At 50.9% G+C, this 144,179-nt stretch overlaps 1 protein-coding gene across 2 annotated transcripts; it reads right to left on the minus strand.

Moving 5' to 3' along the window:
* Positions 1-11,275: 11,275 nt before the first annotated feature.
* On the minus strand, positions 11,276-116,537 carry SEMA4D (semaphorin 4D). Of its 2 annotated transcripts, none has more exons than XM_060015094.1 (16): positions 116,381-116,537; positions 47,510-47,574; positions 34,734-35,080; positions 33,182-33,327; positions 30,275-30,337; positions 28,464-28,562; positions 25,219-25,312; positions 24,457-24,570; positions 23,497-23,561; positions 22,283-22,458; positions 22,044-22,200; positions 20,823-21,045; positions 19,935-20,050; positions 14,606-14,778; positions 14,474-14,517; positions 11,276-13,604 (listed from the first exon to the last, which is right to left on the minus strand). In XM_060015094.1, exons 3-16 carry the CDS (start codon positions 34,837-34,839, stop codon positions 12,676-12,678), a joined length of 2,505 nt encoding a protein of 834 aa, XP_059871077.1. In that variant the 5' UTR covers positions 34,840-35,080; positions 47,510-47,574; positions 116,381-116,537; the 3' UTR covers positions 11,276-12,675. The 2 variants fall into 2 exon arrangements, with proteins under 2 accessions (XP_059871077.1, XP_059871076.1); XM_060015093.1 differs by having other exon boundaries at positions 23,497-23,648.
* Between the last annotated feature and the right edge of the window lie 27,642 nt (positions 116,538-144,179).

The raw sequence follows: 144,179 nt of genomic DNA on the forward strand, positions 1-144,179 counted from the left end.
CCTCCCTCGGGCCCGGCCACATACCCACTCCTTCCTCCAGCTGTGCATCATGCGGTCGTGTTCCCCGACCACGGCCCTCCAGGTGGCGAGCTCTCTGGTCCACCTCTCCTGCTGGGTCGCCTCTGCAAGACAGAGGCGGGGCTCCAGGTCTCAGCTTGCTGGCCTTCACGGTCCCCCGGGGGCCCTCCACGCACCGAGGCTGTGCTGTGAGCTAGGTGATGCCCCTCTGTAGGGCCGAGCCAGGCCGAGGCAGCCAAGTGGGCAGGGGTGAGGCGTTTACCCCTCGGGCCTCGCCTTCCTGGCTGCAGGGGCTTCCATAGTCAGTGCCCCCTGCCTGCCCTTCCCCGGGCCACCAACTCCCACAGCAGCTGCTCCCCAAGGTCACAGTGGCCCCAGCCGCACATCTCACTGGCCCTTTCTGTGTAGCCAGGAGAGGGGCTAACTCCCCACACCTCACGAGCAATGCAAATGGGTTCCAGGGACTTCCCTGGTGGTCCAGTGGGAAGACTCCGGGCTCCCATTGCAGGGGGCCCGGGTTCGATCCCTAGTCGGGGAACTAGATCCTGCATGCATGCCGCAACTAAAGATGCTGCATGCTGCAACTAAGACCCGCCGCAGCCAAAATAAATTCTTTTAAAAAAGCAAGAAAGAAATGGGTTCCAACGACCTGAGTCCTTCAGACAGTAAGTCGAACTAATACCCTGAGCAGAGCTGAGCAGGCCCAATGGTGACGGTAGCCACACAACCAGCCCTCGGCTGGAGCTGCCCCATCCCAGGACGACAGTGGGAGGCACCCAGAGTTCTGGAGGAGGGCCCTTAGTGGCCCTTCACTACAGGGGCCCTGCAGGGGCTCCTGACTCAACACGTGCGAATCCAAATCCCAAAAGAAACATTTCATCTTCTAACACATCCTCACCCACCACCACCCGTACCTTCAGTAAACATGGTGGGGTCTGTGGGGAGATAGAAAATACTGAGCTGTCTTAACTGTGCTCATGCCCTCTCCTGGATTTTGGGTCTACTGTCCACAGAGTGACCCAGGTGTAAATTTTCTTGCCATCAGAGTCAAGCCCTGCTCCTTACTGGCTAGTGAGCTGTGTGACCTTGCATGAGTCACTTAACCTTCATCATCTGTGAGCTGCACCTTCCTTATAAGGCAGCTGAGTTAGATGAGGTCAAGCAGTAATGGCCCCAACTGCCTAGTTGCTTCTCTGGCTACTCCTACTTAGCTACTTGCTGATAGTACCGTTCACTTGACTTCTGGATAAGAGGTCACAATTTGTAAGGCACACTTATGACGAGATCATTCATTTTACCTTGACAGCAACAGGCAAGGGCATTCTACAGAAACGACAGGAATGGAGGTTCTAGGTGGGAGCGAATATTTGTAACTTCCTTTTCTCTGTAACCCCCACTTAAAGGACAAAGGACCTTTTAAAATATGTACATTTACATATAAACTCTTGAAAAAGGACAAAGAATAGGAGAGGAAACAGTGAAAACCTGAAAGTTGAGAAGCAGAGGGACCAGTGGAAACGGCCCCTGGCAGAATCAGCAGACCCAAGCACACAGGGTCCTAGGCCAGCAGCTGGGAGACGCTCAGGAGCTTGGGCAACAGGGAGTTGGCACGCAGGCTGCTTCAAAGGCTGTGCAGAAGCAGAAGCACGTGGCCCCAAGGACCCTAGCCTCTCTGCACAGCCGGGGAGCTGCCCTGCCTCTGCTCCCCAAGAGACTGTGTTCTTGGAGAGCACAGGACGGGTGACCTGGGCAGCACCCGCACTGAAGGCAGACAGGATGGTGGGCTTTATGTACTGAATGATGAGGCCCCAGCCTCTTGCCAACCTAAGTCCTCACAGATGGCCCAACCTAAGCCCTGGACGGCCTGCTGCTCCAAGTGTGGGCTGTAGCCAGAGGCCCTCCGCACGACAGTGGACGGGTGCGGGGCAGACCAGCCTCCTCACTAGCGCACGTAGGAATCTCCTGGAGAAGTTAACACAAGGTGCTCCCGGGACTTCTGAGTCGCTGTGCATTTCTAACGAACTCCCAAGTAGTAGGAATGCTGCCTGTCCAAAGACTGCACCTTGGGGAGAAAGGGCCTCGTAGGAGGGATCTTTGTGCCCCTCTCAAATGTAACCAACAATCAAGGGTCCCAAGACTTCTGAGGGAAACAGACAAAACCACCAAAAAAGGGCAACTGGGAGGGAAAAGAAAACTGGAAAATCCTCTCAATAACCCTCAGAGAGGGGAGAAGACACCACATCCACAAGGCAAGAAGAGAATGCACTCATGACAGAACAAAATGAAAACCTCCGAGTAATAAAGTGTGAGAGTGGGATGAAAACTAACAGGTGTGCAAGATAAAGTTGAGAAGAGCTAACAGAAGCAGAGGTGACAGGAAAGAGAAGATGGACCACCCCAAGTAGCCCAACATCTTGGAAAACAGTTCCAGAAAGAACAGGAAATGAAGTGGAGAAAAGTGAATAAGTGTTGAACGCTTCCGAGAGTTGAAGGCGGGGGCTTCCACGTGTGACGGGGCCCAGCCAGGCACGCACTTGCACAGCGCTCAGAAAGCCAGTGGTCACACAGGGTCAGTGGCAGGCTCTCAGGAGCCAGAAGACGGGGCCAGCCTCACACACTAGGGAATGATTTTCAGGCCAGAACTGTCCAGCCTGCTGGACTCTCTAAGTGTGAAGATGGAGAAAAGACATAGGCTCTCAAAACACTGACTCCCCCCATACACCCTGGGTGTGCCAGAAGAGACACTTCACAGAAGAATGAAATCAAAGAAAGGAAGGCACGCCGGGAAACACATCACGAGATCCAACAGAGAGGAATGGAATCTCTAGCCTCAGCGGGAGAGCCAGTCCCAGGGAGGCACTTGGCTCCTGGTGCAGAGGTTCTGGGGATGCTGACAACAGGACACCAGTATGTCTGTACTGACTGGGGACTGAACTGCAGGGTCTGATGTGGAATTAATGACAAGTATGAACCAAGCAAGTAGGAATCGGCACAGTGGTTACCTACGTGGGAAACAAAAGTACCGGAGGGGAAATCATAATAGACTACGGGGTCGGCCAACCTAATAATGTTAACACAGGGAATTCCCTGGCGGTCCAGTGGTTAGGACTCCGCACTCTCACTGCCCAGGGCCTGGGTTCAATCCCTGGTCGGGGAACTAAGATTCCACAAGCCATGTAGCTAAAAAAAAAAGATTGAGTCTTCTATCGGGAGGACGGGGGATTGGCAGCCAGCATGCATTCATGTGTGCACACGGGTACAGGTGTGTGCGTGTGCACACACACATGCATGCACCAATGAGGCAGACAGTGAAAAGCTAACTCATCCATGTTCGTGAAACCCTACAGGTAATCCCCAGACTGAAATGTTCCCATGCAAGTCTGCTGCTCGAGGGACAAGGGTAAATAGTGAAGAGTCGAGGCTAGGAGAGCGCACTTACCGAGTCTGGTCACGGTGACCCGCACCTTGGAGGTCTTGTTCCCCGCCGTGGCGAGCGCGGAGCAGCGGTACTCGGCGCTTTCCCGGAGCGCATCTCGCAGCCAGCTGAGCACATGGGCCCTGCCATCAGGCAGCGCGTGGGTTTGCGCAGGAACACACACCTCCAGCTCTCGCCCGTTCTTCTCCCAGAGAAAGTGAACGTCCGCAGGACCTGGGGGCACACAGACCACCTTCACCACCAGGACCCCCACTAGGGGTCATGGGAACCATGGGAACTATCCTGGCACGGGAGATGGGGGCTTCCCAGATTAGGGGCCTCGTCCCAGCTGGACTCAAAGTGACAGTGCAGTTTTCCCGTAAGTCCCTGTCCTTCCCCTGGAGGAGGCCTGGAGGTGGTTCCCCACTGTGGTCCCCAGTGACCCTTGGGAGCAAAGGGGTACAGACCCCTTAGTGCCTTGTGCCCCATGGCTCCCTGCTCCCGGACCTTGCTCAGGTGCCTTTTTCAAAGCACACCTGCGTGGCCATATCCCCATGACACACTCTAGGCCATTGGGGGCACCCCCTTTCCCTTTCTCGCCGGGCTGTGCACCCCCGTTGGAGTGCCTGGTGGCCGAGCTCTGGGGTGGATGTCTGTTTGGCACAGAGGGTCTGGGCCTGGGAACTTCATCTGCCCACCTGGCCCCGCTGCCACCACCTTCTTCCTGAAGCTCTGCGTCTGCTGGGCCACTCCCTCTTACCCCAGTGGGGCCTGGCCAGGCGTGTCCGGGTGCTGAGAAGGGCTGAGGGCCTGTCTTACAAAATAAGGGCTTGGAGGAGAGTGGACCGGAGGAGGGGAAGGGCCCAGACAGAAGCCCCCTTTCCAAAGCATGGCAGGGTCCTGTACACGAGCCACCCGCAGATCCCGTACTCATTCCACAGTGGCTGGGGTGGTGGGCTGTGGAGACCACTCTGTGGAAACCCTGGGGCAAGACTGGGCTCTGGTCCCAACACTGCAAACAGCCTCAGCAAATGACCTCCTTGATGGGGCCACCTTCTCCTCCCACGAAGTGCAGCTGGATGAGCCTGGGGCTTCAGGCTTCACCCTGGGCCCCAAGGGCTGTGCTGAGACGGGCCCAACTCCTGTCCCTGCTTCAGAACCAACAAGCCAGGCCGCCTTCACTGTGATCTGCTCACACACTGGCTTCCACTCAAAAGTGGCTGAAGACAGGGCAAGGTCAGATTAAAACACCCAGCTGGCACAACTAGGCTCCTTCCTGGGGTATGTGCAGACCCCCAGCTGAGCTGAGCTGGGACAGAGCAAAGGCCAGGCCAGGCCCTAGACCGAAGCAGCCGCCGCCTGCCCTGAGCACCCAGCTGGCTCAGAGCCGGCCAGGAGTGGGGTGCAGGCCCTACTCCCTGTGGGCTCCGGGGGACGCACAGGCCCTCTGTTCCCGCTGTTCCCAGTAACGGGGCGGGGGGGGGGGGGTGGATGGTGCGGTGCTGGGCCAGGCCCTGCTGCTACCCTAACTGCCTCTGCCAGGCAGGCACCCCAACAATGTGGACGAAGGGGCCCTCTGGCCTCCTTGCCCAGGGACCCAGCTCCCTGACAAGTGCCTGCTGTTCTACGTGGACAGCACCGCCCTGGACGGGCATGCCGTGAGGCTGACCCTGACCCAGACCTGATCACAATCCTGCCTGAGAATCAGCTTTTAAAAGCTAGATTCCATCTCAGATGCCCGCCAACCTGGGAAATCACATAAAACGTGATTTCATGCAGGATGGTCAGCAGTACAAGGAATACATCTGCCTGTGGCTGGAGTTCACTGAGCAGGAAAAACAAACGATAGAGCCAAAGGATTAAAAACCAGCACGAGAACAACTGGCATCGGGGTGTGCTTGCATGCGGGAGCCTGTGGGAACGGCCAGGTGGGAACGGTGGTGGGCAGACATTTCTCTGTTACGTGCTGGGCTTTTTAGAAGGGGGAGAGACTTCTAGTTTAGATATGATTACTTTTGATGGATTCGTCGCCAGTAAGGTCCCCGTGTGACCAACTTGGGACCTATTCACCTTTGTGCAGTCCCTGCATCAGTGACCCACCACGTTCAGGATCCTCAAAGAACCTTCCTCCCAAGGGAAGGTGAGACCCTTGAACCGGACAATCCTAGGAATGAATCCGAGACAATGATCAGAACCCACTGAAGCCGTTTCTATTGGAAATTAGGAAATGTCCCACAGGGGGGTCCCCTGAATGCTGTGGCAACCACCCGTGTTGTCACTGATCAGGAATCACGTTTTAAGATTTAATAACACGAAAATGTAATAATAACATTATATTAAATCAAGACAATATGTAAGTACATTGTGTATGTATGTACATGTGTGTGGACACATGCACGCGAGAAAAGGCCTAAAAGCGGCCATTGTGCCAGTGGGGCTGCAACTGGTTACATTTGGGGGTGACTAGGTTTTTGCTCTTCATACTTTCCTGAAGTTTCCAAATTCACCACAACAAACAAATACTGATTTTATGATAAAAATAAAACTCTATTTGGAAGAAAGACACGTTACACAGGCTCTGAAGGGAATCCTGAAAGCGTTTAGAAGCGTTTTACACAGCAGCCCCCAGCCTTCCTGGGCCAGTGGACGAGCCCTCAGGGGTCTGTTTAGTTGTCTTCTGGGCAGGATTTCTGGTGTTTTGTTCTATCACTATAATTTTGCATAATATAAACTTATATAATGTACAAAACAAAGCGTTTTGTACTCTACCCATAGATAACTCTATACATACCCTCCATATACATTCAGATGTACATACTTGTACATATACGCACACGTACACGTACACAGCCCCACGTCTGTGTGCATCTTCCTGGGTGCCTGTCCGTCGGGCAGAGGTACTTCCTCCCTTTAACTGAATGCACTTGGTGACACCATGTTCCATTTAGTCATTCCCTGGCCAGCAGGCACCTTGGTGGAGTCTAACTTTAAAAGCTGATATGCCCGAGGCATTATTGATTAAGAATGCGAGACTTGTCTCTGAATTTCAGACACTGAAGTCGGTTCTCATCCCCTTGCCCGGCTCAGTGGTGCCATGCACCGAGCCCCCCAGGATGGGGGCCACGAACATGGGTCACAGGAGCCTCTGGAAGGTTCTCATGACTGACACTGGGACAAAGAACCCGGGTGGCCTGAGCTAGGGATGATTCGTCACCCCAAACCACATGGGCCAGGACCTCTCAGGAGCCAAATTCTCCTTCCACCCACAGTGGCCAGGGCACAAACAAGGACAGAAACCACCTGTATCTCCATGGTGAGGACAGCGTCAAGCACCGTTAAACGTTCTCTAAATGTGTATTTAATGGTAGTAAAACATTACATATGTTAAAGTACTTACGTTCCATTTATTCTTTTTTAAAACTATCCAACTCATTCTGAATGCAGAGGAGATTAAAGAGAGAGGGAAAGCGACAGTTAAAACCGGTCAGCAGGGCCACCACATGACGTCAGTGGGGACCTGGGGCAGCAGGCCAAACCCACCTGTCCCACAGGGACCTGCTCCTCGGAAATTCGGGGCCACCAGGAGTCGGGTCCCAGCCCACCTCAGGATTGCGGGACTGTTGGCTCCATCCTGCCCGCACCTCGACCCACACCGTCTAAGGAAACCCACTGGTGTAGAGTTGACTCTACTGTGTGACAAAACCAGCATCCCTCCGAGCAATGGCCTCTCTCCAAGGGAAGCCGGCCCATCCTAGAGGTGGAGGGCCTGAGAGTCCCCAGCTGGAGGGGGTTGTGATGGGATCCACCCTAAGTCCTCAGGCCACGTCCTGACAGCTGCCCCACTGCCTTCCGTGCAGCTCCAGGCAGCCAAGCCTTCCTCCAGGCATCCTCCGTGTGGTCAACTCTGACCCCCAGGCCCGTTGCCCTGGGGCCAACCCACCGCCCATACTCACGCCCTGGGTCCTTCCAGCTACTGGGCGGCCGGGTGCACCCCTGTGGGGGGCGGGGGGGCTCTTCTCCGAGCACCCAGAGGCTGCACACACCAAGGACACTCATTCCAGATTCCCCGGCGTGGCCCAGAGTTCACATCTGTACAGAAACCAAGAGAACCTGCCCGGGAGAGGAAAGGGGCTCTCCCAGGTCTCCACCACCCCAAGGTCATCAGCTTTCCTCCTCAAAGTGTCTCAAGCCCGTCACACAGGTGCTGGGGCCCTGTGGTCAGCTGAAGAGTGACCCCCAAAATATCCAGATCCTAAACCCTGGGACCGTATGTGGCAAAAGGCGCTTTACAGACAATATTGTGGGCCATGTCGGAAGGAGTGGGAGATGCCTGCACGGCTGCCAACTTCACGGGTTCGCTGCAGGAGCTCTGAGGCCCAGGCCGCTTCTGCCCCTCTGACCCTGGTGGCTTAAAGGGCTCTGATTTCTAACATTGTAGTTAAAACATGAAAGGCCATCTGAAACCTGAATATGCAAATGTCACCCAAAGTAGAGAGGATCCATTCTTAGCTTTAAAAACAAAACAGGTCTAACTCTGACATAGAAAAATAGTTGTATCAGGAATGAGGGCAGGGCCGTTAGGGTAAAGAGAAGTTCTACGTTTGTTAAAAAATTATATAGGTCTATTTCTGTCTGTATATATGCGCACGGTGCATGTGCAGACACATGCTTTGCACAGACGTGCATATGGACGCGTTATCAATCGCTGTTACACGTACAGGCCTGCCTTGTTTTACTGTGCCTTGCTTTACTGCACTTTGCAGACACTATGTGTTTTACAAATTGAAGGTGTGTGGCAACCCTGCATCGGGCAAGTCTATCGGCGCCATTTCTCCAACAGCATTTGCTCAGTGTCTCTGTGTCACATTTTGGTAATTCTCACAACATTTTAAACTTTTTCATTATTATTATAATTTTATGGTGACTGTGGTTGGTGAACTTTGATGTTACTATTTCAGCTTGCTGAAGGCTTGCTTGATGATTAGCATTTTTTAGCAATAAAGTCCTTCTAAATTAGGTTACATAATGTCATTGCATACTTAACAGACTACAGTATAGTGTAAACGTAACTTCTAGATGCATTGGGAAATCAAAAAAATTGTGCAACTTGCTTTATTGCAATAGTCACTTTATTGTGGGGTCTGAAACTGAACTCACAACATCTCTGAGATGTGCCTGTACGTTTTATCTGTATTTTCAGCCAAAATAAAGGTAAATGTTCTCATGTGCACGTAGTGGGAGATTTCTTCGCTTATCTGTACTATTCTAATTTTCCCACAGGGAGCATGGATTACTTCAGAAAAGTGAAACATGACTACATGCCTTCGTAATTTCTCCAGCTTAGAACCCCTTTTCTGTATTTGTCAATATTTTCCTAACTCCCCACTGTGCACATACATCGCTTTCAAACGGAAGACAGCCAGCAGTTAGGAGACCCGCCCCCAGAACCTGGAATTTGTCCTCCTTACACTCAAGACTCAGGGCCTGTGAATGGAAGCATGGCCACAAGGCACATCATGCAGGGTGCTTTGGACCAAAAAGAAACACAAACACACATACATACATACACACACACACACGGATGTGTGCATACATGTCCACACAAGAACAGACATACATGCACACACGTGTGCACAGATATGTCAGCAAAGCACACACACATACCCATGTACACACACACACATGCACACATACACACATCAACATACAGACACACAGGTGCACACACACACTCCACCAGCATGATCTGGAGATGCAGAGAAGACGGTAAGCTGAGAAGCCCCTCCGAGTCACCCAGCCACGAGGCCATGCCCACCGTGAGAAGCCGACCTGGCCTTAGCTGGGCCAGAGCTTGAGCCACTGTGAAATGGTTCCCTAAGCCTAGCTCTGCAGTGACACTCAGCCCGAGGCCACGTGAGAGCAACCTGGATGGGGAGGTGCCTGCAGGCAGAGGCAGGAGCCAACATTTCTGCAGAGCTGCAGCCTGACAAGAAACTTCGTCTTTAGTTCTGGTGCCTTCTGGGACTCGGGGGAGGGGATGGCCAGAGACACTGCCTTTTTAAACTGTGCACTTGAACACCCACATTGCACAGGGAACCGGCTTTGGCTATTGGGCTAGGTTTAGAGGAAGAGGGCAGCGCCTGCCTAGATCTGGACGTGTCATTGGGGACACCCAACCCAGTGACATGTGGCAGGATGAGCCTGGGGACAAGGCCTGTGTGGGGCCTCAGACAGAAGGGACATGCTCTCGTCCACTCTGCCCCTCAACAGCAGGCCGCCCTCGGGAAGAGCAGGTTCCCCAAGTGCAGACATGAAACCGCTCTGTTGAGGGGCGGGTCCCCGCAGGCCCAGCTATGGGGCCTGAGGGCCTGTGTCTGCTAGCAAGGGACCCTGGTGTCCCCAGCACTGAGCCTCTCCTCCTTCCCACCAAGGAGGTTCCCCAGTGTGACTGTGGAGGACCCTGCCACTGTGGGACGGGCCTGGGGGCCTGAAGCAGTTCCCGGGCCCCTGTCCCAAGGGAGTCAAGTGGCTGAGAGCAGCACCCAGGGCACCCGGGGCCACACGGACCCGCCCCTTGCAGGTCTGTCTGCAAAAGTCCCCTTCACTGGCAACTTCCCTGCCCACTGCCTGAGGTCCAGGCAGGAGTCACCAGTGGCCACACATGCGGGGTCACAAGTGGACAGAGCCACTCAAAGGCTTGTGAGCCAACTCCACAGGGGATCAGGCAGCAGCGTAACACTCAGCAGCTTCTCACAGCTTGCTTAAATTCTCAAAAAAAGGAAAACAATGAGATGTGCTTGTCCTCCTCACTAACTTCATTCCTCGCCTCTGAGCAAACAGAACAAGCCGCCAGGCCCGGAACGTGCCACGTGCTTTCCCTCCACGGCTACTGATGAGTTAGAAGATGGCAGCCTGGGGAGACCGGGCCACCGGGTGCTGCCCAAAGCCCAGGACACACTCGGAACGTTTGGCTGACGCCCCATCCCAATACCATCCAACACAGTGCCAACGCCTCCTGCATCCGAGGGGGCATGCTAGACTCCCAATCTTTTCTGCGTTTAAACATCTTGAAGCAAGTTGTTAAACCAATTCCCATTCTGGAGGCTCTACGGTTAATGTTTTAAATCTCCAAACGCCACATACATCAAACCCAAATTGTTAGCCGACAAAGAAGTAACCCTATATACCAGCAATTGGCAAGCTGCCGTTTGTAAATGAACTTTGGTGCCCGCGCAGCAGCAGCTTTCAAGCTACAAGGCAACAGCTGAGTAGCTGCAACAGAAACCATGGCTGGAGAAGCCGAAGAGTTTGGCCCTTTGAGGAAAACACTGGTCGGGCCCTGCTGTCCACAGGAACAGCCTCGGGGTAACAGTTTAGCGTTGCTGGGGACCACCGGAGAGGTGCAGCCAGGAAGGCCGTGCTCGTGGAGGAGGCCCCCACTGCCCGCCCCCCACCTGGACAGGTGCCCCGCTCACCTGTGGCATGGCAGAAGAGGTGGAAGGTCCCCAGGGCATGCACGTGCTGGGCCTGGTCGCTGAGGAAGGGCGGCAGCAAGGTGACCTGCAGGCGGCTGTCAGGCCCCGGGCCCGAGGCCGGCCAGGGGCTTCGGGGAGAGGAAGATGAGTCAGGGACCAGACAGGACAGGGAAGAGGACCCCGGAGGAGGAAAGGGCAGAGGAGATGAGGCTGCGAGACAGAGGACAGAAAAGAGAGAGGGCTCTGAGGCAGAAGTCGTCAGGAACACACCGCATGCCAGAGAAGGGGAACAAAGTGCAAGAAAGACAGGGGCCCAGGCCGCGCGGGGAGGCGGCGGGAGAGCCACAGGGAACCACGCGCCCGCGTCAAGGATATAAGCTTCTGTTTATTCGGTTACTTTCCGAACGTATACAATTCAAAGTAGAAAAATAAAAACAAAGTAAATCTTATAAAACACAAATGTTTACACCAAAACGGTCGAATCCTATCATGCTGGAAGATGACACTGTCCATACAGGCCACACACACACTCAGAGTTTATTGCTCTTTGCCACGGAAAGAAAGGCTCCTCTATGTGGGTGTCTGGAAAGCAGGAAATGGAGCGTGACGTCGCTGATGGTTAGACTGTGCCGCCCACTTGCACCTTGAAAGAGGGCGACAGGCCTGGCAGGTCCGTGGCGGCGGCATCTGTGGGAGGGGTGCTGTGCTCACCAGCCTGGCTGTCCCCGGCCGCCCTGCTCTCTTCCAGTTATGGACAGCCTGGTTAGGCCAAGTGGAGAGTCTGGGCAGGCAGAGGGCATGAGATGGAAGCAAAAAGAAAAAGGAGATGTTCAGATGACCAAGATGTCCCGGTGAACGTTCTGTCTGGGCAGGAGGTTTTTGACCAGTGGCCGTGGGCACTGGATTGTAACTCACTCGTCCCCTCAATTCTGGGCCGGCCCAGCTCCACCCAGAGCACGCTGGGGGCCACATCCCTCCCTCCAAACCCTGCCCAGTGTTGTGAGACAGTCCTCCACAGCCTTCTCCTCAAAAGAGTTAAAACAAGAGTTAAAAAAAAGGTACAGAAAAAAAGTCTCTCTGAAAATGATGCTTCCCTTAAGGAACATTTAAAAAAAAAAAAAAAAGGACATGTGCTCAAGACATGGTTTTGTCTACATTTCTAAAAGCAGAAAAGAATGCATTTAGCAAAAGTAAGATTATCCCTGAGAATCTTAAGCAACATAAGCCATACCTTTACCCTAATATACAACAAAATTCAGAAGATGTACATCTTCCAAATATTAAAACATCTGCTTTAGTAATTTAAAAAATGAACGACCCAACACGCCAACAGAATTAAAGCAAAAATCCTAAAAAGTAATTACGTGGAAGAAATGGTTCGTGCCAACCTGGACAACAAGCGGTAAGTTACCAATCTGATAAACTAAAACGTCATTTCCAATCTGGAATTAAATTCTCTTTCAGTGGCTGCTACAAGGAGGGGATGCTCATGGCCCAACTCTTCCCGGGCCAGTGGCGGCCCAGCCATCTTCCCGCCGCAGAGTGGCCTCGGGCAAGCTTGCAGGCATGACTCCAAGGGCCCCACCGACCAGCAGGCCAGCTGCGACGCTTGCCGTTTTCCGAAAGGACAAAGAGAAACCAAGTCACAAGCGCGACCCAAGAGAAAAGACACAGAAGACTGAGGTTTGCTGACGATGGCTACCTACGCAGCACTGGACGGGGGACTGAACTGGCAACACAAAGACCTCCCGGGGAGCAGCAGGCGCCTCAGTCCCCGTCCGCGTCCGAGTCGGCAAACTTCAGCTCGCACTTGACGTCGAATGGCCGGTCCCTGACTGGGAGCTCGTCGATCTTCTGCGAGTCCTCCCGGTCAGTGGGCAGCCTGCTGGCCATGGTGTCCTGCTCTGTCTCATAGCCAGTGTCCAGGGCCGGCTTGGGCTGCCCCCCGTTCTGCTGGGAGAAGCTGCCCTGCTCCACCAGCGTCTCCTTCACACTCTGCTCGCAATCCGAGAAGTCCGACGTGGGCTGCTTCTTCCCGAGGAGCATGGCCGAGCGGAACTTTAAACACTGTCCGGGCAAGTAGCCCTTATAGCAGTTGTAGGTGAAGAGGCAGAGGAAGAGGACGAAGAAGAAGAGGAAGAGAAACATGAGGAGACGGTTGTCACTGGACTTGAGATACATTGTCTTCTCCGAGTGGACCTGGGGGACCGTGTTGATGACAATCTTTGGTTCACAGGACATGCTGGTAGGCCCCTCGGGGCTGGAGGGCAGGGCGATGGCACTGGGAGTGGTGACCTGCAAGGCTGGGGTCTGGGGAAAGGAGCCTTGGGTGGGCCCCGCTGACACTTTGGAGGTGATCCTACTACCTTCTGTCCGTGTGACCGGTGAGGTGGAGGCCACCGGAGTTCGAGGGACCACCTTGACCTCCAGAACGTGCTTGGCCACCACCTGCAGGACTGTCTTGTTCTTGACCCTCTCCTCAGACAGGCACTGGTACACCCCACTGTCTCCTTCTGACAGGTTGAAGATGAGCAAGTTCTTCCTGCCCACCAGGCTGTACTTGGGGCTTTCGGCCTTGAGCACGCCATTCTGGAACTTCCACACCACCCGGGCCAGGTTGGACTTTTGGGAGCATTTGAGTTCTGCTGTGCCACCATGCTTGAAAAAATGCTGCAGGTAACTTTCTTTAATTTTATCTGGAACATCAAAATAAACGTGCACAGCATCAACAACCCTGCTCGATACTTCTTTCAAAACTAGGTTAACACGCACAAGAGGACACAAGAGTTTCACCCTGTGGAGCAACATGGAATCTTCCAGAACAGCAAGGAGATAAAGACATGCGTGACGGAAAAGCAAAGATTAAGACCCCAATGGCAGCCCTTGGGGACAAAGAAATTGAAGCCAACTCTGAGCAGAAGAAATCCTGTTTCGCACCCTGATTTCCCAGGAGAAAACTCCCCAGGCCGGGGAGGCTGGGCAGCGGTCAGCTGTGCCTTCTGGTGGCAGCGCTGAATCAAACAATGGGCTTCTGCTAGCGGCTGCCGGGTGTGCTAGCCGTTCGGTGGGCCTTGGCGCCCTCCTCCTAAACTTGTCTTAACTGATGCCCGCTAGCGAGCGGGTTAGGGATGGGAGGGCAGGGGCCCAGGGCACGCCTGCCTTCAGCTGGGACATGCCTGACCTCCTGGCAGGGGTGGGATCCCCCGAGGGGAACGGGGACTAATCTCTCATGAGTTCCTCCCTCCTGTTCACGAGAGGTGTAGGTTTTGTTTAACGCGCCCCAAGCTAAGCAGAAGAGAGAGGATGCATCCCAAGAGCAGACGTCACAGTTTGGGATGGAGAGTGCCTTCCAGTAAACAAATACACTCTGCGTGGCTTCAACATCCTGTTCTGTGATAAAAGGGACAGAGAAACATCACGGGGTCTGCCACGAGATTACTTGACCTCTGTTCCAAGTAGAGAAAGAAAAACAAAATGTACGAAATGCCACACCAGCAAAGCATCATGAAATGGTTACGTGACCTGGCCGTCCCTGAAGAGAAGGCAGCGAGGACGAGCAACTTACCGGGGCAAGCGGACGCATCCCCACTCATTTCCTGAATCAAACCCCTGCAAGACAACCGGGCACAGGTTACACAGTGCATGCGCTTGACGCCATGGGGCTGGGCGGAGCGCCTGCATGCAGTGGGGCTGGTACCTGCTGGGGCCATCGGTCTGGTACAGGGCGATGCAGGCGGCCGCGGCCGGGCTCCAGGCGCAGTAGGGATCCCGGGCCAGCACGCAGTCCTCGCAGGTGCCATGTTTTCCGCAGAAGGCCACGGGGGCCTGCACCACGCCCGAGTTGGAACCGGCATAGACAAACCTTCTGCCCTGTGGGTGTGAAACAGATGAGAACGGTGGGCACTGGGTGGGGGCAGCCCTCAACGCGCCAGGTGCTTCTCTAGCTCATGCGGAGTGATGACAAAGCTTCGTCCCGAGCTTCTGGAGGAGGAAGCGGAACGAGGCCAGGTTAGATCCAAGACAAATCTGCACTGCAGCGTCGTGACAGACGGGTGGATTTTGGACGGAATCCACGGGCTAACTCAGAGTGTGCTGGGCCTTGGTCCAAATCCCTCCCCTCCCCCGTCCGAGCACCCACCTTCATCCTACCCACCAGCAGTGCATCTCTGCACCTCCTCTGCCTCCTCTGTGTGCAAGAAGACCCACTAGCCTGACACTCCCGACTGCCCTCCCAGCCTCACTAGACCAGAGGCCAAAGGGCACAGCCTCCAAAGCCCATCTCGTGCAACACGTGAGCACCAGCACACAGACGGCCCGTGTCAGTGTGTGAATCCAGCGGGGCCGCAGTGAACACAGGTGGAGAGTGCACAGAGCTCTAGTAAACAAGTGAGGAGGCATTCATTTCTCACGCATCTACGTTTACGAGAAATGAACGCGGCTGGGGAAATGGACAGCCACGCTCAGAAGCAGAGAGCAAAGCAGGCTCCTCCGTGTTTTGGAATGCTGGGCCTGGGACGTCTCCACCCTCAGGCTGATGCCGCCGGCGCCCGCAGCACTGGTAGGGAGCCGGGCGCACGGGCAGTTGGGGCAGGCTGATTTTCTCACGGGACTCAGCTAGAACGAGGGCTCCCCCAAGGAGTCCACCTGAAGCCCAGCAGCAGACCCAGGGTTGGCAATTCACATACGGCATTTTCTCTCTCCTTTGCTGATAAGCCTCTGTCTCACCCTGACACTCTAGAAAAGCCGTTGGTTAATGTCAAAAGATTCCCAAGTTTCCACAGAGCTTAGTATTTAAAACACAGCCTCTATCCTCTGAGGACATGTTCTGAAATTAATTTCAGAGTCCGGCTGGAGTGCAAAGGCCCTGGCATTACATCAGATCTCCCGGCCTGCGATGCCTTGAAGGCCCAGGGGTCACAGACCCACCGTGTGTGAGCACAGCCAAGAGAGGGCAGTCCCCTGTGCAACAGAGTCAAACTGTGATGGCAGGTGGCAGAGAGAGTCAAGCCCAGTGCCAGCCTGTCCATGTCGGCAGAGACCCGGGCAGATGAGGCCAGGTGAGCCCATATTCGTAAGAAGGAATCAGGACGACACCCTGTATCACAGTTGGGATCACACGGCTCAGAGGTGAGGAAAAATTTCCTGGGGAGACCGGCCAAGTGGGCAACTTCAGTGGGGTCCTATGGAGGGGCCCTGGAGAGGGCTCGGACACTCATGCACCCTCCTCACACCACAGCCTGCTCAGCCTCCAGCCCTCGCTCCCCAACAGGGCAGGGCCTCCCCAATTCCAACGAATGTGGACAGGAAGGGAACAGAAAAGTGGCTTGAGATCCCACAGCAGCAAGCGCTGCAGGCAAGGCCCATGGGTGGACATGCAAGTCAGTGGGCAAGAGGCAGCCGGGTGTCTGAGTAGCCTCAAGGTCACCCACAAGTAAGTGTCAGCTGCCGTGGGGGCTGAACACGGCCCCCAAACTCTTCAACTCCTCCTTCCAGGAGCTGGGGCTTAGCTCCCCGCCGCTCCCCACCCCCGACCAGGTGGACTGGATCCACTGACCACACGGTGTGGGGACAACGTGGAAGGAGAAACCGAGTAACTCTGAGAAGTCATTGAATCCGTGTCCCCGAGACAGTGGTCATCTCCCCAAATGCTCAACCCCAATTTCAACGCGAGAAAACATCAGATATGCCCAAACCGAGGGGCGTTCCACAAAACGCCGATCAGTTCTCTCCAGATGTGTGAAGGTCGCCAAGATAAGGGCAGACGGGAGCCGTCAGACAGACACCGAGGGAGGCCACGGGGGGCCCTGGAGTCAAAAAGCAGGTCGTGGGAACGCGCGGATCGGGCGTGTGGAGGTGAGTGCAGGTGCTGTGCCAGCGGGCCTCCTCGGTTAGGCAGGCGCGCTGGGGAAGGGCCACAGGACCCCTGTACTATTCACCCCAGCTCTTCCGTGAGAGAAAACAAGCTGGCCAGGTACCACCCGGCACCTGTGAGATCGGCTGAGTGCGCACGTGCCCAGGTGCCCTCCTGCTGGCTCCTTGCGGGTCCCCACCCTCTGGGTGACTGTGCCCTCAGCTGCAGCACCAGGCTCTCTCAGTCACATCTTGGTCTCTGTACACACAGGTGGGTGATTGTGGGTGGACATGGCCAGACCTGGAGGAGCTCCCACCTTTGCTGTACAGGGGGCATCTGACCATCAAAGAGCGTCCCCGGGAAAACCACACTCAGCCTGCTCCATGGGCCCAGAGCATGCCTGCCATGTACGCACAAGAGACTGGAGAACACGGCTGTTCATGCAGCAGGGGGAGAGGCAACCCAAGTGTCCACCAGTGGGTGAATAAACCAGACGTGGTGGATGCGTGGGATGGAATACTATTCAGCCCTGAAAAGGAAGGACAGACATGGATGAACCTTTAAGACATTATGCTGAGTGAAATAAGCTACTCACAAAAGGACAAATGTTGTAGGATTCCACTTATATCAACACGAGGTTCTTAGAGTAGTCAAACACACACAGACGGGAAGGGGAATGGTGGGTGCCAGGGGCTGGGGAATGGGAGGAAGCGGGGAGTCAGTGTTTAATGGGTTTGGGGTTTCAGTTTTGTAAGATGAAGTGCTGGAGATGGGTGAGGATGAGGGTTGCGCTATGTGAATGTACTTAATGGTGTTAAAGTGTACACTCAAAAATAATTAACGTGGTACAATTTATATGATGTACACTTACCACAATAAAAACAAAAAACAAATGCACTTGTCAGGGGAGAGCAGGTAGTGACCAGGGACCCCCCTCCCTGGTAGCACTTCCTGTGCTCCCCCAGCCCTGTGGCAGCTGCTCGTCAGTTTTCTGCATTGAGAGCCAGGCATGATCGACCCAGAAGAGGCTGCTGGTGGGGAATGGGGAGGGGGGAGCAGGTGTCTTTTTACCCTAAACAGCCGCTTCCTGCTGCCACGGCAGCACGGACAGCATTCTGAAGCCACCCTGAGCCCACTAGCCCAGGAGAAGGTGTGGGACCCCATGGGCACCTGAACCACATCCCAGCACAGTGGAGGCTCCTGTGGGAACAGGCAACTCACTCCCTGCATGGCTAGCCCCCGGCCATATGACCAATCCTGACCTCAGGCAGGTGAGCACAGGACTCACCTGTCAGACTTCCCACAGGTGGTACTGCCCCCTCCCTCCCTTCTCCCTCCCCCATCCCTCCCATGGGATCAGTACCCACATGCCCTGGAAGACTTGGGTTCAGGATGGCAGGGCCAGCTGGGTCTGTGAGTGATGTGTGGAGCAGAGCCGAGCCCTGTCTGCACTGGGGGCCTGGCCTTGGTTCTGATGAGTACTAGACCATCTGGAGGCTCTAAGCGTGCTTGCTCCAGCCGGGCTGAAGCACCTGAGCAACGTGGCAGCGGCCAGAAGGGCTCCTGGGTTTCCCTGTTTCAACAACGATGCAGGTGGGCCTGGGGGAAAGGGGGCCAAAAGCACCCACCCGAGAGGTACAGATGTCTGGTAGCCTAACCCCATTAGGCTACTTCGTCTTCCTTCCCTTTTAGAACTGGAGCAAGAAAACACACACTGCGGCGGCCAAGAGGGGAAGTGACCCTGCTACAGGAGTCTGAAAACCAGATCCAACTCCTCAAGCTCATGATGCCGGGGAGAGGACGAAAGACCGTGTGTGGAGTTTGCAAATACGCATCTGACCAAGAGGTCGCCTTCTTTTCTTTCTCGCCTGGCTATCGGGACCCCCTTCCTACTGTCCACAGCCCAGGGAGGAGTAAGCCTGGGCCCCACGATCCGGGTGGAGGCCCCTACCTGGAGCCAGGGCAGGGAGGATGCTCTGAGGGGCTGGAGGAACAACCTCTTTCCAACGTGAAGAGAGGATGGCCCAGGAGTGTCACGGGTCAAAAGGGAAAATCTCAGCAACAGGGCGACGCCATACGAAGCAAGGACAGCCTGGCTTGGTGCTTCCAAGCAAGGCTTTGCAAACAGGGTGCAGGTGGGAGAGGCCAAGCGATGGGTGGGCCTGCAGTGGAGGGGAATTCGATGTATGGCCAGGCTACCAATTTCTGATGCTGACCAGAGCCTGTCAGCCCAAGGGTCACAGCATGGGGAGTCACAGGGCAGGGCTGGGACAGTCCCAGGGTCTGCCGTCCCTCACCGTATAGATGAGGAAACCGAGGCAGGACTGGTCCACCCAGGCTCACAGTCACGCACCTGGAGCCAGGACATGGACGAGGTCACCTGGTGCCCGGCCTGAGCTCTGCTCTTCACTCCCCACCCCGGCTGTAAACCGGGTGGCACACTTCCCAAAGGCCACTTTGGATGTACAGCAGGGGACAGCCTGTGGACCACAGGGCAAATCCAGCCTGCTGGCTGTTTCTATACAGCCCATCAACTAATAGCGGGTCTCACATTTTCAAACGGTTGAAGAAAAATCAAAATAATAATATTTTGTGACATATGAAAATTCCACGAACTGCAAAGCTCAGTGCCTGTAAATGAGGATTTGGTAGAACATAACAGGGCTCACTTGCTTCCGGACTGCCCACGGCTGCTCTCAAACTGCAACAGCACGGGCATCAGAGCCTACAACATTCACTCTTGGCCCTTTACGGACAAAGCAGGCCGGCCCTGGTGAACGAGACAGCGCCTCATGAAACGGGGCTTTACAGACACGGCGCATCGTTACTCAGAGGACGCTTTTCTGTGCAGATGAGGAAGGTGCACGGAGGGCACCCCCGCCAACTGGGTCTTACCCTCACCAAGTTCCGGCACAAGAAGTGTTTTCACAGGCCAGTGAGCCCCCCGACAGCATCGTACATTGGTCCCAACAACTCGGTGAGGTTCTGCAACTTTTAGGACACAGTTTGCCTTCCCTCCACCCCATACCCCACAGCTCATGGAAGGACTTTCTATAAGAGCCTGAAGGTCGGCTCCTCTAGGCTAGATGGACGACGAGGCCTGCCTGGTGCAGCCCGACCCAGCCTGTGGGCACCGAGACGTGGGGCCATCCAGCCGGCCACCCAGTCACTTTACCTTCTTGGAGGACAGCAGCAGGGTCTGGACGGGCTCGAAGTCCTGGAAGAGCTGTGTCTCCTCGATGATGTGGACGTTGTTCTCAAGGCTGATGGCTTTGTGCAGGGCACCCCGGTCTGCAAGGTCAAAGCTGCAGGTTACTCCCCAGGAGGAGAGGACGGTGCTGGCACTGTCAGCCACGCAGCCAATGGTCACCCTTCTGCCTCCCACTCCTTCCCCCAGTAGGAGGCTTAGAAACAGATGTTTTTGCATTAGACACGGAAAAGGAAAAGCCATCAGCAAAATAAACAACTGGACTGACATGGGTTATCCCATTTTTATCTGAAAAATAAACAGCCCTTTGTTGACTTCAATACCCCTCATCAGAGTAGTTGACACTGTGTCCTCCAAACAAATGTGACATGGTTCTTGGGCTGCACTGGCCTCTGAGGGTGCCATCCTTGTGCCAGGAGCCCCAGGCAGGGGAGGCTGGTGGCTGCGCAGCACCCAGAGCTGACCACAGAGCCCGCCAGCTGCTGCTGTGCCTGGCTACCAAGACCATTCCAGAAGACTTGTGTCGGAGTCTACGGACCACCAGGAAAGGTGTGTCTCCCACGGCAGGTCAGGACAGGTGTCAGGCAGGGAAGTAGGACGTGCCCATGTGCCGGCTCTCAGCAGCCTCCCTTTGCACCGCCCAGACCTACCACACCTGAATTTCTAGATCTGGGCCAGGACTCGCATTTTTAACCAGCGCCCCAGGTGTTCTGATGGTCACAGAGATCTGAAGCCATCCAGGTGTGGTGACTTCTCAGAAACGCGTCCACGCCCTAACAAACCACTCAGGCACCTGGGGGAGATGCTGGCTCCGGGAGGCAGAAATTAGCTGGACTCACCCACGTTCTTACCCACCTGTGCTGACAAACATGACGTCATGGACCGTCCCATCCAGGGCCCAGGTCCTGTCCACCACAATCTGCGTGTAGTTCACGTCACTCTTGATCAGCCGGGGCCTGTTGTCTATCGGGGTCACGGAGTCATCCATCAGAGGGTGGTCTTTGACAAACTGCAGAGTCTTGTCTGGTAGGTTGAGGGAGCTGGAGAAGTTGGCCGCACGCGCCTCCCGGTTGATGCACTGAAGGGAGCAGACCACCCGTTACTGCGGGGTGCACGGGCACATGGCGCGCGCTCCGCACAAGAGGGGAGGCTTCCCCGAGGTGACGAACTTAGGACTACACAGTGGATTTCTTGAAAAAATGGAAACACTGAGGTGATCTTTCCCCAGGAATCTGAAGACACAGTTATAAAGCAGGGAGGAAATGCAACTGTCTTTTTGTCCACAAGACACAATTGTGTCTCATGATACATAGTCAATGAAGTAATTTTCATCCATTCATAAATGAAAAAAGCATATCACACTTCTGAAATTGAAAAATACACACTTATCATTCCACATCTCTCCCAGAAGAGAAGCCTCGAAAAATGGCTAAAAATAGTCCAATTCTAGATATAAATAGCATAAAGGTCAAGAGCACAAAGGATTCTTTTTTCTATCCTAGTTCTTGATGTTCATAAACCAAAATTCATGACCACAGGTGAACACCTTTTGCTTAAAGATACGCATGAAAGGAACTGACCTGTGTTAGCAGAGACGTACCCCAGAGAGGGGGACCATCCTGGGGGAGTGAGCTCCAAGCACCAGGCCACTCTCCCAGGTCACAACCCCACCACGGGCCATGTACACGGCCCAGCTCACCAGTCATGTAATAAACGGATGCAGCCGCATCGGCCTAGACACCCACACTGATTTCTACATAAAATTCACTACTTTTAGGAGAAAAAAAAATGTGACTCATATTAACAAATGGAGAGTATCACTCATCCCTTTGCTAAGAAATCGTGTGTTTCTCTGCAAGAAACAGAAAATGAAAAAGCTCTAATTTTATTACGCAATGTTAATCCCACAGTACAGCTGGTGCCAGCCAGAAGAGCTTTCTTGTTCGGGCAGTTTGTAGCCACAGCTGTTACACAACACACCGATGAGAAGAAGCCAGGAAAAGGAGAGTGTGCCCACGGCCCTTCCCAGTCCCGGGTGGACGCCCGTTCCCCGTGGAGAGAGCCCGGTCCACTTACCGCCCCGGGCCGTGGTGTGGGCACGGCCCCGTTGTAGCGCACCCACTTGGTGTGCGACTGCTCCACCGTGGCGCTCTGCATGTACTTCCCACGGGAGAAGACTGCCTCGGCTGTGGACAGGTTGTAGGCGCACACGGCCGAGAGCCCCACGTTGTTCCTGGGGAGGAGGGGGCGACGTGACTGCCCTGAATCGGGAAGCGCAGTGGAAACACCCCCAACCCACCCACCCGGGCACTCACAGCTGTGGGGTGAAGACCCCATAGAACATGGGCTCCTTCAGGCTGGGAGACCTGAGGACAAAGACGTCTCGCAGCACGTTGAAGACGAGGTTGCTGTCCGGCCGGGAGCAGATCAGCCTGGCCTTCAGGAAGGAGGTCCACTTCTTCTGTAAGGTCCTCAGGCCGCCCTGATCCCCCTGTAACCCCAAAGACACGTGTGGTAGGAGGAGGGCAGACTTCCCCCGTGAGCAGGTGATAAGTGACGTACTTGGGCCCAGAGCAGCTCTGCCTGAATGAAAGGAAGCCAAGGCTGAAAAGGAAAGCTGGCTGCAGACTACTAGTGACGCCAGCAACTCCCTTCATGCCAGCTCGGGTCATCGATTGAAGCACAAAACCAAACCAACAAAACCCTCTCGACGGACCAGTCTCCCAACTGTAGCTAGAACAACTGTTCGACTCTGCCCACACTCTGTGTCATGCAGCAGACCCCCGCCATCCTTGCACATGTTCACTGCTTTGGCCCTTTGGCTCATGTGCATCTCCAGACTCATGACCCGTCCATGAGTGACTGGCAGAGCCAGGGGCTGGCGGACGCACAGGCTCCCCAATCTGTCTCAAGCCAATGTGTGTACGTGTGGTCTCCCCCAAAAGGGGCTCCTTGTGGGAGATCAAATCTTCACTTCCTTCCAGCCCCCAAGTTATCTGCTGAGGTGCTCTGGTCCTGCCAGGTCCTCCAAAACACTTTTCAGTGAACTGCCCACCAAGCAGCAATCGTGAAACACCCCTGACGTGACTTGGTCTGGAGAGAAATACCAAAACTCTTACAATTGGATGCAGAACATGAAATCGATGTATCCTCACTTATTCTGGACCCAGTGAAAATGCACCCCTCCTCATCTTTACGATGGAATGGAAAAACCCCAATTCCAACAGAATTTGGTTAACACAGTATAGAAAAACTAACTTTTTATAAACTGGGGGAGGTTTGAGGGAGGTGTGTTAAGATCAGAGCCCTGAGGACAGTCATCGTCACACACGGGGCAGGCGCCCCTGTGGTCTCCAGGGAGGCCCGCAGGGAGGACAGAGGCCCGAGCCCTCGGCCCGTCCACACTGACATCTGTAGCGTGGAAGAATAAAGTGGTCAGGAAATGGACATCTCGGAGGAAGTGTGGAGCCTGGGTGACACACTCTCACTGAGGGCTGGGACCAAAGAGAAGAGGGGGTGCTGGGCTCACCTTGCAGACCCTCGCTACCCGTGGGATCATCAGCTTGAAGACGAACTCGTACTCCACAGACACCTCTGTGAAGAAGAAGTAGACCTTGTCGTCCCCGTCATCCCCGCCCTCCGGACTCTCTCCTATCACGTCAGCAAACACGAAGCTGGGCTCTGCAGGGAACAGACGCTCTGGTTATGCCTGTGCGCACCGAGGGCCCGGGCACCCCCTATCGAGGATGTGGGAGGGTGTCCACACCACACCCCAATCAAACGCCAGGGCCCGGGAATGGTGACGGTGCCCATCTTGCCCTCCTTGGCCTAAGGAGATGCCCGAGATGGGGGTTTTGAAGCACAGCCTCCCGGTCCAGCCCAACAACTGAGGGCTGGGCCTCACAACTGGCAGGCAGCCTGGGGGCCCCAGGGAGCTTGATCCCACCATAGCCTGGAGACCCACTGGAAGATATGCATTTGCCAGTTTAAACAGCACGTGCCTAAAAGAGACAAACTGCTGACCACCAGATCCAGGTGCCCCAAGGTTCTGGCTGGCTGGCCGATGCCCACGAGAAAAGTCCCCTGTGAGCATCTCTGTGACCCATCTGGACTGTGAATCCAACATGGACACATGATGTCCAGACATAATGGTATAATATCACATGCTGATGTAACGAGCCTGAGCTCGCCATTCTGAGCCTCCCAGATCCGTTTTCCAGAAGGCGTAAAGGCAGGCTTGAAATAGCGCTCTCTTAGCAGAGAAGAAAGCAAAGAAGCCCGTGGATGCTGGCTGTGGAGCCCCCGGCAGTTCCAGAAGTGCCCCTACTGCACTGGGGCTGACGTGAGCCCCGGGACGGAGGAGGGTGAGCCGCAGATGCCCTCCTGTGAGGCTGCGAGCCGGCAAAAGGAGAACTGGGGTGAGGGCTCTGCCGGCGAGGAAGCCGCCCCGAGCAGAAACACACCTTCCGTGATGCCACCTGCTTCTTACCGTTCAGCCAAGGAATTGCATACTCCGTTCTCAGAGGACTGTGGGAAGAATTTCGGGAGATGATGGGTTCGCTTCCCAAAAAGTTATACGATGTCCCAGAATAAAGCTCTCCATCTTTGGGCGGAAAGAGGAAAAGGGAATCAACACTAGTGTCGGGGACAGACGCTCAGCACTGCATTCTCCTCCCAAGCTAACACAAGTCCTCCCAGGAAGCGGAAAGACTATCGCCCTGCTTCTGGGCGCATGTTTCTGCTTCCTGAGTCTTCTGTTTTGTTTCTTTGACATGGGTAATTTTAGGCTCCATGTTAAACTGTTAGGGGCAATAAGTAACACAACGCAAGTAACTCCTGCATCCAGTAAAATAACAAACACAACAGTGGGTGCACACAAGGCTCCTGGCCTGCTCGCCTTGGGTGTACAAGGCCGTTCCGAGGCAGGTCATGGCTCAGTCACAAACGTCCCTCGAACAGGAGCATTAACTCAACGTGGCCGAGTAATCCAGATGATTTGCACAAAGGACAGATATAAGATAATCTCTTCCTACAAATCTAACCTGAGGACTGTGGAGGTGGCTGGTTATCCTACTGAACAATGAATTCAAAAGCTTGTATCAGCGGGTCTGTGGAGAGGCTCCTATACCTTCTGTGAGGATACTGAATATGGGAACGAAGCAGAGGGAGACCCCTGTGGAGGAGGAGGAACGGGACCTCCTGGGGGTCCAGCAGAGCTAAGCCAGGGACAGACCCTGAGAGCAGGACTCACCAACCATGACGGACGTGTAGCTTTGTGCTGGGTCAAAGGGACACCTTCCTTTGCCGTCTTCATTTTTGCCCAGAAATTTAAAGGATGTTAAGTTCTATAATTGAATGAAAAGAAAGAGTGCCATAAAATGTCTGAACTTCTGTAGTCATAATATATCTTTGTGCGACCATTTAATTTACAGACTCACTCTTCTGGGGGGACAGAGGAGAGAACACATGCACGGTCTACCACCTGGTCCCAGGTCTGGACGCTGGTGCCTTGGCACCCTCTGATACCCTCGAGAGCGCCTCCAGATCTTGGAGCCTCAGTTGACTCTCCTATAGGACAGAGACAGCAATGCTGATGGCTCTAGGGTCGTAGAACAGCCAGGGAGAACCAAACACAGGATGTGCTCCGGAAGGGACTGGAAGGCCATGTGCAGAACTTTAATATCAACAAAGATGCCTTCAAAGCAGTGGGGGACCAGGCTATCCAATAAACAGATAACAGGAAAAAAGGAGCGGAATCTCTACCTCATTCCACCCATCGAAACACACTCCAGGTGGATCGATGATTTAAATATTAAAAACAGAACCGTGCTGCACTAACAGAAAGTATGGGTGACAATTTCAGTCTTGGGATAATCTCTCCTCACCTGACAAGACAGTCCAAAGCCAAGTAAGGGAAAAAATGGACAGATCTAGTACACGAAGCACTGGGAAGCGTCTGTCCACAGAAGAATGAGACAGAAATTGACAGTGACAAAGAGGGGGAAATGCCTGCAAAATGACAGATGAGGCATTTCCATCCCTGAATATACAAGAAGCTTGTACAAATGAGTAATAAAGCATTTCCAGGAGGAAAACAGTCAAAGCACAGCAAGTTAGAGAAGAAGAAACCTATCCGGCAGCACAGACAAGAAAGGATGCCTGAGCTGCCAGCAACCCAGGAAGCACAAGGCAATGAAAGTGCGGTACCATTTTCCACCTGAAAGCCTGGCGAAGCTTAAGAAGACGGACACCCAAACTGCGATGGGTGGATGGGCAGCCCTGCTGTCTGTCAGAGCGAGGGAAACATGTCACAGACGGAGCAGAGAGGGCTCAGGGGCATGGGAAAGATGCAGTTACATTTCTAACAGGCTGGTGGAAACAATACACAGACTTTTCACCTCTTAGGTTAGGAGGTGTGAACTGGGGTGACAGTGCACCCCACTTGATGTGATTCACTGACTGCATTTCAAGAAGATGTTTGGGGAAATCTGAACAGGGACTGGAGGTTAGATGACATTAGAGAATTATTGTATATCTCCTTAGATATAATGACAAACCCAGCATTACTGTAGGAAAATGTCATTATTCTGAGGCATGTGACAGCATTTAGGGGTCATGGGTGTGCTCACACCTGTGCACACATACGGACGCTCCCAACCATGCAATCTGTGTGGTTAGAACACGTGTGTGTGATCAACTTTTCTGTCGGCTTGAAATTTTTTTTAAATATTGGGAAAAAATATAGGTCTAGATTTAAATGAAACATATGATTCCCTTACCTCAACAACTGACATGCCCATGGAATTTAAGTTTAAATTCCATACCTTAAGCTTCTAACTATAGAGTTTAGCCAGGAAATCCTTTCACGTGCAAAATGTTTCTAATATGACTAATGTGACCTAACGAAAAAGAAACTAAGTCTGTCTATGAGGACTGAAGATCTCAACACCTAGATGCACCCCCTACCCCGATCCCAACCTCTGTTGCCAGAGTCTGTGGACACAGACAGCCCGGCAGACCCACCCTATGTATGGACCCCACCCCAGGGGTCTGTGTGCGGATACAAGGTTTTCGAAGCAGGTCCTTACTTCGCCCATACTTTGTCCTGTCATGTATCTCGGATTCAAGCTTGGAAAACATTTTTTTAATTCCAATGAATTTAGGGTTCTAGCAAACTAAGCTTTCCACTTTAGCATACTTCACACTTGACAGTTACTCACTAAATAGGGACAAACACTAGAAAATGTGCTTCATTATCGCTCCTCAAGTGCATTTAAAACACTCCTCCCTCTTTGTGGTTGTTATAAATGGCTCATCAGATTATCTGAATAAAAAGAGTATCTCCCAGAGAGGAGATGCTGCTGTCTAATCCGCTCTCTCCTTCCGGCTACCGTCAGCAAGGGAATCAGGAGTGGTGGGAGGGCGGTGTAAGAGTGGGGGGCCCTCTCCAAAGGACCCTACTGACAACTGACGAGGCTCAAGGAGAGTCAAGGACATGATGCAGGTGATGGAGAGATGGGTCCTGCTTCTATAACCGCTCAGCAAACTGGCACTGTGTTGTCACTCCTCAGAGGGAAGAATTCCAGAACTGTCTATCAGTGGGCAACTTGTACCCCAACAGCCAACACTGAACGTGGTGCCCCAAGACCAGAGCAGCAGACACCATTGTAGTGAGCCCGGGCTGCCATGACGACCACAGACAGGGGTCGGGGGAGCTGCAACCATACATGTTCCTGCCTCATGGTTCTGGGGGCTGGAAGTCCGAGATTAGGGTGCCAGCATGGCTGGTTCCTGGTGAGAAACCTCTTCCTGGCTTGCGGACAGCCACCTTCTTGCTGTGACCTCACGTGACAGAGGGAGAGAGCTCGAGAGCTCTGGTGTCTCTTCCTCTTCTTATAAGGCCATCATCCTATCAGGACCCCGGCTTCATGACCTCGTTTAACCTTAATTACTTCCTCATGGGCTGCATTTCCAAATACCATCACATTTGGAGAATTAGGGCTTCAACATATGGAATTTGGGGAGACACAAACACTTAGTCCATAACATATATGAACCAAGAACAAGGGATCCAAGAGCAGAAGTCCTGAGTTTTCTACTTGACCAGGGCCCATGTCATAGCCAGGGCTCCCTCACAAAACACAAAATGTGACAAGGAGAAATAGGCAAGATGCTGGATCAGGGCACATTGATGCTTCCTCTCTGTCAACACTGGCCTTCCCAGAAGGTCCCCCCACTGCCCGCTCTGCACTATGGGCCAGCGGTCCTGTAAGTCCTGCACCCAGTCATGCCCTCAATCATGGTGGTTTACAGACTGGAAGGCTTAAAGGAGGCCAGTGAGTGGGCAGAGGCCTTCTGCGGAGCCATGGACCACCCCCATCCCCACACAGCTGGCAGGAGAAAATCCTCCCAGACTGCAGAGTGGAGACCACTTGCTGCTGCCTCGAGCCCCACACGCTGCTTTAACTACTGACCAGGGGACCTGCGCGGCCTTACCAGGTGGTCACAGGCTGGCTGGAACGCATTGGTCCCGCACACGTAAAGGGCACTGGCGCTGAGGGGCTGCAGCACTCGGATGTAGTTAAGGCATTCTGTCTACAAGGAAGAGAAATGCACGGGTCAGCCACCGTGCAGGCTCCACCGGACGCCCTCCATGATCCCAGCTGTCCAGGCTGCTCGCTGCACAGCACGAACCAGCCAAGCACACGCCCGACAGCAGCTCCTCACGGCTCACTGATGACCAACCCGGCTGTGAATTCGCTGCCACCCTTCCACCTCGGGCCTCAGGTGCCATCCATCTGCACAGGCTAGCCCTGCCCTGCCTGGCACGGTGGGAGCAGGCTCCCGGAGACCCGGCTCCACCCCTGCACAAACCTAAATCTGCAGCTCCCAGAGTGCTTCTGCCTCTGCAGGGTCCACAGGCCGCTGTCAAGTGCCAAACAGATTTCACCTCAGTCACTGATTTATACTCAGCAAAAGTGTATCAGCCAAAAAGCAATGAAAGCTGACCTCAAACCTTACTGGACACCTGGCACAGGGAAACACGCATTCACTCTCACTGAACACACAGACCGTTCATTGTGTTGGCAGGCCCGAGGGGGTGTGTGCTGTGCAGAGTTCCCTCCACCTTCCCTTTCTCTGGGGGACCCCACCCTCGACGCCCCAGTGTGCGCAACTGGAAGCAGTGCTTCTCAGGAGAGGGGTGTGTCCGGCCCGCCTAGCTCAGGGGAGAGGCAGGACTAATGAGGGGCTCCGAGCCCGGCTCCACATCAGAAAGGCCCCGCAGGAAAACCAGATGCCACTGAAGAACCCACCCACTATTTTAGGCTGAAATGTACTTGGATTATATGTGCTAGCATCTGAAATTATCTCCACTCGGGAAAGGTTTTTTTTTTTGCCGCGATTGTTTTGAAACTGGTTGGAAGTAATTCATCGTCCCTGAAAGAACTGGGAGGGACCCTTGTCCGCTGTATGGCCTCCACGTGGGGCTGGCCAAAGTGCCTGTTCTAATTTAGCTCTAAGACAACTCCCTGCGACACCTGTTATTACATCGCAATGCCTGCATTTTCCCTCATTTCGAATTTAGTTACTTTGGTGAAAGTGTTTAGTACTTTGCTAAAAAAGTTTAGCCAAAACATTTTTTCTGTTTTTGTTTTTTTTTAATTTTAATTGCTTTGAAATTAGCCAACAACTACTGAAATTGACTATAACCCAGCTGTCTTAACCAACTACCAAGGAAGACGGGGCGCTTGTATTCCAAGACTCCGACATCGGCCCAGCACCAGTTAGGGGCAGGGTAGCCCAAGTGGGTGGTAGCCATAACCCAGAGCTCTGGAGGGAGATGGATGGACACTCAGCCCAGCGCTTCCCGGATGGCCACCACACTGAGATGCCCAGTATCTCCCAGCGAAGGAGCAGTATCTCAAGGCACAGATGCTGCCAGCAATCCAGAAATCCTACAGCAACCCCTCCAGGCCACTGGAGCTCAGGGAAGGCATGAACCCTGCACTGTACACCTTTAGGCCAGCAGGCACCAGACATCGTTTTCTGTAGTCAAAGTTTCAGGCCATTTGAATAAATTCAATTCAGATAAACTTTAAAGTAATTTTCTAAAGTCTAGCCCCAGGCTCGCCACTTGGGAACAGGGAGGTAACCTGCAGGATGAGTCACGATGACGTGAGCAAGCCTGGCAGCATCCTGAGGGCGGGGCAACCTGCCTGGGCTGCACCACAGAAGTCGGGGCGTTCGGGAGAGTCAAACAAGTAAGACAGGCCTGGGTGGGCTCTGAAGCTTGCAAAAGAAATTACCTGTTTTGATTTCCCCTTTTCCGCGCATTTTGCTTTTTTATCTTCCGAGACCTTCCAATATGCCTGTGAGGAAAAACGAGAGTCCATTTCAGTGCATGTTCCCCCTTTAGAAGGAGATACTGGTATAAAAAACATACAGTTTACAAAGCACATGGTGGTGTTTAGAGCACAGGTATTTCCCAAGACATTAATATCTCAGATTGCAAAGCGAGGCTCAGAGAGCAGACGCTGGGACCCGTGAGTAACGGGGCTTCATGAAAGTTCTGTGATCCTCATGCTGCAGCCAGGGGGCCTGGAAGGCGGCTCCCAGATGACTGCTATTCACTGAAAAAAACTGCAAATATTAAGTGACTGCAAGTGGGGAGGATTCAATTATTTATCAAGAAAATAAACTGCAGGCATTTTCTTTTCTTTTTTTTTTTTGGTCGCACTGCGTGGCATGTGGAACTTTAGTTCCCTGACTAGGGATTGAACCCGTGCCCCCTGCAGTGGAAGCGCAGAATCCTAACCACTGCACTGCCAGGGAATTCCCTAAACTGCAGGCATTTTCAAACATCAAGTGGGTTTTCTCATCCCTTCAAAACTGATTCTTGAGTCTAGTAAAATGTCTTGACGTTTACTTTATCAGTGGAACAGCAGGGTTATGATGCTTTAAATTTTATGTGATGGTAGGAGGTGAAAGTGATGAAGCCACGGGGCTCCCTCAGGTCAGATGTCTTCCCGCTGAGATCTGTGCTCCTGCTTCTTCCACACCAGGTGGACGAGCCAGGCTGGCAGATGCCTCAGCCCCGCACCCTCCAGAGGACAGGGAGCAACAGCGCTGCATCACAGAAGGCTCCCACGCTCCTGCCTCACTGTCCCCAAGATGCCCCATCTGCCCGTGTGATATTCCAGGATTGATGCCAAAATATATTTCCTCCCAGAGAATCAAAGCTGGCCGTAGGGCATTCAGAGGTCAGGAAGTACACGGTGCTTCGCCATGGCAGTGAAGTGAATCCCCTAGCAATGTGTTTTCAGAGAAATGGAAGTGCTAATCAGGACACGTGAAAGCAGAACAAAGTCCCATTTCCAATAGCAACTTCCTTTAGAAATTAAAATGTAGACAATTTCATCATTATCTACAGGCAGTGCATAAGGACACGGGAGCATGAACTCTGACAGGCCCTTGATCATGGCGTTTTCACTGAAGCTTGGCTGTAGTCCTTTCACTTTTTTCCCCTCTTTTACGTCTACAGAGCCTAAAGCCTCTCGGTTACCCACAGTGATGGCATTAACAGAGCAACGGGGGCTCTGACTGAGCACCTGCAGGTCGGCACAAGTACACGGAGGAACCACGATGCTCCCAAGACGAGATTCTGAAAGGCAGTGTTAGCCTGAGTTGTTGGAAAGGAGAGTAAGGCTCAGAGGAAGGGGATTCAATGAACACAGGGACTAGGGGCTGAGCAGGGCAGGCCCTTGGCAACCCTCTGCTCTAAGTGCCTGCTGTTCCAAACACTTTATTTTCAAGGGGTAATAACCAGAATCTCGTTTACGTGACACAGAAATTAAGTACTATGCCTGACTCTGGAGACTAACACAAAATGAAACAAAAAAATAAGAGATCTGGGGCAGAAAAGGCACAAGGTGAGCATGGGCTGGCTTGATTCCAGAGAACCAGAAAATTACACCAACCACTAGGGTGGTGTCTAAGGATTCAGGAGCAGAGGAGAGGCTGCCAGAGGCCAGGAGGGGACAGACTGAGCATTGGCTACAATGGCTTGAGGCACTTCAAACACGTTTAAAACCACGAGTCATGGTCATACTAAAAAACCAAAAACAGTCCAAAAACCCACTGTCTCCCTTTGGGAAGAACTTACTCATTATTTGGAAAACTAGTAAATAAAGGTGAAGATTTCAAGCACTGATCCTGCTATGTCCAAAGGAACTGGCCTCGGGAGACGTGAATAGCTGGCAATGGGCATTTCCCCGTCACAGACAGTATTCCAGCTCACAGATGGAGAAGGAAAGGTAGAGGCGGGACGTCCCATTCTGCAACCCTTGACGTGTTCCAAACTGCGATGGTCAAGGGCCAGGAGGAGGACGCCCGCCTGGGTGGAGGGTCCGGCCTCTCACAGGAGCCAGACCGGGGCTGGGGGCCAGACAGGATCGCGAGTGGCTCTCCCAGCCAAGTAGACCCAGGGCGGCTCCTAGGAATGGAGACTCCACGACGGACAGAGTGCCTGGCCACACAGACGGCCTGAGTTCAACCCGATCAAACGGAATAGTCAAACATCATTTATGAGAGAGCCCGTGAAATTTGAACACTATTTGATGAAATTAATTTGGGGGATGCAATAACGATAGTTTGGTTATTTTGAAAAAAGGAGTCCCTTCCTTTAGGAGATGATCAGGGAAACATGTGCAGATGAAGAACATGTGTTTGGGATTTGCAAAGCCTCCCAGAGGGAGCAGAGGAGGAAGACGTGGATGGGAGGATGGGGGTGAACCCCCGGCCTGCGGGAGCCTCGACGGGTACAGGGTTCATCATATCACTCCCTCTGCTCCCGTGTGTGCCTGAGATTTTCCGTAATAAAATGTTCAAAAATCCAAGATAAAAAGAGGGTGACCGCTGGGTGAACTGCCAGCCTGGGGAGGACGGAGGCTGCCAGGGGACACCCTGAGATGGGGCTTGGTAGACACAGGGCGGGAAAGAAGCTTCAGGATGACAGCGCCCTCAGCCCTGGTGGACAGGAAGGCTGCTCGCTAGACGCACAGGACATCCGTGGGGCTGGCCACTGGGGTAAGCAGGCTCCACAGCCAAGAGAGGGCCTGACATCCCAGGAGGAGGCCGGTGTGTGGCTCTGAGGAGAAAACACTGGAAAGGGTGTGTGGCCCAGACAGCAGGGGAGCGGGGAGCCCACACCATACCTCATGTTGCTTCCTGGAGATATTGTGTGCGTTCAAGGCAAACACGGCTTCCCGGGCGCCCACGTACAAGGTGTCCTTGTCCTCACTCAGCAGCAAGGACGAGTAGTTGAAGATGCCTGGCTCGTGAAACTGCACCAGCTGCACCTCTGGGGAGGGCGGGGTGGGGGGAGAACGTTATTAGGTATTTCTGAGCTTGGACACACCCTGAGCATCTGGTCTTCTTTTAGTGCGTGGCTGTCTCACTAGGGCCATGCATGGGTCTGCTGCCACAGTGGACAGGCCCCAGCCGAGGCCAGAACTCAGGCACCTTTGGGTGGAGGCTGCCACCAAGTGTGAGGCCCCAGAGCCACTGTGCTCTACCAGTGCTGTGGCCTGACTTTCATCCTGCTCCGCTCCCTCCAGCCCAGCTGAATTCCAAACCCGGCAGCATGACCTCCTAGGAACATGACCTTCAGGCAGCGTGACCTCTTCGCAGTGTAACCTTGTGACCTCCCAGGAGACTGCAGGCCAGACACCTTAAACTGCTGACCACTGTGGTTCCCTCTCCCTCCCCCCAAACTCTTGTCTATGTGTATTTAATCATCCACAAGTGAGGTTTATAGAGAATATAACTATTTAGGATTTTCTTATTCAGAAAAAAGTCATTTACCTCAAAGCCTTTAAAAAAATCTATTTCAGTGATTACACCCCTTAACCCAAGCATTTTCCAAGGATATAACCACCACAAACTTAAAAAGCAGAGAAACAAATGACTTTTTCACTTATTTGGTAATTGCATCAATAGCTATTTAGGAATATGAGGAATTTAAGGATGAGCTATTTAGGAGTAATATAAATGTATTGACACTATTTCTTAAGGAGCTATTTCTTCTTTTTGACCATCCCAGAGTCAATTTTAAACTTGGCTTTCCATCTGTCACCAAGCTCTGATTTTATTGAAGGGTTAGGAGGTCACACTTCCGCTCTTCTAATTTCCCACTGTTGAAGAAAGATGCACACAGGATAGAGGCTCTCCCAGCACACACACTGCCTGGAATTCTGCACAAGACAGCTCCAGCCCTGCAAGCACACCTCGCTCAGGACCACTGAGCCTGAAAGACTGGAGCGGACGGTTCCTAAGACACAGCTCCCAAACGAGGAAATAAACAAAAGAGAAACTAATAAATAGCAAATGAAAACTACCGGCCTGACGCTCAGCTACACATAATTAAATAGCCTCAAAATATTGATACTACTTGGTGTGGTTTGTGCTCAGGCAGTGCACACCAAACGTCATCAGGCACAAGGAAGATAAACATCCTTCCAGGGCCCCCCTGCACCCCGCCCCGATTTACAAGCCAAATCAGCAGGCCAAGAACAAGCCCTGCGAGTGTTTCCAGTTATCGGACCATCTCCCCAGAAGTGGCGGTGCAGGCCGTCTGCCCACACGCAAGTGCCAGGAGGCCAGACCCAGCAGAGCAAAGGGCACCTGTGCATCTCAACACCATGAGCAGGGAGCAGGGTGGCCATTCCCTTCAGATGCCACCAGCGCCTGACACGGTTCTGCCCTCACCTCTGTGCTCCCAGGTGATCCTAGGTATGGGTGCAAACGCCACCGCTGTCCCAAACACCACTGTGAGGGCGGTGAGCAGCCCCCCGACAGGGGCGCACATCCTCATCGGCTGGGGCCGCAGTGGGGACTTCAGCAGCAAATGCCCGCGGGCAGGCGAGCCCACGGTGGGTGTCAGGGTGGTTGCTGCTCAGAGCTGCAGGGCAGCCTGGAGCTGGTGGGTGGCGCAAGCCCTGAGGCCCCGCATTTCTCAGCACCCTGGGTGAGGTCGAGCTGCTCTCACCACTGCAAATATCAAGGGCCACCTGGTTCTTAAACAGCGTGCTTCTCTACAGCCCTCTGAAGAAATCCTGGAAGAAAGTGAAAATGAAGGGTTACGAGTCAGGATGTGTCGTAATAACGCCTGCTTTCTGTTTGCTCAATATCCCCCCACGGCTCTGCTCTCACCACATCCCCAGCCACGGACTCTGTCTGCTGAGGAGAAGAGAGTGGTGGAGACATAGAGGGCTTCCTCTGGGGACAGCCCCACACAGACACCGCATCCCAGAGTTACAGGAGTCAGGGCTTCCTGGTCCTCAGATGGGCCCGGAACGCAGGACAGACACAGGGACCCAGACCAGGGAGACAAATGCCTGCCTGGCTGCCCAGCTTCCTCCCTGTGCGGGCACTGTGTCCAGCTGGTAATGCGATGGGAAGGTAGGGAACGGAACCGGGGTTTCAGTTTCCCTCAGAGACTCTGGCTTCCCAATTCCTGTAATACTCATAGAGGACGACAGCCAGAACTGAAGACCGGAGAGCTGCACGGAGGCTGAAATGTGAGAGTACACACACAGACACACACACAGGTGTATGTGCAAGCACACACGTATGCACGCATACAGATATGCATGCCTACAGACACGCATGCATACAGACACATACACATGCACGCACGCATGTCCTGGTCGTGCAGGAGGAGCTGACCTCCTGCAGGGGACAGGGCCACCCCAATGGCCTCGCTCCTCCAGCCTCACCGCAAAAGTCGGCATGTCATGGAAACTGGTCATGGCCTCTGATCTGTCACTGAGACGAAGCACCTCATGGAAAGAACAGGCCTGTGCTGAACAGAGAAACTGTGGGGCTGGGGGTCCTCAGATCTCCTGGCACCCACGCTCTGCCCCTGCCCCACGACTGCCTGGAGTCCCGGCCTCCCGCCTGCTCAGCCCCGTGCACCATCTGCAAGGGTCCCTGCGGGGAGCTGCAGGGCAGCCCTGCTCCACATCAGTGAATTGGGGCGATTAGGGTTTGCCCCTGACCCAAGGCCCCACCAGGATCCCAGTGAGACTATGAGATGGGCTTGTTCCCGCCTTCTCAGGGGGAGGTTAAAGCAAAACGTCGGCCTGAACAGAAGCAGGACGCTTGCCAACCACATCTGGGGAATACAATTAAGCTACAGCAGAACCACTGCACTTTGCAGATGTGCTGCCCTGGGGGGCCCACACGGAATCCAAAGGCATGCAACCTGCTCCTCAGCTGAATACCCTCTGCTGCAAAATGGTGAAGCAGCTGCCTCCCCGACACCCCTCTCCCCACCCCCACAGGCCCTGGGAGTCAGCCATGCTCACGTCCTCCTCTGCCTTCCACTCCCACCAAGCCAACCCCCCTCCAGGTCTACCAGTCCTACTGACACCCCCGGGCCCTCCCTCTCTAGAACCTTCCCCTGCACCCACCACCACGTCAGGACGCCTGAGGGGCAGCCAGCTCCCTTAACTCCCTCTCCAGCCGTCCTCTCCCGGCTCCGGCTCCCTGGGGACCCCACAATTTGCCATAGGGCAGCACCTGTGCAGCCACCTGCCCTGCTGCCCTCTGACACATCAGTCCAAACCAAACCTCCCAAGAGGGTTTGGGGAGAAGGTCCGGCTTCCTGTTTACCTGGTTAAGTCACTGCCTCCAGGGAGCCCTCCCTGCTCCTTTCTATTCTGCCTGGGAAGTCACCTCTCACACCCTGGTGTCCTTCTCTGGCCCCAAAGGCTAGCAGGGAGCACGGCTCACCCTCCACAGTGCTCTGGGGTCCTTTTATTTTATTTATTTTTTTATGTGCACGTACGGGCCACTACCACCCCCACTCCCCTTCACAAAGGAAGGACTCATGGGGGACTTTCACGGTGAGCACTTGCCACTGGGGAGATGCTGGGCAAGGGCCAGACACCAGGGGCCAAGCCTCATCTGCCCACCCACCTTCCCTGCTCAGGCACCCACTCTGCACCTCCTCCCCCCAGCCCGAAGGCTGCCTGGTGGGGTTCCCCATCCACCCAGGATCTGTTCTCCATCCCAACATGCCTATTGGCCCGTGAAGTCAGGGAGCACACTGAGTCCATCTTTTCCTCCAGGGACTGGCCCATCCTGGGTGGAGACTGGCACCTCTTTTCGACAAAGGGCCGGATGGGCATTATTTTCAGCTTTTTGATTCCTAGAGCCTCTGTCCCAGCTACTCGAGCCCAGCATGGTAGCTCAAAAGCAACCACAGATGACGTGTGAATGGATGAGCATGGCCGTTTGCCAACATAACTATTTACAGGATGGGCACTGGGCTGCAGGCCAAGCCCTGCGCTGGGGGCCCAGGGGGACGGCCAGCCCAGACACCCAGTGGCAAAGGCACGATCCATGCTAAACACAACACCGGATGCACCAGGAGGCCAAGGAGGCCGGGAGGGGAAGAAGAGAGAGAGCTGCCTCATGGGGTAGCCGTGAGTGCTCACCCTCTGCGGAGCCAGCTCTTAGAGGCACCCACCATGTGGGTCACAGTCACCCTCAGCCGGGGCCCTGGTGGGGACTCTGCTCTCCTGCCCTTAGCAGGGGAGTGAGGTACAAGGTGGTTCCAGAAGCCCAGGCCAGGCGAGGTGTTCCCGATGTGACCCACTCAGCAAGCAACCCCGGAGTGTCCAGTGAACACTAATACACTGCAGCAATCCTACACAGCCACAGGACGCCCAGGCCCTGGCGAGGACTCTTTGCGTGGATGTTACTGGCTCGGGGTGCACCAGACACCCGCCTAGCTTGTTCCCGGGTCCATTTCCGCCACTACCAGTCTAATTGAAGCCGTGCCCACCCCACCCCAACCCCCATCCTTACCTCTCCACAGCCTCCCACCCCTTTACTCTGCTTCCGTTCTTGCCATCTGGGGTAGAGATTGCTGGCTTCCCCTCCCAGCATCCACATCCCTTCATTCTCACTAACAGAATCTTGATTTTACCTAGGATGGCAATGTGGCCAGCTAACCATGTCTCCCAGCTCCCCTGGCAGCAGTTCTGGCCAAAGAACTGTGGACAGGGCTTCCCTGGTGATGCAGTGGTTGAGAGTCTGCCTGTCGATGCAGGGGACACGGGTTCGCGCCCCGGTCCGGGAAGATCCCACGTGGTACGGACCGGTTAGGCCCATGAGCCATGGCCGCTGAGCCTGCGCGTCCGGAGCCTGTGCTCCGCAACGGGAGAGGCCACAACAGTGAGAGGCCCGCGTACCGCAAAAAAAACAAACAAAACAAAAAGAACTGTGGACAGAAGTTATTAGGTAGGAATTCCAGGAAAGCTCTCTAAAGGAGGCTGACTCAGCTAGTGTTGGCATTTTTTTTTTTTTTGTCTTCAGCCTTTCCTCTTTTTGCTGCCTGGAACTCAAATTTGATGGCTGGAGCTCTGCCAGCCACCTTGTGAACATGAAGTTAAGAGTTTCATTCTGAGAACAGCCAAGTGGAAATCCAGAAGAACTGGGGACCCTCACAACATACTGGAGACTTTACACCTGCTTTCTTCTGCCTAGACTTGATAATAAACTATTAATCTCTTTAAATTACTGTTTTTTTCAGATCTTTGTTACCAGCAATCAGATACAATTCCAAACAGATACAACCTCCCTGTGACACATTTACCAAACAGCAGCAGCAGACAGAATAATGTTTTTAACGTAAATCAGAGCATATCATTTCCCTACGTGAAACATTTCTCACTCAGATTAAACCCAAGCACACAACCTTGGTTGACCTTCTATCCAGCCTCTCCTGTTTCATGTTCCCTCCACCTTTCTGTCCCAGCCATTTCTGGACGTGCGGAGCCTGGCCCATCTGCTAGGCTGTCTTCCCACTGCTTGGCCAAGCAATTCAGAACATTTCCAAATGTGTCTGTACCAGAGATCATGTGTGTAAATCCCACGGCACAGTCTCATTAATTTATCAGAGAAGACTTTCTCTCTGTATGACTGATCAGTGACTGGCAGTGCCTCCCCAAAGCTTCTCTGCTCCGAGCTCCCAAACAGGTAAGGTTTCTAGGAATGCTCCAAATCAGGGCAGGGAAAAGCTCAGTGGCTGCTGGGGTCAGAGCGGAGTGAGGGGTGAACAGGCAGAGCTCAGAGGATTTCTACCACTCTGGAGTGAGACGTTGATGTGGAGGAGGGGACAAGATATATGGAAACTCTATGTACTTTCTGCTCAATGTCACTATGACTCTAAAACTGCTCTCAAATAGAAAGTTTATTTAAAAAACCCCACCACACACCAGCACAGAGAGGTCTTTCCTGAGCACAAAAGGAGCATGTGTGAGGCCCTGTCCCAGTGTGCCCACAGCCTGGGGTGCCCTTCTGGCTGCGGGGCACAGATGTGAGGCCCACTGGGATGTTTCATTTCCCCTCAAACATCAGCATGGAGCCCAGTCTCTGTTGGAGGGAAATGGTTTGCAAGGATCCAACGGCAAGAACAAATTCCTACTTCAGTCGCTGACAGAAGTCACTCCTCTGGGACATCCCATGACACGCACTGCAACCAGGCTTAGAACTCAGATGTGGGAGATGGGAGAATCCCTCTTTGGAAACTGGTGCCCAGAACACAGAGATTTATCTCAACTCCCTCCTCATACCCAGTAAAATTCTGACACCCTAAAAGGACATAAACCCATACGGATAAAAATGGGGAGAGGGTGATAGCCCATGCGGACGTTAACAAACCTGGGAAACTAGAAAGAAAACAGGTGAGCAAAAGCAGTGGTGTACTGGCAAACCTTAACAACTGGCTCTCCAAGGGGGCAGGGTGCCCTGCTTTGTAGTGTATGCCGATCCCTGGGGTGCAAATGCTGCTTTCAAGCTTCCAACATGATGTCACTGAACACAGAGACAGGACGAGATGCACGGTAGCACACCAGTGCACGGTAATTCCACCGCACAGATACAACAGGCATGTGGCCTCAAGAGCAGGTAATAGTACAGGAAATAGTAAAATGCACGGGAAGCAGTGGGTTTTGAGTATGTTTACCTTCACTTGTATTTTTAATACAATTTATTTAAGTCCACATAATTTAGTGTTTGATAATGGCTGTGTTCACTAGCACACCGCTGCTAGTAATTAATTGCCGTTGTGGACAAACAGAGCTGAAACTGGAGCCTGTGAGAGGAGAAGTCACAAAGAAACCTGAGAAAATGAAAGCGACCTTAGAAATTAAAATCTTGATTAAGGCAACAAAATGTTCAGCTGAAGGATTGGAAGATAAAATTGAGGAGGTTTCCTAATAGTTGAACAATGTGACAGAGAAAAACAAAGGGAGAGAAAAGAGAAGAAAGCTAGAAGATGGATTCAGGAGACCCATGTCTAACTGACAGGAGTTCCAGAAAAGAGTGAGAATACAAGAAGTTACCAGAGAAATAATAACAAGAAAATGTCCAAAATAAAAACCCCACAGGTTTATAGAATGGAAGAACCCAGCAGTGCAGTGAATGAAGAAAGGCTGCAGTAGAGCCCTGGGAGACAAAGGGGGAGATTCTGAAAGCTTCCAGAGAGAAAACGGGCTCCAGACAATGACCTCTCAAGAGCCACGCCAACAGCTAGGAGGCAGCACAATGCCTTTAAAGTCTCAAAGAAGGAGGATTGCTCATGCAGACTCTCAAATCAAACCCAATTATCAGTCACCTGAGTGTAGCACAGAAACATGTCCCAAGCACGAAAGTTCTTAGAACTTCTACCTCCCTTACATCCTTTCTCAGAAAGCTACTGAAGGACTCACGCCACCAAAACAAGGGAGCTGCTTCCCTGGTCTTCCTGAGAAGGAAGAAGAGCTGGGGGACAAGAGACAAGGTGTGCTCCGTGGAGAAGGGGTGCAGGGGGCAGGAGACAGAGGCCGAGAGGGTGCAGGAGAGCTCGTGCAGAGTTACCGTGCGTTTGTGCGCTGAAATATGAGGGGAGCCTGAGGATGAGTAACACATTCATAGATTAAAAATGTAGCACACACACTCAAAATGAAGCAGTTACTAACCCCAGAGAAAGCAAAAGTGAAACTTGAAAGGAAATGTGATCAAAGCATACTTATTATGGCCCAGCTTTGAGCAATACTGACATGGCACCAATAACAAAAACCCTGGAGCAACGTCACTGGGAGGGTGGGGGGAGTGAGTGAAGGAGGACGTCAGAGAGCCCCCATCCTCACCTTCCATGGTAATACAGGATCTAAAATAGCAAATGCAGGAAATACCTGTACAAGCACTTTGAAGGAATATTACCCAAAATGGCTAAAACAGTCGCAGCTCACTGTCTCAGGGACAAAGCGACAAGACCGGAGCTCCTGTTTTCTCTCATAAGCTGTATAGTAATTATTTCAAGTTAAAATCATGTGCATTAATTGCTCTGATAAAAGCTAATTAAATTTTTTTAAAGAAATCAATGCTTTGATTCTTTGTAGCCTGGAAGACAGCAGTTCAGTGGGTGGAGAAGCAGGGGACACGGCCCCCTGCAGGCAGCCGTCCCAAGGACCAGGCAGAGCAAGATGTGCTTATGCAGCCACACTGGGGTTCATACATTTTTGCAGAAATAGGATTATTCACCAAGCGGCAGAAGTGCCCTGAGCAGCAGAACAGGACTTAGTGTAAAATGAAGCTTCGACAGTGCCCAGCAAGGGGACCTGGCCTCCCGTCCCTTCACTTGCCACAGATCACCCCCCAACCCCAGTCTCTGCATTTGCCGCTCCCTCCTCCAGAACATTCTGCGACACCCCCACCCCCACCCCGCTTCCCCACCCAGGAGTTCCTGGTGGCTGGCTCCTTCCCACATGCATCCTGGCCCCAAGGCCACCTCCATCTTCCTCCTGCTTTATTTTCTTCATAGCAGGAGTAGGGACTTAATGCTCAACGATGTGGTCCCTTCTAGGGCCGGCAGAACCAGAGGAAATACAAACATCTCAGTTAGAAGACTAAGGCCAGAGCTGGAGAGAACCAAGGTGAGGCCCCAGTGGCAGAAAGTTTCGCACACATCATAGCCAGAATGAATAGAAATTTAGAACGGATTCACAGCTCCAGGACAGGCTGAGCTGCCTTAACAAATGGGCCCAATGGGGCTTCCCTGGTGGCGCAGCGGTTGAGAGTCCGCCTGCCAATGCAGGGGACATGGGTTCGTGCCCCGGTCTGGGAAGATCCCACATGCCGTGGAGCGGCTAGGCCCGTGAGCCATGGCCGCCGAGCCTGCGCGTCCGGAGCCTGTGCTCCGCAACGGGAGAGGCCACAACAGTGAGAGGCCCACGTACCGAAAAAAAAAAAAAAGATGGACAAACAAATGGGCCCAGTGAATTTCAGCGGAGGCGGGTGGAAGGGCCAGTCTCTCTCCTTCCGGGACCTGCAGGAATGACCACTGTGCACACGGGCTGCTCACACTGGCTTAGGTGAGAAGGGAAAACATTCTTCTTAATCGCCTTGAGCCTGTACCAACCCAGACACTGTCGTTAAGGAGCAGGGCGGGTGCTGAACTAGCCAGGGGGCCACTCACTCCCAGCCATTCCCAGGCCTGCCCTGCCCACGGCGGCCTGAGGACGGGTACAAGTTCTTTCTGCAGAAGTTTCCCAGCATGGACTTCATCCAGCTCTCAACTGTCTTTACCTCATCAGCAGGCGCCAGACTCCCGATGGCCTCAATCAGACCCTGCGTCTCGTCCCCAGATGGTCTTTAAAAAAATCCACAAGAATAGCCAAAGGTCAGGAGGGTTCATGCCACACACAGTCGACTCCTCTCTGGGGAAGGGGTGTGAGGGATGCATGTTTTGCTTTATGACATTGGAAGGGTTTGATGTTTGTCCTTTTTCAGTAAGCATGCATTGTTCCGTATAATTTAAAAGTGCTAAGCAAAGCACACAGCACACTCACACAGACACACAGCCACGGTGCACTCAACCAGGAACACTGGCTCGGCGATCGCTGCCGCGTTAAGAATCGAAGCCTTAAATGTTCAAATGGAAACAACTGGACAAAGCGCCCACCCTCTCGCTTTCGTGGGCACTTCTGCTGGGAGCCAAGTGTCAGGAGTGTGCATTTGGCCTCCCCCATGTGAAAGTGTCACAGTGAGACAGGAGCCCATTAGAAAGACAGGGTCATACAATGTCACACCCGTTACCTACACATAATTGTGCTGGTTCAGGAGGAGTGCATGACCCCACTTTAAATGTCAGGAGAATGGAACCCAGAGGGGTCTCTGAACCCGGCACTCAGGGGCCTGTCAGTGCCTGTCATGCGGCAGCTTTCCAACCGAGCGACCCTGAATCAAGTCAGGGGGTTGGGGCAGAGAAAACAGGGTAAGGGTTATTTCATGAAACCATACACACATCTGTGTACGTACACTTGTGTGTGTCCATACGTGTATTGTGTACCTGTGCACATATACACATATATGTGTGCACCTTTAAGTGTATATCGGAGTATATGTGTGCAAGTATGCATCTCTGCGTGACCTGTATATGCGTGCATTCATGTATGTATGTGTACACGTGTCATTTGTATACACGTATCTATGTATATGCGTGTTCATCCATGCATGCACACACCTGTAGGTGTGTGCATGAGCATCTGTGTCTGTCATGTGTGCCTGTATGTGTGTGTGTGTACATGTGTGTATGTGCATGCCCATGCAGTGTGTGTGCTCTCTGTGGCAGCACAGAAATCCCGATCTAGCACTGCATTCCTAGATGTGACCAGTGACGAAAGGCTAGGGTTCTTTAAGGCAGGAACCATGGGCCGAGGGTACTGTCTGGGCTCTGTCACGCCTACCCACACCTTGGCTTCCCTTTCTGGGACCAGCTGTCTGTAGGGTCACAGAGGGGACACCACTCACTACCCCATGTAAGGCATCAATGCTGGCATCAACAACAGGATGCTAAACCAATGTTCAAAGTGTCTCCACTGGCATCCCCTGGAAACCCATGAAAGGGGAGCTCAGGTGACAGCTGTGGACAACTACTGGGGGAGCCTGTTGACGCTTCTTGTCTATGGGGTTTGCCCAGACAGGGCAGGTGAAGCCCCACTTACCCTCTAGGCCCTGTGGCCAGGACAGCGGAAGACACACAGCTAAATATACCTTCCCTTCCCAGCCAGGAGCAGAGAACACAAGAGCCACCCTAAGACCATGCCCTGCCAGTGCTGGTGCCAGGCCCAGTGTCCCCATCCCCAGGCTGTCCCCCACCCTAGGCTCCCCTAGCCTACCCCAGTCACCAGCCCTGCCCCCAGGCTGCACCCCACCCTCAGCTCCTCTCCCTACCCAACCCCCCAGCCCCAGCCCCAGGTTGTGCTCCCCCCCACTCCCCTCCCCACCCTCAGTGTTCTCCTCCCCCACCCCTGGCTGTCACCACCTTGCCAAATGGCCTTGCCCTCTCAGGAATCAGGAACAGGTTTCAGAAGCTCTCTGTGTCACACACACAACAAACAGTTTTTTGTTTCAACTTCAGTTTCCCCAGGACTTAGAATGGATCCCAGGAGCCAGGCTCAGCCTTAGAGCTGAGTCCAGCTGGACGCTCCCCGCTGCCCCAATGGAAAAGCGTCCAGGATACCGGCTTTCCCCTCCAGCCGCCCCGCAGGGGCAAACAAGCTGGTCAGGATGTCCCGACACACCTTAACCCTCGTTCTCTCACCTAAACCCAGGCACGTGTGTGTCACTAATGTGCCGATGGAAGCCAGGAAGGAGAAAAAGGGCGGCAGGGTGACAGATGTACATACCAACCAATTAATCAGCAACCAATCAGCAGTGATGATGCTGAGAAGGGCATATGCAGGGCAGGTGCAGGGCAGCGGGGACCCTGAAGCACAAAGGCCAGAGGAGGGAGGGATCACACCACCTTGTGTGACATCATTCTACACTTCACAGTCACACTGTCTCTTTGGAGGGCGTGTGGCACCCTCGCATAGCGTGTGCATTTGTCTCTGAGCCCGGACAGCTTAGCACCAGGGAATACAAAATAACCTTCCTCCCCTGGCCTGATTCTTCCTGTCGGCCCACCCCCAGGGAGGAATATCTGTTGTCCAGGGGCTGCTGGCGTAGTAGGGAGCTCAGCTCCAGATGTGCCCCCAGGCTTGTTTCCCAAGGGCTGGAGGACACCATGTGCACCAGGAGATATTTTAAATGTCACTAGAACTGGTGCTTCAATCCCCAGTTTGACCTGTACAGAGAGCAAACTTAGATAAATGATACTGTTGAAAAGTTCTGCCTTAACTGGAATTTATTTGCATTCTTTTTTTTTTTTTTTGCGGTACGCGGGCCTCTCACTGCTGTGGCCTCTCCCGTTGCGGAACACAGGCTCCAGACGCACAGGCTCAGCGGCCATGGCTCACAGGCCCAGCCGCTCTGCGGCATGTGAGATCTTCCCAGACCGGGTCACGAACCCGTGTCCCCTGCATCGGCAGGCGGACTCTCAACCACTGCGCCACCAGCGAAGCCCTATTTGAATTCTTAATTTTCTCCTTACCTTATAAAACTCTCCTACCTTCCAAAGTAACTCCAAGGGTGCTTAATAAAGAAATAAAGTAATAAAGAAATGTAAATTAAAATAAAATACCTAATTATCCCCCACGAGACAGAGAAATTTAAGATTGCTGCTAGGGGTGCTGGTGAAGGGCTGGAGGATTTCCGAAGGCGATTCTGAATTTCCAAATGGCTCCTACTTCCTAGCTAGTCTTGGGCAGCTATCCTATGGACCAGCCCAGTGTGCAGAGCCATGTGGACGAGGACAGCCCACGAGGGCACCTGGAGGGATGTGCCTCCACCGGGGGGCCTAGTTAGCAGACATGTGCAGGACACTGAAGAAGCTAGGCAGGAACCACCAGGAAGCACACAGCACCCTGACCACATGGAAGGGCAAGGGCAGAACAGCAAGCCAAGATGACCCATGTGTGTCCAGGGAGGAGGTGCCAGTCCACATACACATACGCGCGCGCGCACACACACACACACACACACACACACACACAGATGCACATATGGACACACACACACGAACACATACAGAGACACACAGGCACACATATAGACACACATGGACACAGACATACATCCAACTGTTAACAGTGATTATCTCTGGGGAGGGAGAACGGCCAGGGAACTCACTTTTTAATGTTTGTTTTTAAAACAGTGAATAATGTTTATAATGCTTTGTAAAAAATTAATACATTAAAAATTTATGTCTCCTCTACACTAGACTCAAGTCAGTGAACAAATATTACATCCAGCACATCAACCTGTGCACTGGTATGTAATGTTCCGCAACCCAGCCCATTTCTTGGTGTCTATTCTTGCCATTTTATTTTTTTGCCCTTTTGCACTTACATAGAAATGAGAAGGGGCTTCTTTTCCTGCATGCTTTTTATGACCACAAGGTAAAAGTAACAGAAGTCTATTCTTGCCATTTCTTTGCTCTTTTTGCATTTACATAAAAATGAGAAGTGGCTTCTTTTCCTGCATATACTTCATGCTTTTTATGACCGCAAGGTAAAAGTGAGAGTCCACCCTCTTAGACTTTTACATTGGCATTCTCTTAACAACTCAATATAGTACTGAACAGAAGAAACCACCCTTGATTTCAATTACCTTATGTCCAAAGATTCCAAAATATTTCTTTAAAATAAAGTGTTCAGCAAACAAAATCCAAAGACAAATGATCTAGGGGAAAAAAACTAGGAAAAAACACTTGTAACATAAATGCCAGGGCCTGGAATTCCTAATAAGTGCAGTGATCTAATAAACTACAGAAAGAAAAGACCTAATAAACTACAGAGCCCTGGCCAAACAGAGCAGGTAATTAAAAATGTATATGTATATAACCAGCCAATAAACACAGAAAGTGCTAAGTATCCCTAGAAGTGAAGCTGTGTTCATTAAAAACACCCCCACCCCAAAACTGGCATAATAAGACCTCGTGACTGCCATGCATGGCAGACACCAAAGACTACACTGGCAGCAGGTGTGTGGAGAAGCTAGCAGAAATGACAACCCCACCAGCTAATCCACAATACATGAGTAGCATAAAGGGATGAAGGGGAGGTAGGGGCTTACTTTTTGTTTTTACAAATTAAACTGGCATTTCTCTTTCCTCTAAAACTGGAAATACACGGTTGACCACGTATTAACTGACCAAAGTTAAGATTAATCACAAAATGACTCAGCTTCAGGGCAGATGACATGGAAAGCCATCTTTTTACACCAGACATCACTGATGACCGCCCCCATCCCCAAGAGAAGATGGAGCATTTCAGTGCCTAGAGCAGGGGCCTGCAGCCCAGAAAGGGGGCAGGGGAAGGAGCACGGGGCAGAAAGGCAGTGGGGGAAGAAAAACAAACAGGCAGTGCCCCTACTGCCCTGTAGGCTTCCCTCAAGCCAGCCCCAAGGGGCAGCAGCCAAGTCCAGATCTTTGGCCCTAAGATAGCACAGGGACCAAGGACCAACCTTCAGCTGGATCCCACTGAGGCTTCTACAAGGTGTCATCTTTGCTAATCTGCGAGATAGACTGAGAAACAAAGGGATTTTACCTGTATCTTGTGCCTCTTGATACTTCCCAATTGTTTCTAGGAAGGAGTCTTCAGAAATCTTGGCTCTGAAAATAATGGGAAATGAGAATATTTAAACAGTTAAACTGTCCACATAAACTCAGCATCACTTCTGGAAAGGCACTGAGAACAAACTCCTGCCTTCACTTCTGGAGCCCCGCAGCTGACTCTCTGACCCAGGATGGCTTGGCACTTGTTCACTTGTGCAAACAGGAGGAGGTAGGGAGTGTGCAACTGCTCACCCAGGAACAAAGGAAGTGAAACCTGTTGGTCACCCAGGTGCCGGAGCTGGTCCCCAGCCACTGACCACCACCACTTCCCTGCAGAACAAGCCATTCAAATACAAGCCAGAGTCACTGTCAGCTGTGAGTCCATCAATCAAAAAAGTATCATCTGGGCTTCCTTGGTGGTGCAGTGGTTGAGAGTCTGCCTGCCGATGCAGGGGACCCGGGTTCGTGCCCCGGTCCGGGAAGATCCCACATGCCGCGGAGCGGCTGGGCCCGTGAGCCATGGCCGCTAAGCCTGCGCGTCCGGAGCCTGTGCTCCGCAACGGGAGAGGCTGCAACAGTGAGAGGCCCGCGTACCGCAAAAAAAAAAAAAAGTATCATCTACTGGCTATTGACTTCAGATATGTATCCTTTAGAATTCATCTTCATTGAAATCCAAAGGCACCAGGCGATGAAGGAAAAAGTGATACAGATAACATATTCACGAGAAAATGATTTCCTAAAAATCCCATTTAATTCCCTTTTTCTTTGTTTTTGATTATTGTTTATAAGCCAAACAGAAGAATTTCCACAGTGGTATAGCAAGTTCCTATATTGTATTTGCTACCCCTTCCCAGTGCAGGATAGAGCCCTCAAAATAGGAATCCCCAAGTCCAGTAAGATCACAAACTATCAGACAAAGAGAATCAGAATTGCAAAATCAGAGGTCACAGTGCAGGATTAATGAAGGTTTAGAGGCTGGTTAAACGGACGCTGACGCCTCTACAACTGCAAATGATCCAACATATTTTTTAAACCTCAGAATAAAGCTCTAGCATTTTTTTGTGGTTGGAATTATTTTTTTCTTTTGCTTCAAGGGTTTATACAATTATTGCCATTTTTCTGAAGACAGCTGAGAAGTAGGAGATGCTCCTTGGAAACGCTGTTGATGCCCCATCTCTCCCACACAGTGCCCCCGCACCCCGGGGAGTGGAACCATCATGCCTGCAGCCCAGACACCAGTTTGTACCCCACTCTTAGATGTCCACCCAAGCACACAGTTTCCAGGGCCACCCAGGGCCCCTCACCTCAAAGTGACAGGCAGAAATGGTTAGGATTCACCCGGCCTCACTGTGATGTACTGCCTAAGACTGAGTCTGGGTATTTCCCACAGAAGCGACTGCTTCTGATGGCCAATTAATAAGCAAAAATATCTTCAGATGAGCAAGCAGGTAAGTGTCCTAGAAAAAGTTATATCCACGCAAGACACAGAACCTATCTCTTCTGTTTAAATGCTCTTCTGGGCGAGCAGCCGATGGACACACAACCGATGGACAGGCAGTGGGCAAACCCAATGAGCTATGGCATTTACCCGTTCACACGGGGCTTTCCTAGCACATGGGCAGGCGGGGCCCAGCAGCCACTGGGGACTGCTGAGAACTCTTAAGGAAAAAAGAAAGTGAGTCACCCATAAATAAGAGGTTTAGATAAATAATGTGAATACTAAGAATTTTAAAAACAAAAAACTTCTCTCTTCTAGAGATTCAATAAGTCTTTGTCACTTTAATAAATAAAAGCCCAGAGCTGCTTGTTCTGTGGTTGGACAAGGTGCGTATCATATTCACCCTAATTTCACGGTTTTGAGCAACAAATGACAGCAGGCTAGGGTTCCTGTGTGTGTGTCTTCAGCACCTCACACAATGCACTTGGACACTGGTGTCCTCATTTTCTGCCTTCAAGCCAAGCCTCCGTATCTACCCTCCATCAAAGAGCTTCTAGCCCCCAGGTTCCTGAGTGAAAATACTCGCTTCTGGCTCAGTCAACCGAGAGGCCCTGAGGGCCCCCAGTTGTCTGCACCCTTTACCACAGCAATTTTTCTCCTTTCCCAACATAAAAACCCACAGGCTATAATTAGTTATCACCATACTGAAGAATGCAAAAGACATGCTCTGTACGTAAATACTAACCATATCATTCTGACTACGCATCTCCTCTGACTATGCAAACCTGCTTATAATGCACATAATGTACAGTCCATTTGCAAAAGAAAGGAATGGAATCCATCAGAAGAGAGAGAAGTGTTTTCCTCTGGTACACACAGGAAAAACCTGGCCCATGCCTCGATGGCAGCGGTCTCCTGACCATTTATGACAAAAGTGCAGAGCCCAGGTAAAGGGGGTCTTCATCTTGCAGGCACCTTGCCTACATTCTGCCATTGTGACCTCACCTTCCGAAGGCCCCTTGCCTCCGCAGTAACCCAGTGTTCTCTTTAGTGCGTGGAGAAGACACAAGTGGGATGGGGCCAGGCATGGGACTCTGTTGGGTCAGAACGACCTGGGTTCCAGGCTTCGCTTCTCCATTTTCCAGCTGTGTGTCCTTGGGGAAGTTACTGGGCTTTTCTGTGCCTCTGCCTCCTCATCCAGAAAGTGGACATAATAATAGTACCTACCTCATTTGGTTGCTGTAAAGATCCATGAGTAACTTATGTGAAGAGCTTAAAACAGTGTCTGGCAGCTTCCCAGCATGGCATAACTATCAACTATGACTCTTCCTACCTGTGAAGCGGAGCCAGTTATACCTAACTTGTTAATTACCTACCTTGAGAGACATACATATCAGCATTTGGCATGTGTAAGCACATTCCCCATTCCCCATGACCAAGGCTCTACCAGCCTCCTCCTCTCACAGGGAATTCAGAGCTCAGAGCCTGGGTCTGCCTGGGGTCACATCCACAATCTCCTGGGAATAGGGCCCCTGTTTCTGCGGTTGTGGATGGGGAAGGGGCCTCGAGCCTTATCTGCTGAACTTCCTCACTTCAGCCCAGAAGCCCACGCTGGAGGTGTCTGGGCAGTGTGAAATGGGGAGATTCAATCAGCACTCCACCCACATGCCCTGTCTGGGGTGGGTTTGCACATTAGTGCAAGACACCATTTCCCACCTCTGAGAAGGGCAGCAACGAGACAGGCTGGCTAAAATGTACGGTGATTAGGGGCTGGGGGCAGCATTCACATGCACTGGGGCAACTTCTCTGGGGGCTACTGGGTGACACCTGTCAAGATGCCATGTCCAGACCCTCTGACCCAGCAGTTCTCCACCAGGAATTCAGCTGGACACACCCCCACGTGTACAAGATGCCCAAGTACAGTATGAGGCTGCTGATAGGAAAACTCTGGAGACACCTAGAAGTCCATCAGTTCATGTGCATGTGGGCACATATATGTGTGTGTGTGTTTGTGTGTATACACACATGTATATACACTGCATATGTGTAAGCTGATTTGTGTATGAGCTGTGGCACATCTATAGGATGGAATACTACACAGCTGTTAAAAAAATAAAGTGGTCACTGAGATGAAAGGATGTCCAAGATACTTAGTAAAAATTAAGGTCCCCCACAGTGTTATAATATGTTCTCATTTGTGTAGACACAGGGTATGTAACCATTTGTACGTGCACATAATTTACTCAAAACTATTTGATTAGATCAGCACTTAATCAAGGATCTGCTGGCAGTGAGCGACTAGAGAGTGGCTTTGGTCTGGAGTAAGGGTGTATTTCAATTTTTACTATGTGTATTCTTTAGTACTATTTGAATTCTTATCTTAAGCATGTGGTTTCCTAATTAAAATACTTTAAATCTGATATTAAAAGTAAAATATATTAAATGTAAAAAACTTGGAGAATAAAAGGTCAGAGAAGAAAACATTTCTGGCAATTTCAAAAAACAGGTTACTATAACTATTAAAACATGATTCCCGGAATATTACTCAGCCATAAAAAGAAACGAAATTGAGCTATTTGTAATGAGGTGGATAGACCTAGAGTCTGTCATACAGAGTGAAGTAAGTCAGAAAGAAAAAGACAAATACCGTATGCTAACACATATATATGGAATTTAAGGGAAAAAAAATGTCATGAAGAACTTAGGGGTAAGACAGGAATAAAGACACAGACCTCGTGGAGAATGGACTTGAGGATATGGGGAGGCGGAAGGGTGAGCTGTGACAGGGCGAGAGAGAGGCATGGACATATATACACTAATAAACGTACGGTAGATAGCTAGTGGGAAGCAGACGCATGGCACAGGGATATGGGCTCGGTGCTTTGTGACCGCCTGGAGGGGTGGGATAGGGAGGGTGGGAGGGAGGGAGACGCAAGAGGGAAGAGATATGGGAACATATGTATATGTATAACTGATTCACTTTGTTATAAAGCAGAAACTAACACACCATTGTAAAGCAATTATACCCCAATAAAGATGTTAAAAAAATTAAAAAATTAAAAAAAATTAAAAAAAAAACCATGATTCCCTTTCTGAAATTTACTAAACGCATTTCATCAAAATGGAAGTTTTCAAGAACAGCAAACAGACTTTACATCATTTCCAGCAGTTCCGACGTTTTGTTGGACCTATTTATCCTAAGAAAACTCAGACACAGAGGAAAGCATTTTGGTGCAGGTGAGTGCCGCAGACCCCGAAGTGGGAGAGGCAGGCTCACAGCCATGCAGCAAGAGGAACAGAGACCTGGAACTCAAGAGAGAAGAAAGCACCTGCAGCATGTGGGCTGCTGAGTCAGGGAGCGGGGAGAGGAAGTGAGGGCCCCAGCGTGAACTGTGCCCCATGAGTCTCTGCATTTGGCCCCATCCCACATGATCCAGGGTTCCCCAGCACCAACTTGTGACTATGCAATGTTGTACAGCTAAATATGATAATGTTGCACGTTCAGATCATTGTCAATTTCCTACTTAAAATTCATTTTTAAAGACTGATTTTAACAACCAGCAAAACTTGAGCTAGAAACCCTTCTTTCTAGAATGCAGAGCCTATTTGCCGAGGTCAGGTGGCACAGAGAAGACACTGTGAGAGGGTCATCATAAGGCTCCCCGCTTACATAGGTGGGGGCCAGGACACACTTACGTAAAACATTGATTTGACTCACTTCTCAGTTTTCTATGAGTTGAGGTATTTTGAAAAGGCATACTTTCTATGATATTACACAGTCAACATCTAAAACATTTTTTATATTTCTTTCAAGCAATTTAGGTGCCTTAATTCAGTCCATGCTTATTCTCCCCTAATGGGGAAGGCAGCAAAGTGTGGTGGCCAGAGTGCGCCACCCCAGGATCAGGTCTGGCGCTGCCACTTCTCAGCTGTATGACCTACAACAGGTCACTACCAACTCTCCCCAAGCTACTCCCCCAGTCCCTCCACCTCCTCCCCAGCTACTCACTCAGCCCCTCCACCTCCTCCCCAGCTACTCCCTCAGCCCCTCCACCTCCTCCCCAGCTACTCCCTCAGCCCCTCCACCTCCTCAGCTACTCTCTGCGGAGGAAGCGGCATGAATGAGGAGTCGTAAAGCACATATACACACTACAGGAGTGCACACTGAATCAATGTTAACACAACACAAGCGACACTGAGCTGTTGTGATACAGTGGGGACACTCCCCAGTGCTGGGGAAGGTCTACCAGACCTCACAGCCACACTCAGCCACATTGTAGCAGAAACAAGTGTTGGGGAGAAGCAGGTGTTTTCAAGCCAACACCAATCCCCGTGGTAGCTCTAACTGTGATTTTACCTAGATTTAAAGCTTTTTTTCTAAAACGCACGGCCACGACGTCAGCTTTTACTACCACCCCTGCTCCATGAACCTGAAAATGTCTAAACTCTGGGTCCATCTGACTCCAAACTCAATCAAGCCCTTTCTTTGAGAGTCTGACTGGGCTGCCCCAGAGCGACCTCTGCCCTCTCTTCCCAAACTGTGTGTCGGCACCACCCCAGGACTCCCCCTCAGTCTGCACCCCCTTCCACCCCTGCTGTCCACCCTCCTGCAGGGCTTTGAGAGCACACGGTCCAGACTCACCTACAGACGTCCTGGTTGGAGCCCCCTGTGCACCCGGAGTCCATGTGATTTCAGGGGCTGAGAACCAGCAGAAGTGCCACCGCACTGCCTGCCTTTCCCTGCGTGACCCTGCCTTCCTGCTCCACACACCCCGGCTGTGCCCTGCTGGGTACATCTCCATCATACCCACCTCCCGAAATCCTGGCTGTCACTACAGCTTGGCTCACGGGCCAGGGCAGCCTGAAAACTGCCCTCAGAATGTATGCCTGGACTTGACCGAGCTTTGCTTACTGGGTCCTGTGAAAAGTTATAAGCGAGAAGAAGAATGAACATCCCACCAAAAGGTAAAGGTGAGAAAGTGACTGTTCACAAGAGTAAAGCAGGCACTCCTGCCGGACTCCAACAGCATCACTCATGACGGAGGTTTCTACCACGCTTTGCTGTACTCACTCCTTGCACTCTGAGTGACCCAGGGCACATACAGTATCATGAGACAGGAGGTCACTCACGTCCCTCGTGTGCAACTCTCTGGGGTGTGCACATGCCCGACCATAAACACTGGACACCTGAAGGAGCCCTCGGTGTGGGCCAAGAGACTTGGCACCGATAACGGGGCAGCAGCCGTGCGGACCCCTGCTGCCTCTGGGAGCGGCAGTAACTTCCACTCCCCAGCAACCTCCGGATCCTTCAGAGCCCTGAGGAGGCCGGTTTCATGTGCTGCTGATGCAGAGAAAGAGAGAAAATGCAACAACTGGCCTGGAGCCAAGATCAGAGCTGGGACTCCCTCCCTCCAGGGTCTCGCATTACCCAGAGGCCTTGTCAGCACCTGACAGCTCAGGATAGCCCATCACACTGGGGGTGGGGCGGGCACGTCACAGTGAGCAGGACAGAAACCGCTCTCTGGGGAAGCCTCGTGTCTCCAGTTTGAGCTGATGCTCCTTCTGCCCTGGAGCCGGCAGCTCCCACCCCTCCTTCTCCAGGAACTCAGGGGAGAGATGAGGGGCGTCCCTGCTGCACGGCTGGCACTTCAGAAACAGTGGTTTCTTCTCTTCACCATTTGGTGAAGACGTCACAGAATCTGCCCAGAAAGAACCATCTGGAATCTGGGGCTGGCAGAGGACTGCACTCAGGGCTGCCTGGGGCAGTATCCTGCACGCCCAGGTGCTCACGGCCCCCTCCGAGTGTCCTCCGGGAAGCACGTGTGGTTGCACCAGGGGAGCAGACTCCTCTTGCCCTGCACAGGGCCCCGAGACCCAGCCCGGCTGCAGAAGGACAAGAAGGTCTCTCCTCTCAGCCAAGGCGGGAGGGACAGGCCTGGGAGCCTCACCAAGCCCAGACCCAAGCGGGGATTTCTTTTTTAAGTCCAAACCACAAAATGCCACTCTCTTTGCCTTCATATCTAGTGATTCCTTAAAAATACACAGCAGAAGTACAAAGTCAGGCCAGCTCAACCACAGGCTATCAAAGAGCTCGAGTCGGCAAAGGCCGGAGCCAACACGAGGCCCTCTTCGTTCAATCCTGCCTCCCTCCCCGGACGTGGCCTTCCCTCCCAGCTTGGCAAAACCCATTAGGGAATCCACGCGCTCCGGCAAAAGTGCCGTGAAGGCCCAGGTCGCCTCACCCTGGCAGGACACAAAGGAACAGCCATGTCCCATCATCTTGGGCCCAATTTCTCCTCAGTATTGATTTTAGACTTCCAACTGTTCTCTGCTGTGCACATACCACTCGCACAAACCTTTGAGTCTGACTCGCCAGCTTCCACACCCCTTCAAGGGGACTTCAGGAACGCCAACTCAGCCCTGGACTCACTGAGCACCTTGCAGCAAAGCCTGTTACTTTGAGACTCTGCTGCCTCTGTACCGTGGTCAAACCACACCAGCCCCCACCCAGTCAACGGTGGACCAAGAAGCCTCTGTCTGTCTGACCCCGAGGTGCTGTGGAAGCCGCCAGGAAGGTCAGAAGGGCACACAGCCCAGAGAGACGGCCATATTGGAAAAATCAAATGCCTGTATCCCTCCAGATGGCAGGAAGGTGCCTGCAAGTCACCTCTGCTAGAATTCCCAGTGTGAAGCGAAGCCCAAGTCACAGTGAGGCATCTGAAGTAACCACACACACCCCACAGTCCGGGAATTCACTCTGAAGTCGCCACACACGGAAGAGACCACCCACGTTTCATAAGCCACTGCTGGCTGGACCCGGGTCCTATTAACCTGCAACCTGCCCGGAGCCCAGCCTAATGGCCCCAGGGCCCGCAAAGGCCCTGTCCTTTCAGCAGATGGAATTCCACAGCAGACAGGGCGTTCCCTTTCTGAGCCCTGTGTCACCTTCCAGATGATTCAGAACGTGTGAGACGCGGAAAAGTGGCAGCTGGAGCATCACCATCACACTGTCATCTTCCAGGTGGAAAACTCCAGCTGAGGGGTTAACCAGCCTCGCTCTGTCTCCTGCCGTGCCCAGGAGGCACCTCCGCTCTGGGACCACTGCTAGGGAGCGGGTTAGGAATGAAGCAGGAACAGAGGCAGAGAGAGGGGTCTCTAGCCAGGAGGTCTATCCTCCCCATCCATGGGAACCAAAATTAACTGAAAAATCTACATGACATTCTGAACATTCTTAAACCACATACACCAGCTCCACACACCCCCCCCCCCACTAGGGTCGTGCCAACCTGTCCCTGTGGAGGATGGTATCTCGGCCCAGAATGACTGGGTCCAGAATGACTGGGCACAGGCGCAAGGCACCTTCCTCAGCATCGGCCGCAGTTACACCAGGTGCCCGGCCAGGGAAAGGCCTCTGAGCACTGCACACATTCGCCACCTGGCGCATGCTGGGCACCCTCATCCAGCAACAAAGGACACGGGGATGCGATGTAGGGATGGAATAGAGGGCACCCCAAATGTGGTTCTAGAACAGCGCCAACCGGAAGAAAGGACTTGGTTTTCTAACATCTCAGGACCCTTTTTGGTAAGATGCACATGGTTTTAAAGGCTGAGTAAAAGTGAATAATTGTGCTGAACTAATCTCTTTTCTGACCATAGGACTTACTCAGCTGATAGAAAATAGGGGTGTGTGCACACATCAAACATCCCCGTTCTGTTGAGGATGTCAAAGCTTGGAGGCCTCGCTTCCTGCCGAGCTGGACCTGGAGCACGGCCATCTGGCTGGGCCATCCGCCCCAGGAACAACCACTCCTCCTTGGGCGCCCCCTGCTAAGACCAACCCGAGGCCTGGGCGAGGTGCCAGGCCTCCTCGTGAGCATGTAGTCCCACGAGAGACACAGGGTCAGGCCTTCCTCATCCAGTGGGTCCCTGATGACCGCCGCGTCCAAGGAGGTCCACCTGACTCCTGCTATCCTCATGTCATGGGACATGGAGCAGGAAATCATAGGGGGCAAATGTCCACCTGTGGAGGGTCCGGCAGGTGGGTCCGTTGGGTCCCTCGGGGTGGGCTGCTGCCCCCTGGGGTGGGAGTGTGCGCCTGGTGGGCTGGCCTCAGACAAAAGTGGCTTGGTCCCCGGTCCTGGGAATAGGTGCTTCCCTTGTCTGCAAAGCTGGCTGTGGGCCAGGCCTCACCCAGGCACTTCTGCTTTCCCTGTGACCACAGAGAAGGACGTGGTCTAGACAGATCCTCCTGGGCAGTGTGGGCACCACTTCCCATGAAGGTGCTTCCTTATGCTCCCAGCTGTCACGGATTCAGGACACTGCCACCCCCACTGCCACAGCTGCCCTCCGGGCTCTACACTCGGTGCCACCAGTCAGGTCCCTGCTGGGGACATCTGAGTCACTGCATGTTGGACACAGCGAGGGACTCAGGCAGGCCTGTGAGCACCTGCTGAGGGCCAAGTCCAGGCACAGATATGGGGGCCGGGCATACCTGCAGCCACCCAGGTGGGCGCTGGGCAGCAGAGCAGACGGTGGGAATCCTGGGCCAGACTCCAGGCACGCCTCTCAGAGCTGCACACATGTCAACCTGGTAAATCCTCAGAGCCCCCGAGGACTTGGCCCTTCATTTCAGACAGGAGGAAACAGAGACACAGACAGCTCTCAGCCCTGTCCGGCCGTCCACCTCTACCAGGACGGCGCTTTCCCCTGCACTGGGACCCTGACAGCACTCACACCAGCCCTTCCTCTAGGTGTGGGGTGATGGGCGCCCCCAGGGAGGAAGTGCTCCCAGAAGAGCAGAAAATGAGCTCCAACTCTGGGCTGGCTGTGGGGATACCAGGAAAAGCAGAATTCTCATCCTGACCTTTGACCTTGTCAGCGGCCAATGGGGCTTCCCTCAGGGCTGGCTTGGCCCGGCCCTGCCTACCTTCCATCAGCCCCCTGGCGTCCTTCTCAGCCTCCGGGTGCCTCAAAGCCCCCCAAAGCCCTGGGTCTGGAAATTGATAAGGAGGGGCAGGGAGGTGCCCCTGGGTAGAAGTCATTCATCTCAGGCCCAGGAAGCAGCGCCAAGCCAGGGCACCAACAGCCAAGGTGGCCCCAGCTCCTTCCGCAGCAATAGTCACCAGGCACCTGACCACCTGACGCAGGTCTGGAGGCAGCTCCCCCTACCCACCAGGGGCCCCGCAGCCAGCAGCCACACCATCTCCCCCTGGTTACCTCTAGTCTTAGCGTCACTCGTCACCTGTGAGAAGCCAAGCAGATGCAAGGGGTAGCGCTGACTTCCCCATTATCACTGCAAGAGCCTTCCCAGGGCGGGGCCAGGAACAGAGTGAGTCAGGCCACCTATGACCCCAGGAATACACTGCCGTCTCACAGGGATTCTTCCTTCCAGCAACCGTGTTCATCATCAGATATTCGCAGATAAGAGTACAAAGGGCTGGAAACTTTCAGAAGCCACATCTGTGTCGAGCAGTGGGGTCAAGCGTCTGAAACCCACCGTCTCACCCCAGGCCTGCTCCCCACGTCACCTCGCCACACTCCTCAGGGCTGGAAAGCAGAAATTTCCCCACTCCCACGTCGGAGACCCTGACCTAGGTGGATCACATCACGTTAGTAAACACATCTGCCTAACTGGGCTTATTTAAATCCAGTTTCTCATCAAAATCTCAACTTGTTCCAAGTTAGGAGCCCAGCAGACACTTTGTAAAGGATGGTTCTGGCCAAGGACGGCGGCTGCATCTCAATCTCCAGGCCATCCACATGTCCCCACCTCCAGGAGATGCCTTTCCCCAGGGCAGTCCGGGAAGCACGCCCTTTCCAAAGAAATGCACTTTGCTAACTAGGTCAGGCAGGAGTGCACACTACCCATCATTTCTTGCTAGCTTAAAAAAAAGGCGTAAGAGTGAAATGAAATAATTCACACAAACTGCAGCCTGCACAGTGAATGAAGAGGGACTACTTTCATGCTCAGAAGAATGTGGTTTCTGTTCAATGTCAAGCTGTTTCAGACGGGACATTCTGCTAGACGGGACAAACTCAACTGACAATACCACCTCATTAAAAATTCTATAACTACAACCAAAGGGGAGAGGGAGATGGGAGGAATTGGGAAACGGGGATTGACATGTATACACTATTCATAGTATGTATAAAATAGATAACTAATGAGAACCTACTGTATAGCACAGGGAACTCTACTCAGTGCTCTGTGGTGACCTGAATGGGAAGGAAATCCAAAAAAGAGGGGATATATGTATACATATAGGCGATTCACTCTGCTGTACGGTAGAAACTAACACAACATTGTAAAACAGCTATACTCCAATAAAAATTAATTTAAAAATAAACAAATAAATAAGAACTATGTTAACAACAACAACAAAAAAAAACCAACTCCATAACTACAACACTTTGGAAAAGACATTTCCGAAGTTGCTGCTTCACCCTGACCTGTGGTCAGAGGGGGGCACCCAGTGGGTGGCTCTGCAGGAGGCTGCCCAGGACAGGCTTCAGGCTTGGGATGGCAACCACACCCAAAGCATCCACGGATGACAGAAGTTTCTAGAAACATTTCAGCCACAGGGAGGGGATTACTCAGAGGCGAGGACATACATAACAAGGCTCTCCCAACTTGCAGACCAGAAACTTGAAGCTTCTGCTCCAGCTTGCCCAGCCCATCCCTGCCCCGGCCCCCTACCCTGCGAGGTCCCTGGGGCATCTCTCTGCTCTCTCCAAAAACCAGGAGAGCCACGCTGGGTAACCCCCCTCCCTCCCTCCCGCTCATGCACGGAACCCACCATCAGTGGATTACAAGCCCCTCAGTCTTCAGTGGAAAACAACTTACTGCCTTCCTGGAGGTGCCTGCTGCCAGGCTGCCAAGCCTCCCCCCACACCCCGACCCTGGCAGGAGCTGGCACCTGGCCAGCAGCACAGCCCGTGGACCACGTCTTTCCAGGCCAAGGGGACCTACAACAGTTATTGCTCACTGGTGAGGGCGGAGCTGGGTCTGGCTTTCTGGAGGAGTCTAACAAGCTCTGCCACGCTTCTTTCCTCGGACTCAGCAATCCTACAAGTTCAAAAGGATGCCAGCCCAGGAATCTTTACCTCCATGTCACTTTAACGAAAATAAAAATTTATAATCTAAATGTACACTCATCAGGAACTGGCTAAATAAATAATAATATTATAGCACGCTCTGCCATCAAGTTAATGCTTGTTGACAAACACGGATGAACACAATACATTATTAAATGCAAAGAGGAGACGATAAAACAGCACTTAAATGTAAGCTTATTCATGTAAAAAAAATAGCCAGGAAAGCTCACGCCCAGAAGGGTGTGGGCATCACTATTCCAAGCGCTCGCTGGAGCTCAGTCCCTGATCCCAACAGGGCAGCATTACCTGCCTTTGCAGGGGAGCTCTCTGGGACCAACTGCACCTGATCTTGGAGCCCAGGGCACCAGGCAAGCTGGCCATGATCGCCTGTCGGAGGCGGAGAGGAGGCAGGTGCGGGAGGTGCTCAGTCTGGGCAGGGGACTTCTGGGGCATCTTTAAATATTTTCTTTAGACTTTTCTGTATCTTCTCATTTTTTTACATTAGGAAATGCATTTTTCAGTACTTTTCTTACAAAACAATCATGTCATTTCCAAACAACAGCAGCTTCTCCAGATTCTTTCAGTCTGTTTGCCCCTAGGCCACCCCACAGCGAAGGGGAAGGTGGCCCCGAGTCCCCCCAAGAGTGCAGTCCTGCCATCCTCACAGCCGCATTCGAGGACTTCCAGTCCTCAGCCAGACCAGAATCTGCACTTTCAAATCCCCAGCACGACTCTAGTTACCCGTGTCTCCATGTCCCAGTCACACCACGTTCCCCTCTGCATCTGTGCCGCCCTGCCCCATCAAGTCTGACCCGTCCATTTACCCAACAAGAGAGACGTAAATTAGTCCGGGTGCTGGGCCCAGCTGCCTGGGTTTGAGCTCTGCGTCCCCGTACCAGCTGTGTGACCCAGGCCAGCTATTTAACCCCTGAGCCCCTCGGATTCTGAGCTGTAAGACAGAGCTGGCCTCAAAAAGTACGTGGGTTATTATGACAGCACTTGGCACGAGAGACGGTAACCACTAATGTCACAGATGATATTAAAATCTACCACGGAATGGCCTGGGCCATTTGCTAAGCCTTTAACAAGATCATCACACTGTAGCTGCCGAATCCTGCTAAGGGCAGCAGCCATAAAAAACCAATTCTGCCGGGACTTGCCTGGTTGCACAGTGGATAAGACTCCACCTGCTAATGCAGGGGACACGGGTTCGATTCCTGCCTCGGAGATCCCACATGCCTCGGAGCAACTAAGCCTGTACGCCACAACTACTGAAGCCCGTGCACCTAGAGCCCGTGCTCCGCAACAAGAGAAGCCACTGCAATGATAAGCCCTCGGACTGCAACAAAGAGTAGTAGCCCCCGCTCGCCGCAACTGGAGAAAGCCCGCACGCAGCAACGCAGACCCAACGCAGCCAAAAATAAATAAATTAATTAATTAAAAAAAAAAACAAAACACACACACCAACTCTGCCAAGTTTCACGTTTTGCTCTTTCGACAACAACTTTTCCCCAAAGAAACTGATCAGAGAGGGAAGGAGCTTTGTCCTTGGCGCCTGAAGAAATCCACCTCTTCTGCACACCTCCAAGCAGCACTGATCTCAGCCTGTGACTCTCATGTCCTATCCTAAAAGATGTCACCCTGCAGGGCGGCACCTGCTTACCGGAGGACATCTTGGGACAGGTGCTGCTGACGAGAGCAGCTGCCTCATGCAGTGACCTAACATTCATACTCCACAGCAGAAAGAGTAAGAAGACCCGTGGAAGGGAGGAGGGCACTTGGGTTGCCCAGAGCCAACCTGTGAAAGCCAAGGCCAGGAGAGGCATCCCCTGGCCTTGCCGGCGCACCAGAGTGAGGCTCACACGGGGACAGCGGGAGCAGTGCCCACAGCTCCAGGCGCCTCAGACACCTGCACTGGCTCTCATGGTTTGTTGGGAAAGAGACTTTACCTCGGTAGGGTCTGGGAAAAGTTTCTGATACAGTCTTTACCTGAAAGGGGATGATATCAACAGTACCTCTGGCGGAAAGTGTAACCATTTCCAAAAGCTTGTTCCTGCATTAAACCCACCCCCCCCCACACACACAGCCGAGAGCACAGTCAAATCCCACCCCAGAGAGGGCACTCCCACCAAAACCCAAGTTCACAGAGTCCAGGGGTACGGCATCCTGCACACCCAACCCAGCAAGAACGGGTAGGGTAGGGAGGGGGTGCTGGCGTAATACTCAGACCTTCTAACTTTCAGGAAATTATACAGAACAAGCCAAAAACAGCCATAAAGGAAATGAATCCACTGGCCTGGCTGGCACAAAGCTAATCTAGAGCCACACAGATGCTTCTCGAAACCAGTAGCCCTATTGAGGGGCTAAGACACTAAATCCCACAGAAACATATAAGCTGGAAAAGATGCGTCCCAGGTCCCAAGCCACAGCAGAAGAAGGGGCTTGAATCTAAAGTCCAACTGGGGTAGTTTGTTGAATTTAAAGGTCGCATAGGGCTTCCCTGGTGGCGCAGTGGTTGAGAGTCCGCCTGCCGATGCAGGGGACATGGGTTCGTACCCTGGTCTGGGAAGATCCCACATGCCGCGGAGCAGCAGGGCCCGTGAGCCATGGCCGCTGAGCCTGTGTGTCTGGAGCCTGTGCTCCGCAACGGGAGAGGTCACAACAGTGAGAGGCCCACGTACCGCAAAAAAAAAAAAAAAAAAAAAAGGTCACATAAGCTAAACTGTGTCACTGGAGAGGACACAAAGAAGGTCTGTGACAGGGCATAATCCAACCAGAGGCAGGGCCGGGGGCACCAAGGCACCCAGAGCCAGGCTGCTGGGCCCTGCACCTTAAACCAGCAGCAGCCCGGACAGCACCGAGGAGGGGGTTGGCTGCGGGGTCCTGCTCACTTCTCCTGCTGGGCACCTGGGAAGGCACTCCTCCTGCCCTGTTCACACTGTCCTCTGTCCTCTCCGTACTGCATGCCTGGGGACCATGGCTGCTCGCCTGGCCCTGAACGCATGAGTGCCTCATGTACAGTGCACGCTCGGTCAGGTCCCTGGGCAGGAAGAGACGCTGGACCAGGGATGACTGATCCTGCCCCCGAGCAGGGGGCTCCTTCTCAGTGCAGCTGAGGTCAGGGCAGAGCGCCAGCACACTTCCTGCTCCCACCGTCCAAGTCCCCCAAGACACACCACCTCCTCCTTCCCTCCTGTTGTTAAATCCTACTGCCCTTTGCAACCCAGCAGGACTTCCAGCTGCTTCTGAGCTGCTCTAAACCCCTGCAGCACCTGCAGACTAGAAGGTGATGCAAAGCTCCATGCCAGGCCAGCAGTAGCAGCAGCGGAGTCCTCGGGCACATTCACGGCCCCCCAGCAGCATTCCAAGTTTGCACAAGCTATGTCTGCTTAAGCCCTCTAGGTACTTCTTACCTAAAGTTTGAATACCACTGGTCTACATGACACAATTTCACACTAGATTTTACATTTTCTTTGCTGGTCAATAATGGTTTCATTTGTCTTGTCTCCGTAAGTGATTGTGAAGTCCTCTTAGCACAAAACCGCATCTTAACGGACCTACGTTGGTTTCCTATGGCTGCTGTAAAATAATACCACAAACTTGGTGACTTAAAACAGCATACATTTATTATCCCAACTGTTCTGGAGGTCAGAAGTCTGACATGGGACTCACTGGGCTAGAATTCAAGAGCTGGTTGCATTCCTTCTGGAGGTTCTGTGAAGAATTGTTACCTTGCCTTTTACAGCTTCCAAAGGCCTCCTGCATTCCTTGGCTGGTGGCCCATTCCTCTACCTTAAAGCTAGTGAAGAGCACAGGCCAAAGAGCCCGCTTGAGCATAAGGATTATTTTGAGCTGAAGGCAACTGAGAACAGCAGATACAAGAAAAGCTCCCTGCCCTCCCCCATTTGCCTGAAAGCAGGACATAAATTCTCTCTGTAAAAGTGTACCGGAGATGACACTGAGATGAGTCTGCATAATTAACCTTACTCAACATCCTTTATCTACCATATGCTTCCTAGTCACCTTCCCACAATTTACTATCCCTAGGGACCCAACCCCCCTTTCCTTCGTCTTGTCACTTCAAAATTTATTGCCCTTTGTTAAAGTAATATATAAGACCCAAGTTTAACTGCTTCTTTGGGTTTTTACTTCTTTCGTGTGAAGTCCCTGTGCATATAACAATATTAAATTTTGTATGCCTTTCGCCCCTTTAATCTGCTGTCAGTTTAATTCACAGGCCCCAATCACCGAACCTAAGAGCAGAGGAAAAGTTCTTCCTCACCTATGCCAGCAGCACAGTATCTTCTCTCTTCTCTGCCCTTCTGACTCTCTTATTATGATCCTGTGATTACATTGAGGGCCTACCCAGATAAACCAGGATAATCTCCCTATCTCAAGATCCTTAACTTAAATCACATCTGCAAAGTCCCTTTACCGTGTAAGGCAACACAGTCACTCCAGGGACTAGAATGTAGACGTGTTTAGGGACCTGCAGACCCCCTAGCAGAGCCCTACTGCCATTCAGTAATGTGGCCCTACAAGGGCACAACTCTTAATTTTTCTCATAGAAAAAAATAAGGTTTTTAGGTGGTCTCCCAATTTCTTGATACTGAAAAGTAATTAAGATTTACTTTTTTAATACTGGGAAGTCCAAACAAGACCCATCTGCTTTTGAGGGCTGAGTTAGCCAGCTGGCCTGAGAGCTAAGAGTCCACGTAGGTGCCGTGTTGGATGGGGGCCGCTGAGAGGGGAGAATGCCACTCCTGCACACCCTCCATGAGGTCAGACAGCGTTGGAGATGCCAACACAGAAATCCAGGCTAGGAAAAGTCAGGATGAGGGCAATTGTAAAGTAGCATGTATTTTAAGAATGCTGGTTGAATAAAAATGCAAATGATTGTTAATAGGAACTAGAAAATAAGAAGGAAACCACACATTCCAAGGTAATCTTGACTTGACGAGTCATTCAGATGCAAATTTTATCCCAATTTTGGAAGGATTTACAAACACCCCCATTCACAGCCCTATTCCTATGTTAATTCTAATCTCAGAACTCTCCCTCCACAGTTCCCAGCCTGGGCACTTTCCCGCCACTGTCTCTTTTTATGAGGCCCTTAAGCACAGGCAGCTTTTTCAAGCTGGCACGGCAGAATTTCTGGTGTGTCTCTGGCCACCCCACCCCGTTCTGGACCCCCAGGGACAGAGCCCTCTCCAGTTCTCGGACTTTCACACACTTGAGTCCGACTGGACTCAAGGCCCGTGGCCTTCATCGGCTTCTTACCAAGCACACATGAAAGGGAGAAACCAAGAGACCTAAGCAATCCAAACAATAAAGGGAGGTGACAAACGGCTCCCTGCCCCATATCCACATCTGCTGTGACACATCCACAGGGACCTGAATCAGCTGCCCAAGTAAAGGACCCAGGAGCCTCTCCTGGCCAGCAGAGCACCTGCCCTGCATCACAGCCTCAGCCCTGGACGCCTGCTGACCTACTGCATGGACAGATGGACTTCTCACAGACAAACTCCTCCAGTCCTCTAGAAGAGTGACTGGTCATTCAGGCCCTGGTCACTCGGGTGGGGGGATAGAAGGACACCTGCCTGCTTACTCAGCCCGCTCCCATTCAACTGAGCCGTGAGAAGTGGGAAAACAAAACCCCATCGCACGAATAGTAAGAAGATGCTGGGATGCACTAAGTACTCAGCCTTACTGTACACATCTCCTCGTCAATGAAATGGGGATGACTGGAACTCATCCCAATTATTGAGAGGATTAAACAAGGTGCCACATGTCAGGCACTCAGAACTAAAAAACCAAACTCTGATTTTTACACATTCTTCTACCCGGTAGTTTATAGATCCTCCTGGATTCTTCTAGTAGGAAATAACAAATCATACCATCTGGAAAAAAGAAAGGAAGAAAAGAAAATGCTGAGCCTCTTGGCAGCAAACCCTAAAGAGCCAAGCCCCTGCTGCCAGGCCCGGCGGCCTCCCCTCTCCCGGGGCCACACTTGCCACCGGCTCCCTGACCACACCCTGGCCACGGGCAGGATGGCGCTCAGGATGCGGTCTGGCCTGGCCGCCCCATCCTCACGGGGAGCTCTGTTGCCCAGGGCGTCTGTGCCGACACCTGGGTCTCCAGGGTGCAGCCCGGGTGGGGCCACAGGGACGGGCCACGGGCAGCTGGGTCCACTGGGGCCACGACAAGGCGCCGTTCAGCAGCGGGACAAGGCCCCGCAGTGAGCCTCCCTCGGGCCATGGAACACGCTTGCCCCATTCTTGTCCCTTTCAATGGTCGGCTGTGCTCCATCGATGTGGGCCCGATTGTTCTCCTGTGTGGGCTCATTCAGGGGGGTGGGCAGGGCCAGCCCAGGCCGAGGGAGGAGGAAGCAGGAGCTCCTGTCCCCAAGAAGAAAGGCCCTTAGAGCCCTGCAGGGAGGGGGGAGGGGTCCTGCCAAGGGCGCGCCCCTCGGTGCCCAGGGATCACACAGGCCTGGCCACGCAGTCACCGAGGGCCTCTGGGATCCGGGGCGAGAATGGGAAGCTGCCCTTCTTCCTGGCTCCCCTGCAGGGCCCCGGGCAAGCCCCTCAGCCCCTCCAAGAGTCAGTGTCCAGCCTTGAAAACAGGGAGAGTCGTGGCATCTGGTCATGTGGTGGCTGCAAGGTGGCAACGAGGGTGAATGGGGACGTGGTGTGTGAAGAGCACCTCTGCACCGCTGGCCAAAAACCAATGCGGGAAGAAGTGCTGGTAAAGGAGCGCCTCTTCTGTCTCCTGACCACTGCCCATCAGCACATCCTCCCATGAGCGGGCCTGGGACCGCCACCCCGTCTGTGGGGTTGGCTGGGCGGGGGCACACGAGCACCAGTGTGGCACTGGCCGTCCCCCGCGGGGGCTGGAAGGGGGCACAGCGTGGGGATGGTGGTGCCCACACATGGTCGTGAACAAACGCGAGGAGATGGGCAGACATCGCAGGCTCAGCCTCCCAGATACGGCTTCCAATCGGCACCCAGCACCACACTACCCTCCCCCTTCCCCAAAATGCAGCACCTGCACCTCTGCTGCTGCTATGAGCAACTCTGGGCTCCATGAGGGGAGGACACGGGCCTGGGACACAGCGGTATCTGGTGACAGCAGGCGCCAACCCACATGTGCTGCCTGCAACAGGCACAGACTCTGGTGTCTACCTCTCGTTATGCGGCCACCAGGACAGAGGACTGGCTGACAAGTCCTGGGCTGAAGGAAGCTGGGTCGTGATGTGGGCAGACACAGATGACTGCCATGCACACTGGGTGTCTGAGCCTCAGCCATAAGCTGGATTGGGACTGGCCGCACCCATCTGACGGACGGAGCTACACTGTATGAGAGGTCCATGCCCTGCCCCAGCAGGACAGTAACTTGCTCTGTCCCAGACCTCAACTCTAAAATCCCTTAAACACAGCAACCAGGTCCATCCCACCTGCTGAAACAAACAGCGCCCAGGCAGCTGCCAGCACGATGGCCTCTGCCCTTTCTAACTGGATGGTTCCTAATGAGCCACAGAGGCAGTGGGAGGGGGTCAGTCTGCGCCAGATGCAGGAAGACTGTGACAAGGGGCGGTGATGCAGACTCTGCAGGGAGCAGCCCCACCTGACCCAGGCACCCGTCCCGTGACCTCTCACACCTTCCTCTCCCTCAGAGCCTTTGGTGACAATGCCCTGACCTGCAGGCTTGGAGACAAGATGCAGGAGAAGCAGGAGGGCCACAGCTGTGGTGGGCTCTGGGAACGCCACGCCCTGGGATGGCTTGGGGTCGACTTCCAGAGCCTCCCAGGGCCTTGTGATGGTTCCCATCAAAAGTCCAAGAAGACATGCTCCGTGACCTGGTCGATGGAGCCAGGTGACTGTGACCCTCAGCTAGTGACAGAGCTGGGCTCATGAAATTCGGGAAAATATTAATCTATCCCATCATGAGTTAAAAGCTGCTCCAGTCAAACCAGCATTATGAAAACACTTTATTTTGTTCATGAGAAACACAAACGTTTCTGGCTTTAAAGATATTTTGAGGCAATGGACTGAAATATTCTTTATACTCATTGACTAGAATTATATATAACTTATGTATTGTAGTCTGCAACATGCTTTACAATTTTAGAATATTTTCATAGACTTATAATATATGACCTATATGTTTTTAAAAAACAGAGTTTCTTTGAATCCTTTAAGGTCTGCTTGCTGCGAGTCAAAACCACTCTGGTCTGTAAATTGCCTACGAAGATGATTAGCTCTGAAGGCAATTTTCTTAAAGTAGCAGTAACATTAAAAGAAACACTTGGGGGCTTCCCTGGTGGCGCAGTGGTTAAGAATCCACCTGCCAACGCAGGAGACACGGGTTCGATCCCTGGTCCGGGAAGATCGCACATGACACAGAGCAACTAAGCCCGAGCGCCACAACTACTGAGCCTGCGCTCTACAGCCCATGAGCCACAACTACTGAGCCCGTGCGCCGCAACTACTGAAGTCCGCATGTCCTATAGACTGCGCTCGGTAACAAGAGAAGCCACAGCAACGAGAAGGCTGTGCACCACAACGAAGAGGAGCACCCCGCTCCCTGCAACTAGAGAAAGCCCGCATGCAGCAACGAAGACCCAACGCAGCCAAAAAAAATTAATTAATTTTAAAAAATTTAAAAAAATAAAATCTGTATCTTAAAAAAAAGGAAACACTTGAGGAAACACTTTTCTTCTGTGATTAAAGAGTTCACAAAAAAATTAAGGTACCAAACAAGAGGCTAAGGGTTTCAAACAGCAGCCTTTGCCTTCCGCAAATAACGAGATGCAAAATTTAATTCCGCTTCCACTGAAAAGGTGCTCCTCTGATCAGCACTAGCTCAGCAGACCAATCTCAAGATCTCTGCAGCCCACTCAGGCCCCAGAGTGTATCAACAGGTCGATTCAATTTATGGTAAACAGCAAGAGAAGTGTCTATTTTTATAAACCTATTTACAGGTACTTGCACCTTTACAAAAAGTTAGCAAAGAACCAAATGCACAAACTTAGGTCAAATGAAAACCAGCTGACCTATGTTCAAGCTCACCACATCTTAGCATCAATTTTAAGCATGAATACAACCTTATTTGGCTCAAGAATGCTCCGTATAATAATTCTGCAGTCAGTGCATGGCCTTGGTCACAGCTGCCAAGAGCCAGCTAGGGTGAGCAAAAGCGCCAGGGACAAACCAGCCTGCCTTCTGTCTCACCAAGAACAGTCCAGACAGACAATGGAGGCCCAGTGGTCATCACCTGCCCTCTGACCTGATCCTCCCTGTGTGGGTCACCCAGGACATGGAGCTTCTCTCCTAGAGCCCCTCACCTGTACACACCCTACACACTGCTGTTCCCAGCCACGCTGACCCCTTTGGCCCCGTCCTCTGCTCGGGCACCTTCCACATATCAGCCACTCAGGGCATCCTCCACACCCTTCAAATGTGGCCCAATACCCTCTGGGTAACATGTCCCTGATTTTCCAGAAAAAAGGAGGCCACGATGGACAGACCATCATGGGGGCTCTCAGGGGGTCTGCCTGGTGGACATGCCATCTTGGGTACTCTCAGGAGGGTCTGTGCAATGGACAGGTCACCCTGGGGACTTTCAGGGGTATGAGTGGTGGATGAGCCATCATCCAGTTGGGGGAAACATGCGTTTCCAGGCAGACAACCCAAAGGTGCTGAGGCGAGAGCCCAGCACATCAGGGCCAAAGCCAGAAGAGAGATGCGGCCAGAATGCTGATAACATAAGGGTGACCCTGGGCTCTGGCCTGGGGCCAGGCTGTGTCAGGATGCCCCCACCACGAGAAGGGGGCAAAGGGAGCCCAGAGGCAGGAAGAGTGAGAGGGCACAAATCACCTCCCGCCCAGAACTAGGGCTTCCTTCTCAGGGCTGTAGGGTCCCAAACGCCTGGCCCCTTCAGCCCACCTGCCATCAAGGCTGCTTCCTGCGGGCATAACTCCTGGGTCGCTCTCACCATGTCCACCTCCACACCAGGCCAGTGCTTTCTGTTTCCAGCTTTCCTACCTGGACCTGCACTAAAATCCCATTAAACTGTGGCCTCTGAGCAGCCCCGCAGCAACAGGCTCCACCGCTGGGACAAAGGGCTGGGGGCTGGCAGTAGGATGACTCCTCACACAGGGGGCTATCACCCAGCAGGGCAGGGAGGAGGCAGACGTGGGGGACCGACAGCGCCTCCCAGGGCACACGCCCCACAGCTGGGTTTAAACGTCTCTCCTCCCCACTGGACACGCAGCTCGATGTGCACATGCCCGCATCGTGCAGGTATGGACTTGCTGACTGTCACAGGCGAGGCTGGCGAGCTCGCATGTTGCTAACGCCCCCTCCCCGGCCAGGCCACCGGGAGTGCGTCACACGTCCTTCCCACCCCTGCCGGCCACAGCCTCTGGGCCCCAACTAGGTTTACTTCCCCTGTGTGGCCTGGGTCATGGTCAGTGCCACAGCAGTGGGAGGGGCTCTGTGGGACAGAGGCCAAGGAGCTGCCCGGCACCCACCCACAGCCCCATAGGCGCAGAAGGAGTGGCTTCATGTTCTCAAGCTCCCCAGTGTCTATTAAGTATAAAAAGCTCTGCAAGGAGCACTGAACTTCTTACTTGGTCACAGCAGCACAGGAGGAATTATAAGGAAGCCAAGTGCCTGCAGAATCTCAGGAGCGGGGTGCCTGCAGCAAGGAGAGGCAAAGTGTCAGCGCGATCTGAAACATCAGAAGAAACTGCCCAGCCAGGGCCACCTCCTCTGCTGGCTGGAAGTACGGAGTCCAAGGTGAAATTTGGAAAGACAGATGAGTTTCTCTTCTGCAGGCACCCAACAGCTGGCAAAGAATCAGCACCACACACCCTCCCCGCCTAGAGCTCTTGTGTCAAAACCCACTTGTGGGGGCTTAAGAGCCATGCAGGCCTGGAGGGGTCAGCACTAGACACTGCCCGGCATGGCCGGGGTCCTTGGCCCGCCCTCCTCACCCCTTCCCAGTAAGGAAGCAGACAGACCACCAGGCACAGACCCTGGATCAGCCCTAGGACCTGGTTCAAGTGCACCAGGCAAACACCCACCCCTCGGTGTGCCAGGACTGTCTGCAAACCCTGTCACAAGCAGCCAAGCCCGAGTCTAGAGGACCCGAGTCACCCAGGAGGAGCACGCCTAACAGCGGGCAGACACCACCCCTGCAGCAGCGCCAACTGCCCCCCACCCTCCTCCCTCCTTCCCACGGGGCCTGCCCTCCACCCACAGGAAGGCACCTGGTTCACCTTCCACTGACTGCACAGCAGGTGTGCACGGTCCAGTTGTTCCTGCAGAGCCTCCAGCCACCCAGGTGTCTGGGGGACAAATGAGCCCGCCTGCACAGTGTATCCTGCACCCTACCCACCCGTGGCTGCCACCCGAGAAGCAGGCTGGGCCACCACCAGCTGCCAAAGGAGGACCTTCGCAAGGCAGGGTGACACGACAGCCCTAGGCCTGCAGCACCTACACCCTCCCCCCGCCCCACCCCACCCCCTCTTCTGCTGAGCCCAGCTTCCTTCTGTGAGTCTGTTGTCATCCTGTGTGGGGTGAGGTGTATGCAGCTCAAGGCACACCTCCACCTGCAGTGTGGGCGGGGCTAGGGCCACAAGAGGGTCAGCACAGGCCCTGACCACACCAGGCTCCCAGTGTGGGTGCAGCCAGGCCAGCTTGGGCAGCACAGTGGGAGCTTGGGCACAGAGGGTGTTTGGGGGACACAGAGGACACGTGGGGAAACAGAGCACTGCTGCTCAGAGGGCCCGAGTCAGTGCTCAGGTGTGAGCTCCTAAGGGCAGCCGGCAGACACGGGGTACCTGGGAACAGCCGCATTCACACACGCCAAGGGCACATGCACCCCACCACGTACACACATGCCCCACCAAGTGCAGAGTACTAGCACCCACACCCAGAGAAAAGCCACACCATGGCAAGTTCCCGACACAATGGTGGAGCCAGTGCAATGTATTATCTTTTCACTCCCCCCATGATAAACTTGTTCTCTGTTTAGTGCCTTTTCCCTTGGACACTACTATTTCACTTGTTTAATGATCTTTAAAAATTCTGCATGTGCAGAGGGGTAATTTTATGCAATGCGATGGTCGTTGTGCCCCTTTCCACCTGGCCCTCCCTCCAACCTCCACCATACCTTTGTGCCCACTGCCCCTGGCAGCACAACCACCGTGTGTCCACCCAAATCTTCCTCTGCCCAGGAGCCATGAGACACATGTAAATGTGGACACGCAGTCATGAGTGCATATATAAGAACAGTCCTGTAACATCTCATTGTGAACACAGAGCTCAGCAAGGGGGTGCGGTTCCTTCATCTGCTATCGAAACACACTGTACATACAGTCACTACCAATGTAAAGTTGGAAAATGGAAGACAAACAGGCCAGTGGTATGGAATGGAGAATCCCTGAAGGTAACCAGTTTACACGAGACCATACTATACCACAGAACTGAAGTTCAGTTCATTGATCAAAGGATGGATTACTGAATAATTAGTGCTGGTACACTGGAAGGAAATAAAACCGGACTCCCCTCCCTCAAGCATCTTACTCCATATTACGCAAAAGCATTTTAGACACACTCAAGAGCAGAATTTGTACACAAAACAATAAAACACCTGCCAGGAAGTCAAGAGACAGCCTGTGGCATCTTCCTAACAAACATGGGTACCTGGAAGTCATAAGAGGAAAGAAAGACATATTCGACAATAAAATGATTTCATCTTGATGGCAAATGACACGTTAATAAAAGTAATTAGCAAACAACAGAACTGGGAATAAATGTTTTCAAGGCAGAAAATCAACAACATTTGTTACAAATAAACAGCCCCTACAAATGGATAAGGGAGGGGAAAACACCCTGAGAGAAACACGGGCAAAGAACACAAACAGGCATTTCACAGACGGAGGGATCTTTTGAGCAAAGACCCTAAACTCACCAGATTCAAAGAGACACATGTCAAGGAACAAAGCTGCAGCTCTGCCCCTCTCAGACTGACAAAGTCGAAAAGACTGCTCATGTCCACCGCTGAGAGAGCATGCAGGATCAGGGCACACTCACCCATGCAGGGAAGAGACGGGCTGCTAGATCTTTTTGAAAAGTTATCTGGCATGGTCTATGAAACAAAGAGACACACACCCTGCCCCAGCAGTGCCACTCCCTGAAATCCATGCCTGAATAACAGCCCCATGCATGTGGCTGGGGTATTTACGGTAGCACTGTTTACACTGGCTGTGTTCTTTTCCTGTGGCAGCTCTAACAAATGACCATAAACCGGGTGGCTTAGAACAACAGAAATCTATTCTCTCACAGTTCTGGAGGCCAGAAGTCTGCAACCAGTTTCACTGGGCTGAAATCATGGTGTCAGCAGGGCCGCGCTCCCTCTGGAGACTCTGAGGGAGAATCCTTCCTTGCCTCGCCCAGCTTTTGGTGGCTTGTGGCATTCCTTCGTTTGTGGCCACTGTATTCATCAGAGTCCCCAGAGAAACAGAATCAATAGGATGTGTATATAGACAGAAAGAGATTTATTATAATGAATCTGATCACATGACCATGGAGGCTGGAGAGCCCTGAGATCTACAGTCAGCAAGCTGGACCCAGGAGAGCCGAGGGGACAAGTTCCATCTCTGGTCCGTATCTGAAGACAGGAGAAGACCAATGTCCCAGCTCAAAGAGAGTCTGGCAGAGAGAGGGAATTCTCTCTTATTCCGCCTTTCTCCTCTATTCAGGCCCTCAATTGATTGGATGAGGCCCTCCCACATGGGGGAGGAAAATCTGCTTTAGTCTGTCTACAGATCCAAATGCTAATCCCACCCAGACACGCCCAGGATCAGGTCTGACTACTATCTGGGCACCCATGGCACAGTCAAGCTGACACACAGAATCAGCCATCACACCCACATCACTCTTACTCTCTGCTTCCATCTTCTCATCACCTTCTCCCCCTGTCTTTCACATCTCCCCTGCCTCCCTCTCATAAGGACACGTGTGATGGCATTTAGGGCCCATCAGATAAGCCAGGATCACCTCCTCATGCAAGATTCTTAACTGAATCACATCTGCAAAGATCCCATCACTAGAAAAGGCAACACGCAGAAGTTCCAGGGATTAGAATCTGACTTCTTTGGGGGCCGTTCTTCAGCCTGCTACAGGGAACCAAAAAAAGCAATCTTGGAGCCTGAGTGAGTGGCTCCAAGTGGGGCCTGGTCCAAGTTCATGATGAACACTGACCAGTCAGTAATTAACCAACCGCCCCCCCACCCTCAAAGATGGCCAAGAAGACAAAGACACACGATCTTGCCTCCATAATGAACACAGCTGGGCCTCTCTCAGGTTCTAGTGAGGACACTTTTGCTGCCCATGGCATTTTCCTGCAAAAACGAGTGCCCCCTTTGACTCAAAGGCATGGGCCATCCAAGACCCTGGAGAGCTATGTCTTTCCAACGAGGCAGCAAAACAAGGCAATGAAGGCATGAAGAGTATCCGTACAGGGCTTACATAGAAGGATGGAAGCACCCCCTTCCCAAACCCACCTTCTGCTCCCCAAACCAAGCTGGGCAGAGTCCTCAAAGCCAGCCATGCCAGGGATGGGGGAGGGGCTCTGCCTCACCCACATTCCTGCTGCTCTCTCCCCGCCTCCAGACAGCTTAAGGCTCCGCCACTCACACCCTCTTCCTTCCCGTACAGCCACCTGTCCGAGTCTCCCATCAAGGGCTATCTCACCCAAGGGGCCCATCCTCGTGTCCCCCACAGGCCAGCCTCACTGATGGACGCATGCTTGAGGGACATCTCCAGGCAAGGCTGCTTGCTCTCTGGGAGAACTTGCTGCTGAGCTCCAGCTGGGAACTACTCCTCGGGGCCACTCCTTGGACATCTCCCCAACTCCAGGCGTAGGCTCCTAGGGCCTCCTCCCCTCCAAACTTCATGTGTCCCCAAGCCACACTCCCCGTCTCCCAAGGTTGGGATGCCTCCTAGACAGCCCGGGTGGAGCTGGCCTGTAAGTGGACCCTCCATCCTTCCAGTTGCTCAGCCAAAACCTCGGTGTACCCTTGGCCCCCACCCCATCCCCGATCCAACCTGGCAGCAAGTCCTCCCAGCTCCATCTCCAAATAAATGCCCAATCGGGCCATCCTCCCACCCCTACTGCTACACTCTGGCCCAAGCCACCACGTCTCTCCCTGGATCACCTCACAGCCTCCTAACAGGGTGCCCTGTTCTACCTTCCAGGGTCCATTCTTCCTAGAGGCCTGTGGTCCTTCCAAACCCTTGGCTCCCAGGGCTCCCATCTCAGCACCCCTGAGCACAGATAAACTCACCATCTACCTACCTCTTCTCCTTTCACCTGTCCCTCCTGCACACTCCTGCCTCAGGACCTTTGCAGCTGCTGTCCCCTTTGCTTGGAACACTCCTCCCCAAACCCAGGCCCAGCTCCTGTCTTTTCTCAACAAACTGCCCCTTCTCCGCTTGACTTCTCTTCTTTGCACCCACCACCATCTCACCCCCCCATATCTGACTTACTGATCCCCTTTGTGGCCCATCCTCCCCAACACGAGAAAGCTCTCTCCACTGTGGAAAGCCCGGTGCCTAGAGCATGTGGGGCACAGCTCAGGAGTTCAGTATGCTGTTCGAGTGATGGGCCCCAGAGGGACCTGTCCCTCCCTGGCTATCAGGGAGAGCTGGGGCTCCACACCCTGGGCTAGCCATGCTCTCCCACCATGGGAGCGGGGCCGCCCTGGGGGCCACAGCTTGCCCGCACTCCAAGTGTGCACGAACACCACAGGGCGGGGCAGATGTGGAACCCGGAAGCCTGTGCATGCCATGAAAACGTGTCGGATGCACCAGAAAGGAGTTTACTAAAAGGCTGTTTCGCTGGCTTCACCCATGCACATGACAGCATCACCACACGCTCACTCTTTTCAGAGAAAAACAGGCTTTTGTGGGATATAAATAGCCCAGCCAGATGTGGGAAGGCCTATGGGTCTCTCCCAGGACTCGGGCCACGTGCCCTGCAGCTACTCAAACAGCAGCCCACATTCACCAGCTTGTCAGCGGGGCTTCCAGGGGCGGAAGAGGGTTAAACGGTGGTCCCTCCTCCCACCAGATCAGTGGCAGGAGTTCATCAAAGCCATCGCTGACACACAGGCTTGGCACGCCAACCAGCACTCACAGGCCACAGCTGTAAGTGGAAGATCAGGCCAGATGCACTGCACATTTCTTCATCCATAGAAATCAGGGAGACAAAAGCCCAGACAACGGGGAGCCCGGAAAACAGGGAGTCCGGGTGAGGCGCAGCCTGAATGACAGGGAGCTGGGATAGCCTTTCAGGGGAGCAGCGTGCTCACCAAAGCCAAGTGCTCGGTTCCCCATGCAAGAGAAACACCATCTGAGCACAGAACCCATTTCTTGGATGAGGCTCAGCAGGTGTGTAATTGTCTGCAGAAATGCAAAAACAATAGCACTTAGAGCTGGTTTCAAGGTACTCTCAAAGCCTGATGTACCTACCTGTTCCTAATCTGTGCCTCCCAGCCTATGGGCTGGGCCTTGACAGAAGGGGGAACTCAAACACAGAGGGTATCAGAGAACAGCTGAGATCTGTGCCCCCCACAGAAACACCAGGCGGGCCGCACACGTGACCACGTGCATGATTTCAGGTGTGCCTACAAGTCACATTGAGAGTAAAAACAAAGAGGTGAAGTTAGTTTTAATAATATATTTTATTTGGCCCAATACACATTGAAAGCCCAATCGCTTCAACACATAATTAATAGGGTCGTGGACAGGATATCCTACTGTTGCTTCTGAGTCTAGGTCTCCACAGCCACAGCGCTGCTCGGCTCTGACCGACCACACCGGGGTGTGGAGAAGTGGAGCGCTTCTCACACCGTGTGGTGTCAGCCACAGCACTGGACAGCATGGGCCCAGGTGTGGCTGGAGGTGTGGAAGCTTCCAGTCACTATGAATGGACCCAACAAGATCAGAGTTGGGGACAGCTATGGAGGGAGGTCCTAGATGCAGCCCTCTGTCCACCCTGGTCCTGGTGCCTTGGAGCCCCGTCCTTAGCAGGATGGACAGAGCACCAGCACCCACGGGTGCTCTCTCACTAGACAGTGACCAGGGCAGCCCCTGAGCTGGGCGGTGCTCAAGCCCTCCATTCTGTTATGGCAGCTTTTGAACACACCGCGTTATACATACATGCCTTCTCGTCAGTGACCTGTTGCTCCTGTAATATAATTGTTCCGTACGCCTTGAGAGCACACATTTGGGCTAATACCATGCACAGATCAGCGTTAGGATAAAGTTCCTTGTATATAATTTTTACATTAAAGAGTCATGAACTTTCAGCTCCTCAGGCCACTCACCATTAGTTAGAGCAGCACCCACAGGACCCTGGATGCCCTCGAGGGGTGGTCCTGGGAGCTTGTCCAGGTGACAGCCTCACAGGGCTGCAGCCAGAGGACCAGAGAGACCCTCCCTGGCCTTCTGACACAGGCAGAAGTAATTAACTCCCATTTCAGAGTCACTTAATTACATCTACAGTCGTCCTGCTCTCAGCTCTGCAAGACGCTGAATGCCATTTGCTAAAAATAAAGCACACCTCCGAGGGGCAGGTGCTCTATCTCATGCCCATGGAGCCCCTTGCCTCTGGGGGCCACCTTTGTACCCAGGCAGCACGCACAGCACACTCTTGGTAAGAATAAAACTGTGGGATTAACGACCAGGCAGCACCAAAACGAAAACACGCAGAGTAATTCACTACCTGCACTCAAGTTCTCACCATAAGCAGGACCACCAGGCTTTAAGAGTTTGAGTCAAAAGGGAAAAAGTGACAGATGAGACATAAAACTGTACCCCGCAGACATCCACAGGAACCCTATCCTGGGAGGCCGCAGAGCCCCTCACGGACCCTCCTGTTCCGTGCTTCGGGGAAGCCCACAGGCAGGTGACATCCCCAAGGTAGGCACCCCAGCACCGCCAACAGACCCACGCCTTGAAGCCAGGCCTCCAAGACCACCTGGTCCCCGTTCTCATGGGAAGACACACAATCCCAGAGGTCAGCTCCTCGCAGAGGCTGACCTTGGATCACCGCACGTCCCCAGGACTCTCGTCACAGAGACAGACGGGCCCGCAGCAGCAACACAATGACACACCTGCTCCACCCTCACACAGAGAACCCACCCACACGACGTTTCCCTACGAACCCCTTCGAAGTGGCAAAGTTGATCCTGGAAATGAGTTGTTTTCTTCACTTCAACACAAGTTCTAGAGTATTTTTTAATCTTCCTAAGCCTTTCCTTTTCAATTATCTTTTGTAAGCCATCTATTTACAACGTGACAGGTAAAGCCAAGAGGAGATTCCTAACATGGGGGTGGGGCAGTTCCCAGGGCCGGGGAATCAGGGCAGGGCCAGGAACCTGGGCAGCAAACACCGAACGCTCCCTCCAAGAACAATTCCATCAGCAGGACGGGCATCTGGAGAGGACGTGGTACTTAAATGTCTTGTGTACACACTGAAAATAAAAGTCACTCCTGGCTCCCTCTAACGCAAACATGTCTGGAAGACTTTTAACCCAGGTCTCTCTCCGGGACACGCACAGATGTCTGCGGGTCTGAAGTGGCCATGGCCCCGCTAGCTCGGGGTGTGACTGACGCGACTGGCACCTGACATTTCCACCACCCTCCTCCACTGCCATGTCCAGAACTGCCAGCATGGGTCCTGCTCACTTTGTTAGCTCTTCTGGAAGCTGATTCTTAGGCTGCTGGCTCCCAGCCCAAACAAACGGAATCGCTCCCTCAGAAGCTCTCTTCTCTCCTGGCTTAATCAGAGCAAGTAAATGCAACGAAACGAAAGCTCAAGAAGTGCCCAAGGCGGACCCTGAGCTGAAGACGGCCCTCCAGGGCCACAGCGGGGGCCAAAGCTTCAAATCCAGATTAGATCTGACTGCCAGGGTGTGAGACTGGAGGTCTCAGGTTGCCAACGCCCCCGCAGGAGAGAAGCAGCATGAAAGGCAGTGATGGATGGAGAGTGAAGAGGCTCGGAGCTAGCGTTCATGCCAGCGCTGGGCGGCAACCCCATTCTGCAGCCCCAGCCCTTCCCCTCCTGCCCAGAGAAGCTGGCGCTGACCACAGACACCCCACTCCTGGACCTGCTCCCACAGCATGGCCTCGAGCAGCCCTTCTCCTGCCCTGGCCTCTGCAGCCCGCAGCTCCCAGACAGACTGTGAACCTTCCAGCAGAACTGCATGAGCTTTCTGACACCAGCTTTCCTCCTCTGCCTCTCCAGTCCCCAGCTGGTGCCAGGGAGCGTAACAAACAGATGAAGCTGCTCACTGATGGAGGAACACCTACGGCAAGACCTGCTCAGGAGCCGCCTCTAAAAAGAACTGCACTCTGCAGGCGGATTTCATCCCCTACCTGATGATCGGTGTCATCAAACATTTTAGCAACTGGGATGCGGCTTCCTACTACCGTCTGGGATGGCAGAGTCTGAGACAGAGTGAGAAAAGGGGACACGTGAGCAGGGCAAACCGTGAGCCAGAACCCCTTACCCCCTATCTTACACGCAGACTAAATGCCCCAGCCACGCAACAGGCCCCTGGGACTCAGTCATGGGGTGCAGTTCACCTGGCCAGGAGAGACCAGATGCAGCATCTGCATGAACTGGGAGCAAAGAGCGTCATTTGCACCCTGATTCCGTTCATGCCACTCCCCTTGGCCCAGTGAACACTGAGCATGAGCTCCGGGAGGTGCAGGAGTGGGGGCGGGTCAGGCCTCACTAGCAATGGTGTGAGTGACGACAAAGCTCCCAAACTGGCCCCTAATTCACAATCACGTGGTAAGAAACTGCTGGTGCTCAAGCTTAGTATTTCAACAATGTTTAAGTTTTAAAGTGAATTATGAATGTAAAAACCAAAATCAGAAAAAGAGAAAAGGGGGGAGGAAGAGGGGGAGAGTCAAAGCAAGAAAAAAGAAAGGAAGAAACCAAAAATGTCGTGGAATCTGTGAGAGTTTTTAACAACCCTGTAATCAGGGCGGGCCTACTAAACGTCCCCCAATCAGAGCCTAGGAGGAGCATGATGCTGAGGAAGCCCTTTGCCGGGGCTCCTTCCTTCCACAGGGCTCCTGGCCTCCCTCAGGAGGCACCCCAACCCCCTGACCAAGCCCCACCGAGCAGCTCAAGGGCACAACATTGTAGATGGCCAGCGCCCCCTCGCACGGCCCTCTGTCCCCAGAGCCACTCCTGCGTGTGGCAGGTCCTTCCCATCCATCACAGCCCAGCTCACATGTGCCTCCCCTGGAAGCAGGTCCCCGTGGGAAAGGCCTGGGCGGGGCAGGGTGGCCCCACTGAGGTTTCAGCACCCAGGCGGCTGAAGCACGCAGTCCAGGCAGCCACCTGTCCGCCGCCATGACAGACCCGCTCCCTGCAGACCTCAGCCTGACAGTCTTGACTGCACCTGGCCCTGCGATCGGCAGGTGGACCGCGCCATCCTTCTGTGATCCAGGAAGGGCTCGCTGCACATGACTCAGATAAGACGGGGGGCCCCATTCGCCTAGGGCAAGGGGAGACACGGGCCCCCGAATTCCACTCTGTGCCCTGGCTGAGCAGCTCATCCCTACAGATAAATCGGAACGAAACACTTGTTACCCGACTCTGGTTCAGCTTCTCTCCTTCCCCCAGGCCTCCCTCGACCCACCGTGAGGCTGAGCACTCGGATGGCGCCCCTGAGAACAGGCCGGTCTTGGAGGACACATCTCCCAATCTACCACCCCATCACTCTTCATCCCCACACCCGGGTCCTAATAGCCTTGTCTACACCTCCCTACCAAGGAAAAACCCAGTTTGCCGAACCCTGACATCTCTCCACTGCAACAGCCGCCTCCTTGGTTCCCCCATAATAATCCTTCCTAATAAAGCCTCTTATTACTATGTCTGGCTTTGTTTTCCATGTGACAACTGATTACAAATTACTTGAAGCCCAAAACACACGGGTCTGATGGACAGGTGAGACCTCTGACTTCCACCTTCCTGAAGACTCATAGGGTTCCATAACGTCCCACCAGTTCAGGGTCACGGTACAAACAGGGACTGGTTCAGGAGTCAACTCAGCGGCGTGTCTGAGACCTCAAGTCACAGCTGCTCCTGGGGGCTGGCAGGCCAGAGAAACAGGGGGAAGCAACATCAAAGGAAAATCACACCACTCACGCACACCCAGTGTCCCACTCGCTGTGGAAAACTCAGCCTTTCCTTGGAAACATCAAACACAGCACATGGGACCTTTTGCTTACGCTGACACCCCTCCTGGAGGTGGGCAGGGCTCCATGGGGCCATCCAAAGCATGACACACAGTGTATCCAGGACCCCTGCTCTCCAGGCCCCTGCAGGGAGAGAAGTTCCCGGCGGGAATACTCCCACCACCAACAAATGCTTGCCCTCATGCTCTGGGCGGGGGGCGGTCACTGCTGAACTGGTCACTGCTCTCCTGAACACAAAAGATTCTCTTCTAAACATGCTGTAACTAAATGTGTGAAATGAAATGTTCATCTCACTGGTAATCAGAATAATACAAATTAACACAAGATGCCATTCTCCCCCTACAGAATTAACAAAGAAAAATTGATAAGGCTCAATGGTGGTGAGGAGGTACGAGTCCCTCCCCAACGTCAACAGGAAGCCTCTTCAAGAAGCAACATCCGGAACCTTAGAAAAGTCAATGGTAGCTACGGGTAATGATAAGAAACAGGGACAGGTACTCACACACAAAAGTTCTCACCCAGGAGCCTCTCGATAGCAAAAAACTGAAAACTGAAAAGAGAGGATTAAATAAATGAGAGTATATACAGGACCAGACTGGCACCAGAGTGTGCGTACGTGTCTTTCTGGACACAAGATCTTAAGCAGATCGCTGCGATTTTGAGTCAAACCTCCTCAGCCAACCAAGGAGGTAATGGTGACACCCACTGCCCTACCTGAGGTGTGTTGACACATGAGGAAAACCATCAAAATAAACCTCTAGAAATTTCATCCACCTGAGTTTTTCTCCTACACTGGAGTATGGCATAAGGATAGAAAACCACAGTGTACAAACCCTGGAGAAAGTCCTGGGATCAACATGTGTCTTTAGTAACGAATTAATGGATCAGATTTAACAGAAGGGTAGGATGGGTTTTAGCAAACCGCTTTTCCTAGCAGCTGATTAAACTCGGTTTGGGTTAGGAAGGGAAACCCTCAGGCTCTACTAAGACCGAAACTGCAGAGCGAGGTGCTGAAATCACACACGCACACGCCACTCTGGCTGCGACATTCTCTGCGTAGACAAAGGGAAATGCTTAGAAATCGCTCCGCACCACTGTGCTGTAAGTACTTGAAACTTGATTTCTTATGAATACAGATGTTGGGACATTTCACTAACTTCTCTCCAAAACTTTGGTATGGTGCCACAACTCCTCACAGAAATGAAGGTCGTTAGCCATGTGTTATTTACGGAAAACCCGCAAAGCTGGTTTCAGGAGAGAAGTGGGGACTCCGAGGGAAGGGGACCCAAGCTGTCCCCTCATGACAACACTGATGTGAGCGACAACAAGCAGCCGTCGGATAGGATGTGGAGACGCTAACAAATGCCTATCACTTAAAGCAAAAACAAGCCAAGGACACCTTGAACTGAAAGCTGTCCTTGGCCGTTTACAAAAGCACCAACAGCCCTCCTGAGGTGAAAATCTTGAGCTCACACCAGCCATATTCTGTCCAACAATCCAGTCCCTTCTGCAGACAGGGGTTTGTCTCTGTTCAACAGGACTATTCTGGGGGTTCCCACAATCAAGGCTTGACCTTTCTCTTTCTGCTCAAGGTCACAACCACCTGCTTATTGCGGTTGGTTTTGGACAGCAGGGAAAGGTCCCTCCCCACATGGCCAAGGGACTGGGAAAAGCCAGGGTCACTGAGGGCCGAGTTCAAACCTGAGGTCGCACCAGAGTGAGGGCCCCACGAGGAAGACTGACTGAGACTCGGGCCAGTTAGGGGGTTCAACCTTCACACATGGAGGTTGTGCTTTAGGTCTGCTGGGAACATGGGGTGCCAGGGAGTCCTCAGCCCCTGAGGGACAGGCTGGGCCAACTCGTGGCCATTACCACGGGGCCCAGAGAGCTCAGGGGGTGAGGGTCCCGCTCTCTGCTCAGCTGATGACGACACCTAGCACGCAAGCCCACTGGCTCCGACTGCATGAGATTTCTGTTCTTGGCACTATGCCCTCTCCACAACTGTAAACATCTGGATTGCTCAACACAGCACTGGACTTGTGATAATTAATCAATACATGCTGACTGACCTGGCAGGGCACAGAGCGCCAGCCCAGGAAGATGACTTCTTTTCAAAATATCACCCAAGAGCCCCAGACAAGACCAGGAAAGTCCACACGTGAAGTGCTCACCTACCCTCCATGACCAGATTCTCATTCTAAAAAAAAAAAATCCCCAGCCCACCGAATGCCACGGAGGTAGTACAGGAGGCGCTGGAGGACTGAAAACCAGCACCACCCAGTGAGAAGGGCTGGCAGCTCAGCCAAGGGCGGGATGGTTGTTAAAAGGTCATTTTAAAAAATGACCACATTTGGGCTTCCCTGGTGGCGCAGTGGTTGAGAGTCCGCCTGCCGATGCAGGGGACACGGGTTCATGCCCCGGTCCAGGAAGATCCCACATGCCGCGGCGCGGCTGGGCCCGTGAGCCATGGCCGCTGAGCCTGCGCGTCCGGAGCCTGTGCTCCGCAACGGGAGAGGTCACAACAGTGAGAGGCCCGCGTACCACACACACACACACACACACACACAAAAAGACCACATGTTAAAAATGTTATTTAACTCATTATTCATGAGGAACCAATGAGACATTACAGTGCCTTCAAAGAAGGCACAAGATTATATGGAGGCCGAGGGAGGAGGAAAGGGGGTGACTGCTTAGTGGTACGCAGCAGTGAAGTACCACTTTCATCACGCAGGGGGTGATGAAAAGGTCTTAGAACTAGATACAAGCGGTGGTTACACACACTGTGAATGTCCTAAATGCCACTGAGCTGTTCACTGTAACGTGGTTAATTTTATGTTATGTGCACTTCAGCTCAATTAAAAAAAAAACATACATATATATATATATAAAATAAAGAAATATATAAATGAACTTCCAACAGGCACAAAACTGGATTTTTCCGTGGGAGGAAGTCAACTGCCCTGACACTGGACAGAATTCATTTGCCTGTCTGCAGGCGAGGACTGTCTGCATTACGTACCACGTACAGAGCTGTACCAAGCCAGACAAACCCCACAGGCTCCAATGTTCCATGCAAAGGATGCTCATTCCAAAGTCCATGGTGGACAGAAGGGAGGGAGAACTGTGAGGTTTGGGAGGGAAGGGGGCTCAGGACCCGGCAATGGTACACAGTGAGGTGAAAGGGGAAGTGGTACCAAGAAGGACTTCTGCATTTCTAGAGGGCAGTGGGGGATGAGGAGAGCTGGGGAGCTGGGAGCAGGGAGGAGGTTTGCCCCGACAGCATAAGGGACACAGGTCCTGGAGCATCACTGTCCAGTGAGAGGCCCAGCAGTGTCCCAGCAGCCCCTCCCAGGCTGTGGGACATTCCCAGCAAGGAACTGCAGCCAGCTGGGGCATGTGCCAATGGAGCTGACACATAAATTGCTGAATGATATGAATGAAAGATCCCCCCTTACTCAAATAAAAAAACATGCTGATCACTTAGGTCTGTGCTCACACAGCCTTGAAAATGAGGAACAGGGATGCCAATTCACTTTCAGAAATGCCTTTTCTTTCTGCCAAACTAGAATTCTTTCCAGGGTTCCTCGAACATCTCTAAGAATCCCTAACATCAGAGAGAGGGGGGCACCTGGGGCCTTCTCTTTCTTTGAAAAGAATCACTGCTCTAGGAAGCCACACACGTTTACCCCAGGTCTGCCCACCCCCCAGACCCCTTCCAGCCTGCACACACCTGCTCAGACACGCTGATACCAAGCAGACCATTCCTTGGAGGTCAGAGGAGAGACCGTTCTTGGGGCACACGCTTCCTTGAGAGGCCGCCCAGGGAGTTAGTGAGGTTCCTTCTGTATAAAACACATGCCGTGTCATGTCGAGAGGGCATGTGCTTCCGTTTGCACAAGGCCATGCTTGAGAAACATCCGTCTCAAGGTCTAAGTTGGTCACATGCATGCATGAGCTCCTTGGTGACAGGCAAACTGCTCTTTGCACTGTAATTTGTGCGCACTGATCAACACCCTCATATCCAGTCCCTGGACAGCACATGGCAACGTCTGCAGTCCCGATGGTCGGTGTTTTCAGGTGAGTTCTCATGTGACACCAAAGGACGTAACTGCCGTTCACATGACGATGACACATGAACACCACGTCCGTTACTGGAACCTTCTGCAAGGATGCTGCTCCACTTCAACTGCCCTCTCCTTACTATGTAACTATTAGGTTCTAAGCCACAAGCTCCAGAAGACATGGCCCAAAGAGGGTTTTGTTACTCTTTTACAAGCAATCAGAACAGAAACTAAAATGTCACCAAACTCCTGGAAAGAAACAGAATGATTAGTCTGCAGAGTTAATCGTACAGGTAAGAATTAACAGGGGCTCCCCCTCTCAGCTGTCAAAGCTGAACACTCTCCGTGAAAAGGAGTGGGCATTCCTTCCCCACCATGCCTCCACCTGTGCCCCGGCGCCGGCCTCCCTCCTGGCGGCCACGTGCGGACAAGGACACAAGGACACGGGGAACGGGTGGAAGAGCGTGCCTCCACGTACTTTCATGCCCTCGCAGCCTAGCTGCCCATCTTCTGAGACCTCAGAACTAGATGGTCTTGGGATCTCACGTGGGACGCCCCCCAAGGCACCACGCCAGCATGTGGTGCCCACGATTTAGCCCCAAAGGAGACTAGGGCTGCAGGGGCTAAAAGGATTTACACCCAAACTCTATCGGAGGAGGGGCTGATTTTAATTCCCCTCCTTTCTGTACATACTACAGTACATGTGCTACTTTTGTAGTAAGGGGGAAAATTACACCTAGAAGAATTACAATTCTTGAAAGGCTCCCCACCCCACTTTTGGAAACAGCCCTCCAAAGACCTAAGCTGTCCTGGTGGCTAGTATCCAAGCCACAGCCCCTCACCTGGAACTTCCTGACCAGCCTGCAGCAGGCAAGCAGCAGCAGGACAGACTGAGTTGCCACAGGACTGTGATACAGTGACTAAAGCAGGGCAGTCAATGTGCCAGGCCTGGTCCTCCAAATGACTTGCAATCATTTAGGAAACTCTGTGTCCCTAACCTCGCCAGGGCCTGCACAGGTTTCCAAACCCTTCTGCTTTTGCAAAAACCTATTTTCTTTCTATTGCTCATAAATGCCTCTCTTATTCTAAAGCCCAGTGTGACACAGTTTTTTTTTTTTAATTAAATGAAGCAAAATTAATCTTGCTTGACAAATTACTAAACAACTATGACCCTTTCTCTCTCACTTAGGAAGATGTCACAATATCAGGATCAGAAATTGTTACGGTCTGAATGTTTACGTTTCCCCCCACCCCAAATTCACATGTTAAATCCTACCCCCACCCCCGGCATGATGGTATTAGGAGGGGGGCCTCTGGGAGGTGAGTAGGACATGAAAGTGGAGCCCTCATGAATGGGATTCGTGTCCTTATAAGAGAGACCCCAGCACGCTCCCTCGCCCATTTTACCTTGGGACGACACAGTGAGAAGTCCAAGACCTGAACCCAGGCCCTACCCGACCGACCACATCAGCACCCTGATCTCAAATGGCTAGCCTCCAGAGCTGTGAGAAATAAACGTCAGTTCCAGAGCTGTGAGAAATAAACGTTAGTTGCTTATAAGCCACCCAGTCTGTGGTATTTTGTAACAGCAGCCCAAACCCCACAGCTTTCCTCATTCTAACAATGTTTACTTTAGGATTCCTGATGAAGGAAGACAAAGTATCATACAGAAGGACATGCTATCAACTATCTTCCATCCCGGCCAAATAAACGACCACTACTAAACAATCTCCACTTAAACCTCTAACTAAAACATACCACTACACTGGCTTTAATTTACCAGGGTTTTAAAAGCAACCCAGGGACTTCCCTGGTGGCACAGTGGTTAAGAATCTGCCTGCCAATGCAAGGGTCATGGGTTCGAACCCTGGTCCAGGAAGATCCCACATGCCACAGAGCAACTAAGCCCGTGCGCCACAGCTACCAAGCCTGTGCTCTAGAGCCTGCGAGCCACAACTACTGAGCTTGCGCGCCTAGAGCCCATGAACCGCAACAAGTGAAGCCACCGCAACGAAGACCCAACGCAGCCAAAAAAAACAAAAAACAAAAACAACGAACCCAGTTTGTGGCCTTGACTAGAAATACATGAAACATAAATTAGTCAATACTACACACACACCACTTGGAACAATCCCCTTAAACACCATGAACAAAGGGGGAATCTCTTCCACCCTTTAGTGAGATTCCACACACCCCCGCCCCCCCTCCCCCACTGTGTGAAATTGCTCCCTGGCAGCAAACTGATGCTTCTGGAAACACAAGAAGACATGACATGCAGGTCACTGGGGTGCCGTGTATTAACTTTCCACCCCTGGGCACCAAATGCTGCCCAAAAGCCTTAAAGTTCCTCCGAACACACCTCATTTGCTACTCCCTAAAGATACCACGGAAACCCAGGGAATCCAGCCTAGGGAGACGGGGCAATGCCTTCAGCTAGGATGCTGGCCCCATTCCAAACAAAGGCTACATTTCAGACACTAGGTCTAATACATTCCCAAATCCCAGTACCAGGAGAGAGAGGTGTGATCGCTGCAGACCTCACAGACAGTAATGGATAATAAGGGAATACCACGAACAACTCTGCAAGTAAAGTCAACAACTTAAAGGGAATAATCCAATCTCTCAACCACCACAAATTACCACAATGCATCATGATGAAATAGGTAACCTGAACAATACTTAAGAAATAGAATTCATACTTTAAAACTCTTCTGAGAAAGACATCTCCAGACCCAGATGGTTTTACCAGCAAATTCTACCAAACATTTAAGAAAGAACATCAATTCTACATAAGCTATTCCAGAACACAGAAGAAAAAACATTTCCCAACTTAAATGCAGCCAGCATTACCCTGATAACAAAACCAGACAAAAACAGCACATGAAAATTGCAAACCAACATGAACACAGATGCAAAAATCCTCAAAAAATATCAGCAAATTTAATCCAGCTACAGATATATATATATATATAAATGGTACACCACAACCAAATGGAGTTTATCCCAGAATGCAAGGCTGGTTCAGTATATAAAATCGATCAATGTAATCTACCATATTAACAGTCTACAGAAGAAAAAACACACAAGCATATGAATTTACGTAGAAAAAGTATCTGAAAAAAATCAGCATCCAATCATGATAATTCTCAGCAAACTAGAAATAGAAGGGAACCTCGACAGTCTACTAACAGACATCTGTGAAGAAACCTATAGCTAACATGATACTCAGTGATGGAAGACTGAATGACTTCCCCTAAGACCAGGGACAAGGCAGATGGCCCCTCTCACTGCCTCTATTCAACACTGCACTGGAGGCCTGGCTAGTGAATGAGGTGAGAAAAAGATATAAAAGGCATACAGATTAGCAAGGAAGAAATAAAATGGCCTTTTCACAGACAGCATGATTGCCTCTGCAGAAAATTCCAAAGACTCTACAACAACAACAAAAAAGCTCTCAGGACTAACAAGTGAGGTGAGCAAAATCACAGGATACGAGATCAGTAACAGAAAATGAATCATCTTTCCATGTACTCCCTATGAATGATGGTAAACTGGTAAGTTGAACTTCATCACAATTAAAACGTTTTGTTCTGTGAAAGATTTTGTTACAAGAATTAAAAGACAAGTTATAGGGCTTCCCTGGTGGCGCAGTGGTTGAGAGTCTGCCTGCCGATGCAAGAGACACGGGTTCGTGCCCCGGTCCGGGAAGATCCCGCATGCCACGGAGCGGCTGGGCCCGTGAGCCATGGCCGCTGAGCCTGCGCGTCTGGAGCCTGTGCTCCGCAGCGGGAGAGGCCACAACAGTGAGAGGCCTGCGTACCGCAAAAAAAAAAAAAAAAAAAAAAAAAAAAAGACAATTACGGACTGGAAGAAAATATTTGAAAACCCCGAACCTGACAAAGAACTTGTGTTCAGAACATAGGAAAAGTTCCCAAAACTCAACAGGAAGAAAAAACCAACCCAATAAAATAAGAGACACTTCACCAGGGAGGATATAGAGATGGCAAATAAGCACGTGAGAAAATGTTTAATGCCATTAGTCACTAGGAAATGCAAAGTAAAACCACAAGGAGACACAGTGTATGCAAATTAGAATGACTAAAAAAATGGTGGTGCAGCCACTGTGGAAAACAGTATGGAAGTTTCTCAAAAAACTAAAAAACAGAACTACCATATGACCTGGCAATTCCGCTCCTGGGTATATATCTGAAAAAAAACCAAAATTGCTAAGTTGAAAAGATACATGCACCCCAATATTCATAGCAGCATTATTTACAACTGCCAAGCTATGGAAGCAACCTAAGTGTCCATCAACAGATGAACGGATAAAGAAGATGTGGTATAAATATAAATATATACACACACACACACACACACACACACACAACAGAATACTACTCAGTCATAAAAAGAATGAAATTTTGCCATTTGCAGCAACATATATAGACTTGGAAGGCATTATGCTAAGTGAAATAAGTCAGAGAAAAACAGATATTGTGTGATATCACTTACACGTAGAATCTAAAAATACAACAAACTAGTGACTATAACAAAAAAGAAACAGACTCACAGATATAGAGAACAAATTAGTGGTCACCCGTGGGGAGAGGGTTGGGGGCAGGGGCAATACAGACAATGGGGATTAAGAGGTACAAACTATCAAGTATAAAATAAGCTACAAGGATATATTGTACAACACAGGGAATATAGCCAATATTTTATAAGAACTATAAATGGAGTATAACCTTTAAAAATTGTCAATCTCTATACTGTACACCTGTAACTTATATAATATTGTACATCAACTATACTTCAATTAAAAAAACCTACTAACAAAACCAAGTATGGGTGAGCATGTGGAGCAACTAAAATTCTTACAGGTTGTTGGTGAGAATGTAAAACAGGACAGACACTCCATAAAATATTTTGGGAGTTTTTACGAAGTTAAACACACACTTACCATATGGCCCAGAAATCCCACTCTTGGGTATTTATACTAAGTAAATGAAACCATACACTCACAGAAAAGCCCTCACATGAATGTTTATGGCAGCTCTATTCAAGCGTACAATGGACTACTACTCAGTGACAAGAAAAAAATCAACTGTCGATCACACAACAACTTGAATGAGCCTCAAAGGTGTTATGCTTAGGAAGGAAGCCAACCTCAAAAGGCTACCTATGGCTCCATTTATGGGAAGTTCACGAACAGGTAAACCAGAGGGACAGTCTAGGTCAGTAGTTCTATGTGGTCAGGGGTGATGGGAGGGTGTGAATATAAAGATTAATACAGGCGTACCTCATTTTACCAGTACTGCCCTTGGCAGATACTGTGTTTTCTACAAATTGAAGGTTTGTGGCAACCCTGCATTGACCCAAGTATACTGGCACCATTTTTCCAACAGCACTTGCTCACTTTGTGTCTCTATGTTACATTTTGGTAATTCTCACAATATTTTAAACTTTTCCATTATTATTATATTTGTTACGGTGATCTATGATCAGTGATCTCTGATGTTACTACTACAACTCGCTGAAGGCTCAGATGATGGTTAGCATTTTTTAGCAATAAAGTATTTTCTTTGCCTTTAAAAATTTTTTTAATTTTATTTTTAATTTTTATTTTATATTGGAGTATAGTTGATTAACAATGTTGTGTTAGTTTCAGGTGTACAGCAAAGTGATTCAGTTATACATATATATGTATCTATTCTTTTCCAAATTCTCTTCCCATTTAGGTTATTACAGAATATTGAGCAGAGTTCCCTGTGCTATACAGTAGGTCCTTGTTGGTTATCTATTTTAAATATAGCAGTGTGTACATGTCAATCCCAAATTCCCAATCGATTCCTTTTCCTCACCCTTCCCCCCAGTAACCATAAGTTCGTTCTCGAAGTCAATAAGTCTGTTTCTGTTTTGTAAATAAGTTCATTTGTTAGACAGAAGACCTAAATAGACATTTCTCCAAAGAAGGCATACAGATGGCCAAGAGACACATGAAAAGATGCTCAACATCACTAATTATTAGAGAAATGCAAATCAAAACTACAATGGGGTATCACCTCACACCCGTCAGAATGGCCATCATCAAAAAATCTACAAACAATAAATGCTGGAAAGGGTGTGGAAGAAAGGGAACCCTCCTACACTGTTGGTGGGAATGTAAATTGGTACAGCCACTATCGAGAACCATATTGAGGTTCCTTAAGAAACTAAAAATAGAGCTACGGTATGATCCAGCAATCCCACTCCTGGGCGTATATCCAGAGGAAAACATGGTTTGAAAGGATATATGCACCCCAATGTTCATTGCAGTGCTGTTTACAATAGCCAAGACATGGAAGCAACTTAAATGTCCATCGACAGATGAATGGATAAAGAAGATGTGGTACATATATACAATGGAATATTACTCAGTCATTAAAAAGACTGAAATAATGACATTTGCAGCAACGTGGATGGACCTGGATATTATCATACTAAGTGAAGTAAGTCAAACAGAGAAAGACAAATATCATATAATATTGCTTATATGCAGAATCTAAAACGATGATACAAATAAAGTATTTTTAAATTAAGGTACATATATACATTGGTTTTTTTAGACATAATGAGATTGTACACTTAATAGACTACAGTATAGTGTAAACATAACTTTATGTACCTGGAAAGCAAAAATTTCATGTGACTTGTTCTACTGGAATATACGTTTTATTGTAGTGATCTGGAACGGAACTTGCAATACCTCCGAGGTCTGCCTGTACAGGGGAGAATTTGGGGGGATGGAACTATTCTGAATCCTGATTGTGGAAGTGGTTACATAAATATACATGTATTAAAACTCACAGAACTGTACACCAAAATAATCACTTTTACTATAAAATAATTTTAAATATGAAGGAAAAAAGAGTAAAAGGACTACATTAATTTGATTCAAATGTTTTTTAAAACACTTCACTTTTAGCCAGACACAAAAGGACAATACTCCATAATTCTATTTGTCTGAGGTCCCTAGAGTAGCAAAATTCATAGCGACAGAAAGTAGAATGGTGGGTACCAGGAGCTGGGGGAGGGGGACTAGGGAGTTGGCGTTGAATGAATTTATGCACAGTTTCCATTTGGGAAGATGAAAAAGTTCTGAAGTGGACGGTGGTGATGGCTGCACAACAGTGTGACTGTACTTAATGCCACTGAACTGCACACTTAAGAGTGGTTAAAATGGTAAGTTCTATTTTAAAACAACTTTATCAGAAAAGTAGATTTACAAAAGTGTACTTGTATGAAAATAAAACAATAAAAGGGAGTTCTAAAAGCAGGAAGTTAAAGCTTTAACTGCGGATCACTCTCTGCAGACTTGTGCTGCTTGGTTTGGAGTGCGGCTTCCAGACTTTCCCTGCATGAACCGTGCACGCAGGCTCCGTTACACATGGGACAGGGTCTGTTCATACTGTGATCACAAACCAGACAGAGACCCTGAGTCAACTTGTCCAATCCTTTGGACTTTCAAAGAATCATGCTTTTGCTTCCCACGAGAGGCAACCAAAAAGTCGGTAAAATACATCGATCGTCTGAAGAAGCATTTTGCACTTTTAGCCATATCTGAGCTGATCAGAACCTTAAACAGACCTGCATGTAGACAGAGGGCAATGGAGACTCTGGCCCAATCAGTCAGTGACAAGTTTGGACCCTGTTCCTCATCTCCTCCTTGAGATCACGAAGGGAAGAGGGCAGAGAAAGAAGGGGGGTTACACCCCCATGGCAGTATTTCTGGGTCCTGGAAGCTGCACTATGCGGCCCATGCTCCTGATTCAGAAAAGTTCTAGCCGCTTTGCAGCTTCTGGGCAGGGTCCTCCCACCACTCCCACTGGCTGACAACAGACTGAACCCCAATGATGTCCAAATGCAAACTGCAGCTTCTAGATACCTGGCATCAGTAAACACCAAAAACAAACACAACCTGACTCATTCGCCCAGCTCACGAGCTTGCATCACAAGCTTCTGAATGGTAATTAACCCTCGTTTAAACTCCATGTTGGTGGTTGAGTCAAGAAATCATTGGCATTTTGATCCAGATAAGAACACCACAACGATTATGCTAGACAAACAAAATAAAAACCTATCTGAGTGTTTCCAAGTTCTTAGTTTCTAGCAATATTCCTTTGGGTACACAGATGAGAGAGCCAAGTAAATAATCTCTGTAAACTGTTTAAATTAGCTTCTCTTTCCTTCTCTGTGGTTAGGCCTCTAACCATTAATCTTCCCTGCAGAACACAAGCTTCAGCAGACATGGACCATTTTTGAAAAACTACATACACTTCGTCATCTATTTCCAGTTTGATTCCCAGAACATCCTGACTGAGGACAGGGCTGAAAAATGAAAAACGATCAAGCCGCTGGTTTCCCAAGCCCCTACCAGCAGACCTATGTCCCTCAAAGAAGAGAAAAAAGGCAGAAAGAATGTTTGTTCACTGACACATCCCTCCTGGCTAACCTTTCCACAGGGTGTCAAGACCAGAGAACTGGTCTCAGGTCTGTCACTGGGGAGCCCCCGGATGCCCCACCGGGCCACCCTAAGAAGTTCCAGAAGGCGCTTCTGAGAGGAACAGCTGGTGCTTTAGGACCTGGGGGCAGGGGGAGGCAGAGCTGCCACACTGCTCTGGCACTCACCGCTGTCACCAGGCGTCTCCAGTGCCAGCTCTCTGGCATCCCAACTGGCATCCCAGCTGGCCTCCCGGGTTGGGAGAGGGTCAGGCTTGGGCACCACAGAGGCCCGACAGTGCCTGAGCACCAGGAGAGCCGCACGCTCAGGCATGCCCCTGGCTGCCAAGGTGGGCCACACTTTTCTCACAAATAGCGAGACAAGAGGCTTCGTGGGAAGCTTCAGAGGCCTGGGGGCAGCTGTGCCCGCACTGTGTCCCACACACCCAGAGACAAGGAGAGATTGCGGGTCCCCGGGAACCTAGTGACGTCCCTCTCTGAGCCTCAGCCAGCTCAGAGGTGTGTGAGAAGCCACCAGACACACCGAGTGCCAGGGCCAGAACTGACGTTCCCTCCTGCCACCCAACCCTGGGTCACAGCCCTGGCACCCATGCCCCTCGGGCTCCGGCCTGCCACCCTAAGCCCTTCCACCTCTGGGACCAGCCCACTCTCCCATCCATGCATTCATTCATTCATTCATTAGCCTCAAACAGCGCACCCGATTGAAAAGAATGAGAAGAGCCATCTTCCTTCGTCAATTTGGGGAACCCTGCAGAGCTCCTGTTGGTCTGTCTCCCTTCCCTTATCCACCAAGCAGGTCATTTCCAAGCCTACAGAAACTGGAGGACCAGGCCAAGCCTGCCTGGAGACACTACACTGCTTTTCTTCTGTTTCACTGTGATTATTTATCGTCCAATTAACAGCACAGCCAAGGGCTTCCCTGGTGGCGCAGTGGTTGGGAGTCCGCCTGCTGATGCAGGGGACGCAGGTTCGTGGCCCAGTCCGGGAGGATCCCACATGCCGCGGAGTGGCTGGGCCCGTGAGCCATGGCCGCTGAGCCTGCGCCTCCGGAGCCTGTGCTCCGCAACGGCAGAGGCCACAACAGTGAGAGGCCCGCGTATCGCAAAAAAAAAAACAAAAACAGCACAGCCAAGAGGCCCGATAAGAACATGCCAGGCGGACAGGTCAACTTCAGCGGCATGGAGGACAGGAAAGGACAGCCAGACCATGACCCGAACAAGGGTTTCTGCTGGAAAAAGAAAATACCAGGATGCGGAGCACCAAGCCTTTCAGCTAATAAACACTTCCACCATGTCCATGTCAGGAAATGAAGCATTTTATAGAAAGAGGATGACAAGTATCCTCTCCAGAGGCACCTAGGGAGTCACTCAGGCCTAAACATGGGGCCAGAGGTGACGGAATGAAGGAGCAGTCCCAATGAGGCCCCAAGGCAGCAAGTATGGGGCTCAGCCTACACCAGGCCAGAGCTGTGCTCCCAGCACCATCAGAATGCAAGAAACGTTACCTTCCTCCACACTGGCACTGGGCCCCGTGGCCCCTAGGGACGAGCCACAAGCCCCTGTCTGCTCAGGGAGCAGGCCACCCCTTGTCCTTGTACACCCTAAACAAGCTCATGTACCTAATCTATAACCCACCATGGGGTTGAGGCACTTGGGGGTGTTGATCAGGACGGTTAATTTTACATGTCAACCGGGCTGGGCCACGATGCCCAGATACTTGGCCAAATTATTCCAGAGGCTTCTGTGAAGGTATTTTTTGAATGGCATCACCATTTAAATTGGTAGACTTTTGAGTAAAGCTGATTACCCTCCATAATCTGGGTGGGCCTCATCCAATCTGTTGAAGGTCTTAGCAGAAAAACCACTGATATTCCGCCAAGAAAGAGGGATTCTGCCTCCAGGCAGCCTGAGTCTCCAGCCTTCCCTGCAGGTTTCAGACTTGCCAGCCTCCCCAGTCAAAAAGCCAAGTCCTTAGAATAAACCTCTCTCTATATGTACACACACACACACACACACACACACACACACACACATACACACACACACACATACACACACACACACACACATCACTAGTTCTGTTTCTCTGGAGAACCTTGACTGATACAATCAGGGCCACAGCTTCCGAGATGCCACCCAGCCTGGGCCACCCCCGCTCTGGAGCAGAACATTACTGTGGAGAGAAAGCCTCTATGAGCACACAGCACCCTATGAAGGGTCCAGTGAAAAGCCATGTGTGCGAACAGGACACACTGCCCAACATCTATCTGGGGCGCATAACTGCCTCCCAGGAAAACATGCTGCATTACTTATGACATTTTGATGAATTTTCACTTGTGCATTGTCATTCTAAACAAGCAAGAAGTGTGGAGGGGGTGTGGGGAGGTGAGTTTTATCATCTGGCTAAAAATACAATCGAAATGATATATAGAAAACTAGTTCTATAAGCCTCCTAGTGAGCAGACACTCCTAAATCCATGAAAACCTTCTGGAATGCAAATCTCCAGTTCTGCTGTGCACTATTTTTCAGGAATACATGCACACACACAGGCACACATGCACACGAACACACACACAGCCAATTCCAAATATCACCAATTTCTTTTTTGGGCCCCACCATTCGTGGGGGCCATTGCATGTCCTGCAGGCAGGTGGCCAGGCTGGCACAACCAAAGCAGACCCATGCCTGTCCCAGAGCAATGGACATGAAAGGCTCGGACCCCTCAGGTCACCCCCACCCCCCAGACGAACCACAGAAGCAGGTGATGGTCCCACGGGTCTCCAATCAAAGTTCATTTGTATCTGTTAAAAAGCTTATGGATGCAATGCTTGTAAATAGGCTTTTCTTTTCCAGAATACTCTAAAATGAAAGGAATTCCCCAAATCAATAAAATCAGTGAAAGAACAACAGCTTAATTTCTATTAAAGTGAATAATAAAGTGGATAAAGACCAAGGTCAGGTGCTTCAAGGAGAAAATGCAAACAACTAATAAACCACAAACAAGCAATGGGGTCAGAGACCCATGACCTACCCTTCTCCTGATCACACTGGTGAGGACTAAACACACTGGTAATGCTCCGGGGCGGGGAGGTGAGGGGGAAGAGAGACTCTTGTGAGCTTCGGGGGCACAGTGCTGTCCTGGCAGACAGCCCAGCCACTCCGGTCAAAATTAAAAATGCATACACCCTTTGACTCAAATATTTCCATTCTAAGACTCCTATTCAAATACTCACTGGAGTACACCAAGAAAAACTGTCATGGATGTGGCCGACTAGAGAGACACCCAAATTTCCGCCATGGGGTAAGGGACACAGGGTACACTGTCCTCAGAGACTCGTGCACAGCTTCATGGTGCAATGCAGAGCACGTGCATCAATGCCACAGTGCTGAGTGAAAAAAGTGAGTTGCAAAACCCTCTAAGGTGTGACCACATCTTTGGGAAACCACCATCTATATGCGTGTGTACATGTGTGTGCACACACATATGTGTGTATGTAAATGGCACAGAGAAGACCTCAGAAATGCAGCTGGCAGTGGCATATACCCTGGGCACGAGGAGGTCGCTTTTACTCTTTGCTTTCTTTCTTCATTTTCAAAACAATAAAAACTCCATTAAAATAAAGGAAAAGTTAGTCAGCATATCTGACTTCCTGTTCACACTAAAGATTCAACGGGTATTTTTGTAGAAAAGCTACTTAAAAGAAAAGGTTCCAGTAGCAGAGATAAAAACCCACATAAAAAGATAGAAGGCCCTTTCCTGTTTCCCCTCTGAGTCAATGCAAAATTATTTAACAAAGCAGCAAGTTTCCACCACACTCTCATTTCTATAACTTCCACGAATGCAGAAAGCAGCCGCAGTTTCCATTTTCCTGCTGATAAAGCCTCGCTGAACTATATCCTGGAGAAGGTGAATGCCTGCCAGCCCCAGGCCACACCCCCTCCCTCTGCACCCAGCCACCAGGCCAGGCCCCACCCCACCAGGGCCACCCGCCTCCTTCCAGCCCCACTCAGTACTTCTCTTGCCTTCTCATGTGCTCCAGTAGCTTGCAAAGAACGTTGACTCAGAGCCTGTGAATGTGACATTATTTGGAAAAATATTTGCAGACGTATCAATAATTCAGATCATGGAGTTAAGAGGAGATCATCCTGGGTCACCTAGGTGGGCCCTAAATCCACTGACAAAGGTCCTTATAAGAGATACATGGACGAGAGACACAAGGACGAAGGCCACGTGAAGATGGAGACAGATTTTGGAGTGATGTGGCCACAAGCCAAGGGACACGTGGAGCCAAGAGAAGCTGGAAGAGGCAGGAAGCGTCCTATCCCAGAGCCTTCAGAAGGAGCACCTGCCAACACCTTGATTTTGGACTCCTGGCTGCCAGGACTAGGAGAAGATAAATTCCTGTTGTCTAAGCCACCCATTTTGTGAAGCTTTCTTACGGTGACCCTAGGAAACATGCATGCACACCGTGATTCTATGAAGTGTAAGCATGTTTTCCTTCACAGTCAGTTTATGGAAAAGGCAGAAGGCCTCCTTGCTACAAAGACAATGAAAAACCGCAGGATGAAATTCAAGTAATTACCATTACTGTACCCGTTATGGTTCTGACCCAGCACCTGTGTCCCGGGCTAACCCCACCCGACCCGCAGGCCCTGCCCGCTTCCTGGGGAGCCACCACTCTGTTCCAGCCACCACTACAGTGTAACAAACCACCCTGGATTCGGTGGCCCAAGACACTTCCCCACGCTCAACGGTTCTGTGAGCCGGGAGTCCCAACGGGCCCCAGCAGGGACTCTTGTCTGCGCTCCAACGTCTGAGGGCCCGGCTGGAGTCCTGATGGCCAAGGGCTGCGATCATGTGACGGCCGATCCCCTCACACATCAGGGTCCTAGCGATGAGGGTGCAGAGACCAGGACTGCCCACTGCAGTCCCAGTGCTACGTGGCCTTTGGGGGTTGGGCTTCCTCACAGCATGGCAGCCGCAGGGCCATCAGACCCTTACTTGGCATCTCAGGGCTCCAAGATCCAAGCAGTCAAGAGGCCACCCACCGGGAAGACAGACACAGCACCTCAGCGACAGCAGTGCTAACGGATTTACAGCCATGTCCTTTATTTAAACTGCCACAGCTTTTCTCCCTACTCAGCTTCGGCTGCTTCCTGCAGTTCTTGAGTTCCGACTCAGCATTCCCGACCTTAGAGACCTCAAGTCCACCCTTGGTGGTCAACACCCACACGCAAGCTTCCCTCCCTGGTGGCACACATCCCCCGTCAGCGTGCCTATGTGCTGTCATCCGGCTGGAGACACCACGTCCTAGGTGCTCTCCCTCCACATCCCCCTCCCCTGCTGCAAACACAGCGCCTGGGACACGCAGAGCACGTCACCTGCTCACCGAAGGCATGAACAGCAGCACAGCAGAGTGAGAGGGCACAATGCAGTGAGACAGAACTGTGGAACAGAGAAGGACCACCATGTTACAATGACCAGGGAGGTTTCCACCCAGCCTCGCTGGGCCCGCCAGGCAGGGAGAGGCAGAGGGTGGCAAGGAGAGACCCCAAGGGGCCAGATGGCAGCAGGGGCATCCTGAACGGAGAATAAAGGGACAAGAATGTTCACAAGCTACATTCATAATGGCCCAAGCCAGAAACCAAGCCAACAGCATCGCAGGCATGTGAACTGTGGTGCACGGCCCCCATGGAATGGTGGACGGTGGGGAAGAAGAAAGAACCCTGGGTGTGCAGCAGGGCCCGAGGCCAGCCACACACAGGAGCTGAGGGACATCCATGGGTGTGCTCCAGAACCCAGTGTATGCAAAACCAAACCCAGCCAGAATGCACCTCTGCTGCAATCAGTGGGGACAGTACCCTCGGGGAGGAGTGTTGCAAGGGCCCAAGGGCTGCGGGGCTGCTGGTGCTCTGGGCACCACACAGCTGGGCTCCATCTGTGAGCAAAGCAAGGTCACGTGTGCATCACTGTGAAGTCTGCAAACATCTCACTGAAGAAGGAAGAAGGAAAATGGGAAGATGAAAACAGAAGCAGGGGCAGGCCAGACGGTTCTGCTGCTGCTTCTGTTTTGTTGACCTTCCCTTGCATTTTAAGGTGGGAAAGGAAGAGAGGCCACACCGAGCGGGGCAAGGGAACCCACTGCCAAGCAGCCAGTGATGGGCAGCCATGAAAAGAGGGCAGCCAGAAGGCAGGTGGCCTTTCCCAGGTGGGACCTGACACCGACAAGCTCACCCTGACCCTGGAATTCAGAGGGTGAGTGCCACTGTCTATCAGCTGCTGCTGTTTGGGCTGCTCTCCTGGAGAGAGGGTGCCCCAGGACAGGAGGGCCGGCCCAGAGCCACACAGAGGTCACTCTGCTGGGCAGAAGACAACTGTGACACCACAGCCTTAGGAGCACATTTCTTTCCAACAGACCCATCCTCCTTCAGCTCTCAACAGACAGGCATTGCACAAAGTGCAAAGAGAAGCACAGGCCAGGCTGGTACAAGCACCCTGCTGGCTCTGGTTGCTCCGGGAAGTGCCCAGCCATTCTCAGCCAGTGCAGTTAACGGCTGCTGCCAAGCTCATGAAAATCACCCTGGTGGCAGAAGCCACGCCACTGCTCCCCAAGCCCCCAGCCAGCGGTCTGCAGAGTCTGACACCTGATGTGGTTAACAAAAGGGGCTGTGTTTGGACAAAGTGTTTTCCTGTCTTTAGGGACTGCAACAGAAATGCTACTCAAGGCCTGAAAATAGTCCTGATATAAAACATCTCAGCAGAAGTCTGGGCCTTGGGAGAGGGCTGGTGTGCACACATGCTGCTTCCTCTCCCAGGGAGAGGGGAAAGCGAGTGCGTCCTGGGTCTCGCTTGTTTTTGAAGCGGACGTCTGTCCCTTCTGCTCACTGTAAGTGGTACCTTCTTCCCCAGACAGAAAGTCCATGCCCACCGGTTCAGGAGGCTTCAGAGCCATCAGTACAGACCAGAGAGGACCTGCATCTCCAGACCCTAAGCACTGAGCATCTATTTTAAAAACTGTGTTCCCACCCCCTCCCCGGTTTGCCAGGGAAAACCAAGCCCTGCTCCCTTGGTGGTCTTGTCCATCAAGTGGGAAGGGACATAAACATAACGGAGGCCGCCCTGCTTCCAGAGAGGCCCGAGGGATCTCACATTTGAAACCCAAGCCACTCTGTCAGGTTTCAAAGACCCCGCCAAGGATCCACTTCTGTGGATCAGGAGCTCTGCTCTGACCCAGTTTCCTGGCACCCGTGTGTGGCCCCATGGCAGCTGTTGCAGAGGCGGGGGCACCTCCTCTTCTCCAGGCTCCAACCTGCACTCAGCCCCAGACTCACAGAAACCAAGGATGAGGGCACCACAGCCACTGGTTGATGTGGGAAATAAAATAATATGTAGCCTGCACATTTGGCTTAATGCCAAAATTTTAAAATGTCCAGGCAGCCGCACGTAGGGCCAGATGACAAAATGGGATTTCATATTTTTCCATGTGTGGGTGAAAACTGTTTTCAATACAATGCAACTAAACAAAATATCAGAGAGCATTGTACGTGGTCAGGGGTGAGTGCCATGCTGAGGAAAACTTTGGTTTTAGCGGGGCATGCGTGTGTGTGCACGCATGCCTGTATGCACGTGTGCACACACACGTATACAGGTATGCTGCCTCACAGTACAAATACATGTCTTACTGTGAGCCGCCCTCAGGGTCTGAAAGCAGCCAGGCTCCCTGATTGCCATGAGGTTTTAATATTCTAATAAAATGTTTTCAGCAACATTAGACAAGCACCGAAACCTCTCTGAAGCTTGGTTTTAAATATGACACTGAATTCCATGTGCATCCCGGTGCAAAGTCTGCCAAGAAGGGATGTTTCACTTGTCACCTCATTTTGTAATTCCACAGCCCCCAGGAACCGGTGCTGCCGACCCCACTCACGAACGGATCAGGCCTTGCTGAGGCCGCACACACCACACACAGGGCCTAGGCAGGACCTCGCAGCCAACCCCATGCCGACCGTCAGAATGGGCTCTCGCTGGAGCCAGGCATGGAGGAGAGTGGCGGGCCCACCCCTTGTGCGTGGTTCAGGGCAGCCACGCACTCCCACCCAAGCAGCTACTCTCTCCCTGTCTGGAGAGGCCGGCGTGGCTGGTCTGTTTCCCACAGTATGTTTTTCATTTAAAAGTACAACAAACAGAACTCCCACCTGCTTTTTAAACAAGGCAGGTATAACAAGTCTAAGAAAAGCGTGTCAGACTCACAAGGCATATGATGTGTGTGTACCCGCACATGTGATATGAAGTTGTGTTTTTCCATTTTTCTTTGTATTTTTCCTTTATTGCTGCAGAAAACTGGAGACACGCAGACAAGCACCAAGGAGGAAACAAAAGCCACATCATCAACTAACCATGTGACTCCTGTTCTGGACACAGTCTATCCAGTGCTTTCTAGGCAAATTATAGGTCCTCGCTGTAGGTACTGCTTTAGGAATGGTTCTCAGCACCTGATGTGATATGTTGATCCCCCAGCAAATTAGTCATATTTTACACTACTATTTTTAGAGATGGGCTAGCCTAACTGTATCTCCTCATCCCTGACCATCTGTCAGGGGCTTTCAGCTGGTATCTGGGTTTTCTGTTTATCAACACCCAGCACCCTTTCTAATAAATGATTCTTTACATCCATGATTCCTTAGGATAAACTTCTAGACACTGAACCGCCATGGCCGAGGGTACACACATCTTTAAAATTTTTCAAACACCTCAACCAATGGCCACCCCTCGGTGAGTGCATTAGGAGCTGTGTATGCAGAGTGCACCTCCCTGCAGGCTTCAGGCCCCCGCCCCCTTGCTCACATCTTGGTCCCACCACCTCTTGGCTGAGAGACCCCGTGCATAAATTTCTTATTCTCTCCATTCTCAATGTCCTCACCTGTAAAAGAGGGAAGAACTGTCCTGACAGGGCTGATAGGGCTGTGGTCAAGATTCCATGAGACAGGTATAGAAGGCATTTCTCAGGTCATTTACCACAAATATCACTAGGTCACCCTTTCCCATAACGGCCTCCCTGTCTCCAAACTCGCCTTTCCAACTCATAAGCCAGAGGTGCCAGAGTCACCGCTAACCAGGGATCTGATTGCATTAGTTACTGCTCAAACCCTTGGACAATTAGGCAGAGTGAAAGAAGCTGGACTCAAAGGCTGCTCACTGTATAACTCCACTTATACAACATTCTGGAAGAGTCTATAAGGACGGAAAACAGATCTGTGAATGCTGGGGCGGGGAGGTGGGGGAAGGACCTGACTCCAGAGAGACACAAGGAAATCTGTGGAATTATGGAAGTTTTCCATATTTCCATTTGGTGGTCGTTACATGACTATGTTTTGAAACTCATAGAACAGGACATTAAAATGGGTGAACTTTCCTGATCACAAATTATACCTCAGGAGATCTCACTTAAAAACAAACAACAACCCTGCAGAGAAGGAAGTCTAAGCCGTGTGGTCTGGTGTTCCAGGCCTTGTCTCCTGGCCAGCTGCTTTCCTTCCCATTTCTCGCTTACTCCAAGATCTGGCACATACAGAACGCCCTCCGCACCTGCAGGCCCAACCAGGGTCCACACCAAACCTAAAGCCCCGGCCAAGGCTGCTGGCCTGCTGTTCTCCAAACAAACCCTGTGTTCAGACTCCAGGACCCAAATCCTCCTCTGCTCTCTCAGATCCTCCTTCTCCCGCTTCTGGGAGGCCTGCCTGGACTACCGGTAAGTAAAGATTAACCCCTCCTTCCTCTGCGTCAAAGGTTCTCAATTCTGGCTGCACAAGAATTACCTGAGCAGTTGTCAGAAGCATGGATCCATGCCCTCCCTCCCACCCCAAAAGATTCTGATATAACTGGGCAGGTGTGGGGACAGACACTGGGGTTTTGTTTCGCTCTGTTTTTTTTTTTTTTTTCTTAAAGAATCCCAGGCTCAGAAATGAAAGAGGGAACATCATGCAAATCCAGAGACGTTAAAAGGATAATAAAGGAATATTATAAACAATTTTATGCCAACAACTTTAACAACTTAGGAGAAATGAGCAGATTCCTTGAAACACACAAATTACCAGGACTGACTCAAAAAGAAATAGAGGGACTTCCCTGGAGGCACAGTGGTTAAGAATCCACCTGTCGATGCAGGAGACACGGATTCGAGCCCTGGTCCGGGAATATCCCACATGCTGCGGAGCAACTAAGCCTGTGCACCACAACTACTGAGCCCACGTGCCACAACTACTGAAGCCCATGCTCCTAGAGCCCGTGCTCCACAACAAGAGAAGCCACCGCAATGAGAAGACCGTGCACTGCAACGGAGAGTAGCCCCCACTCGCCTGCAGCAACAAAGACCCAACACAGCCAAAAATTAATAATAAATAATAAATTTATTTATTAAAATAATTTATTTATTAAAATAAATAAATAAATTTATAAAAAAGAAGAATTAGAAAGTCTTAATAGCCCTATATCAATAAACTGAATTCATAATTAAAAACCCTCCCCATAAAGAAAATCCAGGATAGCTTCACTAATAAATTCTATCAAATATTTAAGGAAGAAACAATGCCAATCCTACACAAACTCTTTTTTAAAAATAAATTTATTTATTTTATTTATTTATTATTTTTGGCCACATTGGGTCTTCACTGCTGCGCACGGGCTTTCTCTAGTTGCGGCAAGCAGGGGCTACTCTCCATTGCGGTGCATGGGCTTCTCATTGCAGTGGCTTCTCCTGTGGCGGAGCATGGGCTCTAGGCGCGCGCGCTTCAGTAGTTGTGGCACACGGGCTTCAGTAGTTGTGGTTCGCGAGCTGTAGAGCGCAGGCTCAGTAGCTGTGGCGCACGGGCTTAGCTGCTCCGCGGCGTGTGGGATCTTCCCGGACCAGGGCTAGAACCCATGTCCCCTGCATTGACAGGCGGATTCTTAACCACTGCACCACCAGGAAAGCCCACAAACTCTTAAAATAATAATAAATGAAGAGGGAACACTTCCCAAATCATTGTGTGGGGCCAACATTACCCTGATACAGAAACCAGACAGAGGTATTACAGGAAAAGAATACAATATCCCTCATGAATATAGTTATAAGTAAACCTTAACAGAATTGTAGCAAATTGAATATAGCAATACATAAAAAGGATTATACATCATGACCAACTGGGGTTTGTGCCAGGAGTGCAAGGTTGTTTAACATTCAAAAATTAACTCATGTAATTCAGCATATTTAATAAGAAAAAAAGAGGAAAAACCATATGATTATCTCAACAGATACAGAAAAAAAGCATATAACAAAATTCAACATCCACTCCTGATAAAAACTCCATGCAAACTAGAAAACTTCCTTAACCTCAAAATAAAAAGGCATTGGACTTCCCTGGTGGTGCAGTGGTTAAGAATCCACCTGCCAATGCAGGGGACACAGGCTTGAGCCCTGGTCCAGAAAGATCCCACATGCCGCAGAGCAACTAAGCCCATGTGCCACAACTACTGAGCCTGCCTGCCACAACTACTGAAGCCCGTGCGCCTAGAGCCCGTGCTCCACAACAAGAGAAGCCACCGCAATGAGAAAACCACACACCACAACGAAGAGTAGCCCCCGCTGGCCGCAACTAGAGAAAGCCCGCATGCAGTAATGAAGACCCAACAGAGCCAAAAATAAATAAATAAATAAAAAGAAAAGGCATCTATATAAAATCTTCACCTAACACCATATTTAATGAAAAGACAAGTTCTTTCTTCCTAAGATTGGGAACAGGTAAGAATGCCCACTGTCACCACTTCTGTTAAACATCCTAGACAATGGAATAAAAGAAAAAGAAATAAAAAGCATTTTAACTGGAAAGACAGAAGTAAAATGGTCCCTATTTGTAACTGTCATTATCTTTGTGCAAAAATCTTGAAGGACTACAGAAAAGCTACTCAAACAAATAAGTAAATTTAGAAAGGTGATAGAATAAACAATATAAAAATCCATTGTATTTCTTTATAGTATAATAAACAATTAGAAAATAAAAAATGTTTAAATCCATTTATAACATTCAAAACCATAAAATACTTATGAATAAATTTGATTTAATATGTATAAGACCTACAGTGACTGCTACAAATCACTGCTGAGAAAAATGAAGAAAGGCAAACACAGACAGAAAGGTAGTCCATGATCGCTGACTGAGGCTCAATATTGTTAAAATTTCTACATTACCCGAGTTGATCTAAGGAGTTAACGCAACCCCAGTCAAAATCGAAGCAGGGTTTTTCGTAGAAGGACTGGTAAGCTGATTTTAAATTTATATGGAAATGCAAAGGCTAGACAACACAATTCTGAAAAGGAAGTACAATTGGAAGTCTCACTATCTGACTTCAGGAATTACTACACAGCAAGTCATGAATACAGAGTGGTTCTAGGGTCAATGGTGAATAAGCCAAAACAGACCAGAATTGAGCCTGAAACAAAGTCACACAGATTCTCAATTACTTTTCAAACATGATGCCAATAATTCTGTGGAGAAAGGACAGTTTCTTTAACAAATGGCACTGGAACAACTGGCTATCCACACTCAAAACAATAAACCTCAGTTCTTAGCTCTTTCCAGTTAACAGGTAACTCAATATAGATAACAGATCTAAACGTAAAGGCTAAAACCATAATCTTTTCAGAAGAAAACACAGGAGAAAATCTTTATGACTATGGGCGAGGCAAAGTTTCTTATATAGGACACAAAAAGCCTAAACTACTAAAAATAATTGATATAACTGGACTTAAAACTAAAAATATATGCCCTTTGGGAGATACCATTTTTAAATATTTATTTACTTATTTAATTTTTGGCCACGTCGGGCCTTAGTTGCAATGTGCAGGATCTTTTGTTGCAGCATGCGGGCCTCTCTCTAGTGGTGGTGTGGGCTCCAGAGTGTGTGGGCTCTGCAGCTGTGGCACACGGGCTTAGCTGCCCTGCGGCATGTGGGATCTTACCTCCCTGACCAGGGATTGAACCTGTGTCCCCTGCATTGGAAGACGGATTCTTAACCACTGGACCACCAGGGAAGTCCCAAGGAGATATCATTAATAAAGTAAAAAGGTAAGCCACAGACTGAGAGAAAGTATTTGCAATACAAATATCTAACAAAGAACTTGAATCCAGAATACGTAAAGAACTCTTAGAACTCAAATATATGAAGACAAATAGCCCAATTTAAAAGTCAGCAGATTTGGGGCTTCCCTGGTGGCACAGTGGTTGAGAATCTGCCTGCCAATGCAGGGGACTCGGGTTTGAGCTCTGGTCCGGGAAGATCCCACATGCCGCGGAGCAACTGGGCCCATGAGCCACAGCTGCTGAGCCTGCACGTCTGGAGCTTGTGCTCCACAACAAGAGAGGCCGCGATAGTGAGAGGCCCGCGCACCGCGATGAAGAGTGGCCCCCACTTGCCACAACTAGAGAAAGCCCTCGCACAGAAATGAAGACCCAACACAGCCATAAATAAATTAATTAATTAATTTAAAAAAAAAAACCAGCCCCTGTTTCTACATCATAGCCCGCCAGGCCTTTCAACTAAGAGTCTGGTAGGTAGTTAGTTAATCTGGTAAGTTAGTTAGTTTCAACTAAGAGTCAGGGTAAGTCCTGAGCATCTCTTTAGGGAAAAAAAAAAAAAGTCAGCAGATTTGAACAAAAACGTAAAATAATAAATACAAATAGCTACTAAATACAGGAAAAGATACTCAACTAGAATGTCCATGATCCAGCACAACTCCCACTAGAATAGCTAAAATTAAAAAGACTGACAACAGCAAGTGTTGGCAAGGATGTGAAATAACTGTGCTCGCACATTAGCAGTAGGGATGTAAAATGATACAGCCACTTTGGAAAACGGTTTGCCAGTTTCTTATGAAATTAAAGATACACTTACCACACAACCCCACAATTCTACTGTTAAGTAGTTACTCAAGAGAAATGAAAACACCTGTCTGCACCCAGATGTGCATACGAATGAATACAGCATTTTTTATTTTTTATTTTATTTATTTATTTTTTTTTGCGGTACGTGGGCCTCTCACTGCTGTGGCCTCTCCCGTTGCGGAGCACAGGCTCCGGAAGCGCAGGCTCAGCGGCCATGGCTCACGGGCCCAGCCGCTCCGCAGCACGTGGGATCTTCTCAGACCGAGGCACAAACCCTCGTCCCCTGCATCAGCAGGCGGACTCCCAACCACTGTGCCACCAGGGAAGCCCTATATCTTTTTTATAGTGGTAAAATACACATAACATAAAATTTACTACTTTAACCATTTTAAAGGGTATGCAACCATCACCACTATCTAGTTCCAGAACATTTTCATCAGCTCCAAAGGAAAGCCCGTACATATTAAGCAGTCGCTCCCATTCTCCCCTGCTCCAACCCCTGGCAACCACTAATCTGCTTTCTGACTCTGTAGATTTGCCTATTCTGGATATTTTGTATGAATGGAATCATGCAACACGTGCACTTTTACGTCTGACTATTTTTACTTAGCATAATGTTTTCAAGGGTCATCCATGTTGCAGCACGCGTCAGTACCTCATTCCTTTTCCAGCTAAGTAATATTCCATTGTCTAGAGGGACCACATTTATTTATTCATTCATCCACTAATAGGCATTTGGGTTGGTTCCCAAATTGTGAACAGTGCTGCTATGAACAGTGGTAAACAAGTTTTTGTCTGAATATCTATTTTCAATTCTTTTGGGTATTTACCCAGGAGTAGAATTGCTGGGTCATATGACAGTTCTATATTTAACTTTTGGAGGAATCTCTGTTTTCCAAAGTTGCTCTACCATTTTACATTCTCAAAGCAATGTATGAAATTTATAATTTCTCCATATGCTCACCAACATTTATTATTTCCCTTTTTTTTGATAAAAACCATTCTGGTGAGACGGAAGTGGTATCTCACTGAGGTTTGGATTTGCACTTCCCTAGTGACTAATGACGCTGAGCATCTTTTCATGTGCTTATTTGTCATTTGTCTACCTTCTTTGGAGATATAATACGTTCGCTCATGTTTCAACTGGTTGTTTTTCCTTTTGTGTTGAGTTGTAGCTCACAGCACTTTTATTCACAACAACCTCGAACAGGAAGCAATCCAAACATCCACCAACAGGTGAATTAACTAATAAACCATGGTACACCCACGTGTACCAAATTTCAAAAACAAGCCAAGGGAAAGAAGCTAGACACAGAGTCTACAATACATGCTTCCATTTTGAAACTCTTGAAGAAACAAATCTCATAATAGTCTAATTTCGGCAGATCAGTGATTGCTTGGGTGGAGGGCTGATTGCAAAGAGGCAACAGGAAATTTGGGGAGGGCTCACAAGCTAAACAATCTCTGTTGCAACTGCTCAACTCCGGCTGACAGTGGCCAGGGATGGTGTGGGTGCATGAATGTGTGAGGTGCACTTGACCTGCAGGCCAGAGTTCACCCACTCCTGGCGGTTGCATAACTGTGTACCTTTGTCAAAACTCACTGAACAGGGTACTTAAAACAGTACCTTTTACTGTACGTAAATTATGCCTCAATAATACTGGTTAACGAAACATTGTTTCTATAGGCAAACACCCCAAGTCTAATGGACATCCAGAGTGAGGCCCACAGCCCTGCCTCTGTCCTCCTGTCTGCCCTCCAGAGTGCAGCCCACAAGGGCAGGCTGTGCTTAGCCCAGCCTTGGGTGGCCTATTAAAACCAGAGCTTCTGATTCAGGGGGTCTGGGGTAGAGGTGAAAACCTGCACTTGTGGCAAGTTCGGGGGATGTGATGCCGCTGGCATAGGAACCACTCCTGCAGATGGGTTCTCTCTCTCATTCACGTAGCGTTCAGTGGATATGGAATTAAGGCAGTGTTGCAGATAACACGCAGGTCCTCACTAGAGAATGGGGCCTATATATAGGAAATGCCAGGCTAACATCAGGAGGGAAATGCTCACATTCTGGCTGTGAGGACACAGCCCCACTTTCAGCCTCTGTTTCTGGCCAGGCCCATCAGGCCAGTGGACCTGGCCCCCCTTCGCCCTTCTCCTGCCCCGCACAGGTGTCCTCTCAGTCAGGAGGGCATCCACCCCTTGCCCAGGAGCCTAGCAAACTCAGCTCTCCAGGCCTTCTGTGCTCACCACCCAAGAGCGCTCCATCGCCCCTGGGCACCCACTGCGGTACTCAGAGGCTCTGCTGTCACAAACTTCCATAACCATTCTCTGAGGCCCTGGCTCCTCTCCCCTGTCTGCATACCTCAGGGCCAAGCAGAGGGGCAGTGCACACTAGAGCCAATGAAAGTTTGCTTGCGGGGGAACAGCTGGCCTCCCATCTGTCCCTATCAGACGACTTGGGCAAGGGCCCCACCCCACTTTCTTCATCACTCTTCCCCTCTACCCCGTCCTTCCCTTCAGGACAGAAACCTGAAACATAAGCCTTCTCTCAAATCCTTATGCCCATCAGCTCCTCCCCATTTGTCAGCGCCCCGTTCACAGCAAAATTCTCGAAAAAGTTACCGACGCTTGCTGTCCTGAGCTCTCCTTCTCCCCCCTTTCCTGGCCCACCGCTCCCCTATACATCTCATCGGGACACTGATGACCTCCATGTTGCTAAGGTCAATTCTCCAAGGATAATTCTCAGTCCTGGCCTAACTGGACTCCTTGGCCAGGCAGCCACTCCTCCCCATGCATGATCTGCCCATGGCCCTGGATGCCCCTGACACCTCTGGCTTTCTCCTGCCCTGATAGCACTCCTTCTTGGTCCCTTGACTTTGGACCTCTCCTCTCCTCCATCCATCCAACTCTCCTGCCATCTTGTGCTGACTTAGCTTTAAAAATCACACCTGTGTGCCGGCAGTAGCCAGGTTGATTGCCGGGCCCAGGCCACTCCCCCAAACTCCAGCCTCACTTGCCTGAAAAGCCCCTCACCACCAGCACATGGACAGCAACGGAGCTCACAGGTACTATCTGGAGAGCCAGCAACCCTCCCGAATTCCCCACAACTGCTCTGCCCACAGACAGTCCATCTCAGGATGATGCCCACTCCACCCTTCAGGTTGCCTGAGCCAAGAATCTCGAGGTCACCTTGCACTCCTCTATTGCTCCAATCATCCTGTTGGCTCCATCTTCACAACATACCAGAATCTAGCCACACCCACCACCTGCATGGGGCTGCTCCTGCGCTCCAGCCTCACCCGCCCCCTGGTCTTGCTACAGTGTGCTGGGATGTCCCCCTGGGTCACTCCTCACCTCCTCCATCAGCCCACCAAGCCACCTAATTTCAAATCTCAAACTCCCCCAAACTGCTGTCTCCCTTGAGCACCTGGACCCCACAATAGCACTATGGCCCCGATGCATGACATTCTGACTTATTTCTTCTCCTTAGCCTTCCATCACCCGCTACTTGACCATAAGTGCCAAGTTGGCAGAGCCTTCTGTCTCTTGGTTTCTTGCTGCAACTGGAGCTCAATAAACATTTGCTGGGGGAAATGGTGAGACTCCATGAAGTGGACAAATCTGCGAGTTGAAAGGGGGCTTAAAGGTATCTAATTCCTTCACCTCAAGAAAGATGAATGATGGGACCTCACCTACAAAGGACACAGACCTCCTGTGTGCCCTGAATGCCCAGACAGCACAGCTCTACTTGGGCAGGATCCCTAAGGCCTCTGGGAAGCACTAAGATGCAAGGAACACGTCTGATCTCAATGGGAAAATGGGCTGTGTATTTACAGCCCGTTCTGATGGCAGGCGGCTCACGGCCACACAGACAAGACCCCAGGCTCAGAGCAGAGCCACCCTGCTGCAGGCCTGGCTGTGCCCTCCCACAGCCACGGAAAATACTAGTAAACAACAACAACAAACAAAACTCCCTAACACACGGTGAGAACAAAGTGGGGTCCAGCTGAGGCCCTTATTCAGGGCAGGCCCCCAGGAACGTAGTGTCCTTGCAAACAAAATCAAAACACGCATCAGAGCCAAACAACACCCAAACGCTAGATCAAAGCAGATTACATTCTGGTGCTTAAGCAACTCAAATTTCTTGCAATAGGACAGGAAAATAGAAAAAAAAAAACTTAGGATCCCAGAAAACTTGTACTTTTTTACTTTGTGGATATAGGATTTTTATGCTTTTTTGTTGGTATAAGATTAAAGTGACTTAACATACCCTCTACTAAAAGAAAAAACAGCAACTGCTAAAAATGTGTGGGACAGCCCCACAGTGGCAGGTCATCCAACTAGCAGTGGAAATCCACCCACGAAGGCCCTGGACCGTCTTTGCTTTTGTTTCTGGGCCAAGTGCCATGGAAGGGAAGGTGGTTCTCCATTTAAAACAGGACTGTGGTGGGTCTGAGCTGAGGGCTTTCCCCATCCCACGGCCCAGGACCAGGATGGTCCCTCAGCTTACTGCCCCCATTGAGAGATGATGTTGCTGTTTAATTTTCAGGGTTTGGGTCTTGTCTCCGCTATTGCCGAGGTCAGGGTATCAATGTCTCTTTTTCATGGCCCACAGATCACATACTCAGAGCATCAGTGACTATCGATTCATTGAATGCCTCATTTAAGCCACATCATCCGTTATTAAGTTGTGTAGGAACATGAATTCCTACAAGTCAAATCCATTTAGAATTTAGATTTAGAAATTTAATATTTAAAATAGGCTATTCTATTCCCTAATGGAGACCCCTTCTTAAAAATACATTTTATCATTACAAAAATAATCCCACTGTAAAAGAAACAAACCACACAGAAGTACATGGGGTTGAAAGGACAGGTTCCCCTTGCTCCTCCCGCCCTCCCCCTTCTCAACCCTCCCTCAACACACAAGCACACACACTCACATGCACACACACATCCTTCCCTCCCACCCCTGTTGCTAGCTGGACAGTCACTCTTGCTTGGAGCTATGTCCTTAGAGCCTGCAGCAGTGCCTGTCCCACTCATCCACAGTGGCACTCCATCATCATCTATTCAATACACAGCGTCTGTCCTTCCAGATGCTTCTACACCTTATTACCTACACATGCATAAAAGGAGTCATTCCATACAGTCTACACTAAGGAGCAGTGTTTTCACTTAATACACAGGCACTTCTTTTAAAGTAACCCTCAACTATTTCATGAAGTGAAGGATCCTATGGCATTCTGGGGTGGGGGGGAATGGGATTCTTAGATTATTAACTTGTTTACGGTAAAGAATTTCAAAAATACACAGAAGTGGCCTGAACAGAATAACGAACTCTCAGGTATGGTCACCCAGAGCCAACAACCATCTAACCATGGACAATCCTGCCCCTCCACCACCCCACCCCACCCCAACCCGTGCTGAGATCTGAAACAGATCTCAAATGCTGTATCATTTCCTCTGAAAATAACTCCAGTATCTATCACTAAAGGCTAAAGATTGCTTCAACGTAACCTCAATGCTGTTTCTAAGGAATATAATTATCCTTTAAAATCATCATTCACTCAACAAATGTCCAACTGTCTCATAAATACCATAATTTTTGAAAGGAGTGATTCTTGGGTCAAGAATCACTTTCACGCAGTCTCTACTTTCATAGACAGCATCTTGAGACTATCACAGCAAATAAGGGACCATGTCCCAGTGGAGGATCACAAGGCACACTGGAAGGCAGTTATGGGGGAACGACACCTGGGCTGCTGTGATGCCTGGCCCAGGTACTACCCTGCCAGGTAAACGTTCATGCACTCGGAAAGGGTCAGGCAGCTGGAAAGTGAGCCACTCCAAGGAATTGGGATGAGCCAATTTGCCTATCCCAAAGGTCACCTTAGTTGACATACCGAAAAACGCCATCCCAGCTCCAGGCGAGGCCCACTTACACACTGTCTCCACTTGACTGAATCAACAGTTATTTCCTCTTAATAAATCTCCACTTCCCCACATCACCTCTTGACAGCAGGCAGGCTGAAATGGCCATGAGTTGTGCTGAGTGAGTCTCCAGTGCAGAGGAGCCTGCCCAACCGGCCTGCTCTCGGGTGACGCCCCGCGACATCCTCAAGTGGCCACGGGCCCTAGTGGCACGGGTGGAGCTGGGGAGGCTGCACCTGCCAAGCCCCAGGAAGGACGGTAGTCTTTCTTCCAGCAACCACCCTCAACAGTCAACTGATGGCAAGTTCATTTGTATATTTTTACATGGCCAGCTTCACCCCACAGCACCCTGCAGGCCTGGACAGTTACCTGGCCACTGCTATCACTCTCAGAAGAGCCTGGGGATGGGGGACTGGGGGCACTGGGAAGCACCACCTGCCACATCACCTTCCCAGGAGTTCTTTTGATCAAACAAATTCTTAGCATGAGGGGAAGGTTGCTGTTAATTATGGAACAATCAGAAAGCCAATTCATTTACACAGCAGCAGGGGCCTAACCCAGGGACACTGGGGACTCCTGCTGGTGGGGAGGGAACATGGGTCCAAACTGCCAACCCAAGAGCTCTGGCCCCAGGCTCATCAGACAGAACAAGGGGTTAGGAAGAGGATCCTGGCCACCATCCCGGCCGAACCCCCCCTCCCCCCACCAGAAATGGAACCCAGAGGGAGGGGAGGGAAGCCTGGGCCTGTCCATGCTCGGTGTGGGAGAGGCAGGCTCCCTCTAGAAGCACAGAGGACCAGCAAGAAAACCATTGATCTCTGCAACACATTATTGATTTTGCTATGTGCTGGCACCAGTGGATGGTCCTCCCCCCTCACTCAGAGCCAGCCATTAGTGTGCACTCCCAAGCACTGGCCTAGACATCCCTGCCTGGTGTGGGGAAGGCACTTGAGATGAAACCCGCCTCGGCTGACCCACAGGGAACAGACCACGAGTGAATCATTAAGGAGTCATTAAGGTCATCTCCCTGCCCCCAGACCCACTGGACAGCTGTGTGGTGTGGCGTTGCCCCCTACTCCTGAGCCGGGGTGGATGCACCATCTGCCGGGACCCTGAGCAAGCCTGCCAGAGCACCCCGGTTACCAGTGGAGGGTCTCTGAAAGGTTGTATTTTCCAACAATCAAAGGGAGTCAGTTCCCATGTCAGCTCAGGGTCCTGTAACATGGTGAAAGAGTGGAACTGGGCAGGGCTGCCTCTCAGTGCCAGCAATTAGTTTTTATTTCTTTATTTGGTTTACCTGCTGGTTGTATTACAAACACTTTTTTCTTCAATCTGAAGGTCCAGCCTCTTGGGGGGGACAGTCCTTGTCCACAGAAATACCCCAGCGTGTCCCTCACCATCCCCTCATTCTTGTAGGTTTTATCCCTGGTGCCTGGAGTACTCAGAGCAGGCCTGCTTTATTTTTCTTTATTCTTGCAGACGTTATGCACAGACACCAACGGTTCAAGTGACAATCGGGGCATTATCTCTACCAGAATCCTGGCCTCAGCACTGGCCGAGGCAGTCTGTTTCTGGGACACAGTAAACATTCCCAAATAACGGCCCTCAGGCAGCCAGAAGGCAGGCCGCAGGCCTGGGGCAGATATGAGGTGACAGGTCACTGATGTCACTTTACCCCTTGGAAAGGAAACTTCCGCTCAGTGGCGCCTAGTGGATTTGAATAGACTCAGAACAGGGGAGCCAGGCACTTGGCCACAGTCACCAAGTCCTAGATGTGCTTAACATAAAGGGAGGTTTTCAAATCAAAAGCAGAACAACTTCGCATGGCAAACGCTCCAGAAAGCAGGTCCCTGCCCTTGACAATGAGGCCTAGGCCTCATTTTCGGTGAACTGCTCACCTCCAGACTCCCATGCACCCCACCTCCAATACTAAATCAAATAAACGAAGAGGATCACCACGACCCAACTCTCTTTTCCATGTTTGTATTGGCAAAACCCCAGTGGATTCAGCCTCCTGCAGCTCACCAAGCGGCTGCAACAGGTGCAGCCCTGAGCTAAGGCTGCTGATTCTCCTTGGCTGTTCTAGAATCACGCAGCCAAAACCCTAAAGGAAGCCGAGGCCTGCAGCATTCATCACCAGGGACCCGACCTGCCCCACCTGTCTGAGTGCGCGGCTCCAGGTCCAGCGCCCAGGATCCGCGGCCTCGGAGACAGAAATAGAAGCCGCGGGGCCTGGCCAGGCCCGAATGGCCAGAGTGGGGCGGGGGCCGGGAGGACAGGATCGGCGGGCCTGGCCGAACGCACCGCCCCCGCCCCTGGGCAGGGTTGGCCACGCGCCCCGAGCCCCCAGCGCCGCCCCAAAGCCGCCGAGCCACCTGCGCGCCGGGGCAGGGAAGGAGCCGAGCAGGGGAGGGGTCCTGGGGGTCCAGGGTGGAGACTCCGGGAGGGGTCCGGGGAGGAGTCAGGGACCTCCGGGAACGGGACTCCGTGAGGGTCCGGGGGTCCGGGGAGGAGTCACGGGGCTTCGGGTCGGGGGCTCCGGGAGGGCTCTGGGGACCGGCCCGGGGAGGGTCTCGCCGCCCCCACGCACCTGCCCGGCCCGCGCCCTCCCTCTGCCCAACGGCCCTTACCTGGCGCGGTGCGTCCTGGCCGCGCGGACCAGAGGTGCCCGGCCCAGAGAGCGCGGGCGTAGGAATGATGGCGGCGGCGGCGGCGGCGGCGGCGGCGGCGGCGGCGGAGGCGGCCGGCTCTCAGGCCCGGCGCGGAGGGGCGACGCGGCCAGGCTGCGCGGGGATGCTGCGGCGCGCGAGGGCGCGGAGGCCGGCGCGGGAGGGAGGGCATGGGGTGGTGCGCAGGCCCCTCCTCTGCTCCCCTCCTCCCCTTCCCGCCTCCTCTCTCGTCCCTCCCCCTCTCCCCTGCCTCCTCCTACTCCCCGCCCGGCTCTCCGCCCTCTTCCTCTCTCCCCTAGCCTCTCCGTCCCTCCCCTTTTCCCTCCCCTTTCTTCACCTTCCTCTACTCCTCCCTGCCCCCCTCCCCCGCTGGCCCGTACCACCTCCCAGCTACACACTTTACCTCTGTCCTCTTCCCTCCCCATCTCCCACCTTCGTCTCCTATCCCCCAGGCTCCCAGAGGCTAACCCCTGCCCTGGCCAGTTCTCTGCTGGGTCCAACACAGGTTATGGTGAAGTGCCCAGTTACCCCCTCCTCACCACCTGCTAATGGAGCAGCTTGCCCCATCTGGGAGCCTGACCTGACCCCACCCTTTCCAGGCCCCGCCAAATCTCCAAGGTTTCTCCCGCAGGGCCTGGTGCAGCTGTGTTGGGGACCTGCACACTGTGTGGACAAAGCATGTGGGCTCCCAGGACACTTGCTCCTTTGCTTCCAAGCAAATCTGATTTGTATAAGAATACTCCAAACCAAACCTCCTGCTATTTTTCCAGGGCGAAGCAGGCTGGTACCAATCTAGGATTTGCTGCAGCCCTTCTGTTTGCCCCCATGCCAACTGTTTGTTTTGTGTTCAACATTTGCTATACCCCTGGTGACACACATTTATACTAACCCACAGGTTTGAGGACCTAGGTACCCTCCGAAGACTTCTCCAAACCTTTCTGCCCTGGAGAAAGAAGTGACAGGTCTGGAAGGTGGCTGGCCTGGCCAGTAGGCCTGCTGAGGGATGCTGTCCAGAGAAGGGGGTACAGTTCCCAATGAATGAGCCAGGATTTCCCCATGAGTAGGAGTCAGGGAGCTCTGTCACGAGGCCTGGCCATAGATCTCCAGGCTGCAGGCAGACTCCCAGGGCACCTGAGGCCGCTTTCCTGATACCTACAAGCCACTGAGAGCCAGGGTGAGAGTTTTAAAATGAAGCCATTCCTAAATGATCAGTAGTAGGCCCGAGAGCCTCACTCCCTTCAGGGGCCAGTTGCCTTTCCATGCTGACATTCCAAGAGGCAGGCCTTAGGGCCAGTACACTGATGCAGGGCCAGCAAAACTAAGATGGTGAAGCTAGTGCCAAGGGTGCAGGTAGGGGTTGCCAGGAGCTCACCCCCTTACCCTCTGTAGGTAGAGATCATGACCTGGAATCTGGAATCTGATAGACTCCGGTTTGAGTCCTGGCTCTGATGCTTCCAGGGTGACCCTGTGAGCCCTGTCCCACCCTTCCCAAGGTGAGGATCTCTCCAAGGGTTGCTGAGCATGGAGGAGAGAATCTTGGGTAAAGCCCCCAGGACCATGTGGCCCACATTCATCGTTGGCTACTCTTATGAGAAAGACATGGGGGAGATGTCCCTTCCAAGCTGTCTTCCAGTGGGAGAAGTCTGTGAATCTGTGTTCACCATCTAATTTGGAGTAAAACTTGATGGGAAGAGATTAGGGCAGGGCTGTTTTAACAGCATCCTAGGCCCCAAGAAGGGACCCGTTCTTTGGATCGGTAAAAGCCAGTATTGCAGAGCTGGGGCGGGGTGGGGGTACTCTCCTGTGCTCTTCACTAGTGTGACTCATCCAGAACACGGTGCCCTTGCTTGGGGTCTAAGGACAGCCACCAGCAGGCTGTAGGAGTTGTTGGTAATACGGATGGAATTAGTTGACACATGGGGAGCCTTCAGTCTGGAAGATCCATGTGTGGAGCACAAGATGGTGGAATCCAAATATTTGCAAAGCTGTCCGGGAAGAAGGATTACCCTGCGGGGTTATGAAGGGCAGAACGAGGACAGATGGGTGGAAATTAGATTAGAGAGTCGATTTCCTCCCACTTGTGAGTGCTTCCTGGCAGATCTGCCTGCCAGAGGAGCATGTCCTGCAGGGCCAGCGTCTAGACAGGTTCTGGGACCACCACGGTAAACTGCTGGAGGGGACCTGCAGAAGGGCTGACCCCTGGAACCTCTCCCAGCTGTTAGGCCATGCCACGCTGTCTTTAATAAGGCAACTGCACCCCTGCCTGCTCCCTCTGCAGACAAAGCAAAGGTTGGCCAGGCAAAGAAGAGACTGAGCACGCCTGACACGGAGCCCATGCTTCCGGCTTCAGCACCTTCGACAATCAAAATAAACCTCTCTTGACCTGTTTCCTCATTTGGATAAAGGAGATAGGGGTGGATTCAATGAGATGACAGCACTTTCCCACCACCCAGCACCTGGGAGGGACTCATCCGGATCACACAAACTGACCCAGTTTGTCTTTTCGTTCTTGTTGATGTTTTACATTCTATTATGGGACATTTTAAACTCCTTCAGAAGAATAACCAAAGGAACCCTGTGGACAGGGATGGTAATCTTGTGTCACTTTTGACCCACTCCCTGCCCCCCTCCAATACTAAACTGAAACACATCAAAGACATCCTCTCCACCAATTTGTCTTCCAGCTTCCCCAGAAATGCCAAATGTTTGGATACTTAGGTCATGTTCTGTGAAGTCTCTCTACATTTCCTGTCAGAACCTTGATGCATCTCTGTGTGGATGAGCACAGTGACTGCCTAGATGATATTTAAATCCCACATGAAAAGAAACTCTGTGTCAGTTTACAGGGCACCACTACACTGGGCTTCCACCATGGCCCAAGGGACATGAGGAGAAACACCCATTTCTCCACCTCTGCTCCTCCGTGGGCAGTGGAACTTGTGTGTGGTTGGTTGGGAGCAGTTTTAAAGACCGCCAACACGGTGAGTATTTGAGCAAAGGAGGAAATGTTTTCTAGAAGAGCTGGCCCTATGCATTTCACCTGCAGCTAAGGGTACAGCCCCAGAGCCCAAGCCTGTGAACAAGGGCTTAGCACGTGGGCTGCCAAAGCAAAGGGCTGTGGCCCCGGGAGAAACGGGCCCTGGGGGCTGAGGTGATGTCTGGGTAACCTCTGCCCACTTGCTCCCAGGTCCAGGGAAATGTCTTTTGTTTTGTTTTTTTTAACACCAGAAGTTATTTACTTTTTCAGTTTTACCACCAAGGAGTAATCTCTCTTAAACATTTATGTCCTTTCATCCCCTCACATATCTGAACTATTTTTTTTTATTGAGGTGTAGTTGATTTACAATGTAGGGTTAATTTCTGCTGTACCGCAAAGTGATTCAGTTATATATATATATATATACATACGTTCCTTTTTATATTCTTTTCCATTATGGTTTATCACAGGATATTGAATATATTTCCCTGTGCTGTACAGTAGGACCCTGTTGCTTATCCATCCTATATATAAGAGCTTACATCTGCTAATCCCAACCTCCCACTCCATCCCCCCCAACCTCCTCCCCCTTGGCAACCATAGGTCTGTTCTCTATGTCCATGAGTGTGTTTCTGTTTCAGAGATAGGTTCATTTGTGCCATATTTTAGATTCTGCATATAAGTGATATCATACAGTATTTGTCTTTCTCTTTCTGACTTACTTCACTTAGTATGATAACCTCTAGTTGCATCCATGATGCTGCAAATGACATTATTTCATTCTTTTTTATGGCTGAGTAGTATTCTATCGTGTATATACTACATCTTCTTTATTCATTCTTTTGCTGATGGATATTTAGGTTGTTTCCATGTCTTGGCTATTGTAAATAGTGCTATGAACATAGGGGTATGCGTATCTTTTTGAATTAGAGTTTCGTCTGGATAAATGCCCAGGAGTGGGATTACTGGATCATACGGTAACTCTATTTTTAGTTTTCTGAGGACCCTCCATACTTTTTTCCATAATGGCTGCACCAACTTACATTCCCACCTTCTGAATGTGACCGAAAAGTGCTCCTGGGATGCATGGGACCAGGCCTCCGCTGTTAGCGTGTGTGGCAGCTGATGGCATGGCTGTCACCCCACCCCTCACTGTTCCTTCCCCCACTCCAGAGAAGGCCCATTCCTGGCAGCCTCTGTAAGATGAAGGGTCCTCACGGGTCTCCACTGGGCACCTCATTATCAGAGCACCTTCTTCAGCTGGAGAGGGAATGGTCAGGGCCCCCAGTACTCTCCGGTGCCATTGCTGTCCTGGGACCCCCACAGAACATGGAGCATTCGTCTCTTGAAAGCTACATTCCAGCAGCAGCATATAAATGAAGGCTTGGAGCTGTCCTCATTGTTCTGTGTGCCTCGAGCAGTATTTTAGCTGTCAGATCACTAAGTACTAACTCGGTCTGGTTAAGGGGTGTAATCTAGGCCTCATGCACACTCTTCCCCAGCACTTTCCCTGTTGCTAAATGAAAAGCATGGTTTATCAAGTCTTCCTTTGCCTTATTCATGGAGTGTAAATATTCCTGAGAGCAGGGCTGGTGAAAGCCGCTGAGTGCTACCCCAGTTGGAACAAGGGAGAGTGGAAATCGGGGACGCAGAACAGGATGCTGGCCTGCTGCCCTGGCTGACCATTAACTTTAACCAGAGCTGGTGTCCTCAGTTGACCTGCAACAGCAACGCCTTCCCGACCCCCAAAGGCCACCTACGCCACCAGCTGCTCGAGCCACAGCACTTCCCTGTGACATCCGGCCTCTGGCAGAGGACCATCAGGCATTACAGCTGGAACATCATTTCTCCAGCCCCACCCTCCCAACCCACACCCTGGGCAGAGCAGAGCCTCCCCTCCTGCTGTGATGTCACCTTGCATGGCTCTCAATCACCACCAGCACCAGGCTTCGCTACAATTGTTTCTTGCTGTGTTTCTCTTTTAGTCTGGTCTTCATTTTGAGCTCCTAGAGCTTAGTGAACTCTTGACCTCTTTTCGGAATATGCTTTGAAATGCATAAAGTAAAATACAGGATTAGAAGGGAAACCTATTATACTGAAATCCGGTTATCAAAATATCTCAAAATGTGATCCATTTGCTTCATTAGTTACCCACTGAGTAGCACGCTCTAGCAGCAAGCCTGATAACTAGTAATTCTGAAGTCGTGACAAAGCTGCCCAGTATTTTGAGATGTGACGTGAAAATATCTGTGATTTCTGCTGGGCGCAGGTTGCACATTTAGCTAACATGACTGCATTCTGTTGCCTGCATTGATATTTGAATACAATTGGTTAATGTCAGTTAGAGATTAGTGGGGTGGGGAGGCAATGTAGTTCTTTCGTTCCCGTGGATTCCATCCGTATGGACCCTCCAAAGTCTATCCAGATTAAGAATTACCATTTTAAAGGGAAGGGATTTTGGATCCCCTGCATCTAGCACAATGCTTGTATAAAATTGCCCTCAAACATGTTTATTGCATTAATGAAGGAGATAGGACTCTTGGTTGCAAGTGACACAAGTTCAGCTCAAACTCTAGGCTCACTTACATTTAAAGATACTGCAGGTACAGCTAGATCCAGGGGCTGAGATACCATTGGTGGCCTTCATCCTTTCACTGACTCCTTTCCTTCTTCTCTCTGATTGACTCTGGTTCTGCTTGGGTATTGGTTTCACTCTCCTGCCACAAGGCCACTGGCAGCCTCAGTTCAAAATGATGACAAAGATTCTTTCTCACCAGACTACGCGTCCCATGGAAGGACTTTGGTTGGTTTTGTTGGGTCTCCTGCCCATCCCTATTCACTATCTGGACCTGGGTGGTGGTCAGCCGAGTATATACATATGCCAAAATTCATTGAGTTCTGCCCTGAGGACTTCTGTACTTTTATGTCATAAGTTATACTTCAATCAAAAATACAAAATGCGAAAAAGGAAGAAAAGTGTTATGTAGTTAAAAATGGTGGTGCACTCAGCTCTTGCTAGAGGGTTGGGCGAGCGTCCCACCCCCACTGGAGCATTCCTGATGGGCAGAGGCACCGGCAGGTGGAGTTGTGTTCCTGACACCCCAGGGCTCGGGCTTCCCAATACAAACATGCAGGCAGGGTATGCTGGCCTCATTTGTCCGACAGGAAACCGGGTCAGGTCAGTTTCGTTCGTTCTTCACTGGTTATGTCCTTCTAAGGCAGGATTTGGACCCTGGTGTTGAGACTTCCTGGTGGTGCCTGTCTACACGCAGACGTGTCAGAAGGTTTTGTGCGAAACCAGGCACTGATCAGACCACGTGATGGGTAAGCTGCCTGCCCCGAGAACTGCAGGCAGCCCCTCAATCTCATGCCCACCTTGACTACCCTGGGGACAGGGAACTCTGTGATCCAGACTACCCTCTGATTAATCAGGGATTTAGAAGGTACAAAGAATTAGTCTACGAAGAGAAAAGTCGAGGACTTCATTGCCATTGTTCTATCCCCTAGGTTTCTCTGTCTACGACTGTTTACTTAGGCCTTCTGGAGATTGACAGCATTCCTCTCACAGCATCTCCAAGCTTCACTTTCATCGTATCTGTTGGAGGCACTCACTGAATGCTGAGCATACTGTGTTGTTTATTTCCCCAGCAGGTTAGAGGAAATAGTCCACTCTGAATGAAAATACCACATGCCCACAAATGACAATAACCTACCTGTTATGATCCAGTTTTGAAAGATTATATGAAGAAGCAGAACTGAAAGATCCTTCTCTAAGAACTCTGGAATTGCTAGCAGAAATCAAAAGAATTTTCATTTTTATTACAGACATAAAAACTGTTTTCAAATCAGGCCGTTGTCTAAGCATTATGAGACCATCAAACCCTCCACCGTCCTGGCCCCCGCCATCCGGCTGTCCACATGCTCCCCTCCAGAGACAGGACAGCCCTCCCCAACGCCAGCATTCATGCCTGCTTGCAAAGTGCTCAGTGGTGTTTTATTTGACAGAATCAAAATCATCTTGAAAGAGAGTATGTTTGCAAAGATTGAGTTTTAACCAAAATCAAGGCGAAATGCTCTATTATTGAGGCAAAATGCAAGAGTAAATGAGACATTTAGAAGGAGATGCTAGTGAAAACTAATTTCAACAGAAAGCCCTCTACAGTGTAGAACTGCATCATTTATGCTTTAAAGTTATTATGCAAACATCTCAAGAGGAGTCAAATTAAATAGAAGTAAACAAAATAAGAGATGACAACCCTCCTTTCCCCCCCCATTTTGTAGCACAATCATTTTAGCATTTTGGTGCTTTTTCTTCCAGGCCTTGTTCCCCCTCAAACAAACATGTAAATATGCACATATTCTTTTAAAAGTTCTGGTATGAATTTATCTCTCTTGCTTTCTGTTATTTATTTGTAAATGAGACTGTACAATTAAATTTCATTCTGCAATTCACTCATGGACACCCTTCAATGTGCACGCATACAGCCCTACTTCATTCTTTTAAAACTCATTGTAAACCGCTATCAAAGTAACACATGGACAGGGTAAAAACAGTTTAATCCAACCACATAGAAGTACATTTTAAAGAAAATTCTCACCCTGCCTCCTATTTCAAGCCCTAGAGAAACCATTTTTGGATTCTCTTAATTACCTCCGTAAACTCTAACGGAAGGTGCTACGTTTCTGTTTCCTGATTTATCAGTGTTAGACGGTAGCTAATGGCTTCTTGGGATGAGAGATGACTTTGCACCCACTTACCCCCATGTCTCTTTTTGCCCCCTAAATTTAAAAAATATGTGTGCTATTTGAGGTCTTCTATCAGTTTTCTGTTTATTGTCAAATGCCGGGCTTGAATGTTTATTTTTCTCACTCATTTTAAGCTGTTTCATTTGATTGAAATAAGAAATAAACGCCCATCCCACTCCTCCCACTATTCCACCTTCTCTTTTCCCCATCCACTTGTCATGGGGTTATTTTTTACATTTTGAATTTTCTGTATTGGGATCTATATAGGTTGATTGAAAAAACAGAACAACCAGAAGAAACATGTATCACAAGTCCGTAGCTGTTATTCCCCGAAGAATGAGTGACGGACAGAACCATTCCGGGGAGGGAAATGTCCTGGGCCACTGGCTTGACCTCGAAGGGACATGTCCCCGAGGCCAGGAGGCGCAGACCCTGTCCTTGCCCTTTACTTGTTCCTCCAATTCATGCCACTGTTCAGCTTGCTGTTTTCCCAGAATTTCTGATGCTTTTTCCTTCTGAGCACATGCCTCCAGCATAACAGAGATTTTCTGTTCCAGTAGATGCTGCTCATTTCTTGTGACCCCGTTTCTTCCCGGAGATGTGCTTCTCAGAGCCGGCTGCCGTCTGTCCCAATCTTGGCATGAAGCAGGCCCGGGTCCTCCTGTCGCTGGTCCAGACTGCCTCTCCCCCAGATTGGCTCCCCTATTCAGTTGGCCCACATCTTGCTTTCTTAGTTGGCTCCTTCCTTTTGCTGGAGCATCCCCCTACCCACCAGTGGCCTTAGTGAGATGCGTGGTCAGAGCAGAATTCTAGGTTGACATTTGAAAGGCCTTGCTTTCTTCTAATGGCAGCTCCTGGTACCATGGATGATGGCCATCCTGATACTCAGAACTCTGTCGTGGCCTGTTTCTGTCTGGAACTGGATGCAATCTGCTCTCTGTCCCTGGTTCTCTGAAATTTCATGACATGCCTAGATGTGGGTGTTTTTCATGTTTTGTCACTCTGGAAAAACTCTATGAATTAATTCTTAACTAATTTCCTTTCCTCTGATTTTCCTCTTTCTGTAACTCCCATTATTCAGATATTAATCTTCATTAATTGATTCTCTAATTTTCTTAACTTCTTCCTTCTACTATCCATCCTTCTGCCTTTTGTTTTACTTTTAGATTCCCTCCACTTTTTCTTCAAGCCATTCTGTTACCTTTTTCATTTTGGCTATGTGAAGTTTAATTTCCAAGAAGTCATTCGTACTGTTGAAGTTTCCTTTTTTTTATAGTATCTTGTTTTTATTTCATGGATACACTATCATCTTTTCTCTGAAGGTCTTAATTTTAGTTTTGGGGGGGGGATCTTTTGAATGCTACGTGATTGTCTCTATTTCCTCCAAGTTCCTTTTCCTACATGTGTTGGTTTGTTTCTTTCTTTCAGGGATTCCTGACTGCCCTTTGAGAACTTCACTGCAGAGTACTTGGGCAGGCACCACTCACTTCTCTGGGACCCTGGCTTTCTGTGCCAAGAAATCGTTTCTCTCTGGCTGTTCATTTCCTTGGGAAAGAACCCTCTGATCTCCTGCCTGGACAGGGTGGGGATAAGCCCGCTCCCCGTCCTCAGGCTGGGGCAGAGAAGGGCCGGAGGGTTTTCTTGTCCCCTACAGTAGATTTCTACTTCTATGACCCTGCCTTCCCCTGTCCCTGGCATCACAGAGGACAGAAGGTAACAGAATGGGGAGTGGATGTGGAAGTCTCACTGCTTCTTAGATTTTCACCCGATTCTCCAGTTATTGGTCACCTCCACGTTCAGAGGTCTCTGATTCCCGAGACTTTCCTGGGTTCTATGCCAAAACTGTCTTGACCTACTCTCTCTGTTAAGTTGGTACCACTACTCATCCATCCATTTTCAAGGTTCCAAAATTACTGACACCTTTCAACATTATTACCTCTTCTCCCAGGCTCCTGGTTGCTCATTTCTTCCCCGACACTTTCATATGAAAACTACCAAACAGACAGAGAAGTTTCAAGAGCTGGATGGTGAACACATGAATACCTACCACAAATTCCACCACTGACATGTGACCACTCTGTGTCCACACATCCATTCATCTGGGTATCCAGCCATTAATCCGTCTCATTTTGAAACATGCATTTCTAATTGCAGACACCACTACACTTCTCCTAAATACCTAATTATTTCAATATCAGTTTGTTCCTTTTTATGATTTCAGTAGATTCTCCAACGTCTGAGGAATCTACTTAGAATTTCTGTGACATTCTCTTCCGTCCTTGAGTTATCAGGGTTTCTCCACAGTCAGTCAGTTCCTCTCTCTCATTACTGTGGGTTTTCCCAGGTGCCCAGTAATTCTTGGTTGTCTGTTCATCTGTAAGAATGAGGACTGGACTGACTGATTTAGGCGGCTGGCTTGGCCTTCCTCTGCCTTTGAAGGTGCAGGTCTGTTTTACCCACAGGGAAAGATTCCTGGAGCTAATTGTGCATGGGAGCATCGTGTGGGTCAAGAGCTGTGGGTGTGGCATGAGTCTGGGACATGGCTCTTAGGCTGGGCTCCACCGGGCTGTGGGATAGGGTGACGTGATGGACAGCTATGGAGTCCCCTTAGCTAAGCTTCCCCACATTGGGCAGGGTTAGCGTGGGCCACACTGTTTGGAAGTAGAAAGTAAATCATGGAGACATCGTATGCTTGAAGGGGAGTGGGGCAGGGCCAACCAGATGCTGGTGTGGCTGCCGGGATGGGGTGGGGGTGGGGAGTGGTCAGGCCTGCAGCTGCTCCAGCATCAGCCAGATCCTTCCTCAGCTTCTCCATCCCCTGGGCTGGGTGCATGATTTGCTCTGAGATGACCCACATTGCTGAATCTGGCATCTTGGAGAGAGAAAGGGCAGCATGTGGATCAATACTGGGATCTGGGTTCCAGCTTGTCTGCACTCTTCCCCTTCACATCCATCTGTCCTTCCCAGGGCCTGCCCCTCCCTGGGCTTCTGAGACAGTGGCCTTCCTCAGACTCTCAGCTTGCACAGCGAAAGGTGAAATCGTGGCACACGTCACCCCCGTGGTTCTGCGTTCCTGACAGAATCCCTACACCCGCCGCCATGTGCACCCCCCGAGCAATTTGATCACCTAGAAGATTTAAACTCATGTTTACAAGGATACTTGTATTTATGTTTTTGGTTTCCATGTGCTCTTTAGGTATAATATGGATGGTCTCATGCCGCATGTGTTTGTAATTAAATAAATTAAATGTGCCTAATACTACTTAATGACTCAAGACATTTGCCTGCCAGGTGAAACTGGGGCTTTGTTTATTTAGCTGCAACCCTCCATCATACTTTCAGAAATCTCGGGCTCCGAGCTCCTAAAAGTCCAGAGGAGCATCACCTCCCGTCGCACCTCACTCATGTGCTTCCACGCTGCACTGGGTGCATCTTTGCTCCTTTCCTCCTCCTCTGGGCTCCGTACAGATTCTGGAGCCACAAACACCCAAACAAAGGATTTTCCTGAGAGTCTGCGAGAGTTCAGTTATGTTACCAGGGCAATCACCTAAATGCACAAACCTAGGGAATTCCCTGGCAGTCCAGTGATTAGGTCTCTGCGGTCTCACTGCCGAGGGCCCTGGATCAATCCCTGGTTGGGGAACTAAGATCTCACAAGCTGCATGGCCAAAACAAATGGACAAACCTAATAATGACTAATGGCATTGTTTCAACTGAGCACATGTGTGGGCCATGCACTGGGATGAACTCCATATTCGAATATTTAAATTTTACCATGACATATTTCAAGCATACATAAAGCACTGAAAAAGAACACAGAAAATACCCACCTGAAGGACAAAAAGGCTACCAATATGGAGACGCCCCCTTCTGTACCCCCTTCAGCTATGTACCCCGAGGCACACTGTGCATCCTTTGGTGACTTTTAAACTTTAGAGAAATAGTTAATGTGTTGAGCTCAGGGATTCTTTGAGAACCTTAGAAGATACCAGGTGTGAAATGTTGCACGTTAGCACACAGTCTTCTAGAAAGACAGTGAGCCTTTGCAATAGTTCTTTTCTATTTCAGAATTCATTTCCCTGCCCTCTCAGAGGTTTCTCCCCCATTCCATGCTTAAGCCTTTTCTGACTTACAGTGAACTCACTGTTTAAACCTAGTCTTCTCTGACTGTATGTGGCTTCTCTAATTATTGTTCATCAAATTCTATTTCCCCGCATCATGTCAAAATCAGATGGTGATTTCTTCCATCTGTTCCCACAATCTGTTCAAACTGTCACATTCCAAGAGCCTTCTGAAATGAATTTGCTTCCGCCAGACATTATGGACTGGGTTTCGGTATAAAATACTGTATTGGGGTTCTTGGTACATAATGTCGAGTTCAGAAAAATTGCTATTTCCTCCAATGCCTGTCGTGAGTAACATGAAAGTGGTGAGTGAGACTCAAGCAGGATTAAATTCCGGCATCCTCAAAATATTCTTCCCCTCTGATACAATAATATTTAATAAAGAACCTTCCCATCTGTAGCCTTTTCCTCTTCAACCACAAATATTCTTAGTTCAGACAGAACATTGAAGTACTTATATTACCTTTCACAGGCTATAAATGCCACACACCTGGATTTGAAGGAAGAATCCCTGTTCTTAGATGTATTTCATGAGAAATGGGCAGTGAGTGGGCTCATTCCAGTGTGGAGCTACTCCTATGAGGCAGAAAACTGTTTTCCTTTCTCATTAAGTAAAGTGGTTTGCAAAGACGCCCTGTGGATGTGTTAATGGACTTAGGGCTGAGAGGGCCAGAGTCACAACGATTTTTAGTACGGATGCGGAAAGCAGCATCTCTGTTCATTGTACAGATTAGGAGCAAAGCAAAAGTTTGCTCTGGAACAAATCCAGTGCAGAGAGGAGGAAGCAATCAGTCTAAATGTATTTTCCAGGAGAGATGTAGGGCTCAGGTACCTGCCCAACCCCTAGGATGCCCATTCTGCTTTGGAGAGCAGTCCCTGTTGGTCCCCACCCCCACATAGTCCTGGAAGCCAAGAGGATCCCCACGATGGGACCACATGCAGTGTCATTCCCCTTTATAAATGTCAACTTGTAGTGATATATTCTTCGTTCAGAGCAGAAAATATTCATCCTGTGGTCTGTGAAAAGCACACTTTTGGGGCATAGATGTTTTACATGTTTATATTCATTGCACACCAACTCTTGCTTTCATTTAATTGTGTGAAACTGCAGCTAGCCCGAGTTGGAATCAGGTTCCCTCTTTTCTTCCTGCCCTGCCCCATTTTTATATCCAAGGGAATGTCCTGTTTGTGAAATGAGGGAATGAATGGCAATCCCACCAGGTGCTGCCTTTCAGAGGGTTTGCTGCTCCTGCTACTTGTGACTTGCTTCTTCTTGTTCCTGAAGCAAGATTCCCTTCACTGGAACATTCTTCCTTGTCCTCCTTTCATCAGTGCTGAGAAAGACTGGGCCTGCTGGGGGCCATTCTGCCCAGACAGCCTGAGCCCAGGGGCCCAGGGAATGGCCCTCCGTCTCACTGAGGGCTCCAGCTTCTCAGGAGTGAGCTTTAGGGAGGCGGGAAGGCCTCCTCCCTGGGATGGTGCCAGCACTCACCATGAGGAGCTCATGTCCTCAGGGCTAAGAGCCTATGTGCTGGAATCTTACCACCTCTCTCTGACAGCAGGTTTCATCCAGGTCTGAGAAGGCTCTGGGATGATGGGCATCCTAGGAGCACCAGGAGAAGGGAGAGCGCTGGCCAGAGATGTGGGGAACCATCTCTTTACAACCTTTTTGCATTTTCGGCATCTTTCCTCTCCCTTGTGGAATGAGAGGAAGAAAGTGGGCTCTGCAGGGGATTTCATCTCCAATGTGAATTCATCCCATGCTACCTGTATTTTCATTTATCCTGGTTGAATTCCTTGGGGGCTGGGCGGTGGGGCAGGGGCGGTTGTTGTTCACAGGAGAAGTGAGTGCTTCCTTTCTTAAGAATCTGCCAGATGCTTTCCAGGGCGGCCAGACCACTTTCACATCAATACACGGTTTCCGTTGCCCCGCCCTGGCCAGTGCTCATGCTGTCAGCTGCTCCAGTTTCAACCATTCTGGGGGGTGAAGCCTAATGGGATACTCCCAGTATTTCCCAAACACATTTGGCTACAGGAGATCATATAATTCTAGCGGAGGAACCATGCCAGCCTGGGAAACCCTGCTGAAGGGTGGAGCTGAATCTGAGATGCTCTGGTACAGGGTTCTGATCAAGACTTGCCGGAAGTCTTGTATGCAGGCTGCTGCCCTGTTTGAGGGAGGTCCCAGAGAGGCTGACCCTTCTCATGGGCAGGAGTGTCTGCATACAGGGACTGCCACCATGAGGGTTGTTCTCTGCCGGCCTCGGGGCATGGGCTGCAGGTAGGTCGCTGTAGTCACAGCCCATCCTCCCCTTGTTGGGGGATTGCCCCCAAGGAAAGGGCTTGGCTGCATAGCAAATCACCTAAGCTTCCCCACCTGGCCTGGACCCAAGACATATCCGACCCAGAGAGAATTCTCCCCCATCCTCACCCATGTCCGCCCATGACTTGGCCATCAAACGCTTCTCCAATAGCATCTCCAGCAGATCTTCCCAAAGTTGAGGATCATCTCAGATGGAAGAATAACTTGTTGTAAAGCCCTGTCTAGCCCCTTGGAGAGACAGACACTTCCCCTCACACCCTCCCCTGGGCCTTAGCTGTGTCACTGGAAGGCCGAAGCATCTTTAGGAAGAAAACTAAGGGCTGGCTGGCTGCTGAGAACCTACCTCCCAGGCCCTCAGAGGGAGCCGTCACTCCAAGCCCATGACCCCCAGGCTCCCATGCAGCTCAGCCCCACCCCCAAGAACCTGATCTCTGCACCATCATCGGTGGTTTTTGGATGTCACTGTGCATGACTGTGCAAACCGGGGCTTCTCTTTGTCAGCTTGCTCACAGGTTTAGCCTCAAAGACACCATCCATCATGGACAATTTTGAAACTCTGGAGATTAGAAGGATGCATGCACTTTCTCTGTGGAGATGCCAGCCCTCGGGAGTTGGCATTGATGACTGTCTAATTGTGGACACATCTTCCTTCCCTTGACAGCACTAAAATGCTGCCTGTTCCTGACCAGATGGTGATGGATCTTTGATCTTTGTGGTGACAAAATGTTGGCCTCTGGAAAGAGACTGTGAGTCTCAGATGGAGGATACCACAAAGGAAAACAGTGACCACATGGAAAAAGACTCTGGCACATCTGTCCCCAGGGGGAGGTGTGGCTGTACCTCAAACTGGCTGTACACAACGTGAGGCTTGGATGGCATGACCTGGGCATGGAGTGAACCCTTTCGTGGAGAAATCACCTCCTTTTTGTGCTTTGTTGAGTCTCAGTGAAGCTTAACCCAAGTTCCATCTGGGTGGGGGGAGGGGAGGGGTCCCCAAGATCATCAGATGTTCAGAAATAATTGAATCCACTTGGGGGTGAAAACTGGCCTTGGGCTCAGTTTCGGAAGCAATTGGTCTTCTCGGAAACATTGAACTCAGGGGAGCAGGGAAGCAGGGAAGCGTGGTGCTGAACAGGAAATTGGAAAGGGATGGATTTTATCCCCTTTGCCAGAACTAGGCCATCTCGTCTCTGTGGTCTGCAGCTGGTCTGGAAGAAAATTATTTTCTATGTCCTGCCTCTAGAAGATCCCTGTCCTCTGGGTGTGAATCTCATTTCCTCACCAGTGGATGGTCACAGCTCCAGTCCTCATGCACCCATATGCTTCCCAGGAGAGCTCCCTGGACTGTGTGAGAAGGGGGAGGAAGTTTTCAGACCAACTGGGAGGGACTCTTGCCCTGGAAGCAGGGGATGTGATGGCACAGATGGCCCTAGACCTGGGGAAATACCTTTCCCAAAGCAGGGACATCATATATGAGGTCTAAAATGGGACAGAGAGGATGGGATTGGCAGGAGGGTAAAAACAGAATACTAGGTTATTTTCTGTGTAAAATATAAGACAAATCCTGCTATTCAAGCCTGCACTGGGTGAAGAGCCTGCATAATAAGGGGTGAGGCATATCTGATCTGCCTCAATCCCTGTGCTGGGATTTGCACAATTACCTTTAGTGATTCCACATATGGACAGGGAAATCCTCAGGGGGGGCTACGTATGGGCCAGACTTGAGTTCAAAAGTGTCCTCAAAGGATTATCATACCATGCCACAATACATGGGGACATAGGCCTCCGTGCCTTCTGCGTATCTTAACTGAGCACCAACTGTGCTCCTCACTGGGAAGACAAGGTTGAACAAGCAGACAAGATCCCTGTCCTACCTCCTCCTCCCCATGAAAAAATGATAAGGGAGAAAACTATAAGTGAACAGATGCAAGTAAGAGAATGTAGTGATGCCATGCTTCAGTATGGAAATAAACCAGGAAGGAGACAGAGAATAATAGACTGGGATCTATCCAGAGATGGCCTTTCTGGGCAGGTAACACTAACACAGAAACTCGAGGATGGGAGCTGTCTGCCATGCAGGGCAGTTTGAAGACATAGCACCAAGTTGTTGGCAGGCCTCCCGTCATGGAGGGTGGGTGTCTCTGTCCCCTCCCCTTGGATCCGGGCAGGTTCCTGCCTGCTTTAATGGATAGAGATTGGCTGTAGTGGTGCTCTGTGACTACCCAGGCTAGTCATAAAAAGCCAAGCATTCATTCCACTTTTGTGGAAGCCCTCATTCTTGGGCTCTGAGCTCCCAAATAAGAAGTCAGGGCCCTCTGAGGTGTCCATGCTCTGGAGACCCAAGCCACAGGGAGAGGCCACATGGAGGAGCTTGGCTCAGCAGCCCTGCTGAGCGCCCAGCTGGCAGCCAGCATCAACAGCCAGCCAGGTGGATGAGTCATGGGGACATCTGTCCCAGTCGAGCCTGCAGATGACTCCAGCCCCAGATGACATCTTCCTATAACCTCAGGAAACACCCCGTCTGATACTTACCAGCTGAGTCCTCCCAAATTCCTGACCCAGGAAATTGTGAAATACAGTAGACAAACTGGTATTGTTTTAAACTAGATTGGGTAGTTTGTTATGCATACGCAAGGTTGTTGCACATGCCTGGGGCTGCGTGCATGCTCAGAAATGACCTGAGAGGCCCTCAGCTCTCACCTACGGCTGACTCTGAGGCCCTGTGCCAGCAGGAAGTGAAAGCTAAGGCAAAGTTGTAAGCTGCCCAGCTGAGTGTTGAAAGCTGGCCCTCAAGTGTGTAGCCCCTTGGCAAAGACTGAGGGGCTTACTGATTCTAGGTGTTTAAAGAAATCTCTGTCCCATCATCAGCTGACTAGGAGAAACTAATGGAACAGAGACTTTGTGGCCACATACGACAAAGAATACAGTTTTTACAGAAAATTCAGAAAAGTCACCAAACAAATGACAACATGAGCCCTGGGGGGGGGAGGAGAATCAGAGTTCCAGAGTTGCCACATTAGATTATTTAAAATGCATTTTCAACAGCAACAACTACAACAACAACAAAACAGGAAGCATGCAAAGAAACAAGAAAAGAAGGCGCATACACAAGGCCAACAATAGAAATTATTCATTAGGAAGCCCAGACATTGAACTTATTAGACAGATATTTTAAGCTGGCTATTTAAAATATGCTTAAGGAACTAAAGGAAGCTATGTCTAAAGACTAAAAGGGGAGTATGAGAAGGATGTCTCACCAAATAAAGAATATCAATAAAGAGAGAAAAATTATAAAATAGAAAAGTAGAGATTCTGGATATGCTGCTAAGATGTCCAATATTCTAGCTGAAAGATGTACCATGATTGTGGCTACTGGGAATGAACAGATCAAAGCAAGATCTGGGGGAAAAAACCCACATTTTCAGAGAACAGGTGGCTGAGGACTAACCCCGGTGATATCTCCATCCTCAGTAAGATGAGCTGGGAGAAGAAGCCGGTGTCTCTAACCTGCGTTTGTGTCCTGCATTGTGCTGAGTTGGTGCCTGCACACATGAAGCGCTCAGTGTTGTCTGTGTTGGCTGACCACTCCCCAAGGGTGGAGGGTCAGAGAGCAGAGGAGCAGGAATGGTGGGGAATTAACAGGACGGGAGCAGGAGGGCTTTTGGACTTGGCAAGTTTGTGGGTGACTTGGCACCCCATTTGTGGCTGCACCATGGAGGATGAGAAGCTGCCTGCAGGAGGTGGTTTGGCTTTGCCTTGCGTAGATGCTTTCTCCTGGCAGAAGAGCAGGTGCTGTGAGAACATCTGCCCTGTCCAGATACCTTGAACTGGGGTAAACCCAGTGGCTCCAGGGCAAGGCCTGGACACTTTGGGCCAGTGCACTGTGAATCTTTAGAGAGGCGACCACATTCCCAAGTGCCTGGTGGGTGATCTTGAGGATGAGATGGAGGCCCTTTCTCAGGGGCTCAGGACCAGAAGGGAGGTACCAACAACAGGCTATGGGGCCCAAGGGGAGACCAGCCAGGCTTTGCCGGGCAGTCGAGTGAGACTGGGTTCTGAAGAAGGAGGAGAGATCCTGGAGGGACTTATGACCTCCATGTGATGTGAAACTCTCCTCAAGGTCAAACGGAATCCAATGCTATGAAACTCATGGACTCAGTGAGTGACAGCTTTGACCAGCTTCAGAGACCAGTAATTCCACACGCTCTCAACTGTTGCATATCTTCTTGCAGCTGGTCGATCCCCCAGGCCATTTCTCCTCCTTCTCCTCCTGCTGTGGCCCTGTCTCCATCCACCTGGCACTCATCTTACCTGCTGGAGAGGGGCTGGGAAGATAGCAATGCATCAGCACGGTTCTGTGGTGTGGTGACTGGGTAGGAACTCATTGCATCATCTTTCTTTATGTTGTTAGATCTCAAAAAGAATATGTTAGTTGAGGGATTCAAATGTTGGGCTACTCTTACCTACTCGTGTTCTTCCTTCTCTAATTCCAAAAACAATCGAGATTTGACCTTAATGGGGAACTCCAAACATACACCCTGCCTGAAATAGGAAGCACTGAAATATCTGGGAACCCCCATAGAAGACACTTTTCCTTCTCAGTGTCTCTTCCTCATTTCCTTTCCCACCAGAAGAACCCAAACTTTTATCTATGTAGCAGACAGAGAGACCTTCATCTCAGAGAAGCTAGGTTTCCCACGCCCCTTTGGTCTAAACTAGTCACAGCAATACCTGTTTCCTTTGCCACTGATTGTTCTAAGGGGTGCACGGGAACATGTTCTGCATGATGAGAGGTAAAAAGAAATCAGTTGGAGTCTCATTAGGGTTTTTCTCCTGTCCCTTCCTTCCAGTTTGGGATGCTGGTGCAATGCCTGGAGCTCTGAGAGCTACTTTGTAACTAGGTGACCAGCATGAGGATTAAAAGCCATTGTGCTGGGAATGAAACGGAAGGACAGGACGTGTCTGGCTCGGATGGCGTCATTGAGCTAGGGCACCAGCTCTGGCTTTTTCTTCTGTGACACCACTAAATGCCACTATTGTTTCAGCCTCTCTGAGATGGACCTTTCTCATATTTGTAGCAAAAAAACACTTTTTGGGAAATATTTTTACAAAATTTCAGCCTGAGTAGGTGTTACTTTACACAAACATATTTGTTCCTTTTCAACTAACTTAAACTGAGGTGGCTTTCACTTCTTTCTCTGCAAATCTTGTTTGTCAGCAGAGCAAGGTGGGGAGGGGAGCTGGAGGATGTCACCTCCCAACAGAAGAGGAGGTTGGAAGCTGCCCCGCAGATCATGGAGGCCGTGTGCAGGCAGGAGAGGATCTGTTGAAACTTGTTTTGCCCTCTCAGGTCCGGCTCCATCCTGGGGTGAGGATCCTGCTGCACTGGCCAAGGGTGGGAGATGTGTGGGGCTTTTGGACCATCAGCATCTTGGGTCTCATGGAGATTCCTCTTCCTGGGGGCCACCACGACTCCCTGGGGCGTCTGGAAGGGTGGCAGCCTGGTGGTTTTAAAACATGCCTGCAAATTCTTTGACAATCCTCCAGCCAAGAAGTGGGGTCTATGCTCCTTCCCCTTGATGCTGCGTGAGCCTCTGTGGCCTCGGGTGACTTCTGAGGCTCTGATGGAAGAGGTCAGGCAGCTGTGCCTGCTTCTCTCGGAACCCTCGCTCTGGGAGCCTCCAAGTCAGAAGTCTGGGTTTTGAGGGCGCCAAGCCAAGAAACCACACGGAGAGATAGACAGAGAGAAACAGAGAGAGAGAAAGAGATTGACAAAGACAGAGACACCTAGGGAGAGGAAAAAGAGAGACAGGCAGAGCGACAGAGAGAGATAGACAAAGACAGGGCATCAGAGAGACACAGAGAAACAGAAATAGAGAGAGAGGATGTCCACATGCCCAGCCAGGGCCTAGTGTGTAAGTGAGAGGCACCGCTCCAGTCGTGGTCTTGGCTGCCCCACAGGAGAGGCCCTGGGCTGGGACACCAGCTGAGTAACAGGGACGACCCTGCTGACCTAGGCAACTGAGAGGTTTGCTGTGTGCACCAGACAACAGGAAGGGACGAGAGCCGGCCCCAGGCAGCGTTCTCAGGCCATCTCACAGGGACAGGACGTAGCGGGGGTGAAGCAGGGGGCTCACTGGGGCTGCTGCAGGGCAGAGAAGATACCTCGGGCTGTCAGGGGTAGGGGGTGGGGTAACCCTAAGCCTCACCGAGCTGGGCAAACAGAACCATCTCCAGATGCCAGAGCACCCAGCCCCTCCTCCCACAGCCCGCCCTTCCAGCATCTAGAAGCCACTTTGGAGAGGGCAGGGCTGGCAGAGAAACTCTTGGAAGGATCTGTACATTCAAGCCAGGCAAACTTAAGCCGCTGGACTGGACTTTGTGTCATTCATTGCTGTGTCACAAACAAACCTAAATACCTGGATGAACACAGCAGTCATTTCTTATTTTTCATGATTCTGTGCGTGGCTGGGTGGGTACCCTCCTGATATTCCCCTGGGCTCAGGCAGGCACTGCGTGGGTGTCCCAGGGGCTCCCCCATGAGTCAGGAAGTCCCCTAGGCCCTCTCTCCTTGGGGTCTGTTCCCAACCTTCCCAACGCAGTGGTGGTCCCGGGAAGCAGACTTCTCACGGAGCGTCATCCTGGCCGCCTCATATGAGTGGAGATGAGTGGTGAGAGCAGCACACGTCAGGGTGGGGACGTGGCCGCACTTGATCCACTGCAGGAGGGGTCTCTGGGACAGACGGACTTGAGTCATCCTGCCACTTCCTTATGCCCTACCCCCAGCCCGGCGGGGCAGAGGCTCGGGCACTGTGGGATTCATCCTGGGAGGTGAAGAGCCTACGTCTTCTGCTTACCGACACCTTCCCGGTTACCTGGAGCCCCTGGAGGGCAGACAGGAACACTGTTTTGTACGAGATTTAATCTCTAGGCTGTCTTATGTATAGAAGTGTATGTTAGTGACACAATTCTCACATACCTTACGTTTGGGCTTTGCATTATGCCCCTGAAATCTCCACATGAACTAAGGACATTTTATTTTACTTTTAAAATTAAACAAAAGGGCTTCCCTGGTGGTGCAGTGGCTGAGAGTCTGCCTGCGGATGCAGGGGACATGGGTTCGTGCCCCGATCTGGGAAGATCCCACATGCCGCAGAGCGGCTGGGCCGTGAGCCATGGCCGCTGAGCCTGTGTGTCCGGAGCCTGTGCTCTGCAACGGGAGAGGCCACAACAGTGAGAGGCCCGTGTACAACAACAACAAAAAATTAAACAAAAGTTGTAATAAAACTGTATACATTTAAGGTGTATAACAACAAAAATTGTATATATTTAAGATGATTCGATGTACATATACACTGTGGAATGAGTAGTACAGTCAAGCTAATTAACACATCTCACACAGTTACTGTTTTGGGTGCAAAACCCACTCTCGTAGCAAAGTTCCAGTGTTCAAATGCTATTATTAACTGTGGTCATCATGTTGCACATTAGATCTCCAGACTTATCCTATATAACTGCAGCTTCATACCCTTTGACCACATCTCCCCCGCCCCCCCGCCTCCCCCGCCTCCAACCCCTGGTAACCACCATTCTACTCTCTGCTGCTGTTTACTTAACTTTTTTAGATTCCACATATGAGTTCCTGCAGTTTGTTTTGTTTTGTTTTGTTTTTTCCCCTGTGTCTGGCTTATTTTACTTAGCATAAAGTCCTCCAGGTCCGTCCATGTAGTTGCAAATGGCAGGACCCCCTCCTTTATTATGGCTGAGTAACATTCCATTGTGTATATATTTACATCACAAATTTGATGGAGACTTAGGTTGTTTCCATGTCTTGGTCATTATGAATAATGGGAAATGAACATGGGGGTGCCGATATCTCTCCTAGGTAGTGATTTCACTTCCTTTGGATAAATACTCAGAAGTGGAATTTCGGGATCATATGGTACTCTATCTTTTAGTTTTTGAAGGAACATTCATGCTATTTTCCACAGTGTCTGCACCAGTTTACATTCTCATCAACAGTGAACGAGGGTTCTCTTTTCTACATATCCTCTCCAACACTTGTCATTTTAAAATAATAAAGATTTAAACAGTCCACTTAATGTCAGCAAAACGTCAGGATGAATCCAGGGAGCTAGATAATCATTTTGCATCGAGGAGAAAAAGCCCGAATCTCCAGAAATTCAGTGAGTGTGCTGTATCCCATCCACTTTATCTCAGCCTGAACTGCTGGCTCAAGTTTTACTGCTGTAGGAATACTCAAAAGAAGGTTAAGGACAGAGAGAAAGAAAGACAGAGAGAGAGGAATGAGAGACAGTGAGAAATAAAAAAGACGGCAGGATAGTGGGTGTTATTCCATGAGAGTAGAAACGCTGCCGGAGCACAAGTTGGACCCCCTGTGGTTTTGGAACCTGTCTCTCCTCAGCTGATTCTCTTTGCAGCCTGGTCTCCTCTGCAGGCTGCACATGGGATGGGAGAGGGGTTCTCACCATCTGTCCTGATGGAGTGGTGCCTTCTAAGCTTGGGAGTGAACATTTATGGAGAGTGGGGCCATTAAACACATTGGTTTCAGAGGACCCAGCTCCAGGCCCTGAAACTCCAGACACTGTGATTATTATTGATGATTCATACCAACAGCCTGTGTAGTCTTTTATCGGGTGTTTCCTTTGACCCACACATTATCATTAATGATTTATTATTTGTAATTTCCAATGAAGCTGAAGACGTAAGTGGAAGCGATTGGTTCCAAAGGTTTAACCATTTCTTCCATTTCTCAGCTTTCATGACTAATAGGAGGAGGGAGGGGAGGTGGAGAAAGAGAAGGGATAACAGTTTAGAGCCCGTCGGGGGGCAGCACGTGGAACAGTAATAGGGAGACATCCCACCAGCACAGGCCTGCAAACCTCCAGCAGCTCACCTGCCAGGGACAGGGGCAAAGCTGAGTTGACCAGTCTGTCTTGGGTTTCGAAATCCTTGACTCAGGACTGGCTGACTTCACTCAAGTAACATCTGAAAGATTTAACCAAGAAGAGAAGACTGGAATTTTGCTGTTCCTAAAGGCTTCCATGAAATTCCCGTATGCATCTGTATGGATGTCCTACTTAAATCTTTTGTGAATTTTCACCCAATAATTTTCTTTTCATCCATCCAGATTATCCCTCCAAAGAGAACATGAAGGTAAATCAAGTCAAAAGTTCTGTTCATTGGCTTTTCCCCTGAGGGGGGAAAAATACTCCAGGAATGTGGATCTGAACCCAGGATGATCCAGAGAGAAAACCGTCAACTTTTAATTTTCCAACTTTGATGAAATCTTCCATGAATCCCTCACAGCCTCCAGTCTTATTTTCCAATTTCTCAGTCTGTGTTCAAGAGCTGTGGAATCAAACTTGGCTGCACCTGTAGTTTTGGGCCCCTCTCCTTCATTCTCTTGGAGGTAGTGTTGTTTCTCTAGAGGTATGCTGGCTCTCCCCATGTGCCCCCTGGCCTCGCCAAGTCCCTCCAACTGGAACGTTCTTCTTGGCATCTTCATTGTTGAAACTCTCTCCACCACCATCATGCCCCTTTGTGGAGGCAATTTGGCCATTTATATACCAAAATTGTCCAAGTGCAGACCCATTATTGAAGCTTTCTAAGAGTCACTCATACACGCATACACAGACACACACACACACACACACACACACACACACACACACACAGGGCTGCAAGGATCCACAGGAGAATATTCCCTGCATGTTGTGTGCAAGGGCAGAAAATAATGGAGCTCATCTCTATGTGCAGGGACAAGTTAAATGCAGTATAGCACCACTGCCCTGGCATACACACAACTTTAAAAGGGTGTAAATATGCCCAGACACAGGAAGATGCCTATATTAGCAATCTATTGCTACTTAGCAATATACTGCAAACTTAGTAGCTTGAAACAAGACACATTTTTTATTTCACAGCTTCTATGGGTCAGGAGTCTGGGCACAGTTTAGCTGATGCTCTGAAATCAAGGTGTCAGCTGGGGCTGCCATCTCATCTGAGGCTCGATTGAGGAAGGACCTCTCTCCTCACTCACATGGGTGTTGGCAACATTCAGTTCCTTCTGTATTGTCAGACTGAGGGGCTTCCATACTCTGTCTTCCCCACATGGCCACTTGCTTCCTTGAAGCCAGCTAGGGAGTGTTTCCTGGTAAAACTGATGTTATAATCTAACGTGACATAATCATATACATTTCATCACTTTTGCCATATTTTGTTGGTTAGAAGCAAGTCATAGGTCCTCCGCACATTCCAGGGGAAGGGATTGCATGTGAATATTAGGAGGTGGGCAGGGATCACTGGAGGTCATCTCAAAGTCTGTCTGCCACAAACAAGAGAAAAGGAGCACAGCTGAGGTAGATAGCTGACCACAAAGATTCTATGGAATCGAGCTATTGCTGGGAAGGGGCTTCCAGCCAAGGCATCATTCCTCAGCACCCACTTCTATCTAGCCAAGTGGCTAGTTCTCACCAATGGCACATGAGTGGATGCAACACGTATCACTTCTGGTCCACAGGGTTAAGAAATGGATGTGACCTCCCCTGTTTTCTCTCTCCTCATCTGCCCATTGAGTTGGAGAGACCTGTGTTGAAGACGTGGAATCACCAGGGGCAAGGACTTGAGTCCATGAACCTGTGTTCGGAGGAGAATCCCCAAACAATAACACCCATATGGATGGTGATGTGCCCATGAAATACATTTTTATCTTGTTTAGCTGTGCAGATTTCAAGACTTATTTAAGACCTTAAGTAATACATATGGTGAAGTATGATCCCATTAAAAAAACCTCTATATGCATGTATGTAGATATGTATGTATGTAACAGTATGAAATTTTCCTTCTCTTAATCAGGTAGGTAGAATCCCCCAGCTGTCTATTGCTGTAAAACAAACTACTCCTAGACATTGGATCATAAAACAATAAACATTTTAAATCTCTTCTGGTTTCTGTGGGTCAGGAATTTGGGAGTAGTTAGCTGGGTGGTTCAGGCTGTGGTCTCATCTGAAGGTATGATTGTGGCTGGAGGACCCACTTCCAAAGTGGATCCCTACATGGCTGGGCTGTGGGTGCTGGTTGTTTTCTGGAGGCATCCGTTTCTCTCTGCATGGGCGTCTCCATAGGGCTGTTTGAACATTTTCATGGTTTGTGCCTGGCTTCCCCTAGAGCAAGGGGTCCCAAAGGCTACCAGGCAGAGACAATGTCTTTCATGACCTAGCTTTGGAGGTCACACACAGTCACATCTGCAGTGTCTTACTGGTGACACAGGTCAGTGCTGCACAGAGCATGAGGACCAGGAGATGAGAACCAGTGGGACCATCCTGGGGAATAGCTAACCACGGGAGGAACCAAAGGAGAATCCCTTGATGAGATCCTTGGGGCAGGGCATGGAAGCCTGAGGAGTTTAAACAAAATGCACAAACCAATACAATAAATGGAAAGGCTAAGCTGTTCCTGATGAGAGCAGGGGCACAGGGAGAAGAGCATGAATGGGGGGCGGGTGCAAGCAGAGGGCAGCACCATGCGGGGTGGGTAGGGGGACACACCATGTGGTGAGCTCCGAGGGCTCAGTGAAGACAGAGATGGCTTTGCAGAAACAGAAGCCTGGGCACAGACGACCATGCAGACATCAGCCCTCAGTCTGCCGAGTGATTTGGGAACTGATGCTCTCTTCATCTCATGGGAGCTGGAGCTGAAATCGGGGCGTGTCTGCAGTGGGAGTCCTTGGGGGCTCACTGTCCAGCATTCCCATGAAGTGATAAGGAGGCTGCAAGCAATTTGTACTCCACATCTGCTGCCTCCACCTCCCAGGCCAAGGAGATGTAGGGGTGGCTGCTTTCTGCTGTGTCCAGGTTCTCCAAAGTGGGGGGTTCACATGGAAAACTTTCCACTTCCATTTCCATTTTTTATCTACAGAATAAAAATCTTGCCTGGTGCAGACGCTGGGAGTGTGTGCCCACCCTGGCGCTGGTGCCCAGTTAAGTGGGATCCAGGACTTCATCATCTCATCCAACTGCACCCACCCCTACTAAGGGACAGATGGCTCCAAACTGCAGAGTGAAGATTATACCAAGGATTTTTCAGGGTAAGAGAAGACAGCTGACAGCGTGAAAACATCCACTGTCTGTTAGATCTCAAAGGACGCCTCTCCCAAAATTACAGTAGCAAGAATTATGTAAAAGAGGGATTTACACCTGGAGTCGCTACTGCAAACACTACCCTACAGGTGTATTGTCAACTGAGTACTAACCAGTGTGGTTAAGACCAATATTTTTAGCAGAACATTCAAAAATATTTTTTCAGCTTTGTTTCATCCATTAAAGGGCTTTGTGTGTGTTGTAATGTATGTAAAACACAAATACAGCAGTTACATGTAATAATATACACACATATCTATGCTCTCATCTTTTCACTGACAGTGCTGCATGATGAGAAAATGTGGGGACCATTCTTCCTGTCTCCTCCCACCTCTACCCTCCACCCCCAGCAGGCAGGGCCAGCCTTCCACCCTAGGGTGTCGCACTCGGCCACCACCCTTGGCAGACAGGGAACCCACTCTGCCTTGGGCTGATTCTCTGGTCATCCCCTCCCCATGCAAGTCCTGCTTCTGAGGCTGGGCAATTGTAGGGCTCTGACCCGGTCAGCAGCGTGAGGAGGCCAGGCTCAGGCCCAGGTTGGGAGACGAGGAGGGAAGAAGCCTTGTCTGGATCTGGCCCACGGCTGCACCACGTTGAAGAGCATCACTGCCTGCACAGCTCTGTGAACCCCAGGCAGCACCCCTGCTTGCTGTTAATGCCACCCTGTCTGTGGGACTTGCTCTGCTCCTGGGGCACCCCCATCAACCTCAGGCTCACCCCTGGTGTCCTCTGCACCCCATCACCATCTGCGAGGGCCATTCTTTCCCCTGTATCCCATCTTGTTCTAAGTTGGTCAAATCATTTGGTGGATCTCCAGGAACGCATCCAAACAGCAGACACTGAGGCCCAACACCTCTAGCTAGCCCCTCATCCCTGTGACACTGTCCTGACTTCCTCCAGCCTGGCAGGGCTCAGGGTGAAAGTTGCAGCAGGGGTTCTGTTGGCCTTCAGGGTGGCTAGTGGCCTGAGGTCAGCTGACACTAGCCCTCCAGCCCATCCTATCACCAGTCCTTCTCACCCCCACCTGGGGCAGGCAGAACTGTTTGGAGCCTTGTGTGATGACTTGCCAGGCATTTCAGTGTCAGATTCTGAGGATGCGCAGAAAATGTCCAGTGTCCCCACATGAGCTCCAGTCCCAGCCTCTGTCCATTGTTACTATAAATAGGGAGCTCTCTTACACCTCCCTGCACCCCGAATCCAAAGCAGCACCCTGTCTCTGGTCTGCAGGTCCTCACTGGAGATGCTCTATCAGGGTGAATATTCCGTCTCCAAGTGTTAGGTTGGATGACTAGTCAGATCACTGTCCTGTTTCTCCCCAGCCCTCAAGGCAGCTACCCTTCATCACCTCCAGAACATAGGTAGAGGGTCGCCAGGCTCCCAGGGGCTAAAGCTCAGCCAGTGAGGCCACTTTCCGACACTGGGACCTGCA

The sequence above is a fragment of the Delphinus delphis genome, chromosome 6 (genome assembly GCF_949987515.2).
Source record: "Delphinus delphis chromosome 6, mDelDel1.2, whole genome shotgun sequence".
Classification (NCBI taxonomy): domain Eukaryota; kingdom Metazoa; phylum Chordata; class Mammalia; order Artiodactyla; family Delphinidae; genus Delphinus; species Delphinus delphis.

What these genes read in the sequence shown, in the direction of transcription:
- SEMA4D (XM_060015093.1), bottom strand. Translation starts at nt 34,839, where the DNA reads ATGAGGATGTGCGCCCCTGTCGGGGGGCTGCTCACCGCCCTCACAGTG. An exon ending in AGCCAGCCTGTGACCACCTG is followed by an intron (nt 25,313 to 28,463) that starts GTAAGGCCGCGC and finishes ATTCAATTATAG; the next exon opens with AACTTAACATCCTTTAAATT. An exon ending in TGCTGCTGTCCTCCAAGAAG is followed by an intron (nt 14,779 to 19,934) that starts GTAAAGTGACTG and finishes TCACACCCACAG; the next exon opens with GGCAGAAGGTTTGTCTATGC.